Source organism: Neltuma alba, unplaced genomic scaffold (genome assembly GCF_004799145.2).
Source record: "Neltuma alba isolate B1F8T4 unplaced genomic scaffold, ASM479914v2 tig00011916_pilon, whole genome shotgun sequence".
Classification (NCBI taxonomy): Eukaryota; Viridiplantae; Streptophyta; class Magnoliopsida; order Fabales; family Fabaceae; genus Neltuma; species Neltuma alba.
The window spans coordinates 591,009-697,196 of record NW_021636509.1 but is presented as its reverse complement, the minus strand read 5'-3'; the positions used below and the strand labels follow the sequence as shown (position 1 = coordinate 697,196).

General features: G+C 33.0%; 10 protein-coding genes and 1 long non-coding RNA gene across 13 annotated transcripts; 3 read left to right on the top strand and 8 right to left on the bottom strand.

Moving 5' to 3' along the window:
• Nucleotides 1-5,178: 5,178 nt before the first annotated feature.
• On the bottom strand, nucleotides 5,179-5,535 carry LOC114719449 (uncharacterized). The gene is made up of 3 exons (XR_003737908.1): nucleotides 5,515-5,535; nucleotides 5,340-5,430; nucleotides 5,179-5,241 (listed from the first exon to the last, which is right to left on the bottom strand). It is a non-coding gene; the product is annotated as an uncharacterized LOC114719449 (long non-coding RNA).
• Nucleotides 5,536-9,934: 4,399 nt separating this feature from the next.
• LOC114719476 (ethylene-responsive transcription factor ERF098-like) lies at nucleotides 9,935-10,493 on the bottom strand. The gene is made up of 2 exons (XM_028904987.1): nucleotides 10,061-10,493; nucleotides 9,935-9,945 (listed from the first exon to the last, which is right to left on the bottom strand). The coding sequence occupies exons 1-2, from the start codon at nucleotides 10,491-10,493 to the stop codon at nucleotides 9,941-9,943; spliced, it is 438 nt and encodes a 145-aa protein (XP_028760820.1). The 3' UTR covers nucleotides 9,935-9,940.
• Nucleotides 10,494-24,404: 13,911 nt separating this feature from the next.
• On the bottom strand, nucleotides 24,405-25,076 carry LOC114719440 (40S ribosomal protein S17-like). Its single transcript, XM_028904945.1, has one exon. The coding sequence runs from the start codon at nucleotides 25,002-25,004 to the stop codon at nucleotides 24,582-24,584; it is 423 nt and encodes a 140-aa protein (XP_028760778.1). The 5' UTR covers nucleotides 25,005-25,076; the 3' UTR covers nucleotides 24,405-24,581.
• A 10,736-nt stretch (nucleotides 25,077-35,812) lies between these two features.
• On the top strand, nucleotides 35,813-39,146 carry LOC114719439 (protein PHOX1). The gene is made up of 3 exons (XM_028904944.1): nucleotides 35,813-37,893; nucleotides 37,975-38,210; nucleotides 38,743-39,146. Exons 1-2 carry the CDS (start codon nucleotides 35,856-35,858, stop codon nucleotides 38,121-38,123), a joined length of 2,187 nt encoding a protein of 728 aa, XP_028760777.1. The 5' UTR covers nucleotides 35,813-35,855; the 3' UTR covers nucleotides 38,124-38,210; nucleotides 38,743-39,146.
• A 12,258-nt stretch (nucleotides 39,147-51,404) lies between these two features.
• LOC114719430 (probable anion transporter 6, chloroplastic) lies at nucleotides 51,405-60,319 on the top strand. 2 transcript variants are annotated; one of them, XM_028904932.1, is made up of 15 exons: nucleotides 51,405-51,869; nucleotides 52,207-52,352; nucleotides 53,513-53,612; nucleotides 53,852-53,904; nucleotides 54,522-54,596; nucleotides 54,703-54,783; nucleotides 54,895-54,956; nucleotides 55,666-55,733; nucleotides 56,071-56,186; nucleotides 57,230-57,266; nucleotides 57,802-57,897; nucleotides 58,225-58,366; nucleotides 58,470-58,522; nucleotides 59,661-59,747; nucleotides 59,849-60,319. In XM_028904932.1, exons 1-15 carry the CDS (start codon nucleotides 51,501-51,503, stop codon nucleotides 59,948-59,950), a joined length of 1,587 nt encoding a protein of 528 aa, XP_028760765.1. In that variant the 5' UTR covers nucleotides 51,405-51,500; the 3' UTR covers nucleotides 59,951-60,319. The 2 variants fall into 2 exon arrangements, with proteins under 2 accessions (XP_028760765.1, XP_028760766.1); XM_028904933.1 differs by having other exon boundaries at nucleotides 51,630-51,869; nucleotides 52,191-52,352.
• Nucleotides 60,320-61,958: 1,639 nt separating this feature from the next.
• On the bottom strand, nucleotides 61,959-74,293 carry LOC114719385 (heparanase-like protein 3). Its single transcript, XM_028904857.1, has 10 exons — nucleotides 74,281-74,293; nucleotides 65,844-66,243; nucleotides 65,246-65,282; nucleotides 64,947-65,130; nucleotides 64,654-64,799; nucleotides 64,059-64,289; nucleotides 63,690-63,879; nucleotides 63,464-63,589; nucleotides 63,190-63,289; nucleotides 61,959-62,615 (listed from the first exon to the last, which is right to left on the bottom strand). The coding sequence occupies exons 2-10, from the start codon at nucleotides 66,093-66,095 to the stop codon at nucleotides 62,247-62,249; spliced, it is 1,635 nt and encodes a 544-aa protein (XP_028760690.1). The 5' UTR covers nucleotides 66,096-66,243; nucleotides 74,281-74,293; the 3' UTR covers nucleotides 61,959-62,246.
• Nucleotides 74,294-75,777: 1,484 nt separating this feature from the next.
• LOC114719474 (histidine kinase CKI1-like) lies at nucleotides 75,778-83,702 on the bottom strand. Its single transcript, XM_028904985.1, has 7 exons — nucleotides 83,694-83,702; nucleotides 79,688-79,768; nucleotides 78,721-79,392; nucleotides 78,177-78,555; nucleotides 77,492-78,069; nucleotides 76,177-77,418; nucleotides 75,778-76,008 (listed from the first exon to the last, which is right to left on the bottom strand). Exons 1-7 carry the CDS (start codon nucleotides 83,700-83,702, stop codon nucleotides 75,778-75,780), a joined length of 3,192 nt encoding a protein of 1,063 aa, XP_028760818.1.
• An 889-nt stretch (nucleotides 83,703-84,591) lies between these two features.
• On the bottom strand, nucleotides 84,592-87,199 carry LOC114719404 (uncharacterized). Of its 2 annotated transcripts, none has more exons than XM_028904878.1 (4): nucleotides 87,045-87,199; nucleotides 86,799-86,907; nucleotides 86,198-86,521; nucleotides 84,592-85,422 (listed from the first exon to the last, which is right to left on the bottom strand). In XM_028904878.1, the coding sequence occupies exons 3-4, from the start codon at nucleotides 86,470-86,472 to the stop codon at nucleotides 84,861-84,863; spliced, it is 837 nt and encodes a 278-aa protein (XP_028760711.1). In that variant the 5' UTR covers nucleotides 86,473-86,521; nucleotides 86,799-86,907; nucleotides 87,045-87,199; the 3' UTR covers nucleotides 84,592-84,860. The 2 variants fall into 2 exon arrangements, with proteins under 2 accessions (XP_028760711.1, XP_028760712.1); XM_028904879.1 differs by having other exon boundaries at nucleotides 86,799-86,896.
• A 5,866-nt stretch (nucleotides 87,200-93,065) lies between these two features.
• LOC114719443 (phosphopantothenoylcysteine decarboxylase subunit VHS3-like) lies at nucleotides 93,066-95,376 on the bottom strand. Its single transcript, XM_028904948.1, has 3 exons — nucleotides 95,115-95,376; nucleotides 93,718-93,776; nucleotides 93,066-93,611 (listed from the first exon to the last, which is right to left on the bottom strand). Exons 1-3 carry the CDS (start codon nucleotides 95,241-95,243, stop codon nucleotides 93,284-93,286), a joined length of 516 nt encoding a protein of 171 aa, XP_028760781.1. The 5' UTR covers nucleotides 95,244-95,376; the 3' UTR covers nucleotides 93,066-93,283.
• Nucleotides 95,377-103,248: 7,872 nt separating this feature from the next.
• On the top strand, nucleotides 103,249-103,742 carry LOC114719408 (protein TAPETUM DETERMINANT 1-like). The gene is made up of 2 exons (XM_028904892.1): nucleotides 103,249-103,312; nucleotides 103,429-103,742. The coding sequence occupies exons 1-2, from the start codon at nucleotides 103,249-103,251 to the stop codon at nucleotides 103,740-103,742; spliced, it is 378 nt and encodes a 125-aa protein (XP_028760725.1).
• A 1,082-nt stretch (nucleotides 103,743-104,824) lies between these two features.
• On the bottom strand, nucleotides 104,825-105,403 carry LOC114719472 (uncharacterized). Its single transcript, XM_028904984.1, has one exon. The coding sequence runs from the start codon at nucleotides 105,401-105,403 to the stop codon at nucleotides 104,825-104,827; it is 579 nt and encodes a 192-aa protein (XP_028760817.1).
• Nucleotides 105,404-106,188: the final 785 nt, after the last annotated feature.

Genomic DNA, 106,188 nt, shown 5'->3' with positions numbered 1-106,188 from the left:
AGTGAGGAACCATCTTTCTTTTTAAAGGAAAAAAATTAGGAGGGGAAGGGAAGAAAAATACTAATACATATATGGATTATTATATTCTTAACCATATATTTTAAATTGTTTATTTTCTCTCTTTTCATATTTTAATTAAGCTGCTGACATCAAGCAATGGTTTTTCATGTTTAGATCTTTTCTCTATGTTGAACATAGCTCCAGATCCGATGGATTTCCAGCCATCGATCAATGGAAGAAGCATTTTGGCAACAAGAGAAGAGAGACAAGATGTAGGCATTTTTGCATATACATGTGTATACATGTGTGTGTGTGTGTAAGTGAACCCATGGCTTTTGTTTGACGATGTAAAGAACAAAAGTGAAAATAAAATTAAAAAAAATGATAGGGGTTAAACAAGTCACAATAAGATATGATTAAAGCCTTCCATCCAAATGCCCCAAAGGGAAGTTGTTGAAGCCCTAGCCTAAGAAGTTTTACCCATATAGTGTGATTTATAAATTCAAAAAGCTTTTTTTTTCTTTTCAATAGCTCATCTTTTGAAATTAAGTTCTGCTTTTAAATTTGTATTCGTGATAGGAGGGGGGATTTATTCCTCTCCCTTCCTTTTTTTTTAACCAAACCCAATCATCTCCCCTCAACAAGGAGTAAATGATTATATATAAAAAGAAAATATTTAGTAAAATATGTGTTTACAAATAATTAATTTAATTAATTTTCTATATATGTGAATTGGCCAAAAAAAAGTTATTTAACTTTTAAATTTTTGACCGAAGAAATTATTATTAATATAATCAGGCTTTTTATAGATTCTATAATCTTTTTGAGCAAATAATATGTTTTGTGTGCCAATATAAATATATGCATATATATAGACACGCACATATGAGGAACATGATAACGTTAGCTAATATTCCTTTGTTCCATGTCGATATCAAACTTTTTCAAATTTGTTCATTCGAAAAAAACAAAGATCGGATCTAGTCAAAAGAACAAAAACTAAATAGTAAGAACTCCTCAGACGTTCTTAATTAAAATCATTTTTTAAATGCCAGTCACATAGGCTTGTTACACTTGTATTTACTTTTACAATATAATAATAATAATATTCACATACAGTTTACAGGTAGCTAAAGCAGTTAAGCGCATAATTCAACGAACAAAGCCAATTAAACCACTAAGTATTTCTCGTTATTATATTGTCTTTAACTAGATATTAATTCATGGCTAATGGGTGTTTAAGACTAAGTGTGATGTGTGGAATTTATAACACACACAAACAGAAGACAAATTATACATAAGATGGATCAGGAGGAATCCAATAGATTCTGATCGTATTTTGCTTATATGCTACGATTAACTTTTAATTTATCTTTTTTTTCTATTAGGAATATCATATCCGAGATTTGTTATCTAGAGGTTTCAGATTCAAATTTGGGGGAGAAGACCATATCTTATACCGTATTGTCGAATACGGAGCCCTAATTTGGAACAAAGAAAAACGAAATTCAATAGCTTAAAGAGAATTTTTATTGAACTTTTTTTTATAAGACTAACGATGCTATGTAGAAATAATTGCTAAACATTAAAGTGACAACAAGAGCAAAGAATTGGGATAACATAAATAAGAATGTTGATTAAAAAATATATTATATTTATGAAAACCATATTTGATTAGTTAATGTTGATATTATTAAGAGAACACTATTGCAAAAAATACTTTTAGATTGGTAAAAGAAGACTTTTCATGTTGGTTATAGGAGCGTAGTAAAAATGGGCAACTTAGTTTGCGTCAATAAGCGTTGTATAGAATGCTTTCTACGTTGGTTAAATTTTAACCGAGGTAGAATGTTGTTTTTCTTTTGAGAAAAAAAAATCAATTATTCAGTCTCATCTTCCATAGTCATGAAACACCAAAACAATCATATTCAAACAAAATATAGGGGTTTAGACTCATTAAAAGAGATTACAAAAATATTCCCAAAACATGTATTATAAATTGGTTCCTTCTTAAAGTCATGACTGCCTAGACAATCTAAGGTGCAAGTCATCAAAAGTATTTTCAACAGAGAAGATGAAGAAGATCTAAGAGTGTTGAACGTCAAGAGTGAACCGGATTTAAAGAAAAAACCCATGATGCAACTTGAAATGGCAGAGAAGGAGATATGAAAGAGAATCATCAGCCGTTATATTTGAATACGGCGCTAGCGTGAGCAGGAATGGATAATCTCTTAGGCTTGAATATGAGGCAGCACCCGGTGGAACATGCAGTTAGGATGGAAATAGGCTATGCTTTAGCTAAATAGACCTGGGCTTACAATAAACATCTAAAACCTGAGTTTGGGTCTAAGCCTACATATAGTTTTTTTTTTTAAAGGCCTAGACCTGAGCCTTTAAAAGGCCTGATAAGGCCTAAAGCTTTTTTGAAGACCTATATAAAATGTAGGTCTTTATAGGCCTACAAGTTCATATATAACCCTTAAAACCTATTTAAAAGTTTATGTTATATCTTAAAAGTCTAAAATCTATTCTCACTTACAATAAAAGAGTTTAATAAGAAAAAGAAAAGAATACATAGTTATAACAATTGTCAAACCAGGCAAGTGTTGGCATGTGTTGGTAACGTGCTTATATGGTTTGACAAGTTTGGACAAGGTCCAGGTAAGTGTTAGGATGTGTGACTAAGGTACTTGTATGGTTTAATAAGCTTAGACAAAGTCCAGGTATGGGGGCTCCCCTAATGTGTGGACACACCTTGGCTTAGTCCGGGCAAGCTTAGATGTAGGAATAAGAAAGACCAATCACCTGTTGACTAAAAAGATATATTTTCTAAAATTAACCAAGCACAATAAGTGGCATGTAAAACTAGATTGTACCTCTTTTGGTTTTCCTGCATATATAAGTTGTGGCAAATTCTTCCTACTAAGATTATAATATTTCATTTAGACATCACTAAAATGAACTAACAACAATTTTTATGTATTAACAAATAACATAGATATGGAGAGGAAAAGTGAGCTAACATTGCCATTTTGATGGATCAAAAAGAAAAGAGATAAAGGTGAAAGGCTAATGAATGAAAGGTGGCTAATCTTTTGTAGGAATGTTGTGATGTGAAACTTAGGGTCAAACTAAAGTTTGAATTTTATAAGTAGTTTATATTATGTTATATATAATAGCGCAAATTTAAAAAAAGAAAAAAAGAAAAAAACTCAATAGGCTAGGCTTGTAGGCTTGTAAACTAGGCCTCATGAAAATATATAGGTATAACCTGTTTGCCTAAATAGGCTTGATTATGAGCCGGTCTTATTTACGAAATAGGCTAGGCTAAGTTTTATGCAGGCCAAGTCCTAGGCCCCACATAGAGGTCTAACCCACTTCTATCCCATGCAGTATGAGAATAAAAAGAGAATGGGGCTAAAGAGAAAATGAAACGTTAGGATTAAAAATAACCAAGTGTCATCATAGTATTAGTGATCTGTGTGCTGGATAGTTTTATTCATTTATCCATTTTTTTAAATTAAGAGAATTACTAATGGTTATTTGTCTTTTAATTACACCAGTTAATTTTACTCTCGTGAGAGAATCGGCCTTAATATCCTTCTATAGTGTTCTCATTTGCGATTGCCGATTGCTACTTAATTTGTGCTTCCTTTTGAGTTAATAGCCGTATTTTGTCCCCATAATGATGCAAATAATAAATTAAACCAAAGGGGCTAATTAGACAAGAAATACTAATGCAATAAAAAGTTTAGGGAAAATTAATCTTTCTGTCCTTCAAGTTTTAACTCAGTTGTGATTCAGTCCTTCAACTATAACTCGGTGTAATTCAATCCCTGAATTTTTAACTCATTTAAAACTCAGTTATTGATATTTACTCCACTTAAAAATTGTATTTTTATCATCCATAAATCAAGCTAAGTCATCCAACCTAGCATGAATAAACTACCATATAAGAGCCACGTCAGCATAAGGAGAGAAGAGGGAAAAGCCTAGGCAATCAACAATGCCAAAAAAGAGGCCGTTACCAGGAAAGACAACCCAATTCCAACATTGAAACATTTATCCTCAATGACCACTCATTAAAAAGCATGGGCACTGGGATCCAAGAATATCTTTATTTTTTCTACTTGCATAGATGTTTTCTGTCGTGGCAATAGACGTCCTTTTCTCCTAATGATGCTTTAAATATATGAACAATTGAACATAACAACGTACTAATAAGAATCCTCCTCCTTCACCGTGTTGATCTTTTTCTTGTTTTTTTTTTGTTATGGTTGTTTTGCATAGTCATAGGACGAATGAGTATAAAAATATGTTTGGAATGTAATTTAGTAAAATAGTTGTCCTTATACGGAGTGATTTCAAAGTGCATATTTTCAATATGTGGGTCACTCATTTTCTATACAATGGGTGGGCACTAGTGTGATTTTAAGTATCAAGCATGGAAGATGGAATTCAGTTAAAGAAAATGAATTAATGATTTTGTTAAAGTACTCGAAACTCGCATATTTGGTGATTATGTCATTAAGGATAACTGTTTCAATGTCAGAATTGGGTTGTCTTCTTCAGCATGGAATTTGGTTAAAGAAAATGAATTAACGATTTTGTTAAAGTACTCGAAACTCGCATATTTGGTGATTATGTTATTAAGGATAACTGTTTCAATGTCAGAATTGGGTTGTCTTCTTCAGCAACGACCTCTTCTTTGGCATCGTTGATTGCCCAGGCTTTTCCCCCTTCTCTCCTTATGCTGATGTGGCTCTTATATGGCAGCTTATTCATGCCAGGTTGAATAACTCAGTTTGACTTATAGATGATAGGGATTAGGGGTGCACGTGGGCAGGGCTGGGCAGGGCTCGACCCCTGCCCGATGCCCAGCCCGAACTATGTGCGGGCCGCAAAATGCAGCTCGGTGCCCAGCCCTGCCCGTAGAAGCCCTAACCATTTTGGGCAGGGCATGGGCAGGGCGGGGCAGGGCGGGCTTCATTGCCCAAAAACCGATGTCCTGTTCAAATCATAAAAAAAAAACAACTTCATCCATATCTGAAAATCACATTACATAATTCTACATTTTAACACACCAAAATCATTCAAAAATAGTCCAAAATAAGTCTTAACAAATATCCAATTGAATAACATCAATAATCCATTCAAAACAAGATTCAATATTATAATTGGAGCCTAGAAAATTGAACAGTTTGCATCAATCTCCATAATTTCCCAAAAAGGATGGAACACCTGAAAAAAATACAAATAAAAATAACAAAGTTTAATATATTACAAAGTAAACAATAAAAAAAATATACTTCTAGATTTTAAAGGAAGCACCGATTCACCTTGCCAGCTTAACTAGTCATGTTTATAAAATGACCCTTCAATTACCAATAGCCATTAAATTCTCCCCTCCAGCTCCAGGTGTAGCAGAATCTAGGACAAAAAATCAAAGAACAATGACATTACAAATTATGAAGTAAAATATGAGTTATTGAGATTTGAGGGCAAAAAAATTACTAGCAAGTTGAAGGACATGTTCTGTTCATCAAAATTATCAAACTCCCGAAGCTTGTCAACAAATTCAGACATTGATAGCCCAGGTTGTAGCCAATTTTGGCTACAAATTAGTGCTTCTGTCATCTTAGAAGATAAAGAGCTTCTATAATGATCAACCACACGTCCTCCGGTGCTAAAGGCAGACTCAGAAGCCACTGTAGAAACTGGCATAGCCAATACATCTCGTGCCATGTGTGAGAGAATTCTATATTTTTCTGAATTAGCTTTCCACCATAACAATATGTCAAACTCAGCTGCAGAAGGGATTTCATCTCTCGAGTCAGTTGTTATATATCTATCTAACTCAGTTTGAGGATCTGTTGAGGTTCTTTGTTTCATAGATTCTAACCACTTATGACCTGGATCCTCTTCACCATCATCATCATCATCATCAAAAGAAGGCAATGATGTTGCACCTGCTGTGCTTGTGGAGGTAGTCCCTGAGTCAATAGAAACCCCAGCAGAGTACTCATTAAACAACCGATACAACAATCTTTAACCCTCTCCTTCATAATCAAGCATACTTCAGGATCAGCATAAAGAAGATCAAACATATGATTCACATATGCTAGTTTATACCGAGGGTCCAAAATGACAGCAACAAAAAGCAATGGATTCATATTGTCTGCTTGACCCCAATACTTGTCATACTTCACCTGCATGCTAGTGCTCATTTCTCTCAAGAAGCTATTAGCATTATTTGTGATATTTCTTTGCAGCATTTTCTGAACCCGAGCAATCTGGTGGAAACATTCATTTGCCGATACAGAAAGGGAGCTTGAAAATTTCAATGTTATGTCATAGAAGACCTTCAAGAATTTGATGAAAATCCGAGCATTATTCCAATCATCAGTAACAGGACCAGAAAAGCTATCTTGCTCACGCCTAGCAGAACTAGAAGCCCCACGCTCACGCCTAAAGCTTGAAGTGTTTGAGCTGAAGTATGAAATATAGTCATCATCTTCATCACGCATTCGCTCAAACACTTTTTGAAACTTCATTGCAGCTTCTAACATTAAGTATGTTGAATTCCATCGAGTGGATACATCAAGGCAAACAAGACTTTTAGTGTCTATTTTTTCAGCTTCAGCCCAAGCTTTGAATCTTAGGAAGCGTGAAGGAGAAGAACGAACATATCTCACAGCATTTCGAATGGCTTCAAAGCTGTCTTTCATTTCTTTAATACCTTCATTGACCACTAAATTTAGGACATGTGCACAACATCTTAATTGTAGATAATCACCATCACAAAGTAAGCCCTTCCAACTCCTCAAACGTCTCTTAAGATATCCCAAAGCTGAGTCATTAGCTGAGGCATTATCCACAGTGATAGTGAACACTTTCTCAATCTCCCAATCTAACAAGCATTGCTCAATGGTCCTCCCTATAGTATCACCTCTATGATTTTCAATCATAACAAAATTGAGAATTCTTTTGTGAAGCTTCCATTCATCATCAACAAAATGTGCTGTCAAGCATAGGTAATTGAAATTCTGATTTGATGTCCAGCAATCTGTGGTGAGACAAACACGTTTAGTACTCTGTTTCAAAAATTTCTTCAATACTTTAACTTCTCCAAGATATAATTGCCACACATCTCTTCCAATTGTTGTTCTTGATGGGACTGGAAAGCGAGGTTCAAACTCATTCAACAATTTCTTAAATGCAGGCTTCTCCACAATTCTAAATGGTTGCTCATCACAGATAATAAATTCAGCTAAAGCTCTTCTACATCGCTTCTCATCATATACATGTGTAACTAAAGATCTTCCTTGGCCACTAGTCTTGCCCGACAAAAGAGTTAACATAGATTGCTTTTTATCTGTAGTGGCTTTATGAGGGTTCTTTGAACATTTTGGGATATGCCTTAATAAAGAATTTGTCCCATGACGGTTTGGATCAGCTTTATAAGTAGTATGACAATACTTGCAAGCTGCTAAGTGAACTCCATTAGTTTCTTCTATTGGCAATCTAACAAAATATTCCCAAACCTCTGATGTGTGCTTAGTTTCTCTTGCCTTTCTCTTTGTACCCCTTTCATCAATACTTGTTTCCGGTGTGACAGAATTTGTTTGTGGGGGAGTAGGGGTAGGAGAAGGAGCAAGGGGAGGGAGGACAGGATGAGATGGAGGTTGAACAGGAACAATAGGGCTAGGGGCAGCAACTTCACTAGGTCTATTAGGATTTGGTGTTTGATTAGGTCCAATAGAGATTGGTGTTTGAAGAGGGGCTGAAGCAGCTTGAGACCCTCCACCAACAACCGGGGATGGTGATGTAATAGAAGTTTCATCGTCCATTGCAGCTGCAATATCATATGATTGAACCAATAGCAAGAAATTTAAAATGAATAGGAGCAGAATCAAATAGCAGAAATTTCAAATGAATCAAAGCAGAATCAAATAGCATTATATCATACAAACACAAGTGGAGACTGAAGAAATACTGTGAGAAATGAATCATGGCAAGAAATTTGAATTGATACAATAATATACTAATATAAAGTACAGCTCATGATATACCATTTGATTTAATTGATTCATTTAAAATGATTCTTCTATTCCAAATACTAAAACGAATTATTAAAAAAAAAATCGAGCAATGCTTGGAAACTAAAACGAACATGGCAGTAATTACATGAATTATTTTTGAATAGACACGGTAGAAGCAATGACCAAATACTTGGAAACTAAAATACTCTGCCACTAAAATCGAGCAATGCTTGGAAACTAAAATCGAGCAATGACCAAATACTCTGCCACTCATTTCACGGTAGAAGCACTGAAGCAGCAGAACCATAATTGAGTCATCTCAAATTCTTGCAAACTAAAATGAACATGGCATTACATCAGCTATTTTTTTTGAATAGACACGGCAGGCATGAGCTTGTAGATACAATTACAAAACACAGCATTAGATGTTGAATCTGAATATCTCATGCACCTCCATAGAAACAGCATTATATGAATTGTGAAACAGAAAATCAGAAATAATCCAAGCAGAATCAAATGGCACAATCAGGCGACTGAATCAAACCAGAATCAAATACAATCATATGTTACAGAGACATGCGTGGAGACTGGAGAAAGGAATCCGTGCTGTCGCAACTCACCGAGTGGAGATTGGAGCCGTGGAGCAACGAGTGACTGAGAGACGTGATGGTGGTTGAGGCGTTGAGCTGGAGTATTCGGCGAGCTTGAGATTGAAGAGACAGCGACCGAGAGATACTGAGAGACTACTCGATGAGCTTCAGATCGGAGAGACAGCAAGGTGAGGTGGGAGACTGGGAGAGACTACTCGGCGAGAGGCAAGATCCAGGCGAGCAACGACTCGTTCAGCTGGAGTATTCGGCGAGCTTCAGTCTTCGAATCAGAGACAGCAGTGAGCAGTCACAGCACGCGGAGGTGGGAGACTGCACTGGGAGGGAGCGACCGAGACCGAGACCGAGAGGCAGGGGAGCGACCAAGACCGAGAGGCAGGGGAGAGACCGAGAGTCCGAGTCTCCGAGACCGAGAGGCAGGGGAGCGTCGGAGCTACTCAGAACTGAAAGTCGGGGGGAGTAACCGTGTGCCGACTTGCCGCGTTGGGTAAATGGGTAGGGTTCTGAATTTCTGATGGAGTGATTAAAGGCGGACTGATGGAGTGGAGTGGACGAGTGGTCAGTGGCAGTGGAGAGTGGAAGTGAAAATAAAAAATAAAAAATAAAAACTTCCAAGCAGGGCCAAACGGGCAGGGCAGGGTACCCTGCCCGCCGCCCGGCCCTGCCCGTGTTGGGCCCTGCCCAAAAGTGTTCTTTTTTTGTTTGGGCTACATTTTTTCGGGCCGGGCCGGGCATTTTTTTCCCGGGCTCGGGCGGGCACACCGGGCATGCGGGCCCTATGAACACCCCTAATAGGGATACAATTTTTAAGTGGAGTACATGTTAAGAACTGAGTAAAAGAGTTAAAAGTTTAAATACACTGAGTCATAGTTAAGGAACTAAGTGAGTTAAAACTTGAAGGACCAAAAGATTAATTTTTTCAAAAGCTTAAGACACTATAATTACGTGAAATCCGAGGGGGAAATTAGTAGATTTGGAGAGAATTATAATGAGATCATAAGATTAAAAAAAATAATTACTTATAAGTCTTAATAACAAGTGAAGAATCATCATTTACTATTCTAAAACTTATCCTTCTCACTGAAATTTTTTAATAATTATATTGTTTTACTCAGGATTCAAAGCAGTTCTCCGATAGATTTTTCTAAGGCACCTACGAACATGATCTCATAAACAAGACGAGTACAATAATGGGAAACTGTAGATTTCATTTTCAGACTCTGTTCATTCACAGTAAAGTTAACGGACAATAACAATACCCCAATACAAGTTTTTCTCCCCTTTTTCGTATCAATCTGATCTTCATAAAGACAGTTCCAATAATCAGAACTGTTCACTACCAAAAAAGGAAGAACTGGACGAAAGGAAGAGAGATTGAAACGAAGTGGTTTATAGCCCAACAGAATCAACCTCCTCCACTTTTCTTCTTTTGATCTTCTGGTTCAAGAAGGTCTTGCAGCACCTGATCATCCAAACACTCAAACTCGAGAACTTGTCTTCCACTTGCATGACCATGAAAAGGTGAAGACGAAGACGACGACGAAGAAGCCGGAGAAGAAGAAGAAGATGCTAAATAGGGAGGATATGGTGGGGAGCCTCGTACTTGAGCATAGTATTCGTTGGGGAAATTAAGGATTGCAAGGTGTCCTCTCATGTCAAAGGCAGCTTTGTCATACGCTCTTGCTGCTTCTTCCGCCGTATCAAAAGTCCCAAGCCACTGCCTCGCCCCTTGCCTCGACGGATCCCTTATTTCCGCCGCGTACTTCCCCCACGGCCGCCTCCGGACTCCCCGGTAGTGGACCTCCTCCTTCCCCTTCTCTGTCTTGCCCGTGTGCTTATCCATGTTATGTATATGGCCTTCTTATTTAGAGTTTTGAAAGCAATGCTTATATAGGTAGCCTGAGTATATATACATGTGACACTTGTATTTCTGGGATGGGAGTGTTGTCCTTTAAATAACGAGATATGATTATATCGTACATGTGGGCGTTAGCAGCACAAAATCCAAGAAGAAATCGCATCCTAAGAGGCTAACCCCATCAGGAGGGAAAGTTACAGAATCTGCCAGCAAAGATTGGTCCGGGTAATAAAAAGTTAACTCCATGATATAAAGAAATTATAAGTCTTGACTTAACTCACTTAAATTTTTTATTATCAAAAGAAAAGGTGTAAACCCCATTTCTTACACGAATCTCCCCAATTAATGCGAGACTTATAATATTGGGTTCATTTTTTTAAAAATTTGGGATAATATAATTTTTGGTCTTTCAAGTTTGTTCTTATTTTGATTTTGGTCTCTTAAATTTTGGGCTGTAGGTTTTAGTTCTTCAACTTTTTTTTATTTTATTTTAGACATTGGTCTATATAATTCAATAAAAACTTAGATCATTTTGCTTATTAAAGAACAAAAATGTATGGTTTGAAATTTGAGGAACTAAAACCAAAATAAGGATAAATTTAAGGAACCAAAATGATATTAACGCCAAAAATTTAAAATGGGGTATTTACTAATGTACGGTTTGGAAATAACGTGCCTTTCTATCTTTTATATCTCCTATAATGATTGATGTAATTGATATAATATATACACTACACTGAAGTAAAAAATTACTGCGCCTGTATCTCTCATTGGAAGAATTAGAATGTGACATAAATTGATCAAGACTTGTTGCTTCTTCCCAGAAGTTGGATCATCTCAATACAAATAAACTTGATATATTCTTCGATTATGCCTACGTTTTTTCATCAAAAAAACGTAAATCATGACAAGAACAAAAGTATATATATGGAGGAGACAAATCTTTCTATCACAAATCTCATGCAACATGGCAAAATCTCTTACACTGTATATATTCCATCAAACTCAGAATCCTTCATAGCTCTCTCTTACGCTACATATATATAGTGTGTGCCACTACTAACATTAAGTTTCTGTTCTGTGTCTCAAGGGTATCTATTTGCGTCTATATATATATAGATCTATCTTTTTAATATATGCTGGTATATATTTTGATTGTGTTATTAATTTACATTTGGGAATATTGAAAAAACTTTTGTTGAGTCATTTTAATAAAAAAAAATAGTGATTGAAGTATCAAAACCGACAGCAGAGTGGGGAGAACTTTAGATTAGAGTCGCAAGTCTAAATCAGCAAAACTATTGTATGGAAATGACTTGATAGGAGACATGGATGGGTGAGTCTTTGCACTCAAATATAAAGTGATGCAAACAAGGCAGCCTCAACAATTCCTAATCTTGTCGCCCAAAGCATCCAACCTTTTAATCTTGTTTAATATAATACTAATTAGTATCAAATCATAATATTTTTAAATTAACAATCAATCCCCATTTTTGTGTTGACCTAAACATTTGGTTTCTTTTCAACTGTCTCTAGGTTGGAGATGATTTCTTTTTTAAATAATCAAGCATAATAAGGGTAACTGTGAGCTTCATAGACATGTCAAAATAGTTACAATGCGTTATACAAAATAACTGTCAAGACGGTTATAGTGAGTAATACAGAACAACTTATTATATATGAAATTTAAAAAAAATATCCTCTTATCATTATCATTTTTGACTTACACTACAAAAAAATATGTCAATTGTAGCGGTTAGAGTGATAAATTTCTAACGGTTTTAACCGCAACAAATAACATTTGTAGCAGTTAACAAAACCGCTAGAAAAACAGGCGCAAGAAAAAATTTCTAGCGGTTATGGCAACCGCTACACATTATGGTCAAAACGCTAGAAAATTTCTAGCGGTTTATAACCGCTAGAAAATATATAAAAGAAAAACATTTCTAGCGGTTATAAAACAAATTTCTAGCGGTTTTATAACCGCTAGAAACATGCTAAACCAAATCAATTTTGCCGGGAAGTAAATAATTTCAGTAGTGCGCGGAAATTTCTAGCGGTTAGAGAACCGCTAGAAATATTTGGGAAATTAAATTTTCCCGCCAATTAAATTTCTGGAATGGCGGCAAAAAAATTTTCTAGCGGTTTGAACCGCTAGAAATTTTGGTGCAAAATTTAAATTTGACGAAATATTTCTAGCGGTTCGAAACCGCTAGAAATGTTTACCATGCCAGAAAAAAAAATTTTGGTTTTTCATATAATAATTTTAAAAACCATTAAATAAATTATGTTGAAGAATTTTTGTTAATTTGTATAATTAGTTATATGTTACATTTTATATATTTAAATTTTGTAATAAACAATATGTAATTAAATTATGAATGTGTGAAAAGAAGTGAATTTAATTTAATAAGATAATTTAATTGAATATTTAATAAGATAGTTGAATTGAAGATGATATATTTTGTAATATTGAACCTATAGTGTTAGGTTGAGGAGGGCATGACAAGTGTGGAGAAGAAAAATCTGAAAGAAAAGGAGAAATAAATATGTTAGTAAATTTTAAATAAAAACAAATAAAAGATACAATGAATTATAAAATAAAATTTACTTACCATACAGTAAAGAGAAAGAAACCACCATATGAGATAGTAAGAAAAAAAGAGAGAATTATGAAGAAGAATAGGAGAGGAAAGAAAGGAGATGGAGTAAATAAATGTAGAGAAGATATGGTATTTATAGAGATCAGCGACACATTTGTAGCGGTGATTTTGTAGCGTTTGATTGCATTTTGTAGCTGTTATTCATTTTCTAGCGTATATATAACCGCTAGTATTTTGTAGCGGTTTTATTTGTAGCGGTTATTAACCGCTACAAATTTAATTTTTTTTATTTTTACAAAGCTGAACGAATTTTAATTTATAGATATATATTTGTAACGGTTAATAACCGCTACAAATTTAATTTTTTTATTTTTAAATATCTGAACGAATTTTAATTTATAGATATGTATTTGTAGCGGTTAATAACCACTACAAATTATAATTTTGTAAATAAATTTGTAGCGGTTATTTAACCGCTACAAATTAAACTTTTTTTATTTTTAAAAAACTGTACGAATTTTAATTTATACATATGTATTTATGGACGGAAAATTTTTTAATAATTTATTTTGGATGCTGCTATTCTCCATCATCATCCGGCCTGAAAGGACACATTTTAAAAAAATTTGTTAAATTTATAATGTATTTGGAAAAAATTAGTAATTAGTAGTTAATTATTTAAATAATTTAAGAAAAGACGTGTACCTGATAATTGGCAAATTATCATCTCCTTGAGGAAAGAAGTCTTCAAAATTCGAGGGTTGGAAGGGTTCACTGTCGTAAATAATGTCACCATCACCCATATCATAAAGATCCCGTGGCTTGAGGTGAACGACCATATTCCAGTCTTTATGTTTCTCGTCCTCGACATAGTAAATTTGGTGTGCCTCAGAAGCAAGGATATATGGCTCATCATCTTCAGATGCCCCCGTATGAATAAGTCTAGAGAAATTAACTGAGGTGATGCCCAAATGGTCAGTAGCGAGTCCCCGTGAAGTTGTCGTATTTGCCCAGGAGCACTTGAACAGTGTCACGGTGAAAAGCTGGTAACTCAACTCAATAATGTCAATTAGCTTTCCATAGTAAGTGACGCCTCCAAAGCGCATATCGCCATCACTACTGCTAGCATAACATCTCGTTCCGAATGTCCCGCAAACTCCAGAGTTTTGTGTGAGCAATCCCTGATCACGTCCAACCGTACAGAACTTGAAGCCGTTGACATTGTACGCGGTAAACCTTCGTGCATGGTCTAACGGACCGAGAGAAAGAGCTTTGAATTCATCTGTGTATGGGCTGTTGTCATTACGTATTCGACGTGTAAACCAACTGGGAAACTCTTTGTGGACTCTTTTATCAATGTCAGCAGAACGCGCACGGCCCCGTAGCTGACGCCTGAGATAACTCCTAAACTCACTATAGTAAAGTGTAATTTGTTAGAAGAGTCAGTAAGAAACAAATATAAAGTGTAAAAGCTAGTGAGCTTATATGATATATATACTTACTGCATGAAGGGTTCAACTTGGCTGCAATTTATCAAAACGTGTCTGTGTGCCTGGAGTTTCTCTGTAGGAGTGAGTCTGAAGAATTCATATCCTCCAACTGGTTTCCCAACAGGAGGAAATAAAGTTGACGTGGAAGGACCAGGAGGAGAATCATCTACGCGACGCGGGCGGTTAAAAGATGTCTCCATGTCATCAAAGTACCTCGAACAGAAAGTTAGGACCTCATCTCCGGAATAACCTTCTGCTATTGACCCCTCAGGCCATGCCTTATTCCTAACATATGATTTTAATTTTCCCAAGTACCTGTAAGTTAAAATTGCATTAATAATTACGAGTAAATGAAAGAACAATGTGAAATTTAAAGAGGCGGGAATAAAAGATAATCTAGTACCTCTCTATAGGGTACATCCATCGATAGTGAACTGGGCCAGCAACCTTTGCTTCTCGAACAAGGTGGACAGTCAAGTGAACCATAACAGTAAAGAATGATGGAGGAAATATCATCTCCAAGTGACAAAGTGTAAGAATAATTTTATTTTGCAGCTGATCAAGCTCTTCCGCTACCAAGACCTTCGCACACAACTTCTTGAAAAATGAACATAATTCTACCAAAACCACCGATACATCAGAAGGAAGTGTGTTTTTCAAGGCCAATGGAAGTAACTGTTGCATAAGAACATGAGAGTCATGACTTTTCAACCCAGTAACCTTTCGAGCCTGCAGATCGATACACCTTGAGATGTTGCTAGAATATCCATCTGGTACTTTTATGTTCTTCAACGTCGAGAGGAAGATATCCTTGTTATGCTTTGTCAAGGTGAATTTAGCTGGCTGAAACTTGTCGTTTTCATCAGGCCAAGCCTCTTCACGAATTCCCCAGGCCCGTAAATCTTTTCTAGCTGCGAGATGGTCTTTGGACTTTCCAGCTTCATTGAGCAACGTATATAGCACATTATCGCACACATTTTTTTCAATGTGCATAACATCCAAACTGTGTCGTAGCAAATTAGATTCCCAATAAGGAAGAGTGAAAAATATGCTTCTCTTCCGCCATTGCATAGGTTGCGTATCAGATGTCCCACGAGATCGTCGTCCCAATCGTTCGGGATCCACACTCTTACCAAACTCGACATGAACATCTTCTAACTGCCGCAAAATATCCATACCAGACAAAGTAACAGGAGGATCTCTCTTCTCCTGTTTCCCATCGAAGCGAATCCGTTGCAATCTAAGTCTGTGCTTGGAATCAAGGAACCGTCGATGTCCTATGAAGCACCACTTGCGACTGTGTGGAAGGCGACATGGCACAGAATCAAAATTGCACTCAGGACAGGCCAACCCAGTATGCACATTCCAGCCAGACAAAGTTCCCAAACCGGGAAAATCACTTATTGTCCACATCAAGGCTGCACGGAGATTGAATAGTTGCTTGTCATGTGAGTCATATGCCTCAACACCATTCGTCCATAGGTCGATCAATTCGTGTATCAACGGTTGCAGGTATACGTCAATATCATTTCCTGGTGCTTTCTTGCCAGGAATGATCATGGAAAGCAAAAAGGAGCTCTGCTTCATGCACATCCAAGGTGGTAGATTGTATGGAATTAACACCACCGGCCAGATACTGTAACTTGTGCTCATGTTTTCGAAGGGATTGAAACCATCGGTTGCCAATGCAAGACGTACATTTCTAGGATCATTGGCAAAGTCTGGAAATTTCGCATCAAATGCTTTCCACGCCTCCGAGTCTCGTGGGTGCCTTAACCTACCATCTAGATTTTCCTCAGTCGCGTGCCACCTCATATGCTGAGCCATTTTTGATGACATATACATTCTTTGCAACCGTGGTTTCAAAGGAAAGTATCTAAGAAAATAATATATTAAAAATTTAAAATACCGAATATTTAAATACTAAATATTGACTCAATTTAAAAAAATTGATGACATAATCAATTGTTTTAAGAATTTCAAATATCGAATATTTAGAGACGGAACAAGTAACACGCTGTAATAATTTGTACCTGAGAATTTTGGCCGGTTTCTTCTTTTGCTTCTTGCCCTTCCGTACCGACTTATAGCGTGACGTCTTGCATCTCGTACAAATCTCTTTGTTGGCATCATCTCCCCAGTATAGCATACAGTCGTTTGGGCATGCATCTATCTTCTTATAGTTCAAGCCAAGCTTGTTAATAATCTTTTTTGCTTCGTAAAAAGATGGAGGGAATTCAGCTTGGGGGAAAGCATCTCCCAGTAATTCCAGCAACATGGACATCGCCTTGTCAGTCATACCGCACAAGCATTTGATGTGATACAGCCTCACCAAGAATGACAACTTCGAATACTTTGTGCACCCAGAATAAAGAGGCTTGTCAGCTTCGGTCATGAGGTCAAAAAATTCCCGAGCAGTTTCGTTTCTTAGAAACTCCGGTTGAGGTCCCTCTACTTCATCTTCGTTGGGATTCGGCTTTCGTGAACACCAAAAGCATCACGCACAGCATCATTCACGGCATCGGCTTCATCCACTCGAACTCCCATCCGTGAAACTACTGGAACTGACTCAGCACCCATATCTAGCCGTTCCCCATGTAGTTGCCAAAATACGTACTCTCGCGGAAAAGGCTTAAAGATTAAATGTTCCCTAACAATATCTTTGGGATGCCACTTTTTGAAATTACATTTAGGACAGGGACACTGAATCTTACCATTTACGGCAGCATTGGCGAAAGCAAAATCCAAGAAATAGTTTAGACCAGCCAAGTATTGCGGAGTCGACCGGTGCAAGTTGATCCACGACCTATCCATCACTAATAATGCTCAAATTTCGTGAAAATATGACACAGGAAGCTCAAAGAGAAGTTAAAATGGAATTCAGTTGGAGTGCTTCAGCTTATAAAGGAGGCTGGTGGAACGGTCATTTTTTTGTAGCGGTTACAAAACCGCTACAAATTTGTAGCGGTTTTAACGGAAAGTTTCATTTTCCAGCGGTTATTAACCGCTAGAAATTCAAAATATCGGTTACAAACCGATAGAAATTTCTAGCGGTTTAACGGGAATTTTGTCTCCAACGGTTTTGAAATTTCTAGCGGTTATAAACCGCTAGAAAATTACAGAAAATTAGGTAATTTCTAGCGGTTTTTATCAACCGCTAGAAAAGGAGGTAATTTATTTTCTAGCGGTTTTATAAACCGCTAGAAAATTACCTAATTTTCTAGCGGTTTATAAAACGCTAGAAAGTTTCACGATGTATAAAATTCAATTGAATTTTCTAACGGTTTTAGAACCGCTACAAATGATATTATTTTTAAATATTAAATAGAAATACTGCGCAATAAATTAATAACATTACAAAAATAAATATTTATTAAATTAATAAATGATTATAGAATTATTTTGATTAATTAACATGTTTAACGTGTTTAATAAATTGTAATGTTGATGTTGTAATAAATAAATAAATATTTCAATATTAATTAATACTTGACATAAATAAAATTATAGAAATAAATAAATAAAGTAAACAAATAAATATAAAATTTAAATAAATATCTAAATAGTATATAAAACCATAAAATCAAAATTCTAATAAAATCCCATACAATGAAAGCAAGATAAATCATGGGTGAGGAGCAGAAGCAGCATCATCGTGATCATCCTCTGCTGGATCCTCCGGCTGGGGGTGGGCAGGCCGCTCAACCTGCTGGGACTGGACTGGCGGATGGGGGGGTAGGGGCGGGACTGGTGGCAGGTGTAGGTCGGGGATCTCAGGAACCGAGATGTTTGGAGCTATACTGACCACCACATGACGCAGAGCCGTAGCAGCTGCCAAGAGCTGGTCAAGCTGCGTCTGGAGCTGACGATCACGCTCCTGCAGCTGACGATCACGCTCCACGATCCTGGCCTCCATCCTGGCCTCGAACTCTTGTCTGAGCTCCTCTCGCAATTCCTCTGAGGATGAGGAACCCGGCCGCTTCGCACTCGCATGAGAGCTCCCGGCAGTATATGAAGGGCCAGCGCCACTTGAGCGGGGCAACCTAGTCGGTGTAGGTCCAAGTCCAAGCCCGCTAACTCGACCAGGGTGCTGCGGCCGGCCACGACCCGCTAAAAGTGAGGCGGTGGGATCCAAGGCAGACCCCTGAGACTCACGCAACTCGGAATCGACCTGAGTCATCCGTGCCTACCAAAATTAATATAAAGAAGTTAATTATAATATAATGATATCTACACTGTGATATTATATTAATATTTAATTTATTACTTACCGCTATCTCCTCAACCTCATCCGACGCACGCCCGTCTCGAGGTCTATACACCATCGGCCACATCTCGCCATAAGTGGCCGTGTATCCCCGCTCCTGCCGTATCTTTTCCCTCTGTAAATGAAATCAAAGAAATAATTAGTTACAAATTAAATACATATACATATTTAATAAATTTATTTCAAGTACTCACAATCTCGTCATAAGTGATCGCAAAGCTCCTGGATCCAGCCCTATGACGTATCGTCTGATGCCTGACGCTCCCAGCATTTCTCCTAGAAAGAGCCTGAAGCAAAATGTAAAAAAATTAAATTAAATGAGTCAAGTCGGATAAAAAATAAAGAAATTATAATTAATACAATATTATCATACCATCTGGTCAGCCGTCATCCTAAAATAGACGTAACTGGACCAGTCTTGGTCCGGGACTCCACCAGGTACATCTGCCAGTATCTCCTGGAGGGGCCTCGTCCCGTCACCTTTCTTCTCCCTCCACAGGTCGGCCCTCCTGTTCTTCCATGCCATCCCAAGCCTCTTGATCGTGTCAGCCCTCAACTCCTCCCCCAGAATAAATTTACTCTATGATTAAAATAATAAATTAACTAAATAACAAATTATAAACAAATAATTAAGCAATTTCAATAATAAAAAACAAATAATTAGTTTTTAACTAATTTAAAAATATTATAAATAAAATATAAATTAATCAAAAACAAATAATAATTAAACAATTAAGTAATTTAAATGAAAAAATATTTTTACTCAACTAAATTTAAAATTATTATAAGTAATAAATTAATGAAATCAATAACAAATTATTTTCATTTAACTACTTTTAAATAATTTAAATAAAAATATATATATTCATTTAACTACTTTTAAAAATATTATAAATAACAAACAAATTAAATAAATAAAAAATTATAATCAAACAATTAAATTATTTGAAAACAAAATATATAATCATTTATTTAAATTAAAAAAAATTATAAATAACAATTTTATATTACCTTCATCATTTCCCAACCTTGCTGCTTCTTGTCTGAGGTGATCTTCTTCCAGTCCTGCACGTAGATGGGGAACAGCGTCCACTGCTGACCAAGGAGGCGCACGTACTTGTTGTACAACTGGCCACCTTTCTTCGTTGGTTGGCCCAACTCATTGAGCGGCACAACCACTCGTCCGCTCGTCATCATAGACAACTCTCTGGCTGTCAGCCTCCGATAGGACCTGTTCCCCTCAGTGTCTGCAAAATTAATTAAGAAATAAATTATATATCAATAAATTAATACAATTTCTATATAAATTAAATACTGATCAAAATTTTAAAAAGTTAAATAAATACTTACCGACAAATTCCACCTCATAACCAGCCTGACGTCTCGGAGCAGGACGCTGCGCAGCCTGGGGATACTCATTCCCCTGATCCTGCTCCTCCTGCTCCTCCTCGTCAGTAGCATCAGCATCAGCATGGGGTTGCTCATCCCCAGTAAAATGAGCCTCCTCAGTCCGCTCAACATCATCCTGCTCCATAAAACTGAGGATATCCTCCTCGCTGAGATCGTAGTCATGAATGCTGGGAATGGCTCACCAGCATCATGATGAACCTCACTGGGTCCAGCTCTCTCAGGATCAACTGGGTCTTTCCCGTGCCGACGACTCATCCTAATAACAACAAATAGTAATTATTTATAAATAAAATAAAAAGAAAAATTATTTATAAGCTACAACATAATAAATTAAATAAAATAAACATAAAATAAAAATTATTTATCAATAAATTACTATTTTTACCTGAAAATAAGGATCTGCAACTGAATCAGAACTCGAATATGTCTGTGGAGAAAATTCAGCAGAGCTTCGCTTCCAGAACGATTGAAGAAGTGAAAGTGGGGGGGTTTATATAGACCGAGAATTTCTAGCGGTTTTGGACAGAACCGCTAGAAAATCTCAACGGTCACAAGTGCCTCGGGAATTGGCAGATATTTCTAGCAGTTCGAGTAAAAACCGCTAGAAATTGCTAAACTCCTCGGGGAATTAAAAATATTTCTAGCGGTTCATGCATCAACCGCTAGAAATTTTCAGTGTCTAGCGGTTTATTGGCCTGAACTGCTAGAAAATAAACGCTACAAATTTGGCGCCAAGTTCCCGCCAAAACCCGGAAAATTTTCTAGCTCTAAATTTCTAGCGGTTAGGTGGTAACCGCTAGAAATGTACGGGTAATGGTCAAACCGTCGGTAATTTGCAGCGGTTTTTCTAAAAACCGCTAGAAATGTTCCGCTGCTAATCCTACATTTTCTTGTAGTGTTAATTGTAACTTAGTTCCCAAACTTTAACTTGATGCAACTTAATCCCTAGAGTTTTGAATTGGTTGACTCGGTTTCTAAATTTCAACTAAATTCAACTCAACCCCAATGATTAATTATATATTGCAATGGTTAAAACTATAAGAAATGAATTACAATGAGTCAAAGATCAAGGAATGGAGTTTTAATTAAGTCAATCATAGGAACTAGTATACTAAGTCAATTTAAGGAGGGGTTTACCAAAAAAATTAGTCTTGATCACATAACTTGTCTTAGTTAAGTGGGTTGGGAAGCTTAATCAAACTCAAATGGGTTGGATGAGTTAGCTAGCTTAATTTATCAGTGAAAAAAGGCATTCAACCCAAAATAGAAAGGTGCTATTGAGAGGAAGGAGGAAGTAATGGCAACTATGGTGGTCGTGGGTGGTGGTGGGGATGGTGCTGCGAAAGGATGAGAATGAGATAGGAAAGAGGTATGAAGAAAGGAGATGATAAAAACTAGTTCAAATTTTTGTACTTTTGATCATCCATCATCTTGTGAGGAAATGATGGATGGACCTCTTGTATTTCTTCTTAATAAATATGCTTCCGTTCCTGAATTTTTTTTTTTCCAAAAAAAAGAAGTTGCTGGCATGTTACAAGTAAATGCATAAAGGTAATTTGGTAGCTCACGATTTGGATCCCTTAATGCGTCATTTTCCCGGGGGATAAAAAATGAAGTTCAGCAAATTTCACAAACTAGGCACATATCTTTTTTATCCATTCCATAAAATAAAATGCGAAATAAATTAAAATATTCACACCTTATTATAATTTCAAAATTTCTTAGTATTGGTGACATTGATATTGATTGCCATTCGTTTTCCATTTTCCTTCCATCAACGAAATCTAGACAACTTGAATCAATTTTAAAGGAAACTGAAATTATTAATGGACACTCAAATAGACCGCGGGCCGATCTACGGACAGAGCTTGAGCCATGAGGCAATTCATATCTTTAAAATAACGCTTTTTATTTTGATAAATTAAAAAAATGCACTTTCCAATAGATTTTAGGAAGAATCTTAAATTTCAAATTAGTTTTGTTCACTATATTTTCACCACACTTTAATAACAATTGATAACATTTAAAAAACAAATAATAATATATTTTTGTAATCATTACTGATTTGAGATTTTAAAATTTTAAAGATATTTTTTTTTGCAATCCTCTCTAAATTATTATACTCATAATAGTTAATATGAAAACTAGTTTAATTTTCAATTTAATTCTAAATATATAAGCTTAATTCAATTTGTCTCTTATATTTATCTAATCTCTCCAACCCCCATTGTCCCATTTTAATATTTTCAGGCACATTGTCCCATTTTAATTTTTTCAGGCAACCTTAAATGCACGAAAACTTTCAAAGTAATATTCTTAAAATTTTCGGGCTAAATTTACAACATGACGCCATGGATAAATTATGGATAGATATGGGTTTTCTAAGCCATGTTTTGTTAGCAAGGGTTGCACATAATAGCATCTTATACTTATCAGAATCGATTACTTAACAAATTAATACGACCCTTTAGAATGGTTGGACAGTAGAAGTTAAAATCTGAAAATGTTTAGGTAAAGCCAAATCATGATTTTAAAAATAATTTTACAACATACAGAATAAATATATAAAGTAATTTGTCTAGATTTATGAAAAAAAATGTTTTTTAAAAACACTTTTGAGTGTCCCATACACTCCCTGATGCATGGCCCCACGAAAAAGGCACGGGTTAAATTCCTATTCACAAAATTTTCTTAAGATCATCTCCCTGACCACAAAGAATGCTCATGACTGGTTCGGTTGTGTTTGGTAGGAAGCATTGGAAATTAAGGATAGGGATTGGAATTGAAAAAATCTATTAAAAGAGTATTTAACATAAGAGATTATTTGTTGTATGGGATTAGCCAAACTCATATATGTGGGATTAGAGAATACCATAGGGAAAAGTAGTATTCTCCAACCTTACCTCTATGGGTTTGTCTAATCCCATACCACAAGTAATTAGTCATATTAAATACTATTTTAATGATTTTTCCAATGACAATCCCGATCTCTACTCTTGTTTTTAATACTTTCTACCAAATGGGACAAAGAGAATATAAAAAGTTGGGAACAAATATGAAGGAGCCATTAAAAGGAAAGGAAGTTTAGATTAGCTTCAGCTTTCATAGACCTACAATCACAAAAATTTACAGGCGGTTTACAAATACAAATGTGCTCAACTTTATCAATATTTCATTATAGATGACATTGCTTCCAAGCATGCAAATGGGCAAAAGATGAATATATGCTAGAATCAGCAAGTCCAAGTCCAGTAGCAATCTCTCCAGCTCCAACAAACTCGCCGAGCCAATTGTAACATTTAAGCAATCACCCAATCAAAAACCAAGGAAAGGTGGGAGCCAAACGAAGGGTTCAAAGTACAATTATACTCCTCCCCTTTCCTTTGATCCAATTGGTTTCCTATTTGGTTTAGATTGTCTAGTTTTGAAGATTATAGAACTTGAGAAAATTTTGGGCTCGAGTTTTGGTGGAAGAAAGAGGTACAAAGGAGAACAGGATAACCCGTCAATTCATTAACTCCTAATTTTGGTGGAATGCATAATTGGGATCTAAATATTTCTTCTTCATGAACCAGTCAAAAACTTAACTTTAAGTGTGAAGAATAACTGCAGTTTAGGGAAGGTTGGTACCTTCCACTGGGCACTTATTTGAGTCTTCAAAACGAGTTTGATTGGCTTGTTCGCTGTAATGTAGAGCATTAAAAGTGCAAGTGAAGAGTCGGACGGATGGAAATCCAAAGAATCAGGAATTGAAGCTATTGACAAGCTCAGACACTTCAGTTGGTACCCAGTTACGTAACAACTAGTCCTTAGTAATTAAGTTAGGCTTCAATCATATGGTTAGGCATTAAAATGTGTAGAATCTCTATATGAATATCGATGCTTCGGTTAGAGCGTCTTGAAGGATTATTTTACCAGCGTAGGATTAAAAGTTGCATCTGAAAAGGTAAACTTCCTCATCATCTAAGCTGCAATCCGACGTATTAGTACAAGGCTCAACCCATACACGCGAAAAATGAAAATTTGACCTCTTTTCTCATTTATAATATATTACCACAACGTTTGAAGTCGCAGATGTAACTAACATGAGCATAAAAAAAGTCCACAAGCAAAATATGTATATCAATTCAGAGAGAAAGATAATGAATCAGACTGAGATACCACACGGATAACTGGAAAGCAAGACAAAATCCATTCCATTGCCTCAACAGTTTGGAAAATTTCAGAAACATAATTCAAACCATAATATGAGATTGAAGTCCAAGTTCAAAGCTAAGCAGTAGATGACAAATAAACCTAATACTCAGTACCTCCTAGCACCGAAACCGCCGCGACCAAATCCCACCTGCGGCACAGGCGTGGGCTCGACCTGGACAAGACCAGGGATATCATTCATGCCAAGAGCATTAAGCATGTCAAGCGTCTCCTTGTCAACTTCAATTTGATCAGTCTTAATGGCGGAAACATCAGGAACAAAATCCATACGACGCTCGCGCTCCTCCTCCTGAAGCTTGAGGGAGATGCCACGAACAGGACCCTTCTGGATCCTCTTCATGAGATGAGTAGAGAAGCCGGCGATCTTGTTACGGAGCCTCTTGGAAGGGATGAGAGCCACCTCCTCAAGAATCTTCTTGTTAGTGTGGAAATCCAAAGTCATTCGAGAATAGTACTTCTCGATGACTTGTCGAGACGATTTCTTCACAGTCTTCGTACGAACGCGTCCCATGATTTCTCTGTCACTCCGAGAGACTGCCTGCTGCGCGCGAAGGAGGAAGGCCAAGGGGAAATCGGCTGCTTACCAAATATGAAAGCTGCTTGCTAGGGATTTCTGCTATTTCTTGAAAACCCTCACGATGCGGTTCCATTAGACCCAATATCCGACCCAAAATAATATTTGGGCTTATTGAACCAATCTGGGCTTGAGTTTGTTTGATACACTGGGCTTGGGTTTACTTCTTCATAAAATGTCTTTTATTCCGTTTCTTATTAGTATAGGGGGCCCAATAAATCGACATTGCTCGATATATGTGGTAACGTATACTGATTATTATCTTTAAAAAAAAAAAATTAAATTTTTGAATTAAGATTTGATTAAAAGGATTAATACTTAAATTTCAAAAGGTAAAGGCATCGTTTTTTATTTCATATATGGGTCTCTTTTTGCACTTTCAACTGCATTAATGTTCTTCATTATTATCATTCTACCTTGCTAGGTTTGGATGCACCACAGAAGACACGGGTAGAGGAGGGAGAGCTGAAAAATTAAAGAAAAAATTGGGAATAAATTTCTCATTGAAAATTTAATTGGTAAATGTTACTTAGGGATTTTATACAATTGAACTTTCTCCATGCGCAACTTAATTTCCTTCATGTGCAATCTATCTTTCTTTGTGTGCAATTATATTTTCTTGCGTCACATCTTTTTTTTTTTGGCAACTAAATACCCCTTGTGTGCAATCCATCTTCCTTTTTGTGCAAGTTATTATCCTTATATGCAAACTAATCTTTTGTATCCAAATAATATTATGTGTAAACCATCTTCCTTGTGTGCAACTCAACTTCACTTATATACAACTTATTTTCCTCTGTGCAATCCATCATTCTAGAGATCATTTGTCAATTAATTTTCTAATGAGGGCTCTATCCCTAATTGTCCCAAAATTCTAAAGGTGTTCATGGGATGGGACAAGGACGGCTCGTCCTAGTCTCGTCCCGATAATTAGGACGGGATAGCTTTTCCGTCCCATATCTCGTCCCATCGTCTCATCCCAATAGTGTCCCGTCCCAATTGGGACAAACATAACTGGGACAGGACAAGGACGTCCCATCTCTTTTTTTTTTAAATTTTTTTAATTTGAAAACTAACTATACAAAAAATGTAAAAAACTTATAATAAAAAATATGTGAGGAAAATAGATAAAAATGACAAAATAATGACAAAGAAAAATGTTTTTTGTAATCATAAGAGACAAAAAAAAATAAACAAACCTAAAATATTTACTAAAAGAAGAATATCATGTAAGATGTAACACATACAAAAACAACTTATAAACAAATAAAAAATAACAATTGATTAATATCATTACCAAAATACTATTACGGTGGTAAATAAACTAAATATATAAGAACTAAAAATAAAGATAATATATCAGAACTTCCCATCCCGTCTCAAAACAATTTTGTCCTGTCCTACTTTCGTCCCGTCCCAAAGACTTTCGGGACGGGACTGTCCTGTCCCAAAATGACTGGGACAGGGACATGACATAGTTAAACACCCTTAAAAAATTCAATGCCTAGTGATGGAAACTTTTTTTTATACAGGGATGGGTAGAAATGTCAATTAATTAAATATAAGATACTATCTCAATTAAATATAATATATTATCTCCGGTTCTTAATATAAGAGTTTGATATTCAATTTGATCCTAAATATAAGACCTCAATCCACTTTGTCTCTCATATTCAATTTGGTCTTAAATGTTTCATCAAATGGTAATTGTAGCTAATATGCATAATTAGCAAGGGTATTTTAAGAAAAACAACACATATTTATTACAAATAACTAACTTAAGTAATTTTCTTAATTTACTCAAATTATTCAACTAGTTCTTATAATACCTTCAGTTCTTATTATAATAGCTAGTTGACAAATTTAAGTAGATTAAACAAATAATATAACTATAATTTTAACATATTAACTTAAACCATATGTATTCACTATTTACATTATTTAGATAATATCAATTAATACGTAGATATTGCTGAAAATATGAAATCTTAGAATAATCCTACAAAAAGATCAGATCATGGGGTGTAGTACGTAATGATTGGCCTGCAAGTAAAGGTGGAAACAGACCAGGTTAGGTCTTGCTCTTAATAGGCCGGGTCTGTTTTGTAGCCTATTGGTCAGAGCCTGGCCTGTGGCTTGTCACAATCTTATTTTTCAGCCTCAACTTGGCCTGCATAAAGCCTGACTTGGTCTGAAACTTGTTAAAAAGCTTATATTTTTTAAAAATTCAAATTATAATTATATTTTTTTTAAAAAAAGCTAAGATTAAAAAAAGAGTACATAATAATTAATTTTTTTAGTCTTGCCTTTTATTTAAATTTTAGTAACATAAGTACTATTTTAAATCTTAATTACAATTTGCAAGGATATTATTGAAAACTAGTTGTAATTGTATGTTAAAATTTGGAACAAGACTACATTTAAAGACACACAAAAAAGTTAAAATTAAGACAAATAAATAAAGAGAAAAAACTATTAATTTTACAATGAATAAAAAAGGTATCATAATTTAATTACATAATACATAAGTTAATTAATTTATCATTCTTAGAACAAAATTTTTCTTTCCTATTTTATTTATATTTTTTAGATTTAAAGATCGCATTATCTATTGATATTATTATTTTAAATTATATTTTTATTTTCACTTGTCAACTAAACTTCAAAATCTAAGGAATGATTAAGCTATTAATTATATATTAAAATTTAAAAATAAATTAAAAGAGCACATTAATAATAGTACTATTAACTAGTTTTTTTTCATATATTATAATTATAAATTTCTAATAGACCCAAGCTGGTCTAACAGGCTTAACAGGTTTTTTAGAGAGTATAAGCCTGGCCTGTTTAGTTAAACAGGCCTTCAAACAGTCCTGAGCTTGCCTTTTTTGAAAAACAGGTCAGGCCAAATGTAGGCTAGGCCATAGACCCCTGACAAGTCACCTAGCTTACTTCCACCCCTACTTGCAAGTTAGTAGTTACTTGTAAAGAGTGCCTCCCATGTGCTTTCTAATTCAAATGCTTGAAGCAATGTATCACGTATTTAAGATAAGAGTTAGTTCTATCCAAAAAAAAGAGAGTTAGTTTGAATTTTAATTTGGTTATAAATATAAAATCTCAATCTCTTTTGTCTCTTATATTAACTATTTTTTAAAATAATTCTTGTAGTAGTTACACATATTAAAAATTTAATCAAATAATAGTTTTAACTAATACAAATGATTAGCAAGAGTATTCTAAAAAAGACAATACCTATTTATTACAAATAAACAAACTTTTTAAATATATTTAAATTAGTAAACTAATGTTTATATTAAAGACCGAAGTATAAGAATTTTTATTTTATATTAAAAAATTAGTAGACATATTTTCAGGGAGAAAATCTTTCCATGAGTGTTAAATAAATGATTGAGATACCCTTTTTCCCCTCCCACGGCACATTTGCAAGAGACACTGTTATGACGCAGGCCATTAATTAAAAAACCTTCCAGTTTTGTCACCTTGAGTAAGGTATATCCTTAATGTAAGTTATTTGAAGTACATCTTCACATACTAAAAAATACATTAAATAGAACAGGTGTAATTGTGTGTGGTTATCTCTCTCCATATTGCTGGTAAAAAAAAAAGAAGAAGTTATCTCTCTCCATATGCAACTTTCGTTTATGGCCTTTCATTTAAAAGGTAAGGGGAAAAAACCACAACCACCCTCCTAGTAATCCAGTTGGTTTGTGAATTAAACCGATATTGAACCAATTAAATCAGAGTGAAATAATAAAAAACATGTGTGAACTGGTGATGAACTAGTTTGAATGATTATATTGTTATTGGTATCATTTTTTCTTATTGAGCTCCTAATATTTCAATCACTATAGATTTGAATGAATTTTAATAATAATTTTGGTATAAATGATTATTAATTTTAGTTATTGATGAATTATAAAGATCAAATTCTTAATGTTGTTGTACTTTGTATTATTACAATCAAATTATTATATTTTCTTATATTTTGGTACTAGTGATTAGTAATTTGTTATATTTTGTTATTTTTAATTAAATTATATTATTTTAATATAATCGTAGATATTACTGAAAATATGAAATCTTAAGAATAATCCTACAAAAATATCAGATCGTGGAGTGTAGTACATAATGATTGGCTTGCAAGTTGATAGTTACATGCACAGAGCGTCTCCCATGTGCTTTCTAATTCAAACGCTTGAAGCAATGTATTATCTCTATTTTTAATATAAGAGTTAATTTGATTTTTAATTTAGTCATAAATATAAAATTTTCATCTACTTTGTATCTCACATCTAACCATTTTTTCAAATAGTTCTTGTAGTAATTGCACATGATAAAAATTCTACCAAAAAATAGTTTTAGCTAATACAAATGATTAATAAGAGTATTCTAAGAAAGACAATACCTATTTGGTACAAATAACTAATTTCAATAAACTTCTTTAATATATTTAAATTAGTTAATTAACTCTTATATTAAAAATCAGGTATAAGAATTTTTATTTTATATTAAAAAATGAGTAGAGCACATTTTCGGAGAGAAAATCTCTCCATGAGTGTTAAATAAATGACTGAGAACCCCTCTTTTCCCCTCCCACGGCACATTTGCAGGAGACACTGTTATGACGCAGGCCCTTAATTATAAAAGCTTCCAGTCTTGTTGCCTTGGAGCAAGGTATACCCTTAATATAAGCTATTTGAGATACATTTTCACATACTAAAAAATACATTAAGGGGCTATTTGGATAAACTCAAACCATGGTTTCAAGAATAGTTTCTGGAGAATAGCTTTTTGTGATAATAGATTCTGTGAATAGATTTTGGAAGAATAGATTTTGAGAATAGATTTTGAAAAAAAAGTGATTTGATAAAGTGAAAATATTTGAATAATTGTTATCAGAATCTTTTTTTTATATACAAATTATTAAAAAAGACATAAGCTAATATGATAATTAGATAAATGATAGATTTTAATTTATATTGTTTGAAATAATAAATTATATATGAAAAAATATAATTAATATTATCACTGGTCATTAGTATAAAGCTAATTGGGTATTCCATTGATTTTGAATATAAGATATTAATTTACCTTGTCTCATACATTTATCCATTTTTTTCAAAGTAGTCCTCATGTTAGTTTGTACATGTTAAATGTTACATCAAATAATAATCCTAATGCACATCATCAATAGGTGTTTTAGAGAATACAACACATTTATTATAAATAAATAATTTAACTAATTTTCTTAATATTTACAAATTAGTTTCTAACTCTTACATTAAGGATCAAAAGTATTAATTGATATGTGTATATATATTTATATCCCAAACCATGGTTTTATACTTCAAAGCAAAAAAAATTCACTTTACGAAAAACCATGGTTTCATACCCAAAACCATGGTTTCCAAATGAAAAGTGATTTTGGAAAAAATTATGGTGCTTGGTTACTTTTATGCAAACCATGGTTTTAAATTGAAAAGTGATTTTGAAAAAATATATAGTGTTTGGATGTTTTTTCTTCAAACATGGTTTGAAGAAAAACCCAAACCCCCCCCCTAAAGTAGAACATGTGTAATTGTGTGTAAAGATCTTTCTTCATGTGCACCTTTCGTTTATGGCCTTTCATTTAAAAGGCAAGGAAAAAAGATCAGAGGCAACAGGCTAATGGTCCTATTTGCTCTGTGCATTGAACCGGTGTAGAACCAATTAAATCAGAATGAACCAATGAAAACCAATAAAAAAAAAAAAACACGTGTGAATTGATTTGAATGATTATATTGTTACTAGTCTTATTTTTTTCTCATTCAACCTCATAATATCGCAATCACTATAGATTTAAAAGAATTTTAATAATGATTTTGGTATCAATGATTATTAATTTTAGTTATTGATGGAAAATCAAATTTTTAATATTGTTGTACTTTGTTATTGTTACAATTAATTATTATATTTTTTTTGTTATTAGTGATTAGTAATGTTGTTGTATTTTTGTTATTTTTAATTAAATTATATTATTTTAATATAATCAGTTTTATTTCATGTTGATCCTACTATGATTAACTGACTATTGAATTACTGTCTCAAACAGTTTAATATTGAGTTTGGTTTTTTATTCCTTGTTAAAAGGTGCGCAACGTATTTTATTGGCCGGCCATTTATCTTCATGATCAAGAGCGAAGATCTTTTACCATTTGCAAACTTTCTTCTCTGGCCTATGATTTAAATATGTACAGCATAAGAATGCAACTTATTTTTAATTACGTGTAAAAGTCTTTCACTGTGTACAATTTTCTATTATGCCTGTAATACAACTAATAAATTTTTAAGATAATTTATAACTTTATCTAAAAATATTATATGCTCCACACAAATTTCAGAATATACCTTCACATTTTTAAGAAAAATTCGCACAAAAGGTTATTTCAATTCAGTAGGTGCAATTATTTTTCTCAACGTCTCCGGCGTCTTGTGACGCTTCCCACCTCACCGCCTTCACCGCCTTTCATCGCCGCACTTTCTTCTTGCTCACTAATCCATCACCGCCTTCCTTTTCCTTCCACCGACTTTGTGCTGTAGTTTCTTATCTTTATTCTTGCTTCACCAACTTATTTCATCTTTTCTTTTTCCCAGTTTGCCCCATCACCTTTTTTCATCTCTTTTCTCTGAGCCTTCTTTTAATTTTACTTTAGCTCTTCTTTTTTTTTTTTTTGCCCCCCATGTCCCTAGTTCAATCACTGTTGCCGAGTGCCATCTACTCCTGTATTTTGAGACTTTGAGCGGTATCTACTTTGGTTGTGTTGTAGCTGGTTCGGGATGAGACTCAAGCTTTGGCAAGTCTTTAAAATGCTGACCATCTTCTAGGCTTATTGGATGATTTTTCATTTTCCAGTTGTATTAAATGCTGTTGTTCTAGTTAGAGCTGGTAATATGGGTTGAACCCGCAGGTTCAACCCGCCAACCCGCCAAAAATGGCGGGTTAGGGTTGGCCAAAAATCAACCCGCCAATAAACGAGCCTTTTTAACCCGCACCGCCAGGCCCGCAACCCGTCACGGGTTAGCCCGCCAACCCGCGGGCTAACCCACATTTTTTAAAATTTTTTAAAAATTTTTTAATTATTATAATTATATTATTATATAGTATATCTTATCTAAAAAATATTAAAAATACTTATATAATTTATTTGGTACTTTTAATCAAATATTTCAAGAAAAACAAAAAGTTTATTATTATTTTTAAATATTATATAAGAAAAATATATTAAAAGTAAAAAAAATATTTTAAAAAAAAAATAAATAAATGTTGGTGGGTTGGCGGGCCAACCCACCAACCCATTTTGGCGGGTTAGGGTTGGCTAAAAGCCAACCCGCCTTCAAACGAGCCTTTTCAGCCCGACCCGCCATGAGTTCAACCCGTCACGGGCCAACCCGCAACCCGCAACCCGCGGGTTGGCCCGTATTACCAGCCCTAGTTCTAGTGTTTGAGTTGGACTGACCTTTTATGATCCGCTGGCTTTTTTGTGTGATTATTTTAATTTTCTTTGAATACAATTATCTTTTCTTTTAAAAAAAAAAGAGTAAAATAATTATTGAGGAACGCTTTTATGATCTTTTTCCCTTTATAAAATTTATAACTTTAGTCTTTGTGGAATCTTTCTTCATGTACCCGGTTACTTTTCATTTACCATCCATCACACTTGGATAGATTTATTTTTTTTACTAAAACATAGGTATTCTCTTATTGAAAGCAATCCTATTCGAAATACTGTCAGGTACTTAAATAGATTTATTAAATTCAATCTAATGATAGAATAATCTCTCGGGATTTACAGAGGCCCAATTATGATTTTAGATAACTTTCATATCTCTGTTAAAGTAGGGTTTTTCTTTCGACCCCTAAAATAAAGAGTAGGGTTTTTCTATTCTTTTTTCCCCAAAGGTCTCTCTGGAGTTTAGTAGCCGGATTCATCATCAGATCGGATAAAAGGCGGGGTCAATGCAACTGCTCAAAAAGTCAGTTACGGTGCCGTTTGGAGGTAGTGGAGCCGTGAACTGTAATTGGCAGTTGAAGGTGGGGTCCAGTGTTTGTTGCCTTTTAGGGTGTTCTTTGTTCGTTGCTTGGGGGGACGAGTGATGATGATTCTTTTGAGCTGTTGCCCCCCCCCGCTTTTGGGGGAAAAAATAAAATAAAATAATAAAAAATAAATGTTTTTTTAAATTTTAATTTGATACCATTTTGTGTTTATATTTTTGACTTGTTATAACTTGGTATTTAAATTTTAGCTATACACCTATGATTTTAACTAGTTAAAACTTTAGTTATGAAATTATATATTTCATGAAGATTTAGAAACTAAAATTTTAAATGATAAAAATTGTAAAGGCTAAGTTATATTGAGACAAAATTAACAAATTAAGTTATAATAGAATGAAAACTATAAAAATTGAGTTATATTAAATTAAAATTTAGGGAATAATATATTATGTAGTAAAAAATGCTGGAATAAAAAATTAATTTTTCTAAAATAAATAAACAAACATGCACGAGGACAGAGTTGGGAAAGCGTACATCTTTTTTATAGGTGGCTCCGTGGCTGTGAGGCCTACCACTATTTCACCGTGTTTCCCCACGTTCACTGCCCTCCACTCATGATGACCATGATCATTTTCAATCTTTTTTTTCAATAAATCAATTATATATATAACACTAAATCTTCAAATCATATATAGGCCAACGTGTAATGTCCCCCCCCCCCGGGCCAAAAAAATGTTTTTTTCCCCCCAGTTTGTGACATCCTTACTTGTAAAATGTTTTTGGAGACAATCAATTACAAATTATAAAATTTTAATTAAAGATGATGTATAATCGAATGAGTTTTTTCTCTTTTGAGTTATTACCACCAATTAGTTTAATTTTTTATTACATATATTTTATAAATACATGCACACCTACTATGTAACAGAAATGTTTAAACTCAAAAACATTTATAATAAAAATTATATTCGAACTCTTAAGACAGATATTCATCTTCCATCTTCGACTCTGAATACTGCCTCTAATCCTAAACATAAGAATTAGTTTATAGTGCTGCAGTATAAATTAATTCTCATATTTAAAATTAAAGATAATATAATAATAAAAAAGTGTTATGCTAAATATAATACACTTCCAGTCCTAAATATAATACCTTTATACACACTAGTATAAAAGTCTTATATTTAGGACCGGATTAGTACTTGAAAAAGAATTTGTCTAGCAAAATGGTCACAATTTTTTGGTCACCATATGAAAATCATGATTTAAATTTATAATCTTAGAGACAATTTATTTCGTGAGTTTAATATTGCTGGTAATCTCATGTTGATAATACTGGTCCTTGCAATTTAAAAGAATTAGATAATCTTAAATTTAAATGAAATTTATGGTTAGAGAATTAATATTATTTCACATTTTATTTTGACCAGAGATTGTTCTTACATGATCAAATACAACAAAATAAAAAATATTTTTTTTCTTCCATGACACAACGTGATTTAAGCTTGCATGATTAGATGACATTATATCCAATCAATAAATCCTAAATAGGCACAACAAACAAATGATGATCTACTACTATATTTGTTCGGAAATCATGTCATGTAAAGAGTGTTTCTAGTTAAATGAAGTCGTTATTATCAATTAATTTGGCGGAAAAATCCAATGATGCCTTTTATGAAACCCTAACCGTCATGCCGCCATGAATGACGCTTCTCTCTCCCCTCTTCCCATCCAACCGAAACTGCACAGAAACATTAAAAATTTAAAATACTTCAGAACTTATGGATCTGGCATCTGGGTGAGTCCCATTTGCTGATTAGCCCCGTTCCCCACTTTTTCCAGTTTTTTTCCCTGGCAAATTGGAATCGTCGAATATATGGGACCCACCATCTTTCTCCCATTTTGTTTTTCTCAACTAGGGAATATTTTGCATTTCAGGGAATTCGGATTTCCGCGTTATTGCGTTATCCGAGTTATCTCTGCTTTTGTGGCGTTCACGGCAAGGATGCAGAAGCCTTGTGCTTTACAAAAGGACTAACACAACGTGGTTTGGGTTTCTTCCGTTTCCCATAATTCTTCTCTCGACACATTCTAGCTCTGTCGTCGTTTTTGGGGCTTTCTGGTGAGATTTGAAGCTTCTCTGGCCATCCAGATAAGTTTCTCTTTTTTGTAAAGTTTCCGGGTCCTTCATTTCTTGTCCTGGAAAAACAGAGAGGGATTTCTGGTTTAGTTAAGGACATCTCTCTGTTTTTCTTTGAAATTGAGCTGGGATCTGTATAACCAAGAACAAGTTCTAATAGGCAGTGGTTAAATCTCCGACGTTCAACTATCATCGATTAGAGGGCAACCCTATTAATCAGTTTCAAGAGTGGAGTTGGGATTTTGAAGTTATTTTCTTGAAACTGCTACCAGAAATTTAAGATTTTGTTCTTAAACTTCTTAGTATAAGGGTTTTGCTCTATAAAGCTGGTTTAGCTTGGCTACGATACGCTTATAACATTTTATTGTTGAGTCGATCTAATTGTTGTTCTGGTTTATTATATCAGGTTGACAAGGTTGTTTGGAGTCATTTATTACCCTGTAGTCTTCGTGTTGAAGGTCTTCTCTATTGATTTAGATAGGTTATCTGTTGGATGCAGTTGTTTGACGTTATTTAGCGTCGTTGTCTGAAAAAAGTATCGCCAGTTTTCTTGTTCTAGTTTCCTTGGTGTTGGATTTTCGGGTACAAAATGGGGAAGAAAAAGGAGCAAGTGGGGGATAAATCCAGTGATGATGGTGGCGGGAATCAAAGCAAAGTTGGAGATAGTAGCCCCAAAGCGTATGATAAGGATACCATGGCATTCATATCCATGGCTCAGGAATTAAAGGATGAGGGGAACAAGCTATTCCAAAAGAGGGACCATGAAGGAGCCATGATAAAATATGAGAAAGCTCTCAAGTTGCTTCCAAAAAATCATATAGATGTTTCATATCTACGGAGTAACATGGCGGCATGCTACATGCAGATGGGACTTGGTGAGTACCCCAGGGCGATTCATGAATGTGATTTAGCCCTTGAGGTTACACCAAAATACAGTAAGGCACTGTTGAAGAGGGCTAGGTGTTATGAAGGTTTAAATAGACTGGATTTAGCTCTGAGAGATGTTAGTAGCATTTTGAAGATGGAACCCAATAATATCATGGCATTGGAGATTTCTGAAAGGGTCAAAAAAACCCTTGAGGAGAAAGGATTAAGAGTGAATGATACAGTGATTGAGTTGCCTCCTGATTATGTTGAACCTTCTTATGCTTTGCCTCCAGAAAAAGCGGTGAAAGAGAAGACACGCAAGAAGAAGAGCAACAAAGTTGAGATGAAGACCATTGATAATAAAACTGTGGAAAAACAAGATGGGGAGAAATTGGAAGAGAAGGTCGAGGACAATGTTGAGAAGGCTGGGAAGAAATCTAAAAGAAAGGCCAAGGAGAAAATTGATGAGAAGAAAGCCGATGTTAAAGAGGTTGTAGAGGAAACAATTAATGGTAGAAGAGATGGTATGCCTAAGAAAACAGCAAAACTTGTTTTTGGTGAGGACATAAGATGGGCGGAATTGCCAATTAATTGCAGCCTTTTGCAGTTAAGAGAAGTTATCTGTGACCGCTTCCCAAGCCTAGGAGCAGTTCTTGTTAAGTACAGAGACCAAGAAGGTGATTTGGTCACAATCACTTCTGACTCTGAGTTAAGATGGGCAGAAACTTCAGCAGGATCACAAGGTTCAATCCGGCTGTACATTGTTGAAGCTACTCCTGAGCAGGATCCATTCTTTGAGAAACTTCACAAAATGGAGGTGCAAAAGCCTCCTGTCAGTAGAGCTCCTGAGAATGGCTGCGTGTTGAAAGAAAAGGAAGTGATAAACTCATCTTGCATTGAGGATTGGACAATACAGTTTGCCCAGCTGTTCAGAAACCACGTTGGATTTGAATCTGATAGATATTTGAATTTTCATGAGCTTGGGATGAAGCTCTATTCTGAGGCTATGGAGGACACAGTTACAAGTGAAGAAGCACAAGGCTTATTTGACATGGCGGGAGATAAGTTCCAAGAGATGACAGCTCTAGCGTTGTTCAACTGGGGAAATGTTCACATGTCTAGGGCAAGGAAGAAAGTTTATTTCCCTGAAGATTCTTCTAAGAAGCATCTATATGAACAAATCAATAGTGCATATGACTGGGCAGAGAAAGAATATAAAAATGCAGGAGAAAAATATGAAGCAGCCGTTCAAATGAAATCAGATTTTTTTGAAGGCTTTCTGGCGCTGGGGCAGCAACAATTTGAGCAAGCAAAACTTTCTTGGTATTATAATGCAATCAGCGGCAGTGCTGATTCAGCATCGTGGCCCTCTGCTCATGTTCTTCAGCTTTATAACAATGCTGAAGATAATATGGAAAAAGGAATGCAGTTATGGGAACAGTCAGAGGAGCATCGCTTGATCGAAGCCTCCAAATCCAAGGATGTCAAATTACTCTTAGATGACATGGGATTGGATGGTATGCTTAAAAATATATCAGCTGATGAAATTGCTGCGCAGGCTGCAAATATGAGATCTCAGATAAATCTGCTGTGGGGTACCATGCTATATGAGCGTTCAATTGTGGAATTCAAAGTTGGGTTACCAGTATGGCATGAATCTTTGGAAGTAGCTGTTGAGAAGTTTAAACTTGCTGGAGCTTCTCCTACAGATATATCTGTGATGCTGAAGAACCACTGTTCAAATAATACTGCTGCTGATGGTACACGCTCATGTTAATAAATTTTTTTTTTTTTTTAAATTGCAGAATAGATGTATATATACTAACACATTTTACTTACAGGTCTAGAGTTCAAAATTGATGAAATAGTACAAGCATGGAATGAGATGTATGAAGCTAAAAAGTGGCAGCGTGGAGTTCCTTCATTTCGCTTAGAAACCTTATTTAGGAGGCGAGTTTCAAAAATTTATCATGCCTTGGAGCTTGTGTGAGTTTCTTCTTGTGCAAGTTGATGGAGAATTACAGAGCCAGTACTTCCTTACACTTCTTCGCTTGTAATGCTATTTCGTCATCTGAAGGTAATTGAGGACCACCACCCTGATAAAATGTACTGTTTATTGATTTTAGTGGTGACTTTGATTCTTCGTTTTGACACAATAATGTTTATGATCTGTCATCTCATAATGCATATCTATTAAATAAGTATTTGTTGTTTGAAAACGCTTCTTATGTTCGACCATTAATAAAAAGCTGTGGTATTTGTCATTTTCCTTGAAGGATTTTCTGTGCATATATTAATAATTCATCTACTGTGCGCGATCAATTTTTCCCTTATTTATTCTTATCTTTGTTCTTATAAACTAAAGATTAATTACAATGATCATTCTGTTGCACATGCAGTTGATAGTATAATCCATTGCATTAAGAAGTGTATTTTGTTACTTTTACGTTCTTGACCACAATGTCATATACGTGGTTGATAACGTCAATGATTGTCTATATTTACTTTTACGTTCCTGTTTTGCCATACTTCGTCTTTCTTTGTTCATGAAATAATACAATACTGTAGCTTACCTTCTTCAAACACAACTTGGCTTACCTATTCTGCAGGTGTTCTTTCTACTTGAAGAGTTCGAACTTAACATTGGACTTTTGGAAACAATTATTCATTTTCATTATGCTTGGATGTTCAAGGCCATAAAGGTCTATATGATTTCCTTTACTACACCTTGGGAAGGTGGAGTTGCAGCAATCTTTTTTATGTGGTTCAGGCCATAAAGGGCACTTTGAACTTTGATTATAGTTTCCTAGGGGTGAGTAGGATATTGAATTTGTATCAGAAGCCGTCGGAGAGTCATGTAGTGTAGTTTATTCCATTTGTAACCGTCCACTCGAGGGAGTATTGCTAGGTAATTTCCTTTTGTATTAGACTATTGATTTACGGATTGCTACTTATTGTACTGCTAAATGTCAAAGAAATATAGAAGCAAAAGCCGCGGATTTCTGTTCTGATATGTTGTTAATGCTCCCATTTGTTCATTTTTGAGAAGGAACCTGCAAGAATTAAAAAAAGTCAAGACGTACCTGGTTTGATTAGCTTTGAGTTGAATTGATACGTGATATGATATTAAAAGGGTTTTAGTTTAATCTCTTAACTTTAAAAGATATATTTTTAGCTTTTCAACTCTAAAATTTTTTAGTTTTAAATGGTGATTTTTTTTTTGGGGTAAGAATTATGAAGAACTCTTATGGTTCTGAAATTGTGTTTATTTGAATGAAGCAAGGGAATTAAATAGTTTACATCAGCCCCTTTAAATGAGGGTAGAAGGTTGAAATCCTAGAAAAAAATCAAAATGATATTGATTTAAATGATAAAACAGAATAATATCCTTAAATTCTATGTTACAATTGAAATTTGAATTGTAAAACTAACACTAATAGACTGCAACACTAATTAGGGTTAAGGTTTTGAGGCCCACGGCTCAATTCTCACTAACATTTCCTCCCAAGCTGGCGAATAGAAATCCAAAATACCCAACTTGTCTCTAAAATTTTCAAATTGGGATCTTTCCAGAGGCTTTGTAAGGACATTAGCTACTTGAAAAGAGGTTTTTATGTGAGAGATCAATAATGTTTGATTTAGTCTTCTCCTTTATAAAGTGTCTATCAATATCCATGTGTTTGGTCCTATTATAATAGACAAGATTGTGAATCATTTGAATTGCAGACATGCTGTCACACCACAGTTTAATAGGTGGATCAATAGTGAATTTAAGTTCACTTAATACTTGGATAATCCACACACCTTCACAAACTCCGTTAGCTAGGGCTCTTAACTTCTCTACTGCTTCTTGATACTACAGTTTGTTTTTTGCTTCTTCAAGTTACAAGACTGCCCCAGAAAAAAGTGAAGTAACTTCCTGTTGATCTTCTATCAACACGTGTTCTTCCATGATCTGCATTGGTATACACCACTATATTTCTCAATTCTCCATTCTTGAAGAAAACTCCTCTCCCTAGAGTCATCTTTAAATACTTCAATATGGTATAAATGGCTTCTATATGATGTTCCTATGGTTGTGCTAAGAATTGGCTAACTACTTCCACTGCATAACTTATGTCAGGTCTTGTATGGGACAAATAAATAAGTTTTCCCACTAGTCTCTTGTATCTTTCTGGATCAACTGCAACACCATTCTTTCTGAATTTTGGGTTAACTGAAGGATCCATGGGGGTAGGTGATCGTTTAGCTCCTAGCATTCTTGTTTTCTTGAGCAAGTCAAGTGTGTACTTTCTTTGTGAGATAGAAATGCCTTCTTTTGATCTGGCAATTTCCATTCCAAGAAAGTACCTTAGATGTCCAAGGTCTTTAACCTCAAACGTAGTTGCTAGAGTCCTTTTCAACCTTTCTATTTCTACAAAATCATCTCCAGTTATCAAAATATCATCAATATATACAATTAAGATAGCAACTTTCATACCTGAGTACTTGACAAATAGTGTATGATTAGATTGACATTGAATGTAACCTGAACTCTTCACCACTTTTGTAAATCTCTCAAACCATGCTCTTGGTGATTGCTTTAGATGATAAAGAGACTTATATAATCTACAAGCCTTGTTAAGATTCCCATGTTCTGCTAACCTTTCAAAGATCCTCATATAAACTTCTTTAAGATCCCCATTTAAAAATGCATTTTTCATGTCTAGCTGGTGCAATGACCAATCAAGGTTTGCAACTAGGGATAGTAATATTCAAATAATGTTCAATTTTGCCACTGGTGCAAATGTTTTTTGGTAGTCAATATGTTGGATCTGGGAGAATCCTTTTGCTACTAGTCAGGCTTTAAACTTGTTTATGGATCCATCTGAATTGTATTTTATTGTAAAGACCCACTTACACCCTACAGCCTTCTTTCCTGGTGGTATTTGAACTAATTCCACCTCTTATTCTTTTCTAGAGCCTTAAGCTCTTCATCAATAGCAGCTTTCCACCTTGGATCTTTGACAACTTCATCAAGATGACAAGGAACTTTTTTCTCTTCAATTTTAGTCACAAAGCTTTTCATAAAAGTAGATAGCTTGTCATAAGAAACAAAATGGCTAATGGGGTGCATAGTGCACTTTCTTACCCCCTTTTCTAAGTGCAATTGGCTAGCTGAGATCACCAAGAACTGAAGATTGGGTTGATTCTTGACCTTGCTGTGACTCAGGAAGATCCCTACTATTTGGAGTGACTTCTTCCTCTTCAGCGTTATCTGTTTCTGCCTTAGATTCATCCGTCATAGTATCTTGCAAGGCATCATTAGGCACTATTCTAGGTTCACATAGAGGAGATGGTGATTCTAGGTTAGATTTTGGTGTGGAAACAGGTTCAGGTTTGGTGTGGTTTGTAATTTCAAGATGTAGAAGGCTCAGGTCAAGCTCGAGTGAATCTAAAAGGTTAGGATTAGGCTTGGTAGGATCATGTTCTTGTGTAATGTTAGGTTGATCATAGTTCAAGGGCTCTCATTCCCCCATACTCTCCCCTTGAGTGGGAGAATTAGTGTAATAGGCTTGATCCTCTACAAATTTAATATCTATTGTGACAAAATATTTTTAAATAGAGGGAGAGTAGCACTTGTAGTCCTTTTGTGATGATGAGTATCCTAAAATAGACATTTAATGGCTTGGGGTTCAAATTTTCCTCCCTCTTTGTGATGAACACAGGCTAAGCATTCAGACACTTTCAAAAGAAGATTGGGGGCAAGTAAAGTCTTTGATAGGTTTGTGTAAGAAGGTTCATTGGTGTCTTAAAGTTAAGGGTCTTGGAGGGTAGACTATTTGTAACGTCTTAATTTTTATTTAAATATTTGAAAATTGAAAAAAAAGGGTTCCAAACTATTATTATTTCTGTTTTAAATAGGGTCTTTAACCTCAATTTATCCTGAAAGTTTCTTTTTTACTTTCCCATCATCTTTTTCTTCTTTTCTCCTCTCTCTCTGCGTTCATTTGGTTGCAGAGTGTCGCTCTCTCTCTCACTTCTTTCTCTATTAGATTATTTTGGTAAGTAAAACTACTTCTAATTACAAAACTTCTTTCATGAAATTTGTTTTACTAAGTTAGATCTACCTAATGATAGTAATTTTGTGTTGCTTAGAGAAAATTTTTGATATAGAGTTTGGAGCAAGTATTTAGTTTTGATGAGTGTTAACCACAGTATTGTAGATCTATTATAGTAGATCATTTCTATCAGTTTAGATTTGTCCATTTGTCGGTTTTTAGAATTTTAATTGATATATTTAGTTGAAAAATATGTTATTTATGATATTTATCATATTTTTACAGATCAAAATTAAATTAAACAATTTATTTGGATTGTTTGGCATATTATTGTGATTTTAATCAGTTTAGTTTTATTTTATTGGGTGATTGGAGGTTTTAAAATAATCGTTTAGATAAAATTCTATTATTTGTGAAGGAAAAAAAATCTGATAATTATATCATTAAAATTTTAATTAGACTATTTATTTATAAATATTTGAGGTACTATTGAATTTTTGATGGTTTGGTTTTGATATTTAAACTTGAAATGGGATTTTTAGAATTTGAAATATAATAATTTCATATTTGAGAAATTTGAGAAATTCTTTTTATCAAAGCAAATAATTCAGAGAATGGAAATGAATAATTTGGCTTGTTAGAAAATTTATAAGTTATTTCTAAAGTACTTACTTTTAGGTTATGAAAGTTGTGAGAATTTAGAATAAAAATTAGAACAAAAATTAAATTAAATTAGAAATTTAACTATATATAAGCTTAATTAATTAGCTTATATTAATTTGTGATTATATTAATTGTATATATTAATTATTGGATTATTAGTTTGAGCACGGAGTTGACTTTGTGGTAATTTTTATTATAGCCTTGGTGAAAAATAACCATTTTCCACTTGTTATGTATGCTGGTATGATGTTTGTGAGTGATTTCGAATTATATGAGATTCTTGAAATGCCATTGGGCTATGATTTGAGTAATGGAATGTATTACTGTTGAGATTACCTTGAGATACTTTATGTTATTGAAGAATAGTTATGAAATTATGAATTCATAAACTTGTCATGTGGAACATGAATTTATTGAGAAATGGTTTTAAGGATTGATGTTGATTACTGAAATTTAGAAATCTCGATTTTGGTAAAGTCAAAAGTTATTATGTTATTAGTAAATGATTATTTTATAAATCTCATGAGCATAAATACGAGAGGGGATGGTGAACGTTGATTGGTGAGAGACATATTACAAGGAGAATAAGGGGGTGAATTTTATACATATTATAAAGGTAATAAGGTGGGAGGACGTCAGATGTACACTGATTGATCTTTTGGCCCTTTCTCGTGTTGTAGGGCATATGACACCCCGCTAGTGGACTAGAGGGAGAAACCATAGTCCGGTCTTGTGCTCTGTGGATTTTGGCCTGTTCATATCACTTGATCGGTGAGCTTATTATATTGAGTTACCAGTCACGTGGGTCAGTACTAGCCCATGGTTTCAGTCAGAGGAAATAAGGTGTGAGGAAATAAAGTGAAATTAAGAGTGAGATATTGTATTTTGATATGTATATGTGTGTGTGTGTGTATAAAACCATGTGACAATTGTAAATGTTATGATTTTTGTAACTGTTCCACTTAACACCTTCCAAGCACTTACTTGTATGCCTGATGAGTAGGATTATTGGTTACTGAGACTTTTGTCTCACCCCGTGGTTTAACATTTTCAGGTAATAGCTCTAGGGCTGGTCCATCAAGGAAGGCAGCGGAGGCTTAGCTATCAAGTTTATCTTGTATAGCCTCTTTTTTGTCATGTGATGAGTATTGTATATTGCCACATATAGCTCTTTTTGCATATTCTGATTTATCTAAGACTAATCGTCTTAGCTACTTTTGTTGGTTTAGAAGAATTTTATTTAGAAAACATCATGTTATGGGCTTAGAGTTCAATATGACGTCCTGGGTTTCGCAAAGCCCAAGACCTAGTTACTGCGAAATATTATTAATTATGGTTTTCATACAATTTATCTAGTAAAACTCTTATAATCATGATAGACATTTTGAATAATTAGTTCAAGTCTTTTCTATCATAGTTAACATTTTTGACGAATCAAAATTTCTTTTTATAACCATGGTAGCCTTTTCAAAGATTATACTAAGATTCTTTTCTTCTATGGTTAGTATTATATTTATTTGAGTTTAAAAAGTTAGTAACCGATTGGAGATAACCATTGTTACACTATTTATTAGGAGCATAGCTGTAAGGATAGCTTCTTCCCAATATTGTTTGGGAACATTATGTGTAAACATAAGGGCTCCAGTTACCTTTAGGATGTGTCTATTTTTGCGTTATGTAGTTCCAATTTGCTGGGGAGTGTTAACACAGTTGGTTTGGTGAACTATACCATGATCTTGGAGATAATTTTGAAGGTTTTGGCTCATGTATTCTCAGCTATTGTCACTGCAAAGTGTTAAAAGTTGAGTTTGAAACTGTGTTGTAATCATCTTGTGAAATTTGATGAAAGTGGAGGGCAAATCATATTTTTCTTTCATAAGAAACACTCATGTGAGGTGAGTGTGGTCATCAACGAAGGTGACAAACCATTTAGCATGAGACAAGGAGGGGACTCAAGAAGGTCGCTAGATGTCACTATGAATTAGATGAAAAGGCTTTGAAAAGGATGGGAATGGGGTTCGTAGGTTGCCTTGGTTTGTTTTGCACACAAACAGATATCACAAATGAAAGAGTAATCATTTTTATTCATAAGATGCGGGAACAATTTTGACATATAATGAAAACTGGGATGATCTAGTCTATAGTGCCATAACAGTGCCTCTTTATTTTTACACTTAGTAGATAAAAATGAAGAAAACTTCACAGTATTTGAACAAGAGTAGGATTTCTGTAGACCATCTTGCACTTCCAAATAGTAGAGATCTTCTAAAATCTTAACAGTGCCAATCGTCTTTGTTCTCCCTAAATCTTGAAAAATACATTCAACGGATGTGAAATAAACACCACTTTCCTGGCTAGGAGTTATAACTTTTACAAATAACAAGTTGCATTTTAAACCAAGGGTAGAAAACATTATACAAAATGATTTTAGGTGTTATATATGCCACTTGCTGTTCTTAGTCCCTTGACTTTCAAGGCTTTCCTATCTGCCACTTTTACAAATATATTGAAAGGACATGACTTTATATCTGTCAATTTTGAGTTTTCAGTCATATGGTCAGTAGCTCCAGAATCCACAATCCATAATCTTTTATGATGAACTTCAACTTTTAGGGCTAGTATTGTTTTATCTATGTGGGCCATATACCCAACTGTAATTCTATTCTCTTGGGAATCGTGTTTCTTTAGGAATCTTCTGAGCAGATCCAATTCTTCTTTGGTGAATTTTGATTCACTTTTCCCTTCAATGGTTTCTGAATATCCTCGGCTTTCTTGCTTTCCTCTCTTTAGAGGTTTTCCATTTAGCTTCCAACAAATCTCTCTTATGTGACCTTTCTTTCTACAGTAATAAACCATCTATTCTGTTTCTTATTGTGATTGTGAGTTGCACCTTTGGATATTAGGGTACTCAGCTGGCCTGTTTTACTGGAGTTGTTATTGCTCACCAATATCTTCCTGCTTTCTTCACTCCTCAAAGTGAAGAAGACTTCACAAAGTGAGGGAAATTCTTCAAGTCCCATTATTCTTCCACGGACTTCTTCAAAGAAGGCATCTAATCCAAGAAGAAATTTGAAAATCCTTTTCTTCTTTAATTTTTGTACATATTGTAGCATCTCCAACACACTTCCAAGCATATGCCTCATAAGAATCAAGTTGTTGCCATTTGACAAACAATTCACTGTAGTATTAAGTTACTGAAAGGTTGCCCTTCTTGAAATCTTGTAGAAATCATTCAACTTCTATGATGGAAACTTTGTTTTTGACAGTAGCAAACATATCTTTGGCTGCATCCCACACTTCTCGTGCTGTAGGAAAGAAAGAGAAGTGTGCACTGATGTCTGTGGTCATAGAGTTAATGAGCCACGCCTAATCTACTGAATATTCAGCTTCCTAGTTCGCATATTTCTCGTCCGTTGGTTGCTGGTTTTTTTGCAACTCCGATAAGGTGTCCATACTTGCCTCTACCCATGACAAATGGTCGCATACTAGCCGCCTATTGGTGATAATTCTTGCTATTGAGGTGATGAATGGTGATAGAGTAAGGATGATTCTCAGATGCACTAGGGTTGCTTGTCATATTGGCCGCTAAACTAATGGGGTTTGTTGGGGCTAGGTTAGGGTTTATTTGGCCTTCATTAGGTAGGCCCATACTAAATCTAATCATGTTGCTTGGATACCATGAAGAACTCTTATGGTTTTGAAATTGTGTTTACTCGAATGAAGCAAGAAAATTAAATAGTTTATAGCAACCCCATCTAGATGAGGGTAGAAGGCCGAAATCCTGGGAAAATCAAGATGATACTGGTTTGAATGATAAAACAGAATAATATCCCTAAATTCTAGGTTACAACTGAAATTTGAATTGTAAAACTAACACTAGTAGGGTTTTAAGGCGCAACACTAATTAGGGTTAAGGTTTTGAGGCCCACGGTGTAACGTCTTGAGTTTTATTTTGAGTTTTGGTAGCCCTTTTTGATTGATTTGAGGATAGTTTAATGATTAAACTTGAATCTTAGTGTCTGGTTTGGGATCAAAGTGAGTTGGAGCAGTTGGTGAACAAATCCCTCTCAGATTTGTTTACCATGGTGAACTAGGGAGTTCCGGGGGGAGTATAGCTTTGGGAAGGTTTGGTCGCAGCAAAACTAAGAGTTCGTTGTGACAAAGTGGTTCAGGTGAGCGAGGTCTCCCCCTTGGGAAGGTTTTGCCGTGGCAAAGGGTGTTTGGGCGAGCGAGGGTCTCTCGAGAATGTCTTGCCGCGGTGAAGATTGGAGTTCAGCGCGGCAAAGTATGGTTTTCAAGCGACTAAAGCCCTCTAGGGATTAGTTCGCCGTGGCCAAGTATTGGGTTTGCCGCGGTGAACTGCTCGAATTTATAAATACGTTGGAGGTGTTCAGTTGTGCCAAAATTGAAAATCTGAAGGAGGAAAGTGGTGCTCTGCTGGGGTTTTGGTGCTTTGGCTTGGAGAAGGTGTTTCTAAGGGTCCTTTACCTCAAGTAAGTGAATCTAACCTCTAATCTACTCTTTCTCTTAGGATTTTTGAGGATTTTACAGGGGAACTCTAGGGCTTTTTAGTTTCTGTTGGAATTGAGGTTTTTGACCGATTGTTTTGAGTTTAATTGATAGCTTTGGGTTAGTCTAAGTGTTTAATCAGTGTAGTTTTCTTGGATTTGGAGATTTTGATGTTTTGAGAATTTAGGGTTTGTGAAAATGGAGGTTATGATTGAGGATGATAACGTAGTAGTGGAAATTGAGTTTTATGAATTGGGTTATATTAAGGAGGGTTAAATTGGATGTTTAATCGGTTTAGAATATTGTTAGGACTTCATTTGTTCTAATTGGGTGTTTGGGTGATGAATTTCTAGAGTGGGACTTTGAGTTTCTGAATTCGATCGATATTTTGGAAGGGGGACTAGAGTGATAATGGTCTCTTGTGGTTTTTGGAGTATTATTATGATGTTTTGGCCGTTGTGAGTTGGGTAGAGTTTTGGTTGAGGCTAAGAATTTTGAGTCCCCAAGTGTTGTATTGACTATTTTATTAGTTTGAAAGCTAATATATGGTGGTTGTGTGTTTGTGTGCTTGTATGCTTGTGTAGACCTGTTGTGAGTATTTGTTGGTGCACGGGGCATCATTGGTGTTTTGATTATTCCTTGCTCAGGCGAGAGGTAATCACTTTCCAGTCCTTTGTACATATTGTTATGGTACTGTGAGTGGATTTATGTTTTGTACTCCGAGTAATAAATGGTGTTCTAAATGTACTTTGTATATGAAAAGAGAAATTGTCTTGTGGGGTATTGCATCACGATAATGTATTGGGAGTTTTAGAAAGATATGCTACTTGTTGAAGTTACTTATGAAATGCGAACTTATTTGTTGGTAATGCTTGAGCATGATTCATATGTTGGGAAATTGTGAGAGATTTGGTTGATACTACCACGTGGTAAGGCCTCTATTAATGCATGATGGTTGGCTCTTTAAGTCTCCTATAGTGAGGGATAGGTCTTTTGGCTCCTTACATCCCCTATAGTAAGGAATAGGCCAGGTTCAGCTCTTGATAATCCCCAAAGTGAGGGATGTGGTTGATGGGATTGCATTATTGCACATGCATGACTGTTGTGGCTATTGTTTATATTATTATTTATTAATTGCCCCACTTGACACTTCACGAGCACTTATTAGTTTGTACCCTGAATTGGAAAGGTTGGTTACTGGGATCTTTGTCTCACCTCGTGGTTTACAATGTTTTCAGATAAAGGTTCTAAGCGTGCGTCATCGGGAAGAGACGCGGAGGCTTGGGCTTAATTAGTTGTAATGCCTTTAGTCTTTGTATATGTATGGCGAGTTGTATATTGCTACATATAGGATTTTTTGGAAATATTTTGATTGTGTGGTCTTATTGTAAACTGGAGGAAATGTTATCTCCTTATTTTGGTTGGCCGGAGGCCATTTCTAGTATTTTATGACACTTGGATTTATATTGTTAAAAAAAAAAACAAGAAGAACAAGTGGATGGGCTTATGTTTGATATCTTTTGTTACCCGGGTCGGAGGCTCAGAGGCCCAAGAGATTTTAATGACTGATTTTGGTTGCATGCAACAGAGTTTGGGTTTGACTCCAGTTTGAATGTCAATTTCTAAAAATGTGCAAATTTCTTTCTATTATGGTAGTTTGTTGTAACATCTTTTCTTTTCTACCATAGTAGCAATTTTATGACGAGATTATAATGTTAATGAGTTTATAATGTTTGAGGGTAAGAGTTTTACACACGGCCCAATCCTTACTAACAAATTAGGATTTGTTTTGAAAATTAAACTTAATAGGTTAGCATTTTAAAATGTTTTATTAATATTCAAGATCTTAATATCATCATTTTTTTGTTAACAATTTTAGGATCAAATAACTAAAAATATATTTTTTAAAGTTAAGACATCGAGCTGAAACTTTGTATAAAGTTAAATGATTATACACAAACACACAAAGACACACTTTAATCTAAGAAAATTGAAGGTTAAGGTTCAGATAACATCTTCAAGTACTCTTCCAGTCCTTAATATAGGACTCAATTCTTGAATTGGTTTTGGTCCTAAATATAAGACCTATTTATCATATTTATCAATTTTCTCTAAATTACCCTTATAGATACTCCCTCAACCACAATCAAATAGAAGAGGGAAAGGGGTATTAAGAAAAATGATTATGATATTTTAGGAAAAATGTATCACTTTTCTTATAATTAACTAATTTACCTAACTTGCTTAATTTAATCAAATTAGTTAAATTGGTCTTATATTAAGGACCAGAAGAGTATTTTTTTAAGGAAAGTCTAACATTTTAAAATATTTTGTGGTTCATGTAGTACTTTGAAGTATTTCTTTAAGTATATCTACCACCCTAAACACTCTAAGCTCCAAATTCTAAATTAGAATATTGTATGTATCTGAAAAATGCTTCTAGGCAGCGAATGAACTGCAAAATATTGTAGAGTCCTAGGAAAATATTTGGTGAGGAAAAAAACTTTATACTTGTTAGAGCAATAAAGGTGAGATCAATGATTTCATTTTTTTCATTAAAAAATATAAATGTCCGGTGTCAAAAAAATAAATATAAATGTCAGATATTATAAAGTAATGTGACAAGGATGAAATCAAAGGTTAGACAAATTTATTCTTGAATGAGTTAATCATAATTTGTAACTCGTTCGGTCATAATTTAAACAATAGTTTTCTCCAAAAATTACGGTCGCTAGAGGGGGAGAGCGCGCCCACACATATGCATATATGTATACTACCTCCATAGTATAAAATCTAATTCACTAATACGTAAAAAAATTAGTTAAATTAATTATTTACAGTAAATAGATAACTTTTTTTAAAATATTTTTATTAATCATGTATATTTGAATTACTTATTGATAACAACTCGTTAACATATGTATATGGATTAATTGATGGCAAAATAAATAAATATTTAAGATAAATTGGATTAAGATTTTATATTTAGGATTAAATTAAATATAATACTAGCTCTTATATTCTTGAATGAGTTAATCATAATTTATAACTCTCAGGCCAAAAAAAAAATCATAATTTGTAACTTGTTAGATCATAATTTAAACAATAGTTTTCTCCAAAAATTACGGTCGCTAGAGAGGGAGAGCGCGCCCGGCCGCCCACACGCATATATGTATGTATGCTACCTCCATAGTCAGTATAAAATCTAATTCACTGATATGTAAAAAAATTAGTTAAATTAATTATTTATAGTACATAGATAATCTTCTCTAACATATTCTTATTAATAATATATATTTGAATTACTTATTGATAACAACTCCTTAACATATGTACTCTTTCTGTTCTTAATATAAGACCCATTTAACTAATTTAATTAGATTAAGGAAGTTATGTAAGTTAGTTAATTATAAAAAAAGTGACACATTTTTCCTAAAACACCATAATCATCTTCCTTAATACCCCATCTCCTTCTTCTACTTGATTATGGTTATGGTTGAGAGAGTATCTATAAGAGTAATTTAGAAAAAATTGATAAATATGAGAAACGGGTCTTATATTTAGGACAAAAACAACTAAAGAATTAGGTTTTATATTAAGGATCGAAGGAGTATATGGATTATTTGAGGCCAAATGAATAAATATTTAAGACAAATTAGATTGAGATTTTATATTTAGGATCAAATTAAATATAAAACTAGCTCTTATATTAAGAATTGGAAGTAATATGTATTTGTTTTATGATCCAAGAATCTTTTCTCAGATTTAAATTTTCTGAATTATGTTTGGTTTTCAACAAAGCTACACTCTGATTCTGCATTTCTAGGTAATTAATTTTTTTTTTTTTTTAAAAAAAAGAAGCCACCTTCTGCGCAGCTAGATGCAAACTCAGTAGTTCTTGAGGCTGGAAACTGTCCATGCTGAGTGAATAAAATATTAAATACACGCATGCGGAATATTTCATTTCCAATTTTATCTCAGCCACAAATGAGCTTCTTCGTGGCGAATTCATGGTCTCTTTTATTACTCATGGCAACTGAAAGCACCTTTGGATTTTTCTTCACCCAGAGACAGAATCAGACTCTCTTCTGTTTATTTATGCCAGTTTTAGTCCGTGCGTCTTCTTAGAATTTCGAGTTTCCAGCCAAAACAAAATGGCCAAAGTTACACCCAGAATAGATAATTTGTGCTTCCTTTCGAACAACCGAGTTTGTAAAACATCTATTCAACGCTTTCAGTTGCACCGTTTGCCTGCAAAACACCGCCTAAGGTTTAGAATTTTGTCCGGCTCTCAACAAAATGTCGAAGATAGTGAGAGAGTTGCCGCCAAGGTTCTCACTGGACTTCGGGTCGATGAATTGGAGCAGAAAGCTTCTGTTTTGGATTCGGAGCGTCCGTCGGGAGCTCAAAATGTGTCCCCCTTGACTTCTGATGGCCGTTGGCCACCTTGGAAGAATCTTCCCCAGAGATATAAGCTCATCGGTACGACGTCGCTGGCATTCATTATCTGCAACATGGATAAGGTTATTACTCTTTTGTAATTCTGTTATATACTTGCATGAGTAAGTCTTGTAGTTCATTATAATTTGATGGAAACTAGAAGCGTTGTTTTGCTAATTGCTATAGCACGTGTTTACTTTCTATCTTTATTGAAAAGCTCAAGCTGAGTTTTGTGAAGTCCATTCTCATTTTGTTCTTTGCCCAGAGATCCCTAGTTAAATTTGCTGGCAATTTGGGTTGCTAGCCTTCCACTTTATTATGCGTCAACTGGAATCATCACATGTAGGCTACAGAAGTGTTTCTTAGTTAGCATTTGTTTATGGGGTCTGACTTGTATTAATTAGTTTCATGATTGGGCAGGTGAACTTGAGTGTTGCTGTAATTCCAATGTCTCATCAATTTGGGTGGAATTCATCAGTGGCCGGATTGGTTCAATCATCATTCTTCTGGGGTTATGCATTGAGTCAATTGCCTGGGGGTTGGTTAGCCAAGATATTCGGTGGAAGGTTAGTTTCCAGAGTCAAGAAAAGCTTTTTTCTTTTTTTCCCCTATGGAGCTGGTTTGCAACTTGTTAGTATATACAGATAAGTAAAATTTGTGGGCCTAGGTGCAATGCATGATACTATACAAAGAGTTCAGTGTCCTATGTTAACACACTGAACTAGCGTTGTGCTTCTTAGGTCAGAATATTTCATACATTTCAGATCCAAAATCCTCTGCTGCACTCACAATGGTAGGGCTTAATTTCAAATTGTAAAAGGTAATTATAAACTCAGAAAATGGATGGTGCTCATACTTGAGGGCTTTACGTGGCTTACTTAAGATCCAACCATGTCTTGGGCAAAAAAGGGCGTCATTTATGACACACTATACATGGGCCTTGTGGGACATAGCATCCTCGACATAAAAGTTGTAACTTATGGACTGGAATTTTTTGTGCTATAATGATATGCCAATGAAAGACTATGTCTTAGGCGATGATAACATCTAATTAGGAATTTGGATTATGGAGACCGATGTTAGGCATAACTCTGCCTGACTTATATGTTTCAAATGCTGTGAAAGGTATGCATGTGAAAAATTGGGCAAGAAGACAAAACAAAACATGGGTGAAAATGTATGTATGTTTTGAAAATTAGGGACTTACAAGGTAGATAGTTAAAAAGAAGATTGAGGCTGTAAAGATAGTAAATGAAATTCAAGTTGATCTACCCCCAGAAATAGAGAGCAGAGAACAGAATCAAGATGAAGAGAACCATTAGAAGAAACTTGCTATTGATATTTCACAATGGAATCTTAAAATCAAATGCAGCTAATTTCAATACAATTCTTCAAGCAAAGTTAACCGTTTTCCCCTTTATAAAAAAAAAAAAAGAGAATGACTATATGACAACTTTATTTATTCTGAAAGCACAAATATTAAATAAAGAAACTACTTGATGCTCTTTCTGAAAAGGTCTACTTGGTTAACTGGATGCTCAATAGAAGATGGCAATCTCATGTCAGTTATTAGAAAATTCTATTTCTTTTTTTTTTTTTTTAAATAACTAGAAAATTCTATTTTGATGTTACACTTCTATCTTCTGGGTAATTTAGACGAAGTTCCAAATTTTCAATTGAGTTTCTAGGTTTATGATGTTACACTTCTATCTTCTTTTTGTTTCAGAAAAGTTCTCAAGATTGGAGTATTAACCTGGTCAATTGCCACAGCTCTTGTTCCTGTGCTTGCTGGATATATGCCTGGATTAATCTTTTCCAGGATTTTGGTTAGTAGGTTTTCTTCTTAACCCTTTTTTCTAGATATTCAAGTTTCAATAACGTTCATGGATCCTTGATTAATCTGGCCTCATTAAATTTATTTTTCCATTTGGCTTTCTATTCACTAAAAGTTAGGGTCTGTTTATTGATTCTTTTTTTCCTTGGGGTTTAATTGTTGTTCAACATATTGTCTTGCACTTGTTATTTTTCTCAATTATTAATTACTTTCACTCTATTTCATATATAGGTTGGGATAGGAGAAGGCGTTTCACCATCTGCGGCCACTGATCTAATTGCCAGGCATGTGAACATCTCAATTCATTCTGAAACAATGTGCATTTCGGTTTAAATTGATTATTTGGGTTAATTAGTGCTTCCTTTGTTTAATTTATAATTTTTAGTCTACTTCCTTTTCTATTCTTCATGCTGTTATGACTCACCTTTACGCCGCAACTATTGAAATATCAGTAGTTTTTGAACTTGAGAAGCCCTCGTGGATAACAAGAAATATAGGAAGAATTCTCTGGAGCTTGACAAGTAGTTTCAACCTTCTAAAAGTATACTCACATTCGACCACAGCCTCTCCCCAAAGAAAAATCTACTTAATATTTCATTCTAAGAGAGCATTGATTTGGCATTAATGAGGATATTCTATGCCAAATAGAAGTTCTTGTGCGGACTCTGATAGAAGATTATGAGATAATTTGTGATTCTCATGCTTTGGTAATATGAAACATCTCTGTGAAATGGTTGCTGCATTAGCAAACTATTTTTCAGTATATTTTCTTCTTTCCGTCTCTTGACGATCTTGGCAATTGATCTTCCCAAGCTTTTAGCTATAACAGAAATTTGATTTTATTTTGCATTATTAAGTATCTCTCGCCCATCTAATTTGTTTTATTCATAATGAGTTGCAGGTCAATACCATTGGAGGAGCGCTCACGGGCTGTAGCATTTGTCTTTGGTGGCTTGAGTGTAGGAAGTGTTCTGGGGTTTGTATTTCTAGCATGCAGTCTTATGTTGAAAAGTTAAAAAACTTGTGATTTTCTTTCCACTTTCTTTGTTTGCATTCACCTTTAACACATTGTTAGCTGTCAGGCTTCTGTTGGCTCCTCCCCTTATCCAAAATTTTGGCTGGGAATCGGTATTCTATATATTTGGACTTCTAGGGATTGGTTGGTAAGTAGAAATGACTAATTGTTTGTGGTTTTCATTGCATCAGTTGGTTCAAAGTAGTAAAGCTTCTTCTATTAATGAATAATTGACATGTTATTGCCATAAATTTTAAAGGTTTTTGGGGTTTCAAGTTCTTGAAGAAAGAGAAACACATTCAGCAGCTGAATCTAAGTCGTGTGAGCAATTAATCCGTTTATCTCTTTATGTGCTTTATCAATCTTCTGCTAAGTGACAGCCTATGACTTAACTCATGTTCCCACTAGTCTTTCTTATTGAAGAATCAAGTTCTTTTATACTCAATGCCAAGGGGTGCTGGAGTTAAATTTTGATTAAGTTAATGTCCAATCAATCATCCAGTCTGTATTTTTATTTTTGTTTTTAATCCATTGATTTGGAAATTGCTTTCAAACCCATTTGTACTACCTGCCTACTGTTGTGACTTTGTCTTACTATGTCCATCACTTTTGCTTTCTCCTCCAATACCATTGCCTGAAACAACAGCTAATGCATGACCTGTGCAAATTTGGTTACTGTCGCTGCTAATTTTGTCTCATGGGATGGTCTTTGCCATAATAACCATTCTCTAGCACTTCAGTGTTCCCTGTAGGCTGTAGAATTGGCTCACTAGGTAGCATTTATAATTATCGTGAATCATTCTATCCTATACTGTTATGTTCCATTGTCTCAAATTATTCAGTATATAATTGGACTTGTCATCTATACTCTAGGAATCATATCCTTCATGGGCTATGCTTGAAAAGGGTAGCCTGTAGGCCACTTCATGGGCTATGTTTAAAGGATAGCTTTAGAGTTCAGTTCTTGCTTTCACCATATGTTTACTTATGGTTTGACTGTTGGGTTTTCACTCGTGTTCGATCATCTCAGTGGCCTCCGGTGTTACTGTGCCACCTTCATGGAGTGACTCTCTAGAAAAATTAAATGACTCTCGGAAGGTATGAATCAATAATTTTTGTGACATTCATCTTTGGATTTGATTCTTTCGTGTCTTGTTGGAGAAGGAATGGTATGGTATTGGCGCTTATGGGCTTGGAAGGCTTTTTTCCGAAGCTAAGCTGATCTGCTAACATTATTCAATTATCTGATTGATAACAAGTGCAGACACTTACTTTTTCCTTTTATCACTGACTGAGAGAAAAAAACTAATTGGTTTTAATTACTTGGCTTTAATTTTTACCCTTAATGATTTTTTGCGGTGTAATCCTTCCTTTCTTGAACGAGTAGGTTTATCTACAGCTGACATTTGCTTCATTTTATGCTTTCATACCATAGGATGTACCATGGAGGGCTTTTTTTCAAAGTTCAGCTGTGTGGGCTATGGTATATGTTCACTTCTGTGGTAGCTGGGGTCACTACACTTGTCTATCATGGCTTCCCTCATATTTTAGGTACCTTATGGACATCTGCTGCTTTAGCTCTCTACCTGTGTGCTATGTCTCAGAATTACTGTCAACACTTGTTAGAGAGTTATTGGAAATTTTCTGCACTATTTGATTTATTTGTATTCTTTTATGCTTTTTGTTTTTCTGTTAATCTGAACATTGATCATCGGTATCTTTCATTTACAGGAGTTTTGTTGAATATCTTTTATATAGTAAAAATCAATATTGAAAATTGGAATTGCATATTCTTTACCTAAGTTGTATAAATGCATGAGCTACTTGATGCCTTTTTGTATTTTGCATCTTAAAACTTGCAGGGCTTTGCAGTTAAGTCCTGTTTCTCATAATAAGGGTTGATTATTTAATGCATGTTTTATTTTCTTCATTATTTTTTTAAATAAAAGTTTTGACTGGATAATAAGTTGACTTGGTGAATACATAATGAAAAATGCTATAGAATCTACTTTTCTAAATTAGAGGTTCCAGTAGCTGTCCTCTGGATCTTGTTAAGCATTAAGTTCATAGTTTTTTTTTTTTTTGGCTTCTTCCTTTCCTTAGAACGCACCAATTTCAGCTCAGTATTAATGTTTACGCTAAAAAAAACAAAAAAAAAAAAATCCATGTGAAAGAAGGGTTTAGTTGACAATTACTATGGTGCTTTGATGGGGCTGTGATATAGAAAGCGTCAATTCAAACTGCTTTCTAGTTGCACTGCTAATCACTTTTAGTGCCTTGGCAAGACCTGGAGCTATCTGCTTGTGGCTACTCAGCATTTTTATGAGAAGGTCTAATGTTTACTTGAAGATATGACACTGATACATATAACTGATAAACACTTCTAAGCTTAGTTTTTCCTCCCAAAAAAAATTGTTGTGTTTCTTTTTAAGTTTTGTAATTGATGGAGTAAAAACCCTTCTAGAGATTTAGACATGGTAATCGTTTTCACACATGATTTTATAATTTTAAATTGATGCAGAGCATTTTTATTTCTATTGTTTTCAAGTTTTCCTCTGCGGAAGTTTTAATTCTAGCATCTGAATGTTGTGCAGTGAGGAGCTGAACCTTAACCTTACGGAAGCTGCATGGGTAAGCCTGATTGATGTTTTTGTTTTTGTTTTCGTTTTCCTGGTATCACAATTTCTTTTAAGCCTCTGTGAAGAAAATAAATTCAGATTTCATTCTTTGGAATGGACAAGATGAATTTCATCAGAATAGATATATCAAATTTGAAATATAGATCAAAGAAGATCATGTCTCTGCTGGTATTATAGTTTGATATACGAGAAGTTCAATTGAAACTATGCTATTTGTACTGCTCAGATGGCTGCCATTATATAATGCCCTTGAAAGAAAACTAACATGAGGGCCATTTCTACTAAGTAAAGGTCTTGGTGAGGGCAAAAGAGGCAGGTCCTTGTCTATATCTAGCTTAAGCTGGCCTTGTAGAAGTTCGTGATCTACATGTAAAAGACAATTTAGGGAGCCAATTCATTACTGTAATGGTGATGCAGTTGTGAAAAGCTATGTCCCATCGTTATGGACTTATTTTTCCTTACTATAGTACCGATTGTTTATCACTTTCCCTTGCATGCTAAAAATTTTGAGTTCTTGATCATTTCAGGTGTCTATTCTTCCACCATTAGCTTCAATATTTGTGACTAATGCTGCAGCTCAGTTAGCTGATAGTTTGATTTCTAGAGGAGTTGAAACCACAACGGTATGAGAGGGATTAAAACATTATTAGTTTACTCATTAGCCATTTATCTTCTAAAACTTCAATACTTGATCGGTATAGAACTAGAAACCATATTTCTCATATCAATACATTTCCTTAATATATGGTCGAGAACATAACTTTTACAGAAGTGGAATTTCGTTTGTTGTGGAGAAATTACTTGGTTTGGGCCATTCTGATCAAGCATTTCTCAATAGCATTTGTTATGACTCGTAACTTGATTTGCTGACATTTCAGCAACAACTTAGTATCATGTAAATTTGACTTGAATAATAATTTTCTGATTGTCTGAATTGCTTTAAAAAAAAGGTTCGAAAGATCTGCCAATCAATTGCATTTTTGTCTCCTGCAATCTGCATGACTCTGTCCTCAGTGGATTTAGGGCTACCACATTGGGAGATTGTGGGCATTCTCACGGGTGGCCTAGCCCTCTCTAGCTTTGCCCTGTCAGGTACCAAAGAATCCTGCAAATTTATTTCGTATAACTAGTGGGATCACCTCTCCTTTTTTCTTTGGACTGCTTATATATGTGTGTGTTTTTTGTGCTTATGCAGGACTTTATTGTACCCATCAAGACATGTCTCCTGAATATGCAAGTATTCTTCTGGTATGTAGGCGTAAACTTAATCTCTTGTACCAACCAATTGAAGGATATAAGATTTGCTTCAGTGAATAATCTTAATTACTAAGAACAAATATTTTTGCTTGTTTTGGCCCCAACAACAGCAACAAAGCTGGCATATGCTATCTCAAGTTCTTGTCATCATAAGTCTCTTTTTGTAGTTTCATGTGTCTATCCTTATTCTTGAATCGTTAAAAATAATGATGCCCGGTTTTTTTTTTATTTTGAGACCAAACGCTATAAAGAGACGTGATGATTCTCTGCCTATTTAAAATTTGCCTTCTCTAGTGTTTCTCATTACTTGAGGATACGTTTGGTTTAACAATGGAAAAGAGGATGAGGGAAGAAAAGTTTTTGAATTGCTTATTATATTATTGATATTTCCACTCAACTGTTTATATCTTTTTTTAATGCTTTTTAAAAGTAGGGGCACAAAAGTAACTTTTCACAAAATTACTTTTTTCATTTCATTCCATTTCATTCTATGTATCAAACATCTCTTTACATTTTTGATGTGGTGGAAAGGAATTGATTACAATGCAAAATATTAAAAAAATAAAAAGGGTAGGTTGGTGGGATGTAAAATGACTCTGTCCCTAATTTAAGATGTAATGAAATTAAGTAATCATGACAACACATCAAATATCTCTATTCTTTGTGAAGAGTATCAACGATCTAGCTACAAGTTGATTGTCTTAGTAGCTGCACGGTGCAATGATGAGAGAGAAACACTGTGCACCCATTGTAGGGAAGCGAAAATCCATTTGAACTAACTACTTCATTGAGGCCTTGGTCAAATTGATGGTTGTAATTACCTTTTAGATGAACTTTTGCTCCAATTGCGAGTAAAGATTGAAGAATATATCTACTTTTTCCAGCTAACAACATTTGACTCGTAACTCTTCTAGTTTCAGCTATAGGTCAACAACCATAACGTAATTAGTTTCAAATCCAAGATCAATTGACAGTAACCCTTTGAAAGGTTTTGGTACATGCATATGGCTACCTCTAAAATTCTGCTACTTACTCCTAGAGACTAAATGATTCTTGTCACAAGTAAAAGAACTGAACTTTGGCCTCAATATCTGGTTTATCTTGATCATTCCTTTTATGTTTTCCTCAGGGAATCACTAACACTGTTGGGGCAGTACCTGGAATTGTGGGTGTAGCCCTCACTGGTTATCTTTTAGACTTGACTCATTCATGGAGTGTAAGTTTCCCTTCACTAGATCCCCCCTCCCCCAAAAAAAAATGTGTTTGATTATATGATCTATGTTTGATCTAAAGTTCATCTTTTTTTTCGCCGTGTAGATATCACTATTCGCGCCATCAATCTTCTTCTACTTGACTGGTACATTAGTGTGGTTGGCGTTTGCCAGCAGTAAGCCTCAGAATTTTTCAGAGCAAGAATGATCCTCCTTTCAGTCTTTCATACTTCTGAATACAGCATTAGCAAGTAAAGCAAATCTCAATCGTTCCGAGTTTTTGGCGATGGAGAAAATATCCATTATTTTATATACAAATGGTTCATCTGCAAAAGAGAGAAAAATGGCGTTAATATATGTATAGATGTATTATTTTTCTTGGTGAATGATGTAATGATTTTTCCTTCCTTCCCCCCCCCCCTTTTTGGGGTTTTGAGATTCTTGTAGCAGTTTAATAGATGAATGATGATAATTGATAGGGCACTAAATCTTGTGATGAGGTGCTATAAACACAGGAAAGTCAAAGATATAAGTTGTGATATTGCCATCAATGTTAGGTGTTATTCTTCATCATCAACTTTGGCTTCAATTAGGTGGTTTAGGTTCTAAGCTTTGATGAGATTTATTAATGCCAACGGAATGTCCTACTTCTAACTTAGGGTCTAAGGCAAAAAAAAGAGTTAGATTCTGGGCTCCTGCTCCAAGCTAGTCACAAACTGGCAATTAAACACAGAGCCACGTGAAATGCTTTTCTCTTTTCTTTCTTTGCTTTGTTTCTTTCTCTGGCCAGGGCACGTGCAATGTTACAGTCGCTTTCTTTTTTGGGGTTGGTGGGGCGAGAGAATCTGACGCGGACAAATTGAATTTGTTCCCAGATTTCTGTCATCTTCCTTTGATTGATAAGCCACACACACATTAAAGAGACTCACATTAGGCGTATTCAGGATAAACAGAAGGGATGAAAGTAAAACCTGGTGTTACATTACATGATACCCTCTTCACTCTTGTTTACAAAGCATGTTCAATCATTTTTAACAGATTGAGAAAACTAGTTGTGAAATTAGTTATTTTCAATTCTCATTGAATATATCCATATTTTTAATCATTTTCCTTTTTTTTTCTAACCATATTTTTAATCATTTTCTAAAATTATCCTTTGTAATAAAATTAATTAAATTTCGGGAAAAAAATAAACAAGATTTATTAAATTTATGGTATTGTCTCTCCCCACATAATTAAGTGTACTTAAGAAAAACTAGTAATTAATGCTTCCAGATATATGTAAAATCTCTTATAACAAAAGTATATAAAATAGCATTCAACACTATGGTATTATTTTTCAAGTGCATCCATGATCTAACATAATAATCTTATTTATAATGTATTCAACATTCTTATATATATTTTTGTTGCTTTCAACACATTAGTCTTATTTATAATGAACTAATATCCTAAACTATAATAAAATTTGAGTGCTATATGTAACTGGAAAATAATTATTAAGAGTGTGGATGCACCGTGCCGTGAATAAAATTATAATGCTAAATGCATTTGAGAAAATTAGATGGTAATTTTTTTTATTATAGAATTAGATGATTTCTCTCCGCATTATATAAAGTCTGAAAAATGAGCTGTGAATTATAAATTTCTGAATAAAGTTGCTTGACATAAATTTTATATGATATATTGCTGCTAATTTTTTTAAGTTAGTACAGTTTCTATAAATTAAATATTTTAGATCATTTCAAAAATCAAGTGCACTATTATTCATATGAATTTAAAATATTTTTTAACCTTTTGCTAATTGACTAAGTAACGACTTTTAGAATGATTGAAAAATACAAGTTTGGACTTTTGATCCTATAATTACGACTTCTTTTTTTTTTTTTTTGCCAGAGGTCCTCTGATTAAGACATGAAAATAAGAGAAAAGAGAGAAAGAATTCTAATATAATTTACAAAACAATGTATACGCATACTAATTAATTGTTATATATATATGAATTTTAAGGAAGCTTTTATATGAAACGTTATGGATTGTGAAACAATTTTTTTTCCAATTAGTTTGATTGAAATGAATCTTGAATTCTATTCTTACGTAATTAATTAACAATACAATTCATTCAAATTCAATAATTTTACACCTTTAACTGCAGCAAAGCTGACTGCTAGAAATGTATCCAAAAAAAAAAAAGCTGACTGCTAGAAGCGATGAAGGACTCAATTAAATATGCATCAGAAACTGAATGAACTGAAATCATACACTGGGAGGCATTCAAAATAATCAACAGGCTAGTCTCTATAGTTTACTCCAAATAAAAAATATACAAAAAAAATAAAACTAAAGCCTTTATTCTTCCCCGATAAAAATGAAAAACAAGATATTTTCCACGCATTTCTATCTCATAATTAGAATCATTGCGCAATACAGGAGGAACCCAATTCTTGGTTTCCACTCAAAAGCCATAACCCCCCAAAAAGCAATCAAGCTCGGTAGCTAACCAGCTAGTTGCAAGCAGGAAGAAGAAGATATGGTAAATGGGCAAATACAATTGAGAAAGGAGCAACCCTTATTGGTGTTGAAGTGTTTACAAAAAGAGGGTTCAATTCAGGAATCTCCCCATCTTCATTTATACTAAGAATGTTGCCATTTAGCACCATGCTTTGGCTCTGTATATTCCCATCTTTTGCTGTCAGATGGTACTCTTCTCTTGCTGCTCCATTCTGTTTATTGTGACGCATCTTAATGAATCTTGATCTTTCAACTTGAACTTGACTACTCTTTCTGTGCCATAAACTCGCTGTGCTGTTTAAGGTCACTTCAGCTTCAACTGCAGTGCTATTCAAGTTTATTAGTAGTATTGTGATCCCCTTCTGCAACACAATACAGAGTTTCAAATCAATATTTTTCACAGAAATTATATGATTAGTGGTTTTGTAGAAGTCGATAAACTTATCCGATGGAGACTTAGTAGTATGGGATACCAAGTCACACATTGGGCAATATGGGATTCTCAATGGACTATTTAAATGGGTTGGTCCTTCCACCCCCATAGGTAGTTTTTGGGTAGAATTCCCATCCTACCTAGATACCCATCATTATCAAGATGATATCACTATATGCCTATTGACATTGCTTCTCAATTTGTTTATAAAGGATGTGTATAATTGCATCAGATCTACATCCATGCATCAGACCAGCAATAGTCACAGAGAAAGCGATATAATATCGTGTGACTTTTTATAAAGCCATCATCAATAATGATTTCAAACCTAAGCAAAAACGCAAGTGAGTTCCATCAAAGCCATGTGATGGGTGGGTATATTGAATCACATCATTATAGTTAGGTTGTATTTAATTATTGAGAATAAGATCTACTTATTTGATTTTCTTTCAGTAAGGAGAAAAGCTACTTCATAATCATATTGATAAAGAAATATCACTCACAGACTGCTTTGCGCAGTGTGCATAAGCTCTAATACTTTTGGTCCCTAAAAAGCTAGTCGACAGTACTTGTCTTCCCATGAGTCGGTGCCATAGCAGAGCACTGCAAGTAAGAAAAATTATTAGCCACTAAAAAAATGTTCCGGTAGAACTTTACATTTTAGAGTGAATTTTTCTTTCTTGGATGTTAGGTGCTCACTGAATTATAAATAAGAATCCTGGAGACATAAATCCAAAAATGGAAAGGAAAAAAAGTATGATATGCAAAATTTAATACCTATAGTAATCTGGATTAGGAATGAAGTTAGTAGTATTGAGTAAGCCATAGTTCCCTCCAATCAAACTTTGTCTGCAGTAAGTTTTAGTGTTGTAAGAAGCTGACATACCCATCTGATCTAAATACCTGCAAGTAAGATATTGCAACATTAGCAAGAAATTATACCTAACCCCAGATAGGATAAAGCGTGCGCAAGTGCAAGTGTCTGTAATGAGGAGTTAATTACCAGAAACTGTACACAAATGAATCAGACACAAGATGATGGCCACTATTGTAAGCTCCTCCTGCTTCCCCAACCCATGCAGTTGCAGAGCTCCCTGAGCTTTTCAGTACATCTTTGAGGCCACTGAAGGTTTTAGCCTCTCCATCAAGATATGAAGGATTCAGAATCTTCTCTATAAGGTGATCATCAACTCCTAGATGATCAATGAAGACCAGTGAAGAGTTTAGTGTATTCTCCAAAACATCCCATCACATGAAAATTCTTTGGAGTTGAAAGCAGTCAACAGATCACAGGCCAATCATGCATTATGCTCAAACTTATGAACAAATTGTTACTGTGCACTCTAATAGTGATTGGTGAGATGAGAGATACCTGGACCAAGGTTATAAATGTGGTGGGTGACAACATCCAAAGATTTGCCTGATTTGGTAATAAATTCTTTGAACCAATTTGCATCAAAGAAACCTCCAGGGGCAATGACCAGTGGCTTAGGCTCGATATTTTTGTAAGTCCTTTGAACTATGTCTCTTAAAGCAACTAAGTCAGATGCATATTGATCCGCGGTGATGCTTATCCCCACTCCATTTCCACTCAATTCATTGCCTGACAAACAAAAGTTCCTTCTTTTTAGTTATCCCTTCAACCGTAAGAAGTCATGTCAATATCTAACACGTTGAATACACCAATACTTGAGATTATCTAACAAATGGTGTCTGAGTCTATGTTTCCTAGTTGTAAGAGAACCATTTCTAATGCTCGGTCACTTGTCTCATACTCTACAAAGACGTAAATTGAAGCCTTATTGTCGATTTGGAAATCTTGTTGGTCACTTGAGTTATGAGGCATGCTTTGATCGCTGTGAGCACCCATGATCCAACTCACGGGAAATTAATCATTTAACAAAAAAAGAGAGGCAAAAAAAAGGTCTTCTATAACACAATTATAACAGAAAACTGTGGTTACTTACCGAGCTCCCAGCCATGAATGGTGTAGTTCTTGCTGACAGTGTATCGGATAAAGGATTCTGAATTTGTGTAATCCCAAGGTCCTTTGGCAGGATTTGATTTTAACGACTTTCCTTGTAGAGCATTCAATCCAAATATAATCTTAGCCCTGAAACAAACCTATTATTAATAAATTCAGATTTTTTTTAAAAAAAATAATTTTCCAAGTACACAAAAAATAATTTTCTATTTAGCCCCAAAAAATGAGGGCAAAAACAGAGGTAACAATTTGATAGTAAGAGGGCGTGATTGTTACCCAGATTTCTTGAAGAAGCTGTTCAGCTCATCCCATCTGGCCATTGGAAGGCAACCTTGAGTGAAACCAAACATCTCAGAAGGTTTTCTGACAAACTGAGTACAAGGTAGTCGATTATCTGGAGTATCATATATGACTTTGTCTTGTAAACTGCCTCCTAATCTTATTTTCAATGGCGAAAATGCTGCCCAACAATAATAAACAACGGTTCAAAGAAGAGTACAATGTTTTCAATACGTCATTTTAAGTGAAAACGCTTCGATTGTATGGGAATCTTGAAACGAAAAATTCTCTCGTACCTTTTACTGCGTTCAAGAAAATTTTGTTATTAAGGTCCTGCACAGGAAAATGAAGGAGATAAAAATTTAGAATCCAATGCAATTTACAGAAAAGCTATCTTTTAGCTTTTGTATCGATTTCGCAAGTGAGAATGAAAACTCGTCAGATTAGAAGAACGGTTTATTAAGTTTTAAACATATACTGATATATTGGTTTTATTAAATCCCACTGAAACAGAATCTGGTGATGATGGTGGCCTCAGATTATTGCAATGAGAAAGACAGAGAAATGAAACTGAAAAGAAAATAATCAATACAAGTTTCATAATTACAGAGGTCAGAACAATTATGAACACGTTACTCAGCAACGAGGAGCAAATAGCATTATTACTTCAAAGCTCAAAACAAGAAACAGAGAAAAGTTCACTGGAATCATTTTGCAGCTCTGCTTCAGGATCCTAATCAGACTCCAAGTTCGACAACATCGAGAAATATAAGAAACGACACTGTAAAATGTAGCAAAAACCAGACAAGTTCTGATACAGAGAAGCAAAAACCAGGCAAGTTCGGATACAGAGATTCATTCAAATCAACAAGAGGGAAAAGGACGAATGAATACCAGATTGAGCAGAGAAGCATGACCCCAAGCACATCTTCCATAATCACATTTCTCAGGAGGCCACCAATCCAGAGTGGCACAGACAAAATCTTCATCGATATTTCCAATCGAAGATTTCCCGTTGATAAAAAAAGTGCCTTGCAAAGCAGCTTCACGTCCACCTTCTTCGTTCAGTGTATAGACGATATTGACTCTGAAGCTCATAAAGAACATCCATATGAAGAACCCCAGAAGCTTAATCACCGAACCCATTTTCAGAATCTGCAAAAGCTAAGATCTTTAGAGGTTTTGCTTTTATTGAACGGCAAAGTAAGCCATAGAAGGAAATGAAGAGAGATGAGGCTCACGAGAGAGAAGATATAAAGTGAGTGAGTTTGGTAATTTAATGAGAGAAAATTGTCTTAGCAGTAAAGATATGTGTGTCTGTACAATTGCTTACTGGAAAGGCACTTCATGGGACTTGCTTATGTAAACTCGAAATCGCTTCATAGTTTCGGTATCATCAGTTTTAAAGTAACTATTCTGATGTTTAATTCCACCGAACAACATTGAAATACTAATTTAAATTTAAATTATATTTAATGACTGGAATGAGTTTGATTCTCCCATTAATGCTTTAAATGTTTGGCATTTGACTAGCATGGGACCCAGCATTTAAGAGAGCCCGTGAGTGATTTATTCATGAGGATTTTTATTTTATATCAATATTACACTAAAATATACATTCGATCCTTTTAACTTTACATAAGGTTTTAATTTGGTCTCTTAACTTTAAAAAGTATATTTTTAATCTTTTAACCCCAAAAATATTAGTCTCAAATGATAATGTTCTGTAACAATTGTGGTTATTTTGAATATTAAATTTAATATGTTAGTACTACCTCCAGTTCTTATTATAAGACCCCATTTGACTTTTTGTTTGGTCCTAATTATAAGACCCTAATCCATTTTGTCTCTCATATTTATGTATTTTTTTCCAAAATAATCCTTCTAATAATGATAGTTCTAGCCAATATACTTAATTAGCAAGGATATTTTAGGAATGACAACGCTTATTTATTACAAATAACTAACTTAACTTACTTCCTTAATCTCTTCAAATAAGTCAACTGGGTCTTATAATTAGGACCGGAGGTAGTATTTAGTAATATTTTATCAGTACTTAAGAGCCCAATATTATCATTTTTTGTTAACAATTTTAGGGTTAAAGGACAAAAAATTTACTTTTTAAAGTTGATAGACCAAAATGAAATCTTATATAAAGTTAAATGACTAAAAGCATACTTTACCCTCAATATTACTACTCATCAATTTTGTGATCTTGATATCATTTTATACATTAACTACTATCTCCGGTCCTTATTATAAGAGCCAGTTAACTAATTTGAGGAGATTAAGAAAGTAAGTTGAGTTAGTTATTTGTCCTAAATAGGTGTTGTCTTTCCTAAAATATCCTTGCTAATCAAGTGTATTGACTAGAACTATCATTGTTAGAAGGGTTATTTTGGAAAAAAAAATATAAATATGAGAGACAAAGTGGATTGGGGTCTTATATTTAGGATCAAAATAAAAATTAAACAGGATTTTATATTAAGGACCGGAGGTAGTATTATCGATGATAATGATATTAATGTTTTTATTATTGCATTTTACTAAGATATTGGTGAGCATATTAAAGGATTAAACTATTTTAATACTCCATCCAGTCTTAGATATAAGCTTCACCTTTAAAGATGTGTCTATTTCAAAATATAAGCTTTATTTTTTAATTTGTTTGAGTATTTATTACTTTTTTTCAATTGTGCCCTTAGTTAACTGTATTTAGTACTCTCTCACACATTAATATTACCTTCATATATTCTTTTTTATTATTTTTTTCACTTATTGTCTCTCATTTACTCTCTAAAGGCGAATTTGAGAAAAAATATTTCTGACCTATTTATTATTTTTAACTAATTTTAACTGCTAATTTATTAAATATGATTCGATTATTTGAAGCTCATATATAAGACCAAAGATAGTAACAGTTAATTATAATAGTTATAAATAATAGTAGAATTAAGGTATAATTTTTAATTATTTACACACTAGTAAAAATATAATACAAAATTGCTCAAAATTTAATACCTCGATTCTTTAAAATGTTCTAACTTTCACATGCATATGAATTATGAAAAACATAATATACTCCCTCATGTACTAAAATTACAATATGCTACTCCATTTTAAAGTTATATATTTTTTAATAAAAATTTGAATCTCTCAATGCATTATATGAGGAACTTGTATAATTATTTTCATTAAAAATTTAAATAATATACAAAAGTAATTAGTGAAATTTGTTTAGATGGAAATGATTTTAAAATATATTTTTAAAATTAGAAGTTTAGAACGTGATTATTCTTCATCTTATTTGGACAAAGGTCACCAAAAAGTCACAAAAAAATTACGAAGACAAAATCAAAGTCTATGATAATAGTATATGGGCAGTTCAATGAAAAAAAGAAAAATGTCAATGTGATGTTCTAAGTTCTAACTTTTGCTGGTAAAAAAAAAAAAAAAGTTCTAACTTTTAACAAATTGAGGATTTGGGAAGAAAGTTAAGAATAAGAATAATGGAGAGTTAAAATAAAATGACGTGAGTATGGTTGCCGTTTGTGGGGTCCGAAGTGTCCTTTTATTAAGCAAGTGGACAAAAACTCGATTAGCCAACAAATCAAGGAACTTTTTCTTAAAAAGAAAATGAAAAAAAAAAAAAAAGCAAAGAAAGAAACCAAGGTAAGGAACTTTTCCTCACTTGGATCACATAAATGAAAAATTAATAAGGGGAAATGAAAATGTTATACCTTCCGATTCTAAATGTAGGATCTAATTATTAAGTTAATTTTGATCCTAAATATAATACCTATTTTTTATATTTATCAGTTTTTTTCTAAATTAACCGTATGGATACTCTCTCAACCATAATAATGTAGAAGAGAAAAGAAAGATATTAAGGAAGATGATTATGATGTTTTAGAAAAAATATGTCATATTTTATATAATTAACTAACTTACCTAATTTCCTTAATCTAATCAAATTAGTTAAATAGATCTTATATTAATGATAAGAGGAATATATAAGTAACATATTCTTACATGACAATGATCCTAAATATAAACAATATTTTTTATGTGAAATCTTAAAGAAAAAATTAGTTAAAAATTTTTATTTGTCAAATTAATTAAAGAAAGAAACCTGTAATATATGTAAAAGGTATAAGACCTTTAAGTATTAATAAATATGATAGAGAAAAAGACTATATTATCTTGATAAATATTAATTGCATGCAAAGGATTCTCAATAAAACTTGACAATACTTATTTCCTAAAATCATCAATTTTTTGTGTGGTCATCTTTCTTAGCCATCAACTTGACAATACTTGATAGCTGTATGCAGCAAAAAGGCCTCCCTCTAAAACGCTATGTGGTATTTAATGTATGACAATGACAATTGATAAGGGAGGAAGCAGGAACTGAGAATCACTAAATGCATAAGCCTCAGTCTGTTGTCTCCCTACAAATACAAAAAGACAATTAACAGCTCCACAAATCTTAAAGGCCAACGGCTCCAAGTAGAGCATTCCCCCATTTTCAACTATTCCCGATTTCATTTTGGAGCGCCAGTTTCTCATTTGCAAATGCTTTTTAAGGTAAGATGCTCCTTAATTTAAAGATCTTTTTCACATTAGCATGTCACCTGTGACTGTTTTGTGGGTCTTCATCTGTGTGTTAAATACCATCTACAACTTTATTAGATTTGGGCCATATCGTGTCATATTTTTTAATGAAAAAAATTCTAGCATATGGAAAAATTAGAGAAAACATCTTTGTTGAGAATTTTATCAACGAGAAGGATCACCAGTAGCTTTTTGTGTATAAATATTTGGCTAGTTCTTGCTCTTGATAATGTTTTTTTTTTGTTTTTTTCTTTTTTTGAACTGGAAAGAAGGTCAAGCTCGCCTTGTGGGGAATATAACCCTCCACCTTCCCTCCGTAAAGGGACTACTTTGCCACTATAACAATGCACTAAGTGCTTTCTAATAACATTTGGGAGAATTATAATTAGGTTTTAAGAAAAAAAATAATTAGTCCAAAAATTATTATTTTTTACTTTGAAACTTGTTATTACAAACTGTTTAAATTGTTATTGAGACTTTTTAGTAATTATTTTTTTGGAACTTGATGGTAATTTTTTTCATAAAATATCCCTTAGATTTTTTTGGCCAAGAAAAAGTCCCTTAGATTTTTTTTTTTTTTAATTTTGATGGCCATTTTGTCAAGCCGTTTATTGGCGCTGCTGTGGAAATTTGATTTGGTGAGCTATAGGAATGGCTAAAAGCACCATGTGGGCCAGTAGGAGCTGTAAAAAAAATGGGATAAAGCAAATCAATTATTTGTGAACAAAATATAAAGCATGCATGCATCATATCCGGATCTTGACCCTGGCCCGGATGAGGATAGCCAACCACTATATCCAATCACCTAATTATTTTGTTTGTTTGTTCTGTTTGATCCGAAGGCGCTTTTGTTTGGTGAGGATTTCGTTCTCTTCAGCTCCAAACTAACCTTTGAAACTTATAACTCAAGATTATGACGGGAAATTACATTGTCCTTTTTTATTATTTTTAAATTTTTAATTTAACTAAAGAATTTGTAAATCAGTCTTTATTACTTAAATAAGTTTTCAACCGTATAATATGTATGTATTTTTTACTATTCTAGTCTACATAAATTATATATATATAAAGGAACGTTATAAAATTAGACAATATCACAAAGGGTGAAAGCCAACAAACTAAATTTAATTTTCATTATTTGAAACACTTCCAAAATCAAAAAAATGTTAACATTGAATTCACTAAACATTTTATTTTTTAAAATATTGATAGAGAATAAGATGACGCGTTATTGATGACATTAAAATTTAATAATAAAGATTGAATTAAAAATTATAACTTATAATGATTTACTTGGACATCGGGCAATCCCATTTTATCCGAACCAAAAAGCTTAAATCCCAAATTGAATGTCGCACAAGACATGATTAGATGTTAACAACTTCACTTTAATAAATTCAAGCTAACAGTTTACAAGTTCTTACTAGTTATTTATAACAAAACTCTTGCTGTAAAACTACACTCTTTTAGTAAACTTATGTTCCTATTTAATCACAATATATGTTTAAAAATTAACGAGCTCAATTTAGTAATTCTCAAGCTCTCATTAATTATTCATAATGAAACATTTATAATAAAATTATTGTTGGCACTAGGGCTTCAGCCACCGGCAGGCTAGAACTTGTTAATAACTTGTTAAATTTAGAGGAGTATATTGAATTTTGGATATTTCAATTGGATTTAAAATGAATTTTTTCATATTAATATACTCCACTAGTCCTGTTTATAGACAAAGAGAGAATATATTTTTTTTGTTTCTACTTGTAGGGTATTAAGAGATATTTTTTGTATGGATGTATAATTTTACCTTTTATGTATTATTATATTGACTTTGTTTAGATGAAATATAATGTATATTAAATATGGATAAAGTTAAAAAGTTGTTGAATTTTAAATGAGAACTAATGAAGTTTACAGTTTTTTTTAGAGAGTGTTTGGATATGATCAAAACCATGATTTCAGAAGTGGTTTTACGGTATACGAAATAAATATATGGAGGAGTTTGTCTCGATTTGTGAAAAAGTGTTTCTGAAAAGTGATTATTGGAGTATCCAAACACCCTTTTAGTCTATGTGAAATATGTTGAAAGTAACTTATAAATAAGACTAAAGGAGTATATATTTAATGTTAATATAATTTTTGGTTTCTGAAATTTAAACCTATTTTGGTTTTAATCCTTCAAATTTCAAATACATGGTTTTAGTCTTTAAATATAGTCTGTTTTAAAATGTTGGTCTTTTGAAGTTGTTAAAATATACTAAAATGTTATAAACAGTGTTAAAGTAGTGATATGTATTAATTATATGGCACTTGCCAAATCTTTTGTGGATAACAACCTTTAGCCTCTTGTCTTTTCTTCTTCACAACTCATTTTAGGAGCTATTTACTGCGCTGCATTCTGTTATCACATAAAATCTAGTTAGGTGCCCTATGATGAGTTCACATCACTACTTTTAATGTTATTGGTGATATTTTAATAAATTTCAACACCATTGCATCTTGAGAGACTAACCTTTTAACACAAACTAAGTTTTAGAAACTAAAGTCACGGATTTAAAACATGAGAAATGAAAATAAAAAGGTACTCAAATTTTAGGAAACAAAAATCATATTAACCCACTTAGTTATTTCAAATTTTGCCGATGCAATTGCAGCTTACCGCTGTCATCCACTCTACCAGCTTCACTTTCACATTGGCTTTTTATAATAATAAAAATAATACTTGTCTTTGACCAAAGGTAATGTATATGCGTGAGGGAACCGATGCGCTAGCTTACCCCTATAAATTATTCATCATCCTATCCAAAAAAAGAAAAAAGAAATCCCTATTGATAATTGCTAAGCATTTAGGTCACTAGTTCCTACCTTCTCGCATATCGAGGAAGGATGTTTCATCATGGGGAATAACACTTTGAAAACATTATAATATTAATCTAATTATATTCTTTTTCACCAGACCAAATTAAGTAATTCAATTGCAAAGTTTTTATATTATATTGTCGAGTTTTGAAATATTACAAAAACTTGTTTAGCTAATATACACACTTATGAAAAAGATCAGGAATTTTTTTCTGTATATTAGGTAGATTATTATTTTCTTAAAACATTGATATATTGAAAAGTTGTTAAATTTAAGGGTAAAGTTAATAAGTTTTAAGATTACTTTTTATTCCAATAAAATATATTAAAAGTAATTTATAAATAAAATCAAAAGATTATATTTTTCTATATATACACACATATATTTCTGGAGATATCGTCATACTCGTCTTCCACAATCTGCTAATGATTTGCAGCTTATCTTCTAACTTTTAAGTGCTAATTGCATCTTAGTACTATATATGTATGTTTGTACATGCATAATAATCTGCTTCAAAATTACACATATAAATAAATAAATTTTAGGAAAGAGTTTTTGACAATAATAATTTTTTATTTTTCTCTCTACAAACAAGAAAAAAATAATATATTATCAATCTAAATATAAAAATTAGTTGAAAATTCAATTTATTGTAATATAAGATTTCAATTTATTTTATTTTTATATATTTTTTTATTTTTTAAAATAGCATCTATGAGTATGATGATCACATATATTAAAAAGTTTTTATTCTAATATAAATGATTAATAAAATTATTTTTTTTAAAAATGACATATATTTATTATAAATAACTAGTTTAAGTAATTTTTTTAATATTTATATATTAGTTATTAATTTTTATATTAAAGATTAGAGATGGCAAGAGCTAATAAAGCCAATACCTTTTGGGTGGGCGCAGGACGCGATTTCATTATAAAATTAGTAATAAATTACTCCTTTCGTTTCAAAATGAAAGATGAAAAAAATAATTATAATTAGTAATAAATTTATTTAAAAAATAAATTATTTTTTAAATACATTTTTTGCCAACATTTTAAATGAATTTTTATTTATTAAAAAAATAAGTGAATAATAAATACAGTGAAACTAACCAATAATCAATAGAATAAGAGTAAAAAATAATATTAAAAATTATAGACAAACTATTAATGTTTCTCATAAATAAAAACTTATCAATCTCTTAAAAATAATTTCTTGTACTGCACTAGTCTTATTTAAGAAAAGCTCTTAATATATTTCAATAAAATTAAAAAAATCTTAAATCTCATAAACTTTGTTTCAAAATTTAATAATTTTTTAATTTTATTTCTATTTAGTATATACTCTATAATTTAGTGTCCTGCTCCCATAAAAGATAAACGAATGGTGCATTTATACATGTGAAAAATTTAATAATACGATCATAGAAATAGCCAATAATCTTATAGCTTGGTAGTATGAAAGCTCTCACATAAATAAAAGATGACGGATTTGATCCACATGTAATTTTAAGCATCTATTCCCTCCGTTCCTTATTATAAGAAACAAATAACCGAAGTATGTTGATCAAAAAAATAGTTAAAATTAGTTAAGAACAATTAATGTGTAAAAAGTATAATTTTTTTTCCAAAAATGCCCTCATTAATAAGGAGAGAGAGCATGAGAGAGAACAATTAAATTATTAAAAGAAAGAGAAGTGGGAGGGAGAGAGAGTGTGAGTTGGAGATAATAAATATGGGTAAAATAGGAAATCAACACAAAAAAGTAGAGATAACTTTTAAGTGTCTCTTATATATAGGAACATGTCATAAGCATCAAATGTCTCTTATAATAAGGAACGGAGGGAGTATTCTTACACAAACACACACACAGAGGGGACTCGAGAGAATATTTTGTCTGGTGTTTCATTGGAATTAGTAATTAATTATTATGTTAGCCGTAATTAATTATTATGTTAGCCGAGAAGCGGTGGGGGGTTGAATGGGTTTGAATTTGGGGATAATGAATCGGATTAAACATTTGATTCCTATGAGCACTGCCCAAAGCCAAGCTAGGCCGGTTAAATGAATCTCAATTCAATTTAATCAATTAATTAGGTACTAATTAAAGTTGTTTATTTGCATGTTAAAATTTAGGCAAATGATCTGATATATTGATATTTTGTGTGACAATAGAAAAATGTATTAATCAACAATGATGTAATATTATTGACATTAAGTATTAACTATTTTCATGATATTATGATTTTAAAAAAAAATCAGTTATATGCCATATATTTTTACAACTTTGCAAAATTTATTCTTTAATTGGTATAGTTCGTTGAGGCGAAGGTAAGAAAGAAATGGAAGTGCTCATTTTTACGCAAAGATTTAGCAATTTGTTATAATTGTTTTATTAAAGATCAGACATAGTACTATATCTTTTATTTTCTTTTATTTTATGTTGCCAACGACAGAATATTATATCACAAAATATTAAAAAAAAATACTGCAAGTAAAATATTTCTATAACAATAGGTATATCGATCTAATTATATTAAATATTAGGAAATGAAAGATATGAGCGGCATTCTGTATTTTATTATTTTAAAATTTATAGTGATATTGATGAAGAATGACTAGATCAAACAACAATCAAAATCGAGGTTTTGTTTTCACGTCAAGATTAGCTGTGGCTTTGCGTGCTTTTTTGAAAGCCATTGTTGTTGACAGCTACGTTAGTGTTGATTTTGTCGTCAAGTTATTGGGAATATTCTCTATATGATCAATGAAGAGCCGTAATTAGTTTAAGTATATTTTCTTCCTCTTTTTTCTTAAAACATAATATCTTCGTATTAGAAACAATCATGTTTGATGTGCTCTCAATAGAAATTTGAAGCTTCATTAACAAAAACTAAAACACACAAATTGAGCTGTTTTATAACATTGGACAAAAAATAGCCCCAAGAAGCCCAAGCCTTGAACAACGAAAATGAACCACTGAACACACATAAGCCCAAACACACCTACAAGTAGCAGCAGGGGGAACAAAAGGACTACGTACTACATTTATAGTTGAATCCAACAAACATAACTACTTCATTTTACATACCCAAGTTTTTTTTTAAATTTTTAAAACTACTTTAAAAAGCCAGGGAATAATATTGGAGGATTTTTTTACTATACACATTGAAAATATATACTTCTAGTTGTATTAAAATATCTTTTATCAATTTTCACAATAATTTATTGGATAAAGGTGCATTCTGCAGTCTAATTTTATTTCTCAAATATACCTTGCACTCTAATCTTTTCAATGATGTAATTTTACATATGATTTATTAAATTTAGTGTACTTTAGCAGAATTGTGCCTCCTACATCATTGACATGTTACACAATTTACCATCTATATATTTGATGGCATCTAATAAATGCTCTTTACTCAGTGGCTTGCTTAAATGAGCATCCATTCCTGCCTCTTTGATCTTATTTGCTTTGTCCACATACGCATGAGCTGTTAATGCCATGATAGGAATGTAGACCCCATAACTCTTCTCTATCTCTCTTATCTGCATTGTTGCCTCAAATCCGTCCATCACTTGCATCTGTAAAATCACATAAAGCATAAGATATCAATATATGGTCAACCACTATACATGCCCTCAAAATAAGTAGAGATAACCACAAAATGGAGTGAGGCCTACAATTCAGTATCTCTCTCTCTCCTTACTTTAGGTGGGTAAGGTTGCTTTAGAGAATTTATGTTACTTTACCTCACAGTCCATTATGATATAATCATAAGGAAAATAGGGGAAAGCCACGGTTAGACCCTCTTTAACTAAGTTCACTGCATCTTCGCCATTATTACATTCCATACTTGTCGCACCTAGTTGTTTCAAAGTCTTCAAAGTTATCATACGTTGGCACTCGCAGTCATCAACAACCAAAAATCTTTTGCCACTCAAGGGCTTGTCACTAGTTGAAGTACTACATTCTTGTATCTCTCCATAAGAATGCAGTTGTTCCATCTTCCATGAACAATCACAATCTTGTAGTTCAACATCTTGAAGTGGGGATGCATGAAGTGAGGGAACTTCTATTCTGTCTAATGGAGGTGATTGATATCTTGATATATTAGATTTTTTTGATGTCTTCCTCATTGTAATGTGAAAAATGTCTCTACTTGTTCTTCCTATCTCAGATATGCATGTATAATCCCCGCCAAACTCAGGTAGAAGACTGATAATGTTGAACAAACGAGTACCATGAAATGGCTTAGATAGAACAATGTCATTTGGATCAATCACATCTTCATCTAGTGCTTTGAAATCTACATTCCGCAAAAGTGGCTTGTTTAACCAAACAACCTTACAAGGAATTCTGAGGCCTCTTCTAAACTCAGATATCATTATGCCAAGTTCTGCAAAGGGTGCTGCTAATGCATCAATCACAAGCAGAACTAAACCCAAGGAAACCCCATCTTCTAACTTGTTAAAAAATGAAGAGATATAGTCTGCTGATCCATCTGTAACACTCAAAGGAAATCCTTTGGCTCTAGCATTATTAGAATTGTGGCGTGTAGACTGAGAATTCATATATGATGCTCCTGTAGAGCTTTGGCTGGAATTGCACCCTTTTTGCTTGATCTTCTGGAGAGCATGTGATAAATGTTCCCAATGCTTCACAACCTTAACTTTAATCCCTAATCTCTCCATGAACCTTTTGGTAATCCTTCGACGCCCCTCATTTTGAATCAGAAGAATAACACGAGAATCCCCTAACCTATTAGAGGCAAAAATAGGTAATCTTGGACTTGGGGAACATGTGCTAGAACCAGAACTAGGTTTGTTTATATGTTGTCCTTGATGTTGATCTAAATTATTAACCTCCCTAGTGCTATTATTGCTACCAGTGACTGTCTCACTCACGGCAAGGAGGACACTAAATCTAAAGCATGTTCCTTTTTCACCAATTTCCTTGTCCACAATTTCAATATCCCCATGCATCAAATGTACCTACAAAAAGTATTTTTGTAATTTAGTACTAACTTTGTTTGGAATAAATGAGAAGAAGAAAGAAGGTGCCTACCAGTGATTGCACAATACCAAGTCCCAAGCCAGTCCCTTCTAGTCCCAAAGCAGTTTCTTTGACTTGAACATAATTCTCAAACACTGACGCTTGCTTCTCTTTAGGAATTCCTTTTCCAGTGTCATCAACTTCAAACACAAACTCCAAGTAGTTTGGGTCTTGCTGGGTTGTATTAGTCAAGGCTTCTACATCAATATCCGCTTCATTTTTCTCGCAGCATAAGCGTGAAAAGAGTTTCATGAAACTGTATCTGTGAGTAGAAATTATTGAGTTCTGAAAAGTTGGCTTTTGAGCCCAAGCTCGAACTACTATGTGTCCTTTATCAGTAAATTTAACAGCATTACTCAATAAATTACACAAAACTTGTTGAAGCTTTCCTTTGTCACCTTTAACATGTGAATATCTTATCATAGAACCATCACAGTGGTCTAATACAAGATCTACACCTTTCTTCATAGCCAAAGGATGAAATAAGTCAACTTTATCTTCTACAAACTGGGAGAGATCAAATTCCTGTTCCTCAAGTTGCATTTTCCCTGCTTCAATTTTACTTGTATCAAGAATAGAATTCAACAGCCCTATAAGCATAATACAAGTTAGGACCTTCCTTGAAAGTTAAAGACAAAAAGATGAGTTGTTCATATCCAAGAATAAAAAAATAAATACCTTGGATTAACAATTTTACCTTGTAAGTCTTTTATACAAGCACCCATTTGCTTTAAATTGGTCTCTAGTTCTGAACCAGCAATCACTTCTTCACGAGAAATCTCAACCAAACCAGTAAGTCCAGCAAGAGAAGCACGAATATCATGGCTTGCACTGGAAAATGCGAGACTCTTGTTCATACTCTTCCTCTCAGCTTGTTGAGTGGCTTCCATTTGTTTGATTAGAGAGGCACACAAATGCATCTCTCTCCAACCGACTATAGTATTTAGTAATAGAAAACTGAAGACGGAGATCAATACAGTAACTATCATACAACTCATTAGCACTAACCCCAGTTTTCTACTCTTATGTGCAAAGGCCACCAATCCACCATTTTGTGGTATTGCTATGACGTATACCTGAAATATAACCAAACTATATATGATTATAACTTAAACTTGCAAAACATGATTAGTTTTCCTTAACAAAGTAATAAGATTCAGAGCCTAATAAACAATATTTGATTTTGTTGCAAATAGTTTCATATTAGGATTCACTGAACACGTAAAATAATTAGAACATACCGAATCTACTCCCATTACATCAATTGATGAGCAGCATGTCAAATACTGAGTAGCCCCAACTTTTAAAACTGAAGCAGAAGCTTCATCCTTGCATGAAACATAGCCCTGATAACTCTTTTGGTTGCCATTTGATTTGATTGAATGGAAGGAAGCTGTATCATTAGAGAATTCTATATCTATATGGATTGTTTGGAATCCTTGGAGAATCACTTTCCCATCCTTAGAAGCCAAATATAACAAGCTTTCACCTTGATGCCTAATAGGAGTGACGAAATTAATAATAGAAGTCGCAGCAAACCCTAATGAGATCACTTCTGTTCTTGATATTCTTACTGAATTAACATATAAAATTTGATGATCATTGCTCCACATGGATCCTAATGAGGAATATCCATGGGAACTATTTACTACTTCCTGAATCTTACTTGCATTAATTGGACGCTCATATATTTTGGATTCACCATATAATCCTCCGGTGCTAGGGTTTACAGGTTGAACATAGTACATCAGTTTTGAAGCATCCAAGGGAGAAGAAAACGAAGAGTTAGAGTACAATGCTAGAGTTCGATCATGGTCAATATAGTATGAGAAGAAGAGACCTTCCATATCAAAGTATGAGATCTCAGTCAAGTAAGGAATCATCCGAAATGCTTGAAACAACACTGGACCAACCTGTAATTAAACAAAATTTTCTTAAACAAGAAAAGAAAAGGGATTGAAATTAGAAAGAGTCATGTTTGTATGTGATGAGAAAACCAAAAAGATACCAACTTTCGTCTGAATGTCAAAGAAGGAGAAATTGGTCGTCTTGTTGAAGGTTGAACCCAGAAGGCTAGCTAAATTGGTTGATGATGAATTCAAAGGGTGTAATAGTTTTGTTGAGTGGGAAATTTCATATTGCAACTCTGAAAGCATATTTTGTGAGTTTGAATTCACTCGCTGCTCAATGTTTCTAAGGATCACATACCAGGACGGAATCAATAACAAGAGAACTACGAGTCCAGAAAATGCCTGCAACAAATGTCCATGACAAGTCAACTGAGAATTGCTGATTCGAGCATTTGAAGAGATAAAAACATTAGTTAAATTCGTTAATTATAAGTATATATTGATATTTCTAAACTATCTTTGTAAGAATCACAAATATTTGAGAAAAAAAAGAGGATATATTTGAAAGACAAAGTTTATTGAGATTTTATATTTAACACTAAATCCAACTCCTAATTACTAATTAGCTCTTATATAATCAAAGATGGTACTCCGGTTAATATGAGAACTAGATAGTAACTAATTTATACTCCATCTTTTTTTATAAAAAAACATTTGATCAATTATGTAAATCAAAAGGTTCATAAAAAAAATGGTGAAATACAATAAATATGTAAAAATAGTAAATTTTTTCCTAAAAAAATACTCTTATTTATGAGTAATAAAGAGTATGAGAGAGAGAGAGAGAGAGAAACTATGAAAATTATTGAAATAAAGAGATTATGGAAGAAAGAATGTGTAATAGAGAGGTAAACAAATGATGTTGCATGAATGAGAAAATATATTAAATATTAAAGTATGTAATTAATGGGACAAAATGGGAGACTGGCAAAAAAAATTGAGATTGTATATGTCTCTTGCCAAAAAAATTTTGATATTGTATGTCACTTATAAATAGAGATAGGATAGACGCGATAGTTGTTCTTTATAAAAAGATACAGAGGGAGTAGAAAGTAACAAAATTAACTAACTTAATTATTTAAAAAAAATATGTATTTGTTTCTTAAAGTATCCTTTTTAATCTAGAAAGTCTTACTAATATCTATAGTTAAGAATGAGAATTTAAAAAGAAAATTATAAATTTAAAAAATAAAATAGATTGAGGTATTTATATTTACTTCAAAATAAACTCTACTAATAATTCTTACATTCATGGCCTTTTGGTCGGTCTTTTCTTTGGAGATGAACTCAATGTAGGTTATATTTTGAGAGATTAGTGCCCTAAGTTCTCAAAATAAGTTGGGGTCAAAATAATATTTATTAAATGTAAGACAGGCTGATGCATGAAGAAGTGCTCTGAATAATTTAAGATGGTGATTTCACAGTGGGGAAAAAATCTTTCAATAATATTTAAGTTCTATGATATGATTATCTATCCTACTGCAAAATCTTAAACAAATAGTAATAAATTGTAAACCTAGAGTGAAAAAATGAAATTGGACTGCCAAGCAAATATAAGTATCCAATTATGAAGATCCAACGTTTCGAAAAATCAAAGGAACAAATTAACAAAGATAGATATACACTAGACACCTACACATTACATACTTACCGAATTTTAATAAAAAAAATCAAGAGGAGCAGAATTAATATTTAATATGTAATACTAATGATAATAGATACTACCTACAGTCCTTAATATAAGAAGTAATTGACTAATTTAATTAAATTAAAAAAAATAATTAAGTTAGCTATTTGTAATAAATAGATAGTCTCTCCTAAAATATCCTTACTAATCAAGTATATTAACTTGAACTACCATTTGATAAAACATTTAACATGATAACAACTACAAAGATTACCTCAGGAAAAAAATAGATAAATATGAAAGATAAAGTGGATTGATGTTTTATATTTAAAATCAAATTAAAAGTCAAACTAACTATTATATTAAGAACCGGAGGTAGTATGAATTAGTTTTATTAAAAACAATTAACTAAATTTAAAAAAATCACGACAAATACAACTCTTTTTCTTTTTACCAAATCTTATCGTGGATAAACTGTATTATTAAAAAAATTGAGAACAAATTATTATTCAAAGAGTGATTAGGAGAATAAAAAAGACTATGTTCATTAATTCCTAAAATTAAAGAATTAATCATTAACTCAAATCTATACATATCAATAATCAGACATACTTGTTAAATGTTATTCTCCCTTCAACATAGGGTTAATATACAAATTTATCTTAAAAAATTTTAATCAAGAGTATTGGGAACCCAAATATTTTTTTGGGTAACACTCAACATTAGTTTTATTAAATACCTAACATTTTTTAATGAAAACTTTCAAGAAAAATTTACATCTTAACCCTTTAGTATAAGTACTTTAGATGAACATACGTACCTACATACATATATACATAAACTCAGAACAATTCGGAAACATATACATGTGATTAAAAAATTTGACATAATAAATATAAGAAACTTGATCAAAGTAGTTTTCTATAAACAATCAGAACAAAATTAAGGATTTGGTCATACTAATTAAAATTCAAGGCCCCGTTTGGTTATCCTAATGGAAAGATAATCTTTTTTTCATTGTAAGATTATCTAAGATATAATCGAATTGTGACTGCAAACACATAAACACACCATAAAGTACAACTCCACTAGAAGGCAGAAACCGTAGGTTGAGGTTTTTGAATCAAAGTACAGTACCCGAAAACATATATGTGGCCACGAAACCACGATCAACATCTAAATACTAAAATACAAATACACATGCACACACGCACATATATAATTCTCAATTATGTCTTGTCCCGATAATGTAACCCAAAATTCTGATTTAAAGCAAGAATATGAGTTGTTTAACAGTAGTGATGAAATAAAGAAGAGGCAGAAAGAGAAACATTACCGAGGTTGCGCACAAGAGTTTGAATCCCATAACGTATTTGTCTATCTATCAGAGAAGGATGAGACTTTGTTTATTTCACCACTCTTGCTTTCTCTCCTTCCCAAATCTTTTATATATATAACTTCCCTGAAAGTCCAACCCTTTTTTTTTCCGAATTAAAGGGACATACACTAACGGCATAAGATTATAAATAAGATCAAATCCGCGATCTTTTATTTATAAATAAGCCATCACACCACTAACCTACATGGCTATTGACAAAGGATAGGTTTTTCAGGGAAAGAAAATCTTGGGCTCTGGGCGGAATCAATCGCTGTTATTGCTGATTTCTTTTATCTACTTTCCTTTTCCTTTTGTGATCGTTAGCCAGCAATCTGCATTCATTACATTTTGCCCTCTAATTCCTCATCTTTTCTTCCTTTCTATATATATATATATATATATATATATATATATATATAAATGGAGAATTAATTGGTGCATTAATTGCATGATTTAAGGGATAGTGAAACGAGCGCATGTCGAATATGTATAGGTAGTAAATCATGATTGTATTTATCGCCATTGAGATACTTACGTGATGTGATGTTTGCAAATTAAGAAAGAAAGAGGTGCAAAATTGATGCAATAATGATTTATTTTTGTTTTGGGTGCTCGAAACTATAACGATAACATATTAATTTATGTATTTTATATGTACAAAATTATAAATTATAATTCTATTAATTTGTATTATTATGGATAAATTATCTTAGTTACTTTCAATTTACTTTCTTTTTTTCAGTTGTTACTTCCATTGCCAACAAAATACCCCCAGAGTACATGGTTATCATTTTATTTGATAACATATTATTAGTGGGGTTCTCTGTCTACTTTTCATCGCCAATTTAGAGCAATAAATTGAGATTTTCACTAAATACACAATAATCATTTTTTTTATTTATATTGGTGGACAAATTCAAAATTATCCTGAGTTCGAACAGGGTGTGAATTATCGTTAAATATAATTTTATCATAACTTGATTTCCTATTCATTATAGTGTTCTAATTTTTAGGTTGACTTATCACATTTATTGTAATTATTGTCATTGATTTGATTGTATTTCTTTAAAATTTTGTATTTAGTTAGAGCTTCTAGGTCTATTCTATATAAATTCCCATAAACAAAATAAATATACACGAATATTATTTTTTCCCATTATGCATTTTGTTAGTTTTCTCTTTATTAACTTGATCCAATACAATCAGCTTTTCATGGCGACAGGGTCAAAAGACATAAACTTCCTGACTAATAATCAATTAATGGATGGTTTGGTGCTAATGAAAGAAAAATCAATTTACCTCAACCATGATATAACACGAAGGCTAAACTTTAACCTGACAGTGATACCAGGTTTTATAATTTTTTTTAACACTTTTTTCAAAAAGAAAATCAATGGTTGAACAAATAAAGCAATAAATGTTAATAAATAATAGTTTAATGATTTAAAAATATATAGGGTCGCATTATTTGCAAGCCTTTAACAGAGCTTTCATCTTAAAACGTGTGTAAATGTATAAAACTTACTCTAATTCATTTATTAATTAATAAAATATGAGCACGTTTTAACGAAACAAATTATGATATGAAATTTGAATCCTTTATATTTCATTCATCAAATAACAATTACATGCAAATTGTCAAAGGATGTTTAGCTGGTTTGGATTTGCTTCTATAAGTGCTTATAAACACGTTTTATATAAGTTGAGACAAAACTCTCATCACATGCTTATTTTTATTCCGTCAATCATAATTAAAAATCTTCTTTGAGCTTGTTTAAAATGACTTATAAGTAATTTTTCAATCATGATTTACAAAATACGAGATAAGTATGTGAGAAAAGTTTTATCTCAACTTATATAAAACATGTTTATAAATAATTTTAAATGCTAATCCAAATATGACCTTTTAAGTTATTCCAAACTAACCCAACATCCTTGTAAATCTTTTGTAACAAGTTTTTCAATAATCTCATGTTAATGGTCTTGCCACGTTTAAACAATCTTTGTAACTCTTATATCAAACCAAATAAACCTGTCCTTTTACATAAAATCACAATCACTGGGTAGTTTTCACTCAAGTGCTTGTTGTATGGTATGCAAACCTTTAGTTTGTACTAATTATTATGTGATCAAGGATCTTGATTCTCTAGTGACATCAATAAGCTTCTATGCACTTTAATACCATTGATTGATCTCATCCAAATTTAAACATAATGAATGGACTTAATGATAAAGTCTGTACAAAAATTTGTCAAACAAATTCCTCACCGCAGGCCGATATGTGTGTGTATGTGTCAACACATTCATCTGACCATCAAAAACTCTATTTCACATCAAGAGGAATGTCACAAGGAATGAGACTATTCGGCATAATTAATAGAAATATCAAGGAAAAAAAATAAAATTCAACAAGATAAAAAAGATTTGAATTGCTACCTCTTACGATATAAGAAGCATTTTCCTATTTTAAAAGATGAATGGAACAGATAAATTAGCAATGCGGCTATGATGCTCGCTGCTCTGAGCAATTTGGTTCAAACTAGTCCAAGATTTCCTTCTTCTTTTGCTTGATGTGCTAATTGTTTTTTCTGCATCTTTTTTTGCAGACATGCTCGGAGGTTCAGATGCTTTATTAGACCCCAACCTATTTCTCTTTCTTTTACTTCCTTCCAAAGCTGGACTATGTATTGTGGGAACGTCTGTGGCTGCTGTTGCTTGGGAAACAAACATATTTGTTTCATTGGCTTCATCTTTGTTCATAATTCTCTTTTCTGGTTTGCCAGATTCATGTGATGGGATTTGTTGATGTTTAGATTCCCTTGATGATTTTTCTTTTGATGGGCATATCCCCTTCATATGTCCCTTAAAGGTCCCTTTCTTCAGATTCTGATGCAAACAGTAATGGCACTTGTACACCACATTATTTTGAGTGACATTGGCAAACTTCTTTCGCCGACGCTTGCCCTTTGTTCTTCTCGTCTCAATTCGTATAGTACAGTTAAAGCCTGGATGAAGAACAATTTCACACCTGCAAAGCAGTCAAATGGTGATCATGTGGTTGCTATACATACTTTTAAATGGCTATTATAAAACTCACAATTACCATTACAATCAGTGGGTGAACTTAAGATAGCTTTAGCAGTAACTCCAATTAGATATTCCAACTAATTTATAAGTGATCCAAAATAGATTTTTGTCTGATATAGGTAGCACCATCAATAATAACTGAAAGTTATTGTTAGCCTGCTGAAACTTAAAAAAGAGTGTACAGGCTTGAAGATTATCTCAAGTTTCTTTGGTTTGATAGTGTTCAATTATAACATCAACAAAAAAAAGAAAAAGAAAAAGAAAAAAGAAACCAAAAGCTTCCAGAATACATCACACGGATGCTGAGCATCAATGTTGATAAAAGCAGAATGCTACAACAACAACAACAAAAGCTTATTCCACCAAGTGGCGATGGCTACAAGGATTGCATGTTGCCATTGAGAACAAATCATGGCTAAAGTTGAAATAACAGCTTTTTGTGTAAACCATGTTTATATTTATCGATTTATATCCTGGGGAGAAATCCTAGTACAGTGACAACACGACTTTACAAAATTACGCAATTAACTTGAAACTGCAGACTTATATAATATATGGATCATATGTTATCATTTACTCATGTCACAATTTCCATTGATGTTTACCAAAGTAAATAAAAGCATAGTAACAGGATGATAAAAAGGACTAGAGAGAAACAATTGTGCAAATGAAAAGAATATGGTAAAAATATGGTAAAAACAAATGGAAGAGCAAACCTCTCACAAGTTATTAAAGAAGGATCATGTGGTACTCCCATGGCCTCCTCAGCACTAGCAAAGGATTGCCCATAGAAGGCTCCCAAAGATGGTATTGAAACCTCACTACTGGCCCATACTGCTAGGCTTTTCAAGTGTTCAAGCTTCAACATTGACCTGACGTTTGAGCCTGTGTTCTTATGCAACTTCCCAGTGGCTTCTTCCCTTAATGATATAGGATTCTGAGGCCCAGTCGTTGAATTTGGTAATTTTTTTGCTCCTCCTTTCTTTCCCATATTTAGCTTAAGACCTTACTTCGTTCTTGTTAGGAGTTTCAACAAGCACCTACCATGCAATCAACAACATATTTTGAAAACCAATTTTTGAGAGAAATGTTTAGGTTACCTACTAACTTGACAGTTACAGAACAAAGTTTTCAGAGCTAATAATAGAATCATATCCAAAAACTAAACAAGAAACGACAACTTGCAAAATGAGATGCCTGTCCTAATCAACTTCTCGCTGCAGTTCCCAAACCGTCAGTGGCATAAACAAGGAGAGAAGAAAACGTAGTCACTAACTAATAATGAACATAGTAATCAAAGAATGAATATGAAGATACCTAATGCAAAAGACACCCAATCTACTCCAACTTTCGGCCAGCCACGTAGCTCTATCTTCCTCCCCTATTGAAGAGTCCCAAAACGCCGATTGTAAGCTCTGTTATAGAGCTGCCCAATTAAAGATTAGAAAAGAGAAGAATGAAGAAGAAACTACAATGTTACACAATCCCAAAAGCTTTGACCGAAGAACCCACTTCCATCACAAAAGAAGAAGAAATCTTGGTTGACGGAAGCAACAGACGAACCTAGAAAGGGAGATGACGCGAAGATAACGGCGAGGGTGGATAAGAATCCGACGATGCCCTATGCTGGAAGCGAGTCCGAAAACTGAGTTACAAAAATTTCTTCGCTGTTTTTGCCGTTGAGCTGCTCGTAGTCGACTGGGGAGGAGGAACTCAGCAACCCAAACAGAAAGGTTTGCTGATTTTTTATTATTTGCGATACAAAGCCTAAGCTTGAGACTCAGAGCGGAAAAAAACGGACGAGTCCGTCGGGTCATCCAGTTTAAACCCGTTTACATTGAGAGTCCGGTTTGTGACTTGAAGCCTCCAAAAACAAAATGGGCTTAAAAACACTGGCTTTGTAGGGCCCAAAATTAAATGGTCCAGCCATTTAAGCCTGCTACTTTATTTTGTATTTTTATTTTAAACTAAATTGAATATTAATATTATTACTGTATTTATTGCTTTTTTTAACCCAAAAAAATATCTTAAGAACATAAAAGGTAAATCACTCTCACTCATTCATGACAATCTTGGATGAAATGGGAATTGTGATTTTAGGCTAGGGATTAAACAATTATAAACAAAGGGACAATTTATTTTGGCTAAAATTAGATTAATAATTATTTTATCACAATTCTCTCTTAATTTATTCATTTTCCAGCGAACTTATGAGATTTAAAACAAATGTAAGAATAGGAGAGTGTGTGTAATGAAGACACATGATCTCATTTGAACTCTTAATCAAACTTAATTAATATTTTTAACTTCAAAATTTTGGGATGGAGTGTTTTGTACAAGTATTAGAAGTTAATTTGTATAGCAATAATCAAATTTTAAATGCTAATAATCTGATTTGTGCATATGATTAATAATAATTTAATGAAATTTCGGTTAGGCCAAAAATAAAATTTGCATTAGTCCTATTCGTTTATCAAATAAATGTATACCCTTATAAATATGAAATTTCTAACGTCGTGCGTGTCTTAGTAGCATTTAAATCTCCTTTTTTTTTTTGTCAACAAAAAATTCATTAAAAAGTGAGACATTTTATAATATTTTTTCTTTTTCCACTTATTGGCAGCATTATGCCTTGCTCTAAACATGAAAGAGGAAAAACTCAAGGAATTGATTAATCGTATCTATTACTGAGTGTTTAAATATGGCTAAATTGTTAATGATATTTGTGTTTGTAACTTAATTTTATATTTTTTAGGGATAATTAATCTCCGGGTCCTTATAGTTTCACCTGATTTTCAATTAGATCCTTATAAAAAATTTTCTTTTTATCAAGTCCTTTTAATTTTACATGTTTTTACTTAGGTCCCTCCTTTTTTTTTTCTTTTTATCAGGTCCTTATAGTTTCACTTAATTTTTAATTAGGTCATTTGTTATTTTTAAAAAATTATTTATTAACTTTATTCTTTAAAATTAATTTCATTTTAAACTAATATTATATAATTGGAAAAAAAATAATTAATGTAATCATTTAGTAATTAATAATTAATCAGAATAATTAATTATACTTAAATATAAATTATTTATAATTATATTCTAATTTTAGAAAATTTTATTATTATAATTTGAATTTTATAATTATAAAAATCAGAATTGAAAAATAAATAATATATTTGTTTAACTAAAAATTTAAAAGAATATTAACATAAGATTTTTATGATAATTTATTATTTTTAGAATATTATTATTTATAGAATAAAGAATAAAAACTACAAGGACTTAATTAAAAATAAAGTAAAACAATAAGGACGTGATAAAAAGAAAAAAAAATTATAAGGACCTGATTAAAAACGTGTGAAAGTATAAGGACCTGATAAAAAGAAAAAAAATTACAGGGACCTGATTAAAAACCAGTTAAGACTATGAGAACTTGCCTATTAATTATCCCTATTTTTTATTATAAATTTTATTGTTTTATGTCAATTTCTCCAAAAATATCTAAAAAAAGTTATGTTTTTTTTGGCTAAACAGGCCTAAAGCTTACAGACTGACCTAAGCCCGCGAGTTTAAGGGCCATGTTTCATTATAAGGGTGTTATTTAGAAGTCAGGCTAAAACAAACAAGCTCATTTAAACCCGCAACCCTGAAGTGCCGGCTCATTTTCTCAGTGCTAATTGAGATAAACTAACTAAGAAATGTTCAGTTTTTCATTAAAAAAAATCCTTGATACAAAAGCCCAGAGAGAATTAGCAAACCTATAGAAGAACAAATAGTTTTTCCTTCAAAACAAACCCAAGCATAGAAGTGGGAACACCGGCCCTACAAGGCCAGCCTTGCTTAAAAGGACTGCCTTACATAATCAAAATTTTAAAAATACCCCAATTTGCTAGGCCTGACCCTTAAGCTAATGGACTTAGGGCCGGCCTGCGGGCTTTCAGCTCGTTTAAAAAAAATGCTATTTTTGATATTTCTCATATTTTTATAAAAAAATGAAAAATAAACTGATAAAATTATTAATAAAATACTTAAATATGAATAAAATTAAGTTACAAATACTAAATATCATCATATAAATATCCATCAACATCCAAAAACATCTAAAACATTCATTAACAAGATAATAACATTCAAAAGTTTTATTTGTAGTGTAAATGTGCAATAAACAAATACTATCATTAACCTTTTAAAACTTCATTATTGTTATAATCAATTACTCTTCTTCATAAGTATGCTTTTCTTTCATAACAAAAATATCAACTTTTTCTTCTTTATAGGAATTTGACTTTTAAATTTTATAGTCTAGCTATTATTTTACTTTAGTTTGAAAAACATTATTGTTGAAATTATAAATTTCTAATTCAAATTATAGAATCACAAGTTATATAAGTATAAAAATACTATATATATAGTTTAAAAATATCAACACATATAATATAAATCAAATCATTATTAAAGTCCAAATTAACCTATTTTTTAAAAATTTAATTAGACAAATTATTGTCGAAAACTGAATAAATCAAACCATTACGTGAAATTTAATTTTAAATTTATAATAATAACTAAATATTTGAAATATCATTAACAATGTAAAAAAATTAATAATATTATAATTACATAAAAAAAATTTAAAAAACAAAAAAAATAAAAAGACCTGAACGGGTCGGCCCTCAGCCTTGCAGGGCCGACTTTTTAAACCCTCGGCTCTACAGGGCCAACCCTATAGGGCGTGTTTTTCATTTAAGGGAAAAAATTTCAAACTCGACCTTCATAATTTTCAGGCCTAAACGGGCCGGCCCGACTGACTCGACCCGTTTTTCCGGCTCTACCCAAGCACCCAAAGTTGGTAAAATCGACAAGCCCCATTTAAATTGGTTTAAACTCGCCTAATATGTTTTTTTGCTTGAGGTGCATTTTAACCATTTAAATTATTATATTTGTTCAAGTTTTTCAACTAGCATTTGTTTAAAATTTCCTTAATCCTTAATAAACTACATCATACAAAAATATCAATATATTCATGCCATTATCAATCACTTTTCTATCAAGGCTCAGGGTACTGTTTGATTTGATTTATTTTTGGTTATTTGGATTTAGTTTGGTAAGTTGAAAATGGCCTAAAGTTGGATGGCCAAGCAAGAGCCACTCTGTTTTCGCACCTCTACATGCATTCATCTCATACATTAGGTTATTTATGATAGTGTTATGTCCTATACTGGGAAAATTGAAGAAAACTTCTTCATTGAAAAGTTTATTAGTAGAAAAGACCTAAACTGGAGTATTGTGTTTTCCAAAATATTAGTACTCCGCACATGAGGGGGGGGGAATATTAGCTCCTTCTAGCTAATATAATTTCTAATGGGGGACTTTTTGTCAAATTTCCCAACATAATTTTAATCTGCTTTAAAAAGAATTAAACTAAACATCTCAAACATTATAATTACAACATATGTATTTACCTTTTTTCCTAAGAAAGTACTCATGCCAAGGGACAACATCAATACCAATTCATGAGAATCATAAGCAAAGAAACAAAGCAACCGAAAATAATTGATATTTTGGGCTCCTCAAATCAAAGCATCTAAAGCAATTTCTTGACACATTGATTAGCAGCAAAAATATCCTAATACCTGAGCTTGAAATTTTCGACCTGGAAAAGAGAACGAGAAGAGGTGATGGAGACTGATAGAAGAACAGAGTGCGAGCATGTAGCCAAGGCTGAGCAATGATAATGATGAAAGCTTGCGTAATTAACTCACTGCCATCTGAGTCTCTCATGGAGCCAGATGATGATGATGAAAAGAACTTGAGAAGCGAATGTGCGAAGCACACAAGAAGACAGGGGAACTAGCTGGCGAATGGGAGAGAGCTTAGGAGATTAGTGTGGCGCGACCCACTGTGAGTCTATGACCTGCAATTGGGAGATAGCGACAGCAAGGGAAGGGGATGAACAGCAAGGCGGTGACCCTAATTTTAAAGTAATTTTAAAAATATTAATCTATGTGCACATATACATCCAGGACGGAACGGCTCAACCCGTCCTGTCCCATTCCGGTTTTTTTTTGTCCTCTCCTAATTTTTCTCATCCTGAAAAATTTTAAGATGGGCCTATCCCGTTCTAATATAATTGGGACCGGTACGAGTCAATTGGGACGAGTCAATTTTATACACTCTTTACACAACATGATTCCAACAAGCTGGGAGCTGATTCTCAAAAAAACTAAGACATCAACGCAATGCCTATGCCATGCCTAGATCCTCTTAAACCAGAGCTGTCTCGTTCATTTTACCTGCAAACCGGCTCCGATGACCGGACTGCATTTCATCCTTAAATGTATTAGAGCATGCCTCTCCTACATAACACCCATGTTCTGCCAGCCAATGTCTCTGGCTCTTTTCTACAATTACTGTTCATATGTCGGAAACCCCCCCCCCCCAAATGTCTGATCTTGGAACCTGGTAGTGCTACGATCATTTTGTAACTTTTGATGGTTTTATTAACAATTAAGATAATTTTCGAATCTTCGAATTCACTCTCATTTTGATTTTGGTCCCTTAAATTTTAAACAATAAATTTTAACCCCTCAAGTTTCATTTCATCTAAAACATCGGTTTTTATAATTTAATAAAAATTGAAATCATTTTGTCTTTTAAGAAACCAAAATCTATTATTTAAAATTTGAGGGATCAAAACTAAAACGAAAGTAAACTTAAATATCATAAATTATATTAACCCTTTTATTAATATATTTAATCATTTTACTGGAAAAAAACAATCTAAAGTTATATACTTCCCTAATCCTAAGTGTGTGTTTGGTATGAGGGATTTGGGAAGGAGGGGAGGGAAGGGGAGGGATTTTAATCATTTCCCCTTGTTTGGCAACACATAAATTTTAGGAGGGGAGGGAAAAATTTTTAAAATTTCCCCTCCCCTCCCCTCCAAAATTGAGAGGATTTGGAGGGAAAGGGCAATATTTTGTCATATTATGACCATTATGCCCATATTTTGTCATGTTGTGACCATTATGTTTATATTTTATCATGTTGTGACCATTATGCCCACGTCTTAAATAAAATAAGAGCAAAATTGTCCATATTAAAATATTTTTCCTTCCCCTCCCTTCTTTTTTTATAAATCCAAACAAGATAATATTAAAATCCTTCCACTCCCCTCCCCTCCCTTTCCTCTCATTGAGCCAAACATATAGGTTCAAATTCACTTTGTTCCCAAATTCATAATTCTTTTAACTATTTTTATTAATTATATATATTAAAAAAGAAAATTTTCCATTAATAGAATAATTTTAATGTAAATGATTAAAAAAATCTTAAAAAACTAATACAATTTTTACACATAACTAATTTATCTAATTTATTTAATTTTGATAGAAAAATAATTTTTTAATATCTATAAAATTAGTCATCTAGTACCTAGCTCGATTGTTAGACCCAAACTATTTAGATTTGAAACTGAACCATTCAAGCTTAATCAATAGCAAAAGGCTGGATTGAAGAGAAGCCAATTTGGCTTAGTTGTATGGTCAAATTCAATTGAGAATTTGAAAGAGAAGGGAAAGGAGAAGGCAAAGGGCAAAGAGTAACCCATCGTCTTCAATAAAACACAAATCCTTCACCGGTCCCAGACACAAAGGAGGAAAAACGACAATAATAACAACAATGTAAATATATTAATTTATAATGGGAAAGGTATGATAAAGACTGGCTCATAGGTCTGCTCGTGGAGGATCATAAATCTGCCCTAACAACTAAGTCTAATGACAACATTACAACGAAGACTGCCATAATATTCACTTCCTCTTTTTCGAAGGTGGTTGTGCCCCCTCCTCTTCTTCCTCTTCATCCTCCTCCTCCTCCTCTTCTTCCTCTTCTCCATCTTCATCGTCCTCATCATCATCATCGTCACCATCATCACTGTCTCCTTCTACATTGGCCTCAGGATCATCATCAGGATCCCCCTCATCCTCTCCTTCGCCTGAGAAGTCCTCGTCATCTCCATCATCATCCTCATCATCCTGATCTACCTCGTCTTCGTCATCATCATCATCCTCTGTATCACTACCATCCTTGTTTTCTTCGCATCTTTCTTCTTTTCGGCGGAGTTCATCTAGAGGAAACCTACACATTTACACAACAATTGAGATGCATCAGAGTGAGAGAACGTTCAGAATAAAATGAAATCCATAGCCATTTGAAAGAGGTGTGTGTGAGAGTTCATTCTTACCTTTCATCTATCGTGCTCAATTTTGGTGACTTGCTGGTGTCAATCAACAGAGATCCATTCTAGGGTCAATATAAACAAAATAATTAGTAAATTGCCAAAATTCCAATCAAGTTGATGAGAAAGAATTCTCAATTTTGACAAAGTTGGGAAGATGGACTGATAGGTATTAATAATTAATCATCACACAATACTCTAAACATGAGACACAGAGAGAATACACATATTGCTACTTCAAGAGCTGAGACAACAAAATCAACCCCGCGCCACCTTACGCAAAGAACTCTTTAAGAACCCATACCAGAAACTATCACATCCTCAGCCAGGAATGGCTCATTGGAATCCTTTTTCACCTTATGCTTTGTTTATACACGGAATTAATGGAAATGAAACATTTAATAGAGTCCTTAATCATGACAAAGAGCAAATATAGCAGTTAGCAAGCACCACAATGCATCATCAATAGCTCATAATCTGGTCTGCATCAAAATAAAGCTAAGCTGAAGACTCCCATAGAACTATTAAAAAAATAGGAAAGAAAAGGGAAAAGAGACTTGAGCGGCATTTGAAAAACCTGAAGCAATCAACACACATATGAAAAGATACCTAGTTTAGTCACAATCAGTCCTAAAATTACAAGTAAAATAGTGTCCTAGACACTATAAATCCTAAGTCGTTAGCCAACCAAAGAAAACACGACAAATCACTAAACTATGCAGAACCAAAAAAAGCCACATCCCTGGCACATAACTAAACGTAGACCCCAGATTATAACAAACAGAGCAACCTCAATATGTACCACGCTACATACATAGCACAATTTTGGAAGGATGATGTACTGCTATAGTTATATTTTACACTCAACTGAGCGGGTACATCAATGCATTAAGTGGGGAAAAAGAAAGCTAATAGAACTCACCAAAAATATGAAAGCAGAGTAAAATTGTAAACTTTAAGTTGAAAAGGGTCGACGGTACTTTTTGTGCCCCAGACATGAATAGCAAGAATGGTTGAGCTAAATGTCCCAAAATAAACAAACAGAGCAACCTCAAGGTGGGCAGGAGCATTGGTAAGATGAATATAAGTGACACACTGCTATAACGCATACTGCCCACTGAATCAAAACCTTTATTCCTTTTTCCACAGACACAGTACTTTACACCCAACAAAGTAGGAAAATCGTTACTTCAAAAAAGCAACATAACATACAAAAGAACGAATATCCAGAAACCATACAGCACAGGAACACTTGTGATTCTGAAAACCGATGAAGTAACAGTAAAAATGCTAACTTGGAACCAAACCAGTTGGAAGTACTTATTGTGCCATTGACATGAATTGCGAGAATGTTGGAACTAAATATCCCAAAATAAACAAAACTGAAACTGTGGAAGTATTACCGCTATTAGAAGGCAAGCGAGAGTTTTTCCAGCAGCAAGAAAAGCCTCCGCCACCAAAACCTCCACAAGAGAGCCAATCGGGACCGTCCTGTCCACAGAGCTTAGGGTTCCAACCTCCATTGTTGACATACCAAGCTCTGAAGAAGAAAAGGCGTAAAATTTAGCAGAGCACAGTTAAAAGAGTAATGCTGAAAGGGGAAGACTGAGAAGTCCGGACAGTCAAGACTTGGTTGGGGAAGTGGATTTGGTCGGGTTAGGGTAAACCCTAAAGGGTTTGGTTGGTCCGATTAGGGTTTTTCTTTTTTTCCTTTTTTTCGGCAGCAAAAATTGGCATTGCCACGACAATTTTGTTTGCTTCCACAAAACGAAAGGGTCGTCGGGAGAGCACCGGTGGGTGGCCGACAAAATTATTTTAACACAAATCTTAAGATTTAATTATTTACTTCAATCATTCAAAATCAACTAGACACGCATTGTTTATCAAAAAAAGAAAAAGAAAAATCGACCGGGCACATTACAAAGCAGTGGTGTGGAAAAAATTGACACAAATCTAAAATTGATGGCCCGGTCCAATTCAGGCCCATCCGAAGTGATTGGTCCAGTCTAATTCAAATAAGTTATACTCCTCCGGTCCTTAATATAGGACCCAATTATTGAGTTGGTTTTGGTCCTAAATATAAGACCCAATTCTCATATTTATCAATTTTCTCTAAATTACCCTTATGAATACTCTCTCAACCATAATCAAGTAAAAAAGGGAGAGGAGGTATTAAGAAAGATGATTATGGTGTTTTAGGAAAAATATGTCACATTTCTTATAATTAACTAACTTACCTAACTTCCTTAATCTAATCAAATTAGTTAAACGGGTCTTATATTAAGGACCGGAGGAGTACTACCTTAGGTCCATAATATAAGATCCTGTTTGATTTTTATTTTGATCCTAAATATAAGACCCCAATCCACTTTGTCTTTCATATTTATACATTTTTTTTCAAAGTAGCCCTTCTAACAATAATAGTTCTAATCAATACATTTGATTAGTAAGGATATTTTAGAAAAGACAACATCTATATAGGATAAATAACTAACTCAACTTACTTCCTTAATCTCCTCAAATTAGTCAACTGGCTTTTATAATTAGGACCGGAGGTAGTATAATGAAATTAGATTAGACTAAGGAGATGTTTGGGTAACTAAGAAAGTGTTTTTAAAAGGTAATTTTTTTTGTAAATCAAAACAAACTCCTTTATATATACGGGGTATTTAGATAGAAACAAAACTATAATTTTAAAAATAATTTTACATTTTACAAAATAAATATATATAAAATTTATCTTGATCTATGAAAAAAGACTTTTAAAAAGTACTCATGAGCATATCCAAACACCTCCTAACCTTTAGGTTAGGTTCCAGTCTGATTGCCTAGTTCGATTGGGCGGTGCTATTACAGAGTATATTTAGGTAAATGTGATATACATACACACACCCTCTTTTCCTTTCGTACTTTTAAAGAAATTATTATCCCTATTTCATATAAAATTCCATTACTCTAATAGGTAACATGTTTTTTGAGTCTTTATCAGCAATTAATATTTAATTATCTAAGTTGTCTATATGATTATATGAAAATTATATCCCTAGAAAAAGGTATTTATTAGAAATAGGGTTAATATCATTTTTACTTCATTAAATTTGATTTAAATTTTGGTTCTTAAAATTTGAAACCAGTAATTTTGGTCCCAAAATCTCTTTTTTTTTAAGAACCAAATCACTATTTTATGAACCAAAGATATAAAGTTGAGAAAACAGGTTGAGCCTGTCAGGTCGACCCATTTATACCCAAAAATTGTGAGAGCCGGGTTTGAAATTTTTCCCTTCGAGCAGGAAACGAGCTTAAAAGAGTTAGTCCTATAAAGTTGAAAGCTTAAACAAGTCGGCCCTGCAGGGCTGAATACTGGTCCATTTAGGCTCTTTTATTTTTTTAAATTTTTTATATAATGCTAATATTATTATTATTTAATTATTAATAATATTTTAAATATTTAGTTATTGTTGTCATTTTGAAATTAAATTTCATAAAATGCTTTGATTTATTTTGTTTTGAACAATAATTTGTATAATTAAATTTAAAAAAATGGGTTAATTTGGTCTTTAATAATGATTTGGTTTATATTATATGAATTGATATTTTTAAACTATATATATTTGATAAGAGAGTATTTTTATACTTATATAACTTGTGATTCTATAATTTGAATTATAAATTTATGAGCTTCAACAATAAAATATCTCAAACTAAAGTAAAATAATAGCTAAATTGTATAATTTAAAAGTGAAATTTCTATGAAAAAAAAAACTTGATATTTTTGCTACTAAAAAAGATCATACTCCTAAAAAAGAGCAATTGATAATGGTCATAATGAAATTTCAAAAAATTGATGATAATATTTGTCCATTGCACATTTGTACTGTTAATGAAACTTTTGGATGATATTATCTTATTGATAGATGTTTTAGATATTTTTGGATGTTAATAAATGTTTAGATATGAAGTAACTTAATTTTGTTTATATTTAAGTCTTTTATTAGTAATTGCATTTTTTTAAACGAGCCGAAAGCCTACAGGCTGAATCGTTGATAAATGGATTCAATTTGTCTCTCAACCAAATTCTTATCGAAAAACAATTTCTCAATAACTTGTTGATCCCTATGCCTCTTCCTGGATTTTCAGATTGATTATCATTTTTTAATTTCCTGACTTGGTGGCCAGCCCTGAGCGTACCAGCTTAAGAGCTGGGCCTAATGAAATGAGACATTTTTTAAATTTCAGTCCTGCAAGCTGACCTATTTAAGGCCGCAGCCCTATAGGGCTAGCTTGGCCCGTATTCCCAACTCAACAAAGATATTTAGACAGAACGAGATCAAATTTCAAAAATCAAAACTATTGTTTCAAATTTCAAGCTTCAATAATTAGAATCTTTAGAAATATTACTTAATTATTAATTTAAGTTAAAAAAAAATTGGATGTTAACAAACTAACTAACTGTTTTAGGTGTGCAAATGTGTTATCACATGACAGAGAAGGAGTAATTTTTAATTTACACTTCTTTAGGCGTAAAGGATAAGAAATAAAATGTATTTTTAGTTGTTCGTGAATAATATTTTTTCTTATAAATTTTAAATTCCTTCATTTTAAATAATTGTACCTTCATGATGTTTCACTCTTTATTTCAAAGTAATTAGCATTAAAAAGTTTTGCTAAATACTATTATCCCTTCATTAATAAAACAATAATGATAAGCATGTTAGGATATTTAAGTATCGGTAACTTTAAGCTGATCTATAGAAAAGACAGAAGTGGATTTAATTATTATAAAAGTGGAATAACCCATAAACTTGAGTGTTGAGATTTTGAATCAAGACCCTGTTTTTCCAAGGGAAAATTACACTCAGGTCCCACAGAATATAATTAATATCAAAAAGGTCCCTTGAAATCGCGAAATGATTCTGAAGTCCCCAGGGACCTGTGTGTAATTAATTCTAATTGTGAAATTACATAGTTACCCCTGTTAATTTGAACCTATTTACAACCTCAACAGTGCTGTTAACAACCCGAGAAGAGGTGGTTAACAACCTCAACAACGCCCCTGGTATTCCACAGAGTGAGTTGTCATGAGCACTGTCGAGGTTGTCAATCACGTCTTCTCGGGTTGTTAACAGCACTGTTGAGATTGTAAATAAAATTAGAACCTATTTACAACATCAACAGTGGCTGTTAACAACCCGAGAAGAGGTGGTTAACAACCTCAACAACGCTCCTGGCATTCCACAGAGTGAGTTGTCATGAGCACTGCCGAGGTTGTCAATCACGTCTTCTCGGGTTGTTAACAGCCACTGTTGAGATTGTAAACGAATTGTTGCAATAAAATTAACAGGGGTAAGTAGGTAATTTCACAATTAGAATTAATTACACACAGGTCCCTGGGGACTTCAGAATCATTTCGCGATTTCGTGGGACCTTTTTGATATTAATTGTACTCTGTGGGACCTGAGTGTAATTTTCCCTTTTTCCAATGCGTCCGATTTGTCCAAAACTTGTGTGAATACGACATTAATAGTAAACTCACACGTAAGAGAAAAATTATTAGGTTAAACCTGATATCACGTTTCACATCAAGTCATTTATATTCATCGTCTCCTTCTCTTTAGTTGATGGTTATATTCCTTCTTTTTTTTGTTAGCTTTTCAATCATGAATATCGAAATAAAAAATAAATATATGAAAAAAAAGTTTTATTTTGATTTACATAAAATATATTTATAATTTTAATCAACAAACTGGGCCATACACAGTTCCATTGAAAATGCGACCAAGGCAGATAAGCAACAGGTAAGAAAAATCAAATGCCTCTCACTATTCATGTTCTACAATTCAAAGGAGGACATGAAAAAAATTCTGACAAAAAAAAAAAGAGGAAAGAGATAGAAATGAACATTAGAAAATATAAACGTCCGGAAGTAGAGGAAGAAAATTTTTTTGGTGAACTAGAGGAAAAATATTTAGTTTACAGGAACTCTGGTTGTATATAAGTTGGGTCAAGTATAAGTTAATCCGTGAAACTAAAAGTCCGCCCCGAAAATCCATCAGTTTTAACTTATGAACATGAAACAATTTGACCCATGAGAAACCCATCATAAGAGACTAGGCCATTGGGATTTCCCTTTTTGTTTTTTCTAGATGTCAAATATCTACCTCTTGTTAACAAAAAATGGATCTCTTCGTTCTTTTTTTTTGTTTTAATAAAAAGACAAGATCAAACCTAAAAGAAAACATGACTACTAAAGAAAAGACACAATAATAAAAAAAAGGAATACCAAATTAGCTAGAGTACGTCTCAAACGTTAGGCCAAGCAAATTGTTATAGGTTACTGCAAAATAATCACTACTTATGGGCCTAATTATAAACACGGTCTTATAATTAAGATCAGAAGTAGTACCTATTGCTTATTTTGTAAACTTTTGTTTTAAAAGTTGGATAAGACATCCAACATCAAAAGTCAACCGTTCATGATTCTATGGTTCAATTAGTTGGATGAATCAGTGAAGTAATAATTAAAAAAGTTTAATAAGACATAATTAGATGCATATTAACTAACATTACTCTAGTCTTTAATATAGAATCTAATTTAAGAGTTGATGGTAGTCCTATATATAATACTTATTTTACATATTTATCAATTTTTTTCAATTTAACCCTATTGATATTCCCTCAATAATAATTAACTAAGAGAGGGAATATTGAGGGAATTAAAAAAAATTATTAGTGTGTTTTAGAAAGAACATATCATATTAACTAATTTAATTAACGTTCCTAATTTACTTACATTAGTTAATTAAGTCTTACATTAAAAATAAAAAGAGTATATATATATAAGAAGTAAATCCATATCAAGTATAATTGTAAACATAATAACGCCATAGTATACGAAATTTTCAATTAAATAACACTATATGACAACATATAGTTTGAAAACAGAATGAAATCTTTAATAGGGTCAATCTTTTAAAACTTTTATGGGTTTCTCCTCAAAAAATTTTCAGCATTTCTACTATTAGTTCAAAAAGTATTCCCAATCTAGCTCCAGGTTCTGACCCAACAACTCAACCACAATGCTAGTTTTTTGGTCTAAACCAAGTCGTTAGTGAGTGCGATCAATACACATTGCAATAATCTCATGTAAATGAATAATCTCATTATCCTAATTGGAATAGCAAGGAGTTTTGCTGCAATATATTCTAAACTCATTTGGAAGCTCACTAACTTAGGCCTATTTATGTACTTAGGAAGACTTAATGCTCATATGGCCCTAAATTGTTTGCTTCCATATAAGTTGTTATAAGATGAACTGTCTAATGAATGATTTCTTCTGGCTCAGCAGTAATATACCTTTGATATATAGCTTTCTTGCACTAGTTCTTCCAAATCAGCTAGCAGACAGGACCAAACAATCTCATCCATGAAGCTTTAATTTGGTTTCCAATCAATGACTTCTTGCTAACAAATATTTTTCATTTGTAGTCTTCAAAACTGATGCGAGTGAGTTTGTTTGGAGTAACGTTGATAAAAATAACTTTTATTCTAATCAATTTTTGCATGTTAACATTAAAAAAAAGTCAATTAGTGTAATATAAATTATGCTTGAATAGGCTTTTATAAAAAAATTAATTTGACACAAACTTGTTTGAATTGAAAAAAAAAAGAAGTTGTTTCAACTTTAAAATGAGTCTTGAACAAAAAGTTAGTTGTCTCTTAAATCAGGTCAAACGTCAATTCTTTTCATCCAACTTGGCTTTAAAGTGCTTTTCATATTTACAAGTTCATTTGGGATCAAGTTCTTAGATGGTTTGATTGTTTCAGTGGAAACTGGAAATTAATCTTTAGAAATGTGTATTCCGTAAATCTTGTTTAAACTAAAGAGTAATACTGAAAAAATAGTTATGGTTAATTTCATACATTTTATAATAAATTCTAAATACTAATCACTTATAATTGCCTTCTCTCCATATATATGTGTGTGTTTTATTCCACTCCTTTATATTATGAATCAAATTTAAATTATGGATGATGCTTACATTACGCTCCTTATATTTAATTATGGGATAATTAATCTGAAAGTCCTTATAGTTTCAACCAATTTTAAATCAGGTCCCTATAATTTTTTTTCTTTTTATCAGATCCTTATACTTTTATCTGTTTTTAATTAAGTCCTTGCATTTATTTTTCTTTTTATCAAGTCCTTATAAGTTCACCTTATTTTTAATTAAGTCCCTAAATTTTTTATTCTTTATTTTATAAATTCTAATAGTACTATTCTATAAACATAAATAGTATTTATTATTTAATATTAGTTTATAAAGAATAATATTCTAAAAATAATAAATTATTATAATAATTTTTTTTAAAAAAATAATTGTTCTAAAAATTTTCCTGAATTAATTAATTATATTACTTATCTTTTATTATATAGTTATTAATTTAATTTAATTTAATTATTAATATTTTATATTTCAGTATTAATTTATTTAATTCAGTTTATATTTAATTAATAAATAAAATTAAAACTAGATGGACCTGATTAAAAATTTAGTAAAATTATAAGGATTTAATAAAAAGAAAAATAAATGCAAGGACTTAATTAAAAACAAATGAAAGTATAAGGACCTGATAAAAAGAAAAAAAACTATAAGGACTTCATTCAAAATTGGTTGAAACTACAAGGATTTGCAGATTAATTAACCCTTTAATTATTCATTATGTTAAGTTCTTCAATCATATATGACCATATGTCTTATTTTTAAAATATTAGTATTTAATAGCACTTAATTATAAATGTACACAAAACAAAAAAGATTCATATTGACTGTGATTAGAAAACTTAATATAATAGATATAAAAAACTTGACCTAAATTTTTTTCTTAAATTATTCCGTCGTAAACTCTCAAAAATGCTATCTAATAAGAAAATGGCATAGGAATGAATTGAATCTACAACCTTTGGCATGTGTAGGACTTTGAACCACTTTTTCATGAATTTAATATTACTCTTTGTTTTCGTGTTACTTATACCATAAAATCTTGATAATTTAAATATTCGAAATTAATTAGCTCGATTTCGAATCAAAATGCGCATCCAAATAATTACGCTAATCTTTATGACCATAACACCAATAATTTTGAATATGTATGTTTTTAAACTAAATTTTAATTTAATGGCCTTTACAATATCGCATGATCATGATATCAAATCAAGAATTTTCCTTTATCCACAAAAAAACAAAAAATAAAATCGTGCCGTACTAATTACAACGATGATTCTGCATAATCGGGCGTCATTAACACTGAGAAATTAATATTAAATCAACTTAAGTTAAGAAAGAATCAAAGGTAATAACTTTATTTACCAAAACGTACGATGATTCTGCATTAACTTGTAATAATAACACAGAATTAATTCAATCTATCACACCCCCCCCCCAAAAAATCTCTTTTCCTATAAATAGATCATCACACGCCAACATATTCTTCATCAGCACCAGAAGAATCTATATCGTTTGCAGAAAACAAAAACAAATGGCAGCCTCCACCACCCAAATTCTTGCCACACTGTTTCTTCTCCTCGGCCTCATTGCCCATGGTACACACAAACAACCTACTTATATTCTGGTTTCTTAGTATTCTCCATTATTATTATTAACGTTGTTGCATTACATATTGAAGATTTATGTTTCGTTTTTTCCTCTTCTGATGCAGGCAAAGCTACTAACTGTTCGTTAAGGGACATATCAGTGAGCCAAAGTAAGACAGGAGCGATTGTGCAGAACAAACCAGAATGGATGGTGACGATAGAGAACAAGTGTACGTGCGTTCAGTTGAACCTGAAGTTGAAGTGTAATGGTTTTCAGACAGTGGAGAACATTGATCCTTCTGTGTTCCAAGTCTCAAGCGATGGTCTTTGTCTGGTTAATAATGGCCAACCTGTTTATACCAAACCAATCACTTTTAAATATGCTTGGGACAACTCTTTCCCTTTGACTCCTAGTTCCTCCACCATCGCTTGTTCTTAAATACTAATAATAATCCCACATGTGCTTCCTACGTAGTGACCCGACTATATGAATACGGTCGGCTTTATCCTATCTATTTTCATGTATCTTTCTCTTTTGATGAACTATATATGTTTCGGTTTTAGTTGGTCACTCCTTTGTCTTATGTATTCTCGGAATTTTCAATAATATATATTGTGTTTCTTGAAATGTGATGCTTTCATGTGTTGGGGTATTATCATTTTCAATGACTTAATTTTGATTTTTTTTAATTTTCCTAATGATATGTATTTTTTTTAATTTTAATATTCTAGATTTATGAGATGCACACAATAGTATATATATGGAAAAATATATATCTATGTATATATATGAAATATTATAGATTATATAATATGGATGATTTTCTTTTGAAAGAAGCCTGCAATTTGATAGAATTAATTCGGTATTTTGTAATTCTCTTTTTAATGGATGAAAAATCTTTTATTTAAAAATAAAAACTTCTTCTTGGGCCGTGTCCTTGGGACTGGGCCCCACAGAGATTAGCATTGATTCATGAATTTCGAAGCATGAAAGAGTGGAATATAATTTATGAATATAACTTTTCTTATATATTAACATTCAAAAGTTGAAAATTGTACATATGAATAATTTTTTCCACTTTTTAGAAATTAAATCCCTTGAAAAAAAATTTAGTTGTTTGATATGGATAGTCTGGATTTTACTTTAATTGGGAAAATATTTCAAAAAATCTAAAATATTAAAATTAAAATTATATCTAAACTACCCATTATTTGTTTTTTCATAATTATTTGGAATCCAATAACATTAATTTAAATCTGATCATCAATTTGGTTAGGCAAACTCTCTAATATGATTATTTCATGTATCCATCCACAATAAGCTTGTGATATTGGTTAAAGGAAGAGTATTAAATCCCTTTCTATCACACAAAGTTGATTCAATTAATAAGAATATGACTCGCATATTTCATAAAAATATAGGTTCTAATTTCATTGCTGATATGAAAACCTTATCGGTAGATAATCCTTAAATCCTACAAGATCTCATAATAAGGAACCTCATCATCTCTAAGAGACTTATTAATGATTGGTACAAAACCTGATAAGCAAAATGGGAAAGAAAGGGTTCCAAGGGAACATCTTAAACAAACACTCGTCCGCAGTGGACTCCACAGCCTGGCAACATTCATGTCCAACCTTATTAAAGTCACCATGAAGCAATGCATAAAATATGTTCCCAACACAACCTTCTATGTTCCTTAAAGAAGCCCAACACTGTTCAAGATCTTGAGTCGTCTCAATCGAAGAAGATGGAGAAGGAGAAGAAGGTTCTAGAAAGCCTCCAGTGCAATAATCTTTGTAGATTTGAGGGATTTCTGCATGAACAGGGTTAATTTTATCCCAGCAAAGTTGACTTTCATCAAGGATGGCCTTGCAACAACGGTGATTTATCAACGACCAGTTTCCCAACATTCCTTCTGCACAACCTGGTACGTCTCCTAGGAAACTGAAGCATTTTGTTGCTTCTTCTGCAGAAATGGTCATGTCCCGTGCTGCCTGAGCTTTTGGGACGATGTTCAGAATATTTGACAGAAACATTAACGTGGTTGCACAGAAAAGGACTGATGAGAAAATGTTTGATGATTTGGATCGAGCCATGTTTGATCTGATCGATACTGGTGCCGAAGATGTTCGTGTTGGCAGTATTTATATATGGTAAGAAGTTAATTTGATGTTACGTAAATTTCCTCAGTTTCATAGGATGCAATATTAATGAAAGAAGAAATTCATGTTGAATGAAAACGTTTGTTGTTTTTAACGTTAGTTCATTAATCAAGTACGTTTATCAGTTTATTTTTGAAGTATAGAAACAGACCAGTTATGAACTGTTGTATCACTTCCATTCCTAAATATAAGAGTTAATTGACTAATTCGAATAAACTATGAAAATAAGTTAATTATTTGTAATTATATGTGATGTCTTTCCTAAAATATCCTTACTAATAATGTATATTAGCTAGAACTATCATTATTAGAAAAACTATCTTAAAAAAAGCAAAAATATGAGAGACAAAGTGAATTAGAGTTTTTTATTTAGAACCAAAATAAAAGTCAAATTAAATCTTATATTAAGAGACGGAAATAGTATGTATTAATATTTTAATGTCAACATATTGATACGTTTTTACAAGTAGTAACACAATACTCTTTCTGGTCCTTAATATAAGAGCTAATTGACTAATTTGAGCATATCAAGAAAACAAGTTAAGTTAGTTATTTATAATAAATAGGTGTTGTCTTTCTTAAAATATCCTTACTAATCAAGTATATTGGGTAGAACTACCTTTATTATAAGGACTATTTTGAGAAAAAATAAATAACTATAAAAAACAAAATAGATTGGATTCTTATAATTAGAATCAAAATAAAAATTAAATAAGTTC

Excerpts from the sequence above, each read along its gene's own strand:
- LOC114719439 (XM_028904944.1), top strand. The coding sequence starts at position 35,856 with ATGGGGAAGAAAAAGGAGCAAGTGGGGGATAAATCCAGTGATGATGGT. Across the intron at positions 37,894-37,974 it reads AAATAATACTGCTGCTGATG|GTCTAGAGTTCAAAATTGAT; the intron begins GTACACGCTCAT and ends TTTTACTTACAG.
- LOC114719385 (XM_028904857.1), bottom strand. The coding sequence starts at position 66,095 with ATGGGTTCGGTGATTAAGCTTCTGGGGTTCTTCATATGGATGTTCTTT. Across the intron at positions 65,283-65,843 it reads ATGCTTCTCTGCTCAATCTG|GACCTTAATAACAAAATTTT; the intron begins GTATTCATTCGT and ends TTTCCTGTGCAG. Across the intron at positions 64,290-64,653 it reads CATTCATGGCTGGGAGCTCG|GCAATGAATTGAGTGGAAAT; the intron begins GTAAGTAACCAC and ends TTTGTTTGTCAG.
- LOC114719440 (XM_028904945.1), bottom strand. The coding sequence starts at position 25,004 with ATGGGACGCGTTCGTACGAAGACTGTGAAGAAATCGTCTCGACAAGTC.
- LOC114719404 (XM_028904878.1), bottom strand. The coding sequence starts at position 86,472 with ATGGGAAAGAAAGGAGGAGCAAAAAAATTACCAAATTCAACGACTGGG. Across the intron at positions 85,423-86,197 it reads TCTTTAATAACTTGTGAGAG|GTGTGAAATTGTTCTTCATC; the intron begins GTTTGCTCTTCC and ends ACTGCTTTGCAG.
- LOC114719472 (XM_028904984.1), bottom strand. The coding sequence starts at position 105,403 with ATGGCTCGATCCAAATCATCAAACATTTTCTCATCAGTCCTTTTCTGT.
- LOC114719430 (XM_028904932.1), top strand. The coding sequence starts at position 51,501 with ATGGCCAAAGTTACACCCAGAATAGATAATTTGTGCTTCCTTTCGAAC. Across the intron at positions 52,353-53,512 it reads GCCAAGATATTCGGTGGAAG|AAAAGTTCTCAAGATTGGAG; the intron begins GTTAGTTTCCAG and ends TTTTTGTTTCAG. Across the intron at positions 53,905-54,521 it reads GCCACTGATCTAATTGCCAG|GTCAATACCATTGGAGGAGC; the intron begins GCATGTGAACAT and ends AATGAGTTGCAG.
- LOC114719443 (XM_028904948.1), bottom strand. The coding sequence starts at position 95,243 with ATGTCAACAATGGAGGTTGGAACCCTAAGCTCTGTGGACAGGACGGTC. Across the intron at positions 93,777-95,114 it reads TCGCTTGCCTTCTAATAGCG|AATGGATCTCTGTTGATTGA; the intron begins GTAATACTTCCA and ends TATTGACCCTAG. Across the intron at positions 93,612-93,717 it reads TTGAGCACGATAGATGAAAG|GTTTCCTCTAGATGAACTCC; the intron begins GTAAGAATGAAC and ends GTAAATGTGTAG.
- LOC114719476 (XM_028904987.1), bottom strand. The coding sequence starts at position 10,493 with ATGGATAAGCACACGGGCAAGACAGAGAAGGGGAAGGAGGAGGTCCAC.
- LOC114719474 (XM_028904985.1), bottom strand. Across the intron at positions 79,393-79,687 it reads TTGTTATTGATTCCGTCCTG|GTTGGTCCAGTGTTGTTTCA; the intron begins GTATGTGATCCT and ends GTTTAATTACAG. Across the intron at positions 76,009-76,176 it reads ATATCATAATGGACTGTGAG|ATGCAAGTGATGGACGGATT; the intron begins GTAAAGTAACAT and ends GTGATTTTACAG.
- LOC114719408 (XM_028904892.1), top strand. The coding sequence starts at position 103,249 with ATGGCAGCCTCCACCACCCAAATTCTTGCCACACTGTTTCTTCTCCTC. Across the intron at positions 103,313-103,428 it reads CCTCGGCCTCATTGCCCATG|GCAAAGCTACTAACTGTTCG; the intron begins GTACACACAAAC and ends CTTCTGATGCAG.